We start from the raw sequence: 109,746 nt of genomic DNA, 5'->3' as shown, positions 1-109,746 counted from the left end.
TGAAAAGTGATAAAGACAAATATTTTTTTTTAAAAAAAAGTGGATCAAAAAAGCAAAGTTAAAAATAATAGCAATAATAAGCGTCCGAATACGCGTATTTATAAATTTACTCCATATGTTTTCTCAACTGCGCTTGGTTTGTGCAGGGTCTCGATCACGCGACAGGCTTGTTCTATAGCGCCCATTGTAACCAGTCCCCTAGTAACTATGAAGGAAACAAGTAAATGATACTGGCAATCAACTTTAATATCCTTTACTGAGGTGTTTTGGAGTGGTTTATTTTGTTACTGTTTTTTTTTTTTTCTCCTTGACAAATACTACAATATTAAAAGTTTGCATACGACTGATATCAATGCATAATAACAGTGGATATTTAAGAATCAAAAAACAGTAAAACAGTTAACATAAATGAGGAAGATATGATTAAAAAATAGGCAATCGCTATAATCAACATTTTTGTACAATTAAACCAGCAAATAAAACATCGGCAATCATGAAGCCTTGAGCCCGCGATGTCACAGCGGACAGGTCTATTTGCAGGTACAGGAGCGTAGAGCATCACGGGACTGTGAATCAAACAATATTCAGTTAGTTAGAATGCATTGGTTTTATACGAAAAACCCTTACTACTTTTACGTTTCTTACTGTTACCTAATGCCCACGCGCCTTTTCTCGGGGGATTATATGTGTATTTTAATAGAACTCTATTTGAACGGCGAATAGGGGTTGGAGAAAAGAAATGGAAATTAGCATTTTTTAGATTCTCCCTACTAAAAAGCCATTTCTTTTTTAGAACGTCCCTTATTTTGAAAATTACGAAGGCTCTTAGAGATAGAATGACACGTGGGTAATCAGAAAAAAATGCTCTTGTTTATGAGCGCACACAATCGCACACCTCGTACGCGATCGTACTCGAACCCAAACAAACGCAAGGTGAGTATCTTTCACGATAGGCTGCGATCATATGGATAGCCTAAAGAGGAAACGGTTTCATATCTGGCTCTTCTAATTTTCTGCCGTCCGCGTTGAGGTCCGCAATGCCGTCGTAGTTTTAAAGTTCATACAGAGTAGTGTGCCCAATTCTATTTTACCTAACCTGTTTTAGTAGATAACGAGTTTAACACTAAGATCTAAAACTAAGATCTTGTGTTTTTGAGTGACCGTTTACTATTGGAAGAGGTCATGGGGGTTGGAGAGAAGGTTATGAGTTTGTTCGTTTTAGGCCTCCGTACTAAAAACCAAAAGCCGTATTAAGCAGTCCATATACTTTTTTAACTTCCACCATTTTGAAATTAGTCAGAAGAAAAGAGCTCTTTGTTTCATTCGTTTTGATGGTATGGTATAATAAGTAAACTCTTAATAAGGATTCATTTGGTAATAATCACTGTGTACATCTTGAGTCTTTTCTGCCCCGTCATAAAAAGGGTGCATTGTGGTCAACAACTGCGCAAGTCTTTTTGCACATGTAGCTTGTCCGACGTCATCACTTTCGGTAAATATCGTGAGTTTCGTATCGTGTTGTGAGATAACGCTCTTGAAAAATGGCGCTTTGCGCAAAATCACTGATTTTGATAACAATTACCTGCTTGCCGCCTTTGGAAGATGGTTTTGCAGGCCTGTAATTGTCGAGTCCTGCAGTCATCTTGGATTCGCCTTGCTGAATAACAAAGGCAAAAAAACTAGTCATTTTGAAGCTTGGGTAATAAGCCCTTGTGTCTGCAAATGTATGTAAGTGGCTTACAGCCTGAAAGCCCGTCCTCGATAGACCATGAAATGTGGTGTTTTTTTTACATCGCAATATAAAGGGGACGGTTCAAATGTAACTAAAGTGCATTTCATATCTGGCTCTTTTTAAAACTTAAACTTAAAAGTTTCAAGTATTTTCTGCCGTTGCCGTCCATGTTGTTGGCATTTGTTGCTAAAACTCAATAAAGATTTTCGAATATGCTCCCATTTTCCCTTCCATTTTACCTTTTTTGGTAAATAACGACCCCAAGCACCACCACCCCCCCCCCCCCCCCCCTCCTACCTGGCGAACGCTCCTCTTTTCTGGCCAATAATGATCCAAATCAGCAGCCATGTAGTGGACGCCCTAACAGACAAAGGAGCAGGTCAGTGACTTCGATAAAAGGAGGGGAACGAAAATGGGCCCTAGTAATGTAAAATATAGATAATAAATCGGCTAGAATTTATCATGTTTAAAGTTAACCCACGATTTGAATCAAAATTATAAAAAGAATTGGAAGGGTCATTCTTTTTTGCAATGAAAAATAACGGAGAAAATTCATTTTTTCACTGTCCCTAACAACCAACAGAGAAGCAATTGTGAGGTTTCGAAGGTTTGTACTCACATTCGCATTGTCCCTGGCAATCCCGCGTTTCCCGTAATAGTTGTCCAGTCCAGCGGTGTACGCGGATACTTGATGCGCAATCAGCAAAAGAGCGGCAGCTAGTGCGATAGATGTCTTGATCATGGTGGCCAAGCTAGACTTCTCAAGGTGGTCGAATGTAACGCTCACCTCGCCGCGCTTGGTTTATATGCGTTCCGCTTACTAGTCGTCTATAAACACAGGATGCGCTTTTGCACCGCTTTTGCCCCCTTGCAAAGAATATGTATAGGGGAAAGGATGCCATCCAAAAGAAGCGAATGCTCATTATTTGGCGATAACATCCTCCAAGTCGTAATGGAGTATGTGCTGCCGGCGGTAAAGCATTAAAAACTGCACAGTCTTAATAAATGTGGTTCTCCTTTTTTTTAGTAAATGGTACTATTGAATTCTCTCCCCCGAAAACAATAATATAATGGCTTTACGCTCCCTGTTTCGTGCGGGCAAAAAAAATATATATATTTGTCTTGTATGCGCAGCCGTTATTGGTGTCACTTTCAAGGAGACAAGTTATATGATATAACCAAACCGTTTTGCATTTGCAAGCAATTCTAGAACTCTTTAAAGTATCTTAACAACGCGTTCTAAATGCTGGAAATTGTAATAGCCAAGTATGACCGCAGGACCTCCGCACTTTTATGAAGTAAAACATAAAAAGAAACAGTCAGAGTTTCATGCACTTCAGTTCACACATTTTATGTTTTTGTCATCATTATTACATGCTTTAAGTCCCAGTTAACCTAGGAATGGAATTTCAAAACATAGCCACATGCAGAAATTGATTTAGTATCAAAACTCAAAAATGGAAAAAAAGGCGAAAAAGTGAGTTCCCGCAACAGGAAAATGCGACACTTATCGCCAATAAAGTAATATGTTGTACATTCTGCAAAGTCAGAGCCTGGGAAATGGGAGAGCTTAGCTTCCTATACAGATATCCTCATGAAAAAGCTGCTTTTTCTATTATCAAGAAATGAGACACTATGTTAATTTCTACGAATATATGGCGTTAATAACATCTATAATGCTTTTTTCGGCTATAACTACACATCATCAACCCATTTTACTATATTTTTATTGAGCGCATATTACCCTGTTAAATAACAAATACGAAACTAATGCTAATTATTAACCGAGGGGTAATGCAGGCAATGCAATTACTTCCGTAAGAGCTAGCCATTCATGAAATAATGACGAAGAGCACTGCCGGCTAACTAACAATTATTTTTATTCTCTGATCCCGGTATCATTAAAAAGATAAAAACATCATCCTAACATTTTTAACACGCAATTAAGCAAATACCTCTTTTTTATTCTGTAAAAGAAATGATGCTATATCCTATGTTATAAAGGTAGTCTTAGAAGAACCATGGAAATTCTATTTGAATACAAGTGACAGTTTATGGGTGACGTTCTACTGGTTTTAGTTTAGAAGTATATCATCTCATTCGCATTGGATTTTTTTAGCGACAGTAAAAGATTCGTCACGCGAGTGGCCGAAGTCGGTCTTTTAAAGGCCGCTAAATCGCTTTCCCTACTTCTTCCGCCAGGCATTCAAACAACAAGAGTCTTAAGTAGAAACGCAAATTACGTGATATGAAAACCAAACTTTTTTTTCATAATACAATTAGTGACGCTTTGATTTTCGGAACCCGGAGCAAAATTAATTAAGGCCAAAGTCGCACCATTCTGGTTCGGTCGAGGATCGACCATGGAGCGGCTTTAAAGTGAATGTGCTTCTTATTTAATTACATTCCGTGCTAACGTCGCATTACCCGTCAAACCTTTCAAGATCGGCACAGTATGCTACACTAGTACGCCGTTAAATTTAGGCCTTAACTGCTTCACTTTTTCTTGGGTAAAAAGTTTAGTTTAAACAAGTGTGAGACCCGTTCGGATGCGGCGTTGTATATAAGACAACAAAGAGGTTTAAAGATAAATAGAAAAGTCGAACGAATTTTGTCGTCTTAACGTCATTTCTCAGGGTATTAAGCAAAGACTCTGGATATCTTTAGGATCCATTTTTTATTTCAAATCTCTTCTCGAACATGCGAAACTCTTGGGAGTTTTCATTCTAACATACCAAGACGAAATAATATAGTAGTTCCACGAATATTCGAAAAACCGAAAACAAGTAAATATTGGGTACCTTCTTTACTCGCTAAATCTAGGAGGCCTGCTATCAGTCAATCTTAGCAAAGTGAAATTTAGCTCGTTATAGCGTGTCACCTATCCCATGCCCTCTCTACCTTTGCGCGTGTCTTATACTGTCAAATTGCGTGTCGCCTATCCCATTCCCTCTCTACCTTTGCGCGTATCTTGTACTGTCAAAGTGCATGTCGCCTATCCCATGCCCTCTCTACCTTTGCGCGTGTCTTATACTGTCAAAGTGCATGTCGCCTATCCCATGCCCTCTCTACCTTTGCTCGTGTCTTGTACTGTCAAAGTGCGTGTTGTCTATCCCATGCCCTCTCTACCTTTACGCGTGTCTTGTGCTGTCAAAGTGCGTGTCGCCTATCCCATGCCCTCTCTACCTTTGCGCGTGTCTTGTACTGTCAAAGTGCATGTCGTCTATCCCATGCCCTCTCTACCTTTGCGCGTGTCTTGTACTGTCAAAGTGCATGTCGTCTATCCCATGCCCTCTCTACCTTTGCGCGTGTCTTGTACTGTCAAAGTGCATGTCGCCTATCCCATGCCCTCTCTACCTTTGCGCGTATCTTATACTGTCAAAGTGCGTGTCGCCTATCCCATGCCCTCTCTACCTTTGCGATTGTCTTGTACTGTCAAAGTGCGTGTCGCCTATCCCATGCCCTCTCTACCTTTGCGCGTATCTTGTACTGTCAATTTGCGTGTCGTCTATCCCATGCCCTCTCTACCTTTGCGCGTATCTTATACTGTCAAAGTGCGTGTCGCCTATCCCATGCCCTCTCTACCTTTGCGATTGTCTTGTACTGTCAAAGTGCGTGTCGCCTATCCCATGCCCTCTCTACCTTTGCGCGTATCTTGTACTGTCAATTTGCGTGTCGTCTATCCCATGCCCTCTCTACCTTTGCGCGTGTCTTGTGTCTTATACTGTCAAAGTGCGTGTCGTCTATCCCATGCCCTCTCTACCTTTGCGCGTGTCTTGTGTCTTATACTGTCAAAGTGCGTGTCGCCTATCCCATGCCCTCTCTACCTTTGCGCGTGTCTTGTGTCTTATACTGTCAAAGTGCGTGCCGCCTATCCCATGCCCTCTCTACCTTTGCGCGTGTCTTGTGTCTTATACTGTCAAAGTGCGTGTCGCCTATCCCATGCCCTCTCTACCTTTGCGCTTGTCTTATACTGTCAAATTGCGTGTCGCCTATCCCATGCCCTCTCTACCTTTGCGCGTGTCTTATACTGTCAAAGTGCGTGTTGCCTATCCCATGCCCTCTCTACCTTTGCGCGTGTCTTATACTGTCAAAGTGCGTGTTGCCTATCCCATGCCCTCTCTACCTTTGCACGTGTCTTATACTGTCAAAGTGCGTGTTGCCTATCCCATGCCCTCTCTACCTTTGCGCGTATCTTATACTGTCAAAGTGCGTGTCGTCTATCCCATTCCCTCTCTACCTTTGCGCGTGTCTTATACTGTCAAAGTGCATGTCGCCTATCCCATTCCCTCTCTACCTTTGCGCGTGTCTTATACTGTCAAATTGCGTGTCGCCTATCCCATGCCCTCTCTACCTTTGCGCGTGTCTTGTACTGTCAAAGTGCATGTCGCCTATCCCATGCCCTCTCTACCTTTGCGCGTGTCTTGTGTCTTATACTGTCAAAGTGCGTGTTGCCTATCCCATTCCCTCTCTACCTTTGCGCGTGTCTTGTACTGTCAAAGTGCGTGTCGCCTATCCCATGCCCTCTCTACCTTTGCGCATGTCTTATACTGTCAAAGTGCGTGTTGCCTATCCCATGCCCTCTCTACCTTTGCGCGTATCTTGTACTGTCAAAGTGCATGTCGCCTATCCCATGCCCTCTCTACCTTTGCGCGTATCTTGTGTCTTATACTGTCAATGTGCGTGTCGTCTATCCCATTCCCTCTCTACCTTTGCGCGTGTCTTGTACTGTCAATGTGCGTGTCGCCTATCCCATGCCCTCTCTACCTTTGCGCGTGTCTTATACTGTCAAAGTGCATGTCGCCTATCCCATGCCCTCTAAACCTTTGCGCGTGTCTTATACTGTCAAAGTGCGTGTCGCCTATCCCATGCCCTCTCTACCTTTGCGCTTGTCTTATACTGTCAAATTGCGTGTCGCCTATCCCATGCCCTCTCTACCTTTGCGCGTATCTTATACTGTCAAAGTGCGTGTCGTCTATCCCATTCCCTCTCTACCTTTGCGCGTGTCTTGTACTGTCGCCTATCCCATTCCCTCTCTACCTTTGCGCGTGTCTTGTGTCTTATACTGTCAAAGTGCGTGTCGCCTATCCCATTCCCTCTCTACCTTTGCGCGTGTCTTGTACTGTCGTCTATCCCATGCCCTCTCTACCTTTGCGCGTGTCTTGTGTCTTATACTGTCAAAGTGCGTGTTGCCTATCCCTTGCCCTCTCTACCTTTGCGCGTGTCTTGTGTCTTAAACTGTCAATGTGCGTGTCGTCTATCCCATGCCCTCTCTACCTTTGCGCGTGTCTTGTACTGTCAAAGTGCGTGTCGCTTATCCCATGCCCTCTCTACCTTTGCGCGTGTCTTGTACTGTCAAAGTACTTGGTGCCTTTCCCATGCCCTCTCTACCTTTGCGCGTGTCTTGTGTCTTATACTGTCAATGTGCGTGTCGTCTATCCCATGCCCTCTCTACCTTTGCACGTGTCTTATACTGTCAATGTGCGTGTCGTCTATCCCATGCCCTCTCTACCTTTGCGCGTGTCTTGTACTGTCAAAGTGCATGTCGCCTATCCCATGCCCTCTCTACCTTTGCGCGTGTCTTGTGTCTTATACTGTCAAAGTGCGTGTCGCCTATCCCATGCCCTCTCTACCTTTGTGCGTGTCTTGTGTCTTATACTGTCAAAGTGCGTGTCGTCTATCCCATGCCCTCTCTACCTTTGCGCGTGTCTTGTACTGTCAAAGTGCATGTCGCTTATCCCATTCCCTCTCTACCTTTGCGCGTATCTTGTACTGTCAAAGTGCATGTCGCCTATCCCATTCCCTCTCTACCTTTGCGCGTGTCTTGTACTGTCAAAGTGCGTGTCGCCTATCCCATGCCCTCTCTACCTTTGCGCGTGTCTTGTGTCTTATACTGTCAATGTGCGTGTCGCCTATCCCATGCCCTCTCTACCTTTGCGCGTGTCTTGTACTGTCAAAGTGCGTGTCGCCTATCCCATGCCCTCTCTACCTTTGCGCGTGTCTTGTGTCTTATACTGTCAATGTGCGTGTCGTCTATCCCATGCCCTCTCTACCTTTGCGATTGTCTTGTTTCTTATACTGTCAAAGTGCGTGTCGCCTATACCATGCCCTCTCTACCTTTGCGCGTGTCTTGTACTGTCAAAGTGCGTGTCGTCTATCCCATGCCCTCTCTACCTTTGCGCGTGTCTTGTGTCTTATACTGTCAATGTGCGTGTCGTCTATCCCATGCCCTCTCTACCTTTGCGCGTGTATTGTACTGTCAAAGTACTTGGTGCCTTTCCCATGCCCTCTCTACCTTTGCGCTTGTCTTATACTGTCAAAGGTGTAAGCTGTGTAAGAAATTAATGACCCATGTAAAAACTAGGCATCCTAACAGAAACTGCACGCTGGTATGTAAAAATGCCTTGCTAGGAATTCTATCGGCCAGGATAAAAAAATCAAGCATAACCTACATGCAAATCAAAATGCTGCATATCATTCAGACTTGGGTCAAAGACTTAGTTTTAGAGTAAATGGTACGAAATGAAAACATTAGAATAATAAATGTTTAACAGAGAATTGAAATTAGATTTACTCTATAATCGATCTGTAAAAAAGAGACAATTCATTTGGAACTTACTGGTCTTACGAAAGCCTGAGGTGCCGAAAGTTTGTAAAAATCGGAATTGATAAGAAACAGAAACAATGAGTCAGGTGTTTGTTGAAGTTTCACCGTACTCAAATGGCCTCTTTTCTGGATCGGGACCCTTCACTAGCTTCAAACTCTTATCAACCGATTGGCCATTAGCCATGTGGGAGGAAAATGATCCGATCTAGTGGTACAACCTCTCATAGTAATTCTAACAAAAATACAATGCTGTGAGTGCGTGACCAACTATGTATCATTCCTTCTTTTATCACCTCAAAACGCAGATAGGTTTGGTGAGGAACTTACGAGAGAATTCTGTCATCCTTCTGCCATTTTTGACATACATTCCCAATTCCTCGTCTTTATTACAATAAAAAGACTTCTTCAGTGCAGACTCTTATATACACTTATACATAGAGCGACACCTACACACATTAGCCTACGAATTTCATCACAGTTCCTAGTTATCACAGCTATATATAGAAAGATGATAAAGACAAATTACAAATCCTTATACCCCTTGCTTGTACATCGTCCCTTGAGGTTATCGAATGTGGTTTTGTAAAGACATGAAGAAGTGCAGATACACTACAGGTGTTAATGGCGACTTGAGTTTTACATCCTTCTAAACCAGCGCAAATGCAAAAAGAGTTCGGAGTAGAATGGTATATAATACAAAAAAGCGCCATTCTCAGACTAACAGAAACGTTGTTATGTGGTCGTAGTATTTATTTATTGTCTCTTTTAAAACCAAAATTAAAGCACATACCGCAAACGACATAGAAGGTGGTTGAACCAGCTTGTAAAGATGCTTATGGGCATGAGCGCGTGGGCTTCTGCGTAATCATCCCACGTTTTGTTTAAGGATGAGGAAGCGCAATACAAAGTATAGGAAACAAAGCCTTCACGAGTGGGAAGGTCGAGCCAATTTTATTGAGTAAATTTGAATCTGCCCCCAAAAATGGTTCCTTGAATGATAAATAACATATTTGATATCAGCTTTTGTCCTGAAATCAAGCCAAGTTAAAGTTAGGTTTTATTCTAAGCTTGTGCCGAGAGCTAGTCCATTCGAAAGAAATTGAAAAGCTTGAACGCCGCCTTGTTAAGGAACACCTGCGGATTTTGCATACCTCGTCCCTGCATGTATTGGTTATTCAATATTTGTCCTTGGTGCGTAGGGCAGAGTGTCGCCACGGATTGGAATTTACCTGGAATTTCCGTCCGCGAGAAAAACAAATTTATTGATGCTCCAAAAAATAAAGGCGAAATTAGATAAATGCTCTTTGTAATTAAAAACAAGAGATGATTTGTAATATATGATTTATTACAAAGGCACCTTAAAATAGTGATAATTGCATTTTTTTTTTTTTCAATAGAGACGCTACCTTTTGTAGAATGTGCTAGTTTTGCTACTTTTGTTTAGCGGTTTTGGCTCTGAGGTTTCAAGTATTATGCCAGGTGCAAAAATGACGTGTTTTTAATGCAGGGGTTATAGGAGTCTTCATAAAACCCTTTTCCCCTAGAATACTGCTTAAAATTTATTTGTATTTTTTATTATAGCCGATTTCGTAATAATATTGGCAAAAAAGTTGTCCAGCCAATTAAGAAAAAATTCTCAAACCAAACTAAGTAATTCAGGTGCGAGGTGATTTTCTTCTTGTGAAAAAATATATTAAGCATCTCAACCTCTGGTAATCTTTGAGCAAACCTTCTCATTTCCTTAGCGATTTTGTTTTTTTTAGAATCAACACATTACAATAAGAAAACAATGCCTTTCTTGATGTTACGAAGTTATTAATGACTCACAAATTTTAGGTTTTTTGCTCGAATTTTTGTGAAGCTATCATTCTGGTTTAAACTTAGATCTTAACTTAACTTCCGATGTATTTGCATCTACGTTCCGGGATGTTAACTAAAAGAACTACAGTTTCTGTTGACACAAGAAGTTAACTTTATTTGTAGATGTAAGTGGCACGAAATCATAACCTCGCTGCAATTTCCTCAAAGTGCTCTGTGTATCGATTATTTAGATGGTTTCCTTTTCTAAAAAAAGGCAATTTACGCTTACAGACAATATAATGATGCTCGTTGTATACGAAATTCTCAGTGTTTGCCGCTCTAATATGCGAAATTGCGCCTGCATAATGGGAATTGCCCAGCTGACTTCGTCCATAAACTGTCAAGCTTCAGTCAATAGGTCCATTAGATCCAAGAGCAGTAATTGAAAATAAATAACAAAATGGAATTTTCACTCACTTCCCTGCTCTATAAAAACACCTCAAATTAAGTTTGAAAGCACACTGTTTCTAGATTCGCTTTCGCGCACAGGTCGTACCATCTTCGCGATTTAAACTCATCTCTTCAATATGAAGGCTGCTTTCGTCGTCCTAGTTCTTCTTGTTGTCGCCCTTTATCCACAAGACTCTGCGGGCTTTACTGCTGGCATTGGAAACGTTGGGAAACGAGAACTTAACAGAGTAAGTAGAAATACATTGCTTCTTGTAAACATAAGTGATCAGTGGAAAACAGCTTGTAAAAAAAAAACTTAACTCAGAATGAGGAAAAGTATGGGTGATGTCGATTAAGTTTCCTTTTTTTTTTTTTTGGACGAGAGGAGAGGCGTTATTCTTATGTACAGCTTCAACTGAAAATATTAAAAAAAGAGCGTACTAAAATTTTATTAACAATCGATCGATTTTAAGTAATATTCTGGTTTTCCGGCATTCTCCGCCGAAAACCGTTGCTCCATAGTAACAAACGGTGAAAAGCTTCACCAAATGACAGCAAATATTAAACCAAAAATAAAGAATCAAATCAAAGGAAACATAAAACACATATATATTTCAAGTTTTTATTTGGTAGATTACATAAGATATTTTTTTCGCGTCCAGTTGGCTTGCTCTATATATTTTCTCTGGAAAACTGCTAGACATTCCAGCCAAGAATCGCTTGATCTAGAGATTTCTCTAGTGATTTTTTATGGCTAGATATTTTTAGCAGTTTTAGTGGGTGAGGTTTTTTTTTTTTTCATTTGTTACCGACATTCCAAGCCTCAAGAATGTCGCCACCCGCCATTTTACCATCCTAAACATTAAGTGTAAGCAAGAAACCATATGCTCTCTTGGTGTAAGAAATCAAATTTTTTTATCGGTTTGGGGCAGCTAATTTCTCGAGTCTCTTGAGCTTTTTATGAAAAACTTTTGAATTGTCATTTGCATTTCTTCCAATAAGTAATTCATCCAATATGTTTTAATGATCAAAAGAGTGTGACTTCCTAACTTAAAAAAAGTGAAGGTTTTTTAGGAGTGCAGAAAATAGGCATTACACTGCAGTATGTTTAGCAAAAGTGGTTTTGAGAAAATTTCACACATCGTGCCTGCTATCGAATGGACACATAGCCATATACGAAACCCCATATATAACCCTCTTCCCCTATAGTAGTTTGTGCTTCTTCACATAATCATTATTTGATAATATGCCCCATCTTGTATTGCCAGTGATGATTTTCTCGCTTGAATATGTCGATGAAGGTGGATGCAGTTGTGAATTGGTATTGTGTGAGAGCGTGAAATGCCGGCATGACTGTTCCTTAATTTTTTTTGTCTCTTTTCCCCAGTCCGAGAGATCAGCTTTCAACAACCTCTGCCGAATTGCCATGGAAACCTGCATGGGATCTGCCAAGCGCGATGAAATTCTCAATCGGAAGTGAATCAACCAGAAGTGGACCACTGAATATCTTGAACAGAAATAACAGTTATAGGCCGCCTTGCGAATGTCTCAAACTACTCGACGACACATGGCAGCGATTTATTTTAGAGCAGAGAAAAAACAAGGACGAGTTATATTTCCATATATGCAAATTTGACAAGTGCATTTGATGAGCCCGCTAAATATTGCGATTTGTTGACAATTTTTATTTAGATGTGTACAGATATTCAATAAATTATAACATGGCCAGTTGATTGTGCTGTTTAGGTTTTTCTTTAGTCTGTGATTTTTTATCAGATGACATTAAGGATACCGTAGACCCAAGCGGTAATTACCCCGATCGTCCCGGCAAAATCGCTCGCGCTCGCGTCGGATTAAAGCAAATGCCAACAAACTATATATCAATTTAAAGCTTTTAAGCTTTTAATCATTAAAATGATTGTACTTTCCCCCTAAAATGATCATTTTTTATACGCGCTTAATTTTGAGTGCTTTTGCCTCGTCCGAAGTGCGAAATGGACCACTTTTAAACATGCGAATTATTGATACACACCAAAAGCGCGTAACCTCCCGGGATCTGCTTTATATCTTTCGTCATGTACTGAACTGACAAACCGTATCTACATTTGACGTCACACAGCCTCGTTGATTAATAATCAAGGGTCAAAGTTAGGCGTGGAATAATTTTGCTTCTTTGGCTACAACGCGCTAATTAAGTCCGTAGCAAAAAAAAGCTATTGATTATCCGCGGCACGGTGTGACAGAACAATATATATACTAGACGCTTGCCAAGTTGCGTAGGAATCGGGCGGTTAGAAGTGTACCTTTAATTCACATATTTAGAGTAAGATGGGGTGAAATTTGATTGTGAGATATCGGGGATTGAAGTTGTGTAGACATTAGAGGCAGCGTGACAGTAATGACAGACGACAGACAGAGCAAATAGAGCCGCGTATGGCAACCAATTGCACGCTTTCACGCAGCGGGAAAACTCTTAGGCGCTCAAATGTCATAGCGCTAGTCGTGCAAGTGAAGGAAGATGCCTAGATCGAAGCGAGCTTGCACCGAAGAAAAGAAGAGCGCGGAAAACTTAAAAAGACCGCGAACGGAGACAACTCTATGTTTTGAGCTTTCTTTCTCGCTTAGCCTTCTTCGAAGGAAGCCAAGGATTCTTACTTAATCTTGGCGTAGTTAACAACTATGCAAAATTTAGAGTAAACGCTTATAAAGTTGATATAAATACGGATAAATCTCGGATAAAACGTCGATAATGATACTGACGCGCTTGTATTCTAATTAGAGGGAAAAGCCGTAAAACTAAGTTCCCCGGATGTTGATGGCGGGACTTTGAGCTAAGTAAACAGGATTATGGGATTATTGACGCCTTCGAGAATAACGCTACACTCGTTCGAATTCGGTTTTTCTTGAATATATGGCGGAGTATTTAAGATTTTGGTGATATTTTTTGCTAACATCTAGAGTGATCCTATTGTCATCGAATGGCATAATAAAAAAAATTCACCCGAAATGAAGCCATTTGGGTCTACGGTATCGCCTTAAAGACATGCTGCCGGGCTAATATATAAAGCTCAAAGCTCTTGAATATTATAACACCCTTCTAACCGCTCATCATTCTTGACCCCACTCGTGGTAGGAAAATAAAAAGTTTGTACCTAAATGAGACCAAAAATCAGCACAAATAATTCAATCAGTCAATACGCGTTTTCCTTCTCCTTCTCATGACCCTCCAGAACCACACCCCTTCGACATGACGGAAAAACTTGGAAAATGCGCAATTCGAGATTTCTTGCCATCGGTTCCTTGTATTACGGACTGATTTTCAAAACACAATATAACGCGAGGCCAAAGTGCACATACCCAGATTTGGCTTTTTTTAAATAATTTTTCATCCTTGCGCTGTATATCAGCTAAGGGACGAAATGCTCAAATTTCATTAAGACTTTACAAAAAGTCGCATCAATTTAAAAAAAGTTGCACTTTGTTTACTATTACTAACTAAGTGCTTAGCAGCCACTTTTAGTGTCAAGCGAGGCTGCTCAGCAGACTATAAAAGGGCCCCTGATTGGTCCCCAGAAATTTCGATATACCCGCAGTTTTCGGCTAATGCTCGCATGCCTGCGCATTTTTTTTCCGCCGTGCTCGAATTGTATTTTTCGATGTGCTCGCTGCTCGATTTATTCAACATCTAAAAAATGCTCGGTCTCGCATAAAAAGCGGGGTGCTCGCCAAAGTTCATTTCGGCGGCCCTATAAGATGTGCATTGGGCTTATTTGAAGCTTCATGTAATGTTTTTCCGTCATTTCCAACCCTTCCCCACATTAAAGATTTTCTTAAAAGAAAATCCTGACCACGCCTCCCGAATAGGACCTTCTTATAAGAGGTGCTCCCATACAGCCAACCCTCGCGTGCTAGCGCATTTTCTAACTGTGCAGTTTTTCGCTGTGCTCGAAATTAAAAAAAGTGCTTATTTGCTACTCCTTCGCAGCCCTTCGCCGTCGGAGTCACCGAGGGAGCGTTGTGTGAGTCCGACCGCTGGGGGCTGCCAAGGAGTCTACTGAGTTGCTCGTTTGTGTGTGTGTGTGTGTTTTTTTTTTTTATATTTTTTAAATGAACAAATCAAAGGGGAAACCGACAGGTGAGAAGGCACATTCCTGCCTTTACGCAATGCAATTGAGTGTCACACACAAAAGCCAGACTAAACCACACTACTATTACCGTGTGCATACAATATTGTGCAGTAAGCAAGACCTTGGACGAGATGGGAGCATGGAGTGTGTTCATCTTTAGCATCTTCAGGAGTGCAGCGAGAATAGAGATTGCCGTGGAATGTGAGTCATATTTAAAAAAGAGTGGAGGGATGGAAGAAGAGAAGAGTAGGGAATTATTAAGAAACTTAATTAACTTTCGCCTTTCCGCGTTGTTCATTCGAGGACATGAATCTTTTTAACTCGTGACTACATTTACAAAGCATTTACGAGTTGTTAGCGGGAGAAAATGGTAAATGACAATGCTCTACAGTCAAAGGCCATGCGAGCGCACTCTCATCGTTCGTGTCACCTTCAAAATTCTTGTTCCACATCTTGAAAGGAGTGTTTCCGTGGGTTCAATATTACCAACCTATTTTAGTAAAATGACGTTTTTTTCAGTTTGGTATAGTTTTCCTGAGTTAAAAACCACCTGTTTAAATATGCTGAATCCTGATCATAAACCGTATGCTTGAACGACCTGAGACTGAGCTCGTTAGGTAAAGGATGTTTGATAACGCATTTTTTAGCAGCAGGTGGATGAGACGTATCTTGAGAAAGGAGGGTTGAATACAAATACAGAGTTTGTGTAATGTCATGTCATGGTTAATTCCTTACATTTACAAAATATCGATTTTTATTTCACAACAAGTACATCCAATAACAACATTGTTTCCTTTTTTTTGTTTCAAGGCAACTTTTGGGGTATTTTCAGTCGTACTTTTATAGGAATCACGATCGTTTAATTCGGAAAGCACACCTCTCTTGTTCACTAGACACTCACTTTTCTCATAGCGCATTAACTGAGAAGATGGAAGTAAAGCATACAGTGCAGTACAAGCATGTGATAGAGTGAAAGAGTCCCCTTGCTTTTCTATTTTTTATAAGCCTTCCATGGCTTTGACGTTCACGATTCCTTTTCTCACTTTCGCTACGTCACCTCCAGTTGATTTTCCGACCTGATCGACAAAACGGAAAACAAGTTAGCAAGGATTACAGCAAGATAAAGCTCACTTTTAATAAAGAACTATCCGTTGAGACGCTCTTAGGTAACAGCAGCAACCTCGCACGAACACCTCGCAATAAATAACAACTTCGCGCAAACATCCCGCAACGAAGTAACAGCTTCACGCGAAAACCCCGCAACGAAGTAGTAGCCTCGCGCGAACACCCCGCAACGAATAGCCTCGCGCGAACACCCCGTAACAATGTAATAGCCTCGCGCGAACACCCCGCAACGAAGTAACACCCGGTAATAGAGTAAGAGCCGCGCACAAACGCTTTGTAACGATATGAAACCCGCACCCAAAAACCACTGAAATGGAGAAGAATCTTATCGTAAACGCCACAGACTACACAATATTGGTGTATCGTAACATTGTGTATTATGGTTAAATGGTTGAGGCACCTCTCTTGCATACCCCTTTTATCTGTACCTTTTTTCCTCCTTTGTAATAACAAAATGCAGGGAGCATCTGTACGCCCTCTTTTGTAGCTACCGCCTATAGACAATTGAAAGGTTAACTATCAACAGGGGCCTAGTACATAAACCTTGAACTCCATGCGCATGCGTAACTCATGGCGCAGCTTCTAAAACACGACTATTCTTCTAGTTATTGATAACGTCTCTTTCTTAAAGCCGCATTGTCACCAGTTTACTTCCGGAGGTCCGACGGAAACCTCAACCGTTAAAAGACAAAAGAATCTATTAGAATCCGCGATATTTAACAGGCCATCCGCTCTAAATTATCAATCACATCCTCAAAGAAACTTCCAATAGACATACTGCTTTCAATATTTTGAAATATTTTTCGCGTTTTTCGTTAAAAATAATCGAATATTGTTAGGTAATCGACCGGGAGTAAACTGGTGAAAATGCGGCTTTAACTTGCTTTTTATAAAATAAAAAAAATACTTACATTGTTTTCGTCTACGTCTACATTAGCAAAAGCAACATCGTCAAACTCTTCAGAGATTTCCTGGAGGAAAAGCAGAGAAAGAAGATCAACGATCTTCCAAAAAACTCAAGCCCGGCCCCCTAGTCCTAGCTCGCAGTGCAGTGGTACCCAATTTTCCTCCATTAGAGCGGGTCCTCCAGTCAGTTTGGGGGGGGGGGGGGGGCGGTAGAAGGGTCGTTTATTTGGAAGCGGTCAAAATAGTTTGACATTAAAAATCAGTCTTTTTGTAGGAATTTTTACAGTTACAAGGCACAACACCTGAGCACCTTGCTTTTTTTATTTAATTTTATAGTTTCACCTGTAGCTTGGGTGTGAAGCCTCGGCTTGGTCCGTTCCAAGCCGCGCTAAAGAATATCACTGCTACCCCTGTAGTCTTTTTGAGAAAATCCTCGTAATCCTCCTTCAAAAGAATGAGTAATCCTGCGTTAGACGTGTTTTTTTTTTCTGGTAAACATCATTATTCAGGAAAAAGTTCCAAAGTTGCAGTATACTTTTTAGAAAGGAATTATTGCAGTGTAGTTTCATGTGTTCTTATTTTTCAGGTTTCTGATAGAGCTCTCCTTTTAGTGGGTAAGCTCGCCCCAGATCCCAAACTGCATCATTTCTCATCTCCGAGCACAGGCAGCCCGTTAAGAAAGCCTGGGCCTAGGCTTGATTTTTTGTTAACGTATTTAATATTTGCTTGATTAGGACTAGCAAAAACGCCGACTAAGCGGCACCATATACACAGGAAACAAATTTGTGAAATCGAATTTAGTCGCATGGTTCAGAAAAGTGTATTTAAAGATAAATACTTGTGGATAGCAGGGGAAAACGATCTATACAGATCGTAAAGGGGGGGGGGGGGGGTGGGGGTGTTCACTTTGGTCCACGAGGATTACTCCTCGCTGGGGATGTATTTCAAACTGAAGCTGTGCAGGAGACATTTAGTTATTGAACGAAAACGCCCAGGTTAAAAGTAAACCATAAAGAATGTTTGATATTTAAGTATCTACCATTGATCTCAAAATTAAGTCCAGTGTGTTGTTGCTTTTTTGATGTATTACAAACTGTCCCTAAGGACGTCTGTGCAGGAGATTTTTAGAAACTTAACAAACATGACAATGTTGAAAATAAGTCATACAAAGAATGTGTGATATTTAAGACATTTTTTATGGTTTTTACCGCGGTTTATACCAATATCTACTAATAATTTCCTAATTTTAATAGAGACGAAAGCTTCTTAAAAAATTACAAACAGCAAACGAAGATTTATCATTGCTTATAGAGATTTGGACTATTTTGTGCTCATACGAGGATATATTAGCAAATAGCCCCTTGCAAACGACAATATAAACCTCTTTTTACTCCCATTTCTAGAATAAAATAAGCAATTTATTTGCTTCTGATTTGACGTTAAATGATTTGTAAATAATACTCCGCTTTCGGTAATTTTACACGAGGTAATATTTCCAAGAAAGCATAAATTCAAGGATTACCTTTGACTTGAGTCTTTGCATGATGGCGTTTGTATTTTCCTGAGTTTTTTTTCTGAATGAATGAGCGTGGGAAAAAGCAATGTTTCGTGCAAAGGTATTGGCAAACAAACACAACCTCTCTTCAAGTCACGAGAGAAACATCTCGAAAGCAGTCATCGAATAAGCTCTCAGATGGGCCAATATCGAGTGCATATATATAAACGGACAGACTGCTACTGAAGCGTTTCTTAGGCTCAGAGAGCACTAGCCATGCAAAGCTTATAGTCTGATGTCAACCAATCAAAAATCTCGCACGGCAAGCAAACACCTCTCACAAACAAGTGCAATATTTTCGCCTTATTTTTTGCTTTTTGTATCCCTCAGAATTGAGCCATGAAAAGGGATCATAAATACACAGACAGCAAAGCAATATTTTAGAGACTTGTCGTAGATTACACTTTAATTGGCTTTCATAACGGCTAACATAATTTGATGAGTCCGCCAAATAAAGCGTCTGTTCAGTTATCCGAGTGTTTAAAAGCTTTTGATATGCCGACAAACACCCAAACTAGGTAAGCCTTGAGGGAAAAAAACAATTGAGCGTTGAAGGGGGAACCAAGCAATTGCAGCGTATACGATGGGGTCTTTTAAAGCGTAGCTCAATTTGTTACCTTATTCTCATACACAACTCGAGATTATCTGTTCGAGACCTTGATATATCGTTTTTGTTCAACTTAATATTAAACATTTTCACCAAAATCTAATGGAAAAATTAGCTCAAGTCTAAAGTCAATGACAAAAAGCAGAATTACTCCTGCTATAGCGGGTGGACCTTCAAGAAGACCTGTGTTTTGAGAAGATTGTGAAAAAGATTATATATTTAACTAATATATTAAAAAATATCCATTTTACAAAAAAGAAAAAAATTAAAAACGTTTTTCTATGTGATCGTTACAAAGCGGTGGCTTATACGTGAAGACGAGCCTTTTAAAAAGATAATAATTAAGGGATAAATTCGTAACAAAATGCTTAGTTTTTAACTCTAATCGTATAATGAGTCCTGTATAAAAGGGAACGTTTTTATTAGGTAATTAATGGACCATAGTGAAGCTGGCAGGCAACTCAGCAGGCAACTCGGTGAAGTTAGCAGGCAACTCAAATGTGATAATTTGTGTAATATCTCGGCAGGTATATGGCCGATTGTCACGAAATTTTGACACGATTGTACAAAAAGTACAACAAACATATTCATGCATGTATGATATCAAATATTATTAATCACGTGACTGTGTGACGTTGAACGTTCCAGCAGGCAAGTCGTTACATCACAATTATCGCGATATCTACGTCCCCTTTTTACCGATAGTCATCAAACTTTAACCTAAGTGTACAAATGTAATAACGAAGACAACGCCGTATTAGTTATTCTCATGACGTCATCAATCACGTGACCGTGGGAAAAAACATTTTCTCGAGTTCCTATTGAGAAAACATTACGAAACTTTCGAAATATGACAAATAGCACATGGGATTTTACAATCATGAACTTTTAAAATATGACGTCATCAATCACGTGACCGTGGGAAAAAAAGATATCGATATCTAGAGTTCTGACTGAAATAACATTGAAAAACTTTCGAAATACGACAAATTATGTATGTCGTTATTAAAGCCTAACTTTTTTGGAATGTTTTCGTGATTTACTTTTATAAAAACTTTTAGCAGGCAACTTGACAGTACAGCAGGTAACTCGTGATGCACTGGGAATATCGTATTCGTCGTTATTAAAGCTTCACTTTTTTGGCATTTGTAAGTGATTAACTCGAATAGAAACATATACTGGAAATATCGTATTCGTCGTTGTTAAATGTTCACTTTTGGCACTTGCACGTGATTTACACATCGTAACCTGCACTGTAATTCCTACCGTTTCTCTGCCGTATCTACGCGTATTATTTTCGCTCGATATGGGCCATCGCTTAAGCTCATCGATTATCAGTCACTAACCTAGAGCGCGAATCCTAACAAACTCTCTCTCTACACGACACAATATAAAAACCCATACTCAAGGAGCCAACTGTCCAATACTTATATAACCACTATCTATCTTCTATTTGCCATCATTGATTTGTCCCCTGCACGCTTTCAGATATTATTCCTCACCGGTCTTGTTATTGACTTGATTTTTCACAAGCTCACATTACACTCACAGGAAATTATCAACAGGTAATTATCACCCTCGTTCCAAGGTCAAATACACTGTTCTGCCCTAACTCCAAGCCCGTTTTCTACATTTCATTTATAGGCACAACTCTTAACTAACATCCCCAATGCAATACACCATATATAATAGCCATAATTGCACACTTTAACCCACGCACTAACGTCTATCACCATACATTTTATAACCCCACACAGCCGCCTCGGTACGAATACCAGATTTAAATGTTCTCTTTTTGGCATTTGTACGTAATTTACTCGAACAAAAACATATAACAGGCAACTCGACAGTACAGCAGGTAACTCGTTATACACTGGGAATATTGTATTCGTTGTTGTTACAGCTTCACTTTTTGGCATTTATACGTGATTTACTTTAATAAAAACATATAGCAGGCAACTCAATAGTACAGCAGCTAACTCGTTATGCGCTGGGAATATCGTATTCGTCGTCATTCAAGCTTCACTTTTTTGGAATTTGTACGTGATTTACTTTAATAAAAACATATCGCAGGCAACTCGACAGTACAGCAGGTAACTCGTTATGCGCTTTGAATATCGTATCCGTCGTTATTGGAGCTTCACTTTTTCGTATTTGTACATGATTTACTTTAATAAAAACATATAGCAGGCAACTCGACAGTACAGCAGGTAACTCGTTATGCGCTAGGAATATCGTATTCGTCGTCATTCAAGCTTCACTTTTTTGGAATTTGTACGTGATTTACTTTAATAAAAACATATAGCAGGCAACTCGGAAGTACAGCAGGTAACTCGTTATGCACTGGGAATATCGTATTCGTCGTTATTGAAGCTTCACTTTTTCGTATTTGTACATGATTTACTTTAATAAAAACATACAGCAGGCAACTCGACAGTACAGCAGGTAACTCGTTATGCGCTGGGAATATCGTATTCGTCGTCATTCAAGCTTCACTTTTTTGGAATTTGTACGTGATTTACTTTAATAAAAACATACAGCAGGCAACTCGACAGTACAGCAGGTAACTCGCTATGCGCTGGGAATATCGTATTCGTCGTCATTCAAGCTTACCTTTTTAGGAATTTGTACGTGATTTACTTTAATAAAAACATATAGCAGGCAACTCGACAGTACAGCAGGTAACTCGTTTTTGCTATAGCTTCCAAAAAAGTGAAGCTTGAATGACGACGAATACGATATTCCCAGTGCATAACGAGTTACCTGCTGTACTGTCGAGTTGCCTGCTATATGCTTTTATTAAAGTAAATCATGTACAAATACCAAAAAGTGAACATTTAACAACGACGAATACGATATTCAAAGCGCATAACGAGTTACCTGCTGTACTGTCGAGTTGCCTGCTATATGTTTTTATTAGAGTAAATCACTTACAACTGCCTAAAAAGTGAAGCTTAAACAACGGAGAATACAATATTACCAGTGCATAACGAGTTACCTGCTGTACTGTCAAGTTGCCTGCTATATGTTTTTATTAAAGTAAATCACGTACAAATTCCAAAAAAGTGAAGCTTGAATGACGACGAATACGATATTCCCAGTGCATAACGAGTTACCTGCTGTACTGTCGAGTTGCCTGCTATATGTTTTTATTAAAGTACATCATGTACAAATACGATAAAATAAAGCTTGAATGACGACGAATACGATATTCCCAGCGCATAACGAGTTACCTGCTGTACTGTCGAGTTGCCTGCTATATGTTTTTATTAAAGTAAATCACGTATAAATACCAAAAAGTGAACATTTAACAACGACGAATACGATATTCCCAGCGCATAACGAGTTACCTGCTGTACTGTCGAGTTGCCTGCTATATGTTTTTATTAAAGTAAATCACGTACAAATTCCAAAAAAGTGAAGCTTGAATGACGACGAATACGATATTCCCAGCGCATAACGAGTTACCTGCTGTACTGTAGAGTTGCCTGCTATATGTTTTTATTAAAGTAAATCACGTATAAATACTAAAAAGTGAACATTTAACACCGACGAATACGATATTCCCAGCGCATAATGAGTTACCTGCTGTACTGTCGAGTTGCCTGCTATATGTTTTTATTAAAGTAAATCATGTACAAATACGAAAAAATGAAGCTTGAATGACGACGAATACGATATTCCCAGCGCATAACGAGTTACCTGCTGTACTGCCGAGTTGCCTGCTATATGTTTTTATTAAAGTAAATCACGTATAAATACCAAAAAGTGAACATTTAACAACGACGAATACGATATTCCCAGTGCATAACGAGTTACCTGCTGTACTGTCGAGTTGCCTGCTATATGTTTTTATTAAAGTAAATCACGTATAAATACCAAAAAGTGAACATTTAACAACGACGAATACGATATTCCCAGCGCATAACGAGTTACCTGCTGTACTGTCGAGTTGCCTGCTATATGTTTTTATTAAAGTAAATCACGTACAAATTCCAAAAAAGTGAAGCTTGAATGACGACGAATACGATATTCCCAGTGCATAACGAGTTACCTGCTGTACTGTCGAGTTGCCTGCTATATGTTTTTATTAAAGTAAATCACGTACAAATTCCAAAAAAGTGAAGCTTGAATGACGACGAATACGATATTCCCAGCGCATAACGAGTTACCTGCTGTACTGTAGAGTTGCCTGCTATATGTTTTTATTAAAGTAAATCACGTATAAATACTAAAAAGTGAACATTTAACAACGACGAATACGATATTCCCAGTGCATAACGAGTTACCTGCTGTACTGTCGAGTTGCCTGCTATATGTTTTTATTAAAGTAAATCATGTACAAATACCAAAAAGTGAACATTTAACAACGACGAATACGATATTCCCAGCGCATAACGAGTTACCTGCTGTACTGTCGAGTTGCCTGCTATATGTTTTTATTAAAGTAAATCACGTATAAATACCAAAAAGTGAACATTTAACAACGACGAATACGATATTCCCAGCGCATAACGAGTTACCTGCTGTACTGTCGAGTTGCCTGCTATATGTTTTTATTAAAGTAAATCACGTACAAATTCCAAAAAAGTGAAGCTTGAATGACGACGAATACGATATTCCCAGTGCATAACGAGTTACCTGCTGTACTGTCGAGTTGCCTGCTATATGTTTTTATTAAAGTAAATCATGTACAAATACGAAAAAGTGAAGCTTCAATAACGACGAATACGATATTCCCAGTGCATAACGAGTTACCTGCTGTACTGTCGAGTTGCCTGCTATATGTTTTTATTAAAGTAAATCACGTACAAATTCCAAAAAAGTGAAGCTTGAATGACGACGAATACGATATTCCCAGCGCATAACGAGTTACCTGCTGTACTGTCGAGTTGCCTGCTATATGTTTTTATTAAAGTAAATCACGTACAAATTCCAAAAAAGTGAAGCTTGAATGACGACGAATACGATATTCCCAGCGCATAACGAGTTACCTGCTTGTCGAGTTGCCTGCTATATGTTTTTATTAAAGTAAATCACGTATAAATACCAAAAAGTGAACATTTAACAACGACGAATACGATATTCCCAGCGCATAACGAGTTACCTGCTGTACTGTCGAGTTGCCTGCTATATGTTTTTATTAAAGTAAATCACGTATAAATACCAAAAAGTGAACATTTAACAACGACGAATACGATATTCCCAGCGCATAACGAGTTACCTGCTGTACTGTCGAGTTGCCTGCTATATGTTTTTATTAAAGTAAATCACGTACAAATTCCAAAAAAGTGAAGCTTGAATGACGACGAATACGATATTCCCAGCGCATAACGAGTTACCTGCTGTACTGTCGAGTTGCCTGCTATATGTTTTTATTAAAGTAAATCATGTACAAATACGAAAAAGTGAAGCTTCAATAACGACGAATACGATATTCCCAGTGCATAACGAGTTACCTGCTGTACTTTCGAGTTGCCTGCTATATGTTTTTATTAAAGTAAATCACGTACAAATTCCAAAAAAGTGAAGCTTGAATGACGACGAATACGATATTCCTAGCGCATAACGAGTTACCTGCTGTACTGTCGAGTTGCCTGCTATATGTTTTTATTAAAGTAAATCATGTACAAATACGAAAAAGTGAAGCTCCAATAACGACGGATACGATATTCAAAGCGCATAACGAGTTACCTGCTGTACTGTCGAGTTGCCTGCGATATGTTTTTATTAAAGTAAATCACGTACAAATTCCAAAAAAGTGAAGCTTGAATGACGACGAATACGATATTCCCAGCGCATAACGAGTTAGCTGCTGTACTATTGAGTTGCCGGCTATATGTTTTTATTAAAGTAAATCACGTATAAATGCCAAAAAGTGAAGCTGTAACAACAACGAATACAATATTCCCAGTGTATAACGAGTTACCTGCTGTACTGTCGAGTTGCCTGTTATATGTTTTTGTTCGAGTAAATTACGTACAAATGCCAAAAAGAGAACATTTAAATCTGGTATTCGTACCGAGGCGGCTGTGTGGGGTTATAAAATGTATGGTGATAGACGTTAGTGCGTGGGTTAAAGTGTGCAATTATGGCTATTATATATGGTGTATTGCATTGGGGATGTTAGTTAAGAGTTGTGCCTATAAATGAAATGTAGAAAACGGGCTTGGAGTTAGGGCAGAACAGTGTATTTGACCTTGGAACGAGGGTGATAATTACCTGTTGATAATTTCCTGTGAGTGTAATGTGAGCTTGTGAAAAATCAAGTCAATAACAAGACCGGTGAGGAATAATATCTGAAAGCGTGCAGATAGGGGACAAATCAATGATGGCAAATAGAAGATAGATAGTGGTTATATAAGTATTGGACAGTTGGCTCCTTGAGTATGGGTTTTTATATTGTGTCGTGTAGAGAGAGAGTTTGTTAGGATTCGCGCTCTAGGTTAGTGACTGATAATCGATGAGCTTAAGCGATGGCCCATATCGAGCGAAAATAATACGCGTAGATACGGCAGAGAAACGGTAGGAATTACAGTGCAGGTTAAGATGTGTAAATCACGTGCAAGTGCCAAAAGTGAACATTTAACAACGACGAATACGATATTTCCAGTATATGTTTCTATTCGAGTTAATCACTTACAAATGCCAAAAAAGTGAAGCTTTAATAACGACGAATACGATATTGCCAGTGCATCACGAGTTACCTGCTGTACTGTCAAGTTGCCTGCTATATGTTTTTATAAAAGTAAATCACGAAAACATTCCAAAAAAGTTAGGCTTTAATAACGACATACATAATTTGTCGTACTTCGATTTCACTGTTATTTCAGTCAGAACTCTAGATATCGATTTTTTTCCCACGGTCACGTGATTGATGGCGTCATATTTTAAAAGTTCATGATTGTAAAATCCCATGTGCTATTTGTCATATTTCGAAAGTTTCGTAATGTTTTCTCAATAGGAACTCGAGAAAATGTTTTTTCCCACGGTCACGTGATTGATGACGTCATGAGAATAACTAATACGGCGTTGTCTTCGTTATTACATTTGTACACTTAGGTTAAAGTTTGATGACTATCGGTGAAAATGGGACGTAGATATTGCGACAATTGTGATGTAACGACTTGCCTGCTGGAACATTCAACGTCACACAGTCACGTGATTAATAATATTTGATATCATACATGCATGAATATGTTTGTTGTACTTTTTGTACAATCGTGTCAAAATTTCGTGACAATCGGCTATATACCTGCCGAGATATTACACAAATCATCACATTTGAGTTGCCTGCTAACTTCACCGAGTTGCCTGCTGAGTTGCCTGCCAGCTTCACTATGGTAATTAATGGACCTTTCAAATAGGGGCCCGTATAAAAAGGAATGTTTTTATTAGGAATTTAATGGACCTTTCAAATAGGAGCCCGTATAAAAGGGAATGTTTTTATTAGGAAATTAATGGACCTTTCAAATAGGGGCCCGTAGCCCCTATTTTTATATTTTATGATGGGTATTATACAATAAAACTCCAAAAAAGTTATCATCGACTCAAGACGAGACGAAAGGGGGGAGCAACCGGATATCCTTCGCGGCTAAGTGGAAACGTGGTTTCTAAAATGACTTAAATCCCCCCCCCCTACCCCCTTCTCTTCGCCAATCCAGCTTCAGATGTGTTAACTGCAAAAAATTTTATTATGACATAGAAAGTATTTAAAAATGACACAAAATACATTCTTTTGCATAAAGTTGCTTTTAATGTTAATGCCAAATATCCTCTACATCTAATAAATACATATTAATATCAACATTTTTCACGAATGTTATAAGAACAATAGTTTTCCGTAATCTTATAAATATCCACTAATGTAAAAAGGACAGCTCTACTACTTGTATAATAATATTTTCTATTAATTTTATAATTTATCCCTTTGAATAATATATTATTAAACAATAAAACTTTATGTTCTTAGCATAGTATGATATCTGCTCTCTATCTTACAAAAGTCCAGGGCAACTCTTTGTTTATTACTTGTACTTTAGTATTAGTTCGCGTAGCTTCACCTCGTTAGCGCCGACAAGTTTCTCCAGCTGCAAAACGACAAAAGAAAAAAGTGATTCAAGTGCTGAAAAAACATGGGACTAAGAAATTAGGGCAAAAAAAAAGGACGATTAAAACACTATCCTCAGTTATATGTGGTTTTAGAGAGGGGGAGTGATTTTGGTGTAAAAACAAGTATGAAAATAGTTATCGCCTGCTAATATACAATCTCTTGGTGGAAACGAGTGAGTTGAACACCTATGGGGTGGGAGAGGGGGTGGGTGGGGGGTTTCTGATACCCTTCACACCCTTGTCTCCTATGCAGCCGTCCTTTGTGTCAATCTAAAACCCCTCCCAAGGAGACAGACGATAAGGACAGCTACACAGGGGACTAGCCAATTGAGAATTTTACGCTCTGGAATTTCCTGAGATATAATGCTTGTATGAAAAAATCGCCCTTCTTTTGTTTACATCTAATTTTATGTTGTATTTTTTGTAGGGGGGGGGGGGAATTGATTTATGTAAAAGTTTTTGGGTTGCATGTTTATATCCTTGGTATTCTTTATCATGTTTATAGACCCCAAACCCATTCCTCTCATACTTTCTGTCCATTCTTGTAAAAAACAAAGGTCGGCATTGCAGTTATTTGTTCATCCTCTGATAACTCCTGAAAAAAAAAAATGAAAACTGTATACCCATTTACAGCTAAAAACTTTCCTGCATTTTGTGGGAATCTCAAAATCTTGGACGAAATCTCAGTTTCAAGGGTGTGAATCAAAAATCATAAACTCCCGAATGTGGAACTAAAATCTTCAAACTAAAAAAAAAAACATGAAAAAATTTGATGCCATCCCATTTTTGGCCAGAAATCCCACCAATTTGGAAATTGCTGACTGAAAATAAAAAAGCCCAGATTGGGGATAAATCTTTCAAGGTAGGTTTAATTCTTAAAAACTGACTGACCCTAACAGAAATAGCCTGTCCCAATTTTTGTTTATGTAAGGTACAGACAACAAGATCTGTTTGTAAATTTTTGACTTTCTATTATCTGCCCTACTGTTACGAGGGCAATTTTTCCCATATGTAAAAATTATGGCAACAAACACAACATGCAAAGTTTGAACCCAAGTTTTACAGATGGACATCTAAATTGTCCTCTCTTCCTACTTCCTCCACCCACACCATCTGTGAATGCTTTGTAAAATATGCTATTAAAAACTGTTTAGTTATAATATACCATTCGAATATTCAAATCTTAGAGTTCAAGGTATGTACTCTTAAGATATTCATAACAGCAATAAATTATGTTATTGTTCATGGTAACAAACGAGGTACTTCTCTTTTGCAGTTTAAAAACGAAGCACTCTCCATTACTATTAATTTCCTTTCATGCAAATAAACCAGGTAAAATTAAATATTTGAATATCCCCATTCCTTCAATTTAATGTAAAAAAAGCAGAATTTTTGGAAACGTTCTTTTATTTTTATTTTTTGTTTATTAAACTTTACTTTATTTTATCATTTGCTTCTGATCATATGTCAGTACCACTGCATAAATATGTGATCAGCTTTGTTGCTAACAGCTGAAACTTTCTTATCATCTTGCTGTGCCAAATGAGCAAATGCTATTGTAGTCTCATATAATGAGTATTATATTAAACAATCCAAACCGAATTAAAATAAACTTCAAAAGAATGAAAATTAATAAATTTTGAAATTAGTGGTAACCTCTATACCTCTAACTCATCAACATCAATCTTAGCGAAGAAGACATCTTTGAACTCCTCTAGAGCCATTTTCTATAAATGAAAAAAAAAAACAGATTGAAATAATAAAAGACACAGCAGTGTGTAATTAAAAGTAAACAAATTACAGTATTTCTCTAACCATGAATACAGGACAGGTTCTAAATATTAAAAAAATAGCTATAAATTAAATTCCAGGGGGCTACAATCCATTGAAAAATGAAATTAAAACAAATATTTATTCTGACAAAGTAGAAATTAATAAAAGTTTGTCCTCAATCTTCTGGGTGCTTGTTTCTGAGATGGTAATTATTTTTCATAGCAGTTTTATATTAAGTCTATTACATTACTACCTTCAACACTATAAAGTAATGATCATAACTGATAATGGGAATAGTGGATGGAAGGATATATGGGAAAAAAATTGTTTAAAGGATGTAAAAATACGTTTTCAATGACTCTGTTATTATATCTTATCTTTTGATATTACGAATCTTTTAATTTTGAATGTTTGTCTTCTGGTTAAACTCAAATGCAATCATTCAGGTAGTATACAATATGTTGTCCGCTTGTTTGATTAGCGCGGAGATCAAATAAGACAATTATGAAATACGCAAATGTTTTCTTTTCTCTCGTTTCTTTGTCCTTTTTTATTTAAGCAATGCTCCCATTCGAACGAAAATTTGAAAGAACAAATGTAGGATGGATGAATTATCAAATGAACCCGGTGACCATTGACTGCTGATACTACCTTGAATTTCGGTTTGATTTGTCGACAGGGGCCACACCATTCCGCGTAGAAATCAATAACAACTAGTTTGTCTTTGGTGTTATTGATAACGCTGTTGAATTCGGCCTATTAAAATATAAAAAGAACAGTCGAATGAAAAAACAGTAAGTAAGTAATGTATGAAGTCCTTAGATTTATGAATGAATTAATTTTCTCGATGTCATGTTCGATGTCAAATCTTCTTAATAATCCAGGGCAGAAGGCAAAAAAACTGAAATTCTATCAATGTGATTTGACTATTTCAAAGGCAAAGTGAAGGACTTGATCTGATATTCTAACCAGGTCAACTTGCGAACAATTTTATTCCTCCAAAAAAATGTAAACACATCTCAAACAAGGTCCGTCAACAGTCTCTTGGGAGTTAGTCGCTATTAATCCCTATTTTAACGCTTATCACACACTCTCAATGTCAACTAGCGAACAATCGACTTACCCTCTCCTCGATTTCTTTAACTTTATTTCCCGCATTCTTGTTGCGTCCAAACATTATTCAGCTTTCCTGGATGACAGCGTTCTAATCAATCGACGATGTGAGGCCGGAATGTCTAAACGAGGCACGGTCGCTGTGTTATAAACCAACCGTGACGTCACGCAATAGAAGGAAAAGCATCAGGATGGAAGGGTTTTTAGGCCGGGATTATTAGGCCGCTAAAAATATTACTTAATACCCACTACTGTTTTACACATGCAGAAATTGAATAACTTAATGGATAATGTTTCAGCAATATTTTCTTTATTCTATTTTTGATGATCCTAAACGACATCTCTTTCTCAAATTGAAGCTATTGTTTAAAATACTGAGCTTTTCTCGATAAATTGCATTTATCACATTTTTGAAGCAAGTGAGAAACAAACAACACTTCTCACCTGCTAATCAAAAACGCACTTAAAATTCATTACCGTAGTATTGACAATAAAATAAGACACAATAGTTAATTTGCCTTTTTTGTTTATCGCAAATTAAGTTTTTGCAGGGTTTTGAGAATATCTTATCAGCAAACACACGGAAGGGTATTTCTATGAAGTCAAAAATTACAGTATTCTGGCTCCGACGGCGTCGTTCCACAAAATAGATTCGGGTGGTAACTATTCTGGTTTATTTTTCAAAACGGCACTCATCAAACATAACATAAAATATAAAATGATGGTTGAAGGCTTTCATAGAAAGTGCTCAATACTCGAAAGTAGAGCGGTGTATAGTGTTGGTTTGAGAAAAATACAAACTACATAGGTTTCCCTACAGGCCTGTTTCGTGGTTGCCCACTCATCAGGGATAAAATGACTCGAAAATGGCCTTTTAACGACGAAAAGGTGATGATCGGTATATTAAGTTGCACAAAAGCAACATTTTACCTAGCAAAGAAAGCGGAACTCCACTGAAGACCAATTTAATTCAATGTCAAATTTAATTTAATGTCAAAAAGGACCCGAAAAGAGAGTCCCAGGAACTACTCAATCCTGGGACAAAACAAGTGGTATGCCATTAGGGGAACCGTAAATATGAAAATTTGTGGCTTTTTGTGTCGATACCGACTGCCAATTCTTTTAAAAAAATGGGAAAAGGGAGATGCGCACTGCTACTGGAAATCCTGATGAAGGTTTTTGTTTCGACAGAATAGAAAAAAATCTATTTTACGAGTTAATGGTAGCCAGCCGAAAGCATATCCTCAAAAAAGACAAGGAAAACAAACAATAATTAGTTCATATGACCAAAGAAAGATCTAGTAATTATCAAAAGATAATCACAACTATTTATTTTTGCATTCTAAATAAGATTAAATGATCGATTTTTCAACAGTTAAGATTTTTCAATATTGCATAGGCGAAGGCCATTATAACATCCTGCCAATAAAACTAGAATGTGAGTTTCTGTGTTTGAAATTCGACGAGCCAATACGAATAAAAGTCTTTATATTCGTAAAAAAAAAGCAAATGTAGAACAGCACTAAAATATCCGCATTTTCATTCGTGGGACTCTGCACTAAGAGTTCTACTTATAAATCCGGAAATGATATATCATTGTAGGCGATCATTCCTTATTTTTAATAAAAAAAACTTGTTTATGGAGACGAAAATATCTACAAAATTGCTTCTCCAAACATATGCTCCAAAGAAAAGCTGGACTGGAAATTAGTCTTACTTCTTCCTATCCTATCGGATAACCATCCTGTTTTTCAACTTTTTTCTTAAAGGGCTTGCTCCCATTGATATTCAGCCACGTTTCTTAGGCATTTATTATTAAAAAATTTTTCTGCATAAACAACTAGTGGTTTTCAACGGCCTTGTTTTCCAAGTTTATGCAAGAAATTTTTTTTTTTTAGGGGTTAGGGGCAAGCCGTGAACTGGTGAATATCTATCTGTCAATCTCGTCCAAAAATCGCCAAAATAAACCATTATTATCGCTTTCAATTTCGCATGTTGCCAAGGAATAGTCTAATCGAGTTCTTTATACTATAATTTCCGATCTCAAAAGTTTGATTTTTCGATGTGTCTTAAATGATCTTTAGAGGAGACTACTAAATCCCTTGCTCCCATCTTGTCTTAGATGACGCAAAGGTTCTTGTGCAATCACAAAAATCTTATATAATAATCAGTATTAGACAAACAATAGAAACTATCCCCAGTGCACGGAATACGTGCCCAGCAGTGACCAGATGGGCCTTTACACAAATTTCCATTTCAGAACATTATTTCTAAAATAATCCAAGATCTTTTGTGGAAGCTTTATAATGAAACTAGTTTTTGAGTCTAGTTGAGTGTTTAAAGGATATTTAGATCTGGCCATCGTTTCCGCGAACGAGAAAACAGACGGCGACACCGCCGCACCGGTTAGGTTTTTTAGGCGAGAAAAGCGAAATCCGAACTCGTTGGTCAAGTACATCACCATGTATACACCTATTTCAATAAAGTTTGACGATAACAGAATGGAAAATGGAACAAAGTTTGGCCAATAATAATGTTTTCTTGTAACAAAAATTCGTTCATTCATTACAATTACTCGCTACAAACTTGATTTAGCCTCACTGAATGTCATTAACAGATACAAGACTTGTTTAACCTGGCGCCCGTTTCTCAAAACACCCGAGAACTTAATTTTGCATTTTTGTTCAAAATTTCGCATGTTTTCATTTTGGAGAACCGCTATCATGTTTTAGAACAGTTTGAACTTCCACTCGTTCGTACTTCAAATGATTATGTTCAATAGGGCTATTTTCGAAGTTTTGCTGAAGCCAAAAAGTTACCCGAAAAGTCTCGGGTGACTGCGGGGCCCCGAGAACTTTCTTAATATTTAAGCCATGTGAATTTCGGGCCCGAGAAGTTCGGGTAAAGTCAAAATCTAAAAAAGAATCCTCCTCCACATGAATTTTTGTGGTAAAATACGATGTTTGACGATATTTCAACACATTTAGATACCATAAATCTTATAGGAATTAGCCAGCTTTTCAAATTTAAAGAATAAAACGTTTTCGGGCCCGAGAATTCTCGGGTGTTACGAGATACGAGCCCCAGTAGTGTTTGGCATTCATCATTTTCAATTTTCTTATAGTCAACCTTAATTGAAATAGGTGTACATTAAGGTTTTATTTCGAAAAGGTTTGATACATTAAAAAGAAAAAAACCTGTCCATTACAAGTATCAAATTTAATGTGTTATCAAATATTCCACATAAAGTAGTAACAATCAACATAGGGAATCTAGTCCACGATTTTGACCAGCTTACAGAAGCTTGTACCCCAACGTCCTTTCAGCAGGAGTTCAGCAGTTGATGAAACGCTTTTTTTTAGGTCTATAAAACATCACAACCTTAAAGAAAATAAATCTGCCATTACATCTTTATGTCCAATTTTTTTTTTCAACAAAATTCATGAAATCTCACAATAAAAGTAGTACCTGTAGTTCTGATCAGACTCGATTTTAGCGTAATACAATTTATTAGCTAAAATTTCACTAGTTCTTCTGATATTTTCACGGGTTATGAAAACCACTCTTATGTTAAACGCCTGCTGAAAAAGAAAAAAAAATCTAAACTTCTACTTGCGATAACCTCTAAATCAGTGATTGTTTCAACATAAGTTCACGGCACCATTCAAACGCTATTGATCCACTATTGCAAAAAAGAGCTAGGCCAGCATCAGGCCCAGAGCATACGCCCGAGTCCGATCACAAGATGTCAAATTTCTTTCCTGGTAGTTTTTCTTCTTCTCTGAACTGTCCCTTTAGTCAATACATCTTGGTATGCTTCTTGGTACAGGGATTGGCTCTTGGGCTCATCATAGTCAGTAGAGGAAACTGATTAGCTAAGGTCGCGACCCACACAGGCAGAACCCTTTTTTTTGCCCTGTCACGTGGTCGTTCAGTAGCACAACCCGAGCATGCAGTACAAGAGAATACACGGAGTACTGAGTCTCGTTGCTATTTGCATCAACACCACACCGCGATTTTTCCAAAACTCCATAGTATCGATACAGGATTGTACAAATGCTATTATACTTGCCACGTGAGCTCACTGAGATTGCTCGAGAGCTTTACTGTAGAATTTTAGACCCGCTTAGCACTTGCACAAAACATACATCGCTGTTTAGAGCTCAGGATGTAATGGCAATAAAACTTGTATAGTGTGATAAAGACTAAGATTAAAAGAAAGCGAGTGAAAAAATTCTCGTCCATATGTTTCGATTTTTGTACTGCAACTTGGTTTGTGTAAAGTCGTGATTACGTGACAGGGTTGTTTGACAGAGAGCGCCTATTGTTTATGTTCCTCGGAGTTCGCCGGGTTTCCTAGACAGTCTCCTCTACTAAGTATGAGGCAATTGAACCGACCGCGAATTAGACACCAAATGATTACTCTCTAAGTAAACGGTAGTACACAACTGCTGACCAATAACCAAAAAAAAATCTAGAGATGGCACAGGAATCGAGTCTCTATTTTTCCAAGCCTCTATGTACCAAAATTTTTTCAAGTCTCCAGAATTCTGTCTATGTGGCCGGCTGCTGTGATTGCTCTAACCACCAGGCTCGCCCCCTTCCGATTGCGGCTTCTGTGTCTGTGGCTGGGCCGTTACTTGCACCCACAGGTAACCCTCTCCCTCGCCCTTGTGTTGAAAGCTTGTCGGCAGGCTTGGCAAGGATGTGAAGAGGAGGCGTAGCTGGGTTCTCTGGCTCCTTGTCCCCGATCAGCGAGTGAGGGGGTTGCATCAGGGGGGCGGGGATGCCCATGAGGGGGATCCCAGGAACTGGAAAAGAGGTGCTGGCATTCAGCTGCTCGCCACTGGCGATATCAATGTCGCTGCCACCATCGGCCAAGCCCCTGAAAGCCACAGTGTCATTACCACCATCTCCCCCCTTGCGGACCTGATCGTTAGAGGGGTCCATGCGTGGGACGGGCTCCTTGTAGCCAATACGACGGTCGTAGTCAGCATCGGGCTCTACTGCCCACGTCACGTTCCTTGTCCCCGCCCAGTTGGCTCCACCTCCTCGGCCGCGATTCCCTCCCCTCCTGCCACGCCTACCTCTAAATGACATTTCTACACTCATGGGTCCACCAGCAATGATGCGGTTCCTTTCATCATAGCCCCTGCCGGCTTTGTTCCCGCCCCATTTTGCAACAGGGACCCCCGCAACCTCCAGAGTGCCTCCCAGGCCGGACACAGGTCTCTTGCTGCTTGCCCCTCGAGTGCGGGGCCTCTCTGAGAGGAGGGATGGGGGTGAGGGGATGTTCGCCCCTGCTGGGATGAAGTTGGGCATGGGCATGGGCATACCATGAAAGGGGAAGAAAGGTGGAGGGGTTGGAAGTAGGCCAGCCCCAGGGAAGCGCCCTCCCATGGGAGGCAGCCTCATACCTAGAAACTCTTGAGGAATCTTCTCAACAATACACCATCGCATACGTTGCAATTTTTCCAGTCTCGCATTCTGTTGGACAAAAAAAATTATTGATTATTGAACCAAACTAAATTTGTCTTCCTGCATACGTGTACATGACACTGAGCAATTAGTCCCTAAAATACAAGGTATTGCCAACAGAATATGATTAAGTAGGCAAAAAAGTCAGAAAAATGTGTGGCCTACCTTGCCATCACAAAGTTCCAGTTGACCTACATCATTGGAAGCCATGATGTATTTACTCATGAACAGCTTGCCGTCAAAGTAATTCCAAGGGCAAACAAGCTCCCAGGGCACGGGACAACCACATGCGTCATTAGCGAGAGCAGCAGCCTCAACGCCACGCATGAAGATGGATGCCAACTGGACACCCCGCATGTCGACTCGTGGCAGCTTAAGGCCCATGAGGTTTGAGGGGTTACACTCAGTGCTGATATGGGGTGAAAGAGCAGCAGCTAGGAAGGCATCCAGCTCATGCGGCAGGATGATAGGACGACCCTTGCCTTGCATCAACAGGTATCTAGAAATGTGAAACAGATTTGTGCAATCCGTCTTCAGAATGCAAGAAAAAAAAAATACCCCCCAAAACAGTGTGTTACAATACAACAAAACAATAAGCTGGTGTTACAATACAACAAAACAATAAGCTGCGAAAGCCAAGATGAAATGCATGCCTTGTTTGTTAATGTGATCAAAGGCTGTCCAATGTGTTAAAGCCTCACATGGACAGCATTTAACTAGAAGGTATTGTATGTGAGCTTACATACTAAAAGCTTGTGTTCCTCAGCTACAGGATTGGCATTCCTAAGTGTGTGTTATGATTTAAAATGTAAGAGCGCTAAGTATATAGCATGCTCTAACCATATTAATTCATGTTTTCAACTTTTACTATGTTTGTGTCAAAAAATTATAATGCCAGTCTAACAGTAAATGCAGGATGGGTGCTACCATGGCCACATGATGGGTGCTACCATGGCCACATGATGGGTGCTACTACCATGGCCACATGATGGGTGCTACCATGGCCACATGATGGGTGCTACCATGGCCACATGATGGGTGCTACCATGGCCACATGATGGGTGCTACCATGGCCACATGATGGGTGCTACCATGGCCACATGATGGGTGCTACCATGGCCACATGATGGGTGCTACCATGGCCACATGATGGGTGCTACCATGGCCACATGATGGGTGCTACCATGGCCACATGATGGGTGCTACCATGGCCACATGATGGGTGCTACCATGGCCACATGATGGGTGCTACCATGGCCACATGATGGGTGCTACCATGGCCACATGATGGGTGCTACCATGGCCACATGATGGGTGCTACCATGGCCACATGATGGGTGCTACCATGGCCACATGATGGGTGCTACCATGGCCACATGATGGGTGCTACCATGGCCACATGATGGGTGCTACCATGAACACATGATGGGTGCTACCATGAACACATGATGGGTGCTACCATGAACACATGATGGGTGCTACCATGGTCACATGATGGGTGCTACCATGGCCACATGATGGGTGCTACCGTGGCCACATGATGGGTGCTACCATGGCCACATGATGGGTGCTACCATGGCCACATGATGGGTGCTACCATGGCCACATGATGGGTGCTACCATGGCCACATGATGGGTGCTACCATGAACACATGATGGGTGCTACCATGAACACATGATGGGTGCTACCATGAACACATGATGGGTGCTACCATGAACACATGATGGGTGCTACCATGGCCACATGATGGGTGCTACCGTGGCCACATGATGGGTGCTACCATGGCCACATGATGGGTGCTACCATGGCCACATGATGGGTGCTACCATGGCCACATGATGGGTGCTACCATGGCCACATGATGGGTGCTACCATGGCCACATGATGGGTGCTACCATGGCCACATGATGGGTGCTACCATGAACACATGATGGGTGCTACCATGAACACATGATGACCACACTATAAATATGAACCCACCTCAGGACACAACACATAATGACCAGCCTCTGCGGCACCATGGTCGTCTTGGTCATGTTGGGTGTGTCACTCTGCATGCAGGTCAGAAAAGCCTTCATGCGATTCTGGTCATCAGAGGGCTCTTTTCCAAACCAGAGTGGATGCAGCTCTGGGACATCCCATTGCATGATAGTACCTTCTACCAGATCAGGCTTGTTCAACTTTTTACCAGCATACACACACCACTCTTTTACTATCGGGGGAGCATCATGGGGCATTGTTCCTTGTTTCCTATGACAAGGAACTGATAGTTAACATTCAATAATGCACTGCATTGTAAGTTTTCTTTTAAAAATAGCATCCAAATAAACTACACAGAAAACCACATAAAGATGTTTCCTGTGCAAACCACTCCGCATGGATAAAGATGTGATACAGTACTCACTTGTCGTAAGCTTTCTTATCAAACAGCAACCCATACACCTTCTGCCGTATGGGGCGATACAGCAACGGTGTCGGGAGGATATCTGTGTTGTTTTCATCCTCCAAGGCAGCACTCACTGTCACCTCGGCCTTGGTGAGAATCTGGTAGATGATCTCTGACATCTGCCCTGCCTGGTGACGCTGAAGAACAGTGTTCAGGACTTGTGGAGTGAGGCTGGTAATCACACCTCGGATCTGGATGCCATCTATACAAATGTTTAGAGAATCAGAATCGATATCAATCTCTGTCAATATTCTTAGAGGTTTTGATAAATTAATGAAAATATTTGAGTTTTTTTTTACTGTTTTCACTATTTAAGGATTCAAAAAAGAAAATTAAACCCTGTTTATGAATTGTGAAGGAAGCAAATACAAATCATCATAACTTATATTTTCCATAATTCTCAATAAATCTAAAACCCCTTCAAGAATATTAAATAACACTTACCTAACTTGTTGTCAGCCTGTTGGCCATTGCTGACAGCAGCAGACTTAGCAGGAGGAGTGGCTTCTTCAGATGGTGGCGGAGTTGGGAAGGACGCAGGTGGTGTTAGTGGCTCACTCTGGAAAGAAGGTGTACTGGGTGCTATTGCTTCTCCAGGAGCATTAGGGGCAGCGATAGGGCTCTTAGGAACAACATCTGGCTCCATGTTAGTACTCTCCCCATTGCTGACGGCCAGCTTGCTTAGGTCTTCTTCTAATTTTTGTACATCTGTGGCAGCCTCTTCCATGGTCTAATAAAAGAACAATAAAAAACAATGTCTACATTTCTTCAAATTCCTCCAAGCCATCATTTATACTATGCCAGAAGGCTCACAGAGTACTGTATATGAAATATTTTACCCATTGTCAAGTTATTCACATATACAAAACATTCATACACAAATAAAAGCTTGTACCAATTGATCTTGGTCAGCCTGCCATGGAGAAGTCTCATTAAAGCTGCATTGTCACCAGTTTACTTCGGGAGGATTACGTAATAATCTCTGATGATTTCTAACAGGAAACACGAAAACTATTTTAAAATTGTGAAAGCAGTGTGTCTATTGGAAGTTTCTTTGAGGAAGTGATTAATAATTTAGAGAGAATGGCCTGTTAAATAGCATGGATTCTAATAGTTTATATTGTCTTTTAACAGTTGGGGTTTCCGTTGGACCTCCAGAAGTAAACTGGTGACATTGCGAAGATTAGGTTTTTGGTGAACTATTTCTATACTCTGGTTAACGAACATTACTATTTGGGTATTGTTATTGATTCCGAAGTATCTTGTATGCTGACACAGCTTGTTATTCAGCCTTGGGGTGAGAGAAGGTAATAAACTAATTGACCATCTCCTGTTTGAGCCATGTTGCAGAAAGCACCCCTACCTTACTGGATACAGGTGGGGGAGGGACTATTTGCTGACGCTGTTGCCAGTGTTGCCAAAGTTTCTGATACTCATACTCATTCTGGCCTCGACCTTTCTTGGACTTTGCGTCTATGCCATTATCTTGAGGTGCTTTAGGAGAAGAAAGCAAAGAGAAAGTAAGATAGTCAATCACTACACCTTGCTACTATATGCAAAACAGTAAATGAAAAAAATCATCGAGGGTTAAAAAAGGTTAAATGAGGAAAACAAAACAAGAAACCCTTGTTAATATCCTTATAGAATAGAAAGTCATCTGTAAATCATATCGTCTGCATATATTTGTGCAATGGCTTTATAAAAAAAAGGCTGGTTTTGACACCATGACATATAGTCATAATATAGGTAGGGGTTTTATTAAGTTTCAGAGTAGGCTGTGGAGACTGATAAGTAGGGGTTATAAGTTAATTTATTTCATTAGTTCCAATAGGATTTTAATCAACTTTTTTTCAAAAGTAGCCAGCACTCGAAAAATAGTAGCTGGGGGTTCCTCTGGTTGCCGGGTTTAAATGACTCCAACACTGATAGGAGGTGATTGTTACATAAATGGCAAGCCATCACAGTCAAGTGGAAGTCCATGGAGTCATCCTATGGCCTGTCTGTTGTTTGAGCTTATATAAACTTCTCATAAACTGCCATGGCTTGCCATTGACCAACATGGAATGCCATAACCTGCCAGTGACCACTGTGTAATGTCCATTTGGTGGACTGTTATGGACTACCAGATACTGCTTGCTATTGGTGCAACAATCACCCCCTATTTTGTATATGGTGGAGAAGTAATCCCTTATTTTGTGACCATATATCATGGTGCACAACCAATAATCTACTCTTGAGTTACAAATAAATGTATTGAAAAAGAAACATTTTACAGTTTTTTTCAATAATTTGGGTAATCCTGGACCTCTCTTGTATAAATTTGATGCCCCTTGCCCCCTCCTTCCCCTTTAAAAAGAAATGAGTACTGCTGTCTTATAACCATACTTATAGATATACCTTTACTTTGTAATCCCGAGTAGTACTCTATTGATTCTCGCAATCTGTCTGTCATTTCCTCCAAGTTGACAGAGTCCCCAGTAAAGACTTGACTTGCGATCCAAGAGTAGTTTGAGACGTCTGCCACATTATTCACATACTGGACAAGTGCCCGTATGACGACATTACAAGGCGGTAACACTGATTGGCCATTAGCCTGAAAGACAATAAAGAGAGTTCATCGGTACTTGATGAGTAGTAGCCCAAATTCCAGAGGAGGGTTGCACAGGGATGCACGTAAAATGTGTATATTAGTTTATACAGGATATTACACTTTCTAGTTGCTTAATCAGATGTTCTTGCTTTTCTGACCGTAGCAACAATGCAAATTTATCTTAATAAAAAATCTGATTACCAACGAGTAAACAAATCTACCTCTATACATTGTAATTTGTTATCGCTTAAATTTTTAAAGTACTCATAATGTCTGAAGTTTAGTCAATGCAAAAAATAGTGTTCCAAGGTGACAATAAATGGTGATGAAAGGCATCTGCAATGGTAGAATGTCATGAAACCCGCAAGATTCCTTGTCATAATACTCTTTTATGCCGTGGTTACACTAGGATGCCAACTGGGGTTGAGTCTCGGTAAACTGAACCCAGGTTGGTCCTGGTTGACCTTTTGTGCGGTTACACAAGCTCACTTTACCTTAGTTGAGTTGTCAACAGCGAGGAATCAAGTGTCCTTGTGTCACGGGTCTAAATATCAAGTGATCTACACTGATTATCATTTGTATACTTTAGCAGAATTTACTCTCGTTATCGGGAATGAAACCAAAAGTCACACTGGAATTACCATCATAACTCGAATTATCGTTACAAAAAGCGATTAGGTTTTGAGCAAAACACGCAATTTAACATTGTTACACTTTTATATCTCTCAGCTCCAATTACTGCAACCTTGGTTGAGGCCAGGACCATGGGTCGTAGTAGATGTTCTCGATGACATCTACTGAGGTTTCTGGTTGCAGTAACACACATAAAATTTCAACCTCAGTTAACCAATTACCGAACCTAGGTTTGAAGCACTAGTCTAACCACGGCATTGACAAATCTTTAGACTCAAGTCTAAGTTGGTCAAAATAGCAAATTTTTGATTTAGTAAAATAGATCTTACAAGGTATAACAATATGATGACACAATTGATCAAAATTGGTATTGAAACAAAGCAAACAATCAACTGGACTTATTTGTTTTGGACAAAGATACATATGAGAATGCAAAATAGAAAACAATTACACTCTAATCTTAATAGCATTATAACAACACTTGAGGAGTATCAAAGCTAAATCTAAATATAACTGACTCTAAGCTAGTATATTGTTAGATTAGAACGTTGGCGTAATTATGGTAATAGTTTTACCTGGTTCTTGGCCAGGGGATGGTCGGTTCCTAACAGGGCCCAATGAAAATGTGCTAAATGTTCCTCGGGAATGAATGAATTCCCCAACAAGCTCGCAAATAGTCCTCGGTGAGACTGCTTCAAGCCTAGCTCATCAAACACTGCATCGATATTGAACTTACACGAGGAAACAACCTTTTTGTTGAAGGTCAATTTATCAGCAGATAGGTAAGCTGGCGGATCGAGCATCAAATAATCTCCATGGTGCCCTATGATCGCACCATACCGCCTGGTTTTGCTATAAAGCACCAGTTCTTTATGTAAGTCAACTATAGAAGTGCAAACACTAACGCCGCAACTACGAAAGGCCAAACGCAGGCAGAACTGAGCAGCCGGGGGGAGAAAGAAAAGTCGTTTTGGCGGAAAATTCGCCTGCCTTGCTACGTGACTGAGAACCTTATGTACGGTTTGTCTGTGTTTTTCTTGAGTTTTCATCCATTCGTGCAGTTTTAATGAGTCGCCTTCGCCGGCTAAAAACACAACAATTTCGGTGCTTTGTTGGCGAAAAGCTCTCACAAAGTTCTCAATATTTCGGAGCATTTCGTTCCACTGCCCTCCGCAGACCCAGTCGGAATTATAACCGTACAAATACCGCACGCAGCTCATTGCATCGATAACAAGAACAGCTTTCGAACCGGCCCCCTGTCTCGCCTTCATGAACTCTTTTATCTCGACTTGCTCAATGGCCTTCGAGCAGTGCGACTCCACGAAGTCTTGTAAAGCCTGAAGCCCCATGTCTGACGAATGCTTGTGTGTCTAAACTGTAAATTCGGGCTAAAATGTAGAGTAATTTTCAGGTAGTTCGCAGGCCATCAGTTCTACACGTGTTCGGCCATGACACTACGGACAGATCCACCACGGCCTGCGTGCATCACGGGATCGCTTGCATATGACCAACACGGCGCAAAGTATCATGGGTAACATTTAGGATGTCGTCTGAATGAAAGGAGATGTGCGAGGGGTGGCGTCTGTCACTTAGGGGGGGGGGGGGGGAGGTGGCTGCGAAGTATTGTTGCACCAATTTTTTTCTCGGTAAAATTGCGAAAGAAACCCCTTAGAAAAAGCGACCTGCTCCGGTATGGAATGAGAGATAGTGCGTTATTGTTGCCAATTTGTTTCCGATTACCGATTTGATTCGGTTGGATTGCTTTGCAACTTTCTGTGAGTAATTTCAAATGTTGAAGGCAGTACCGCTAGATTTATAGATAGATATTTGCTTTTTACACTGCTAGGCTAACCCCCATTCCCCTTTTTATCAGGTTGACTAACAATCAAAGTGGCCTTCCCAGAGCTCAGCATCCGATGCTTATAAACCAATTCCCTCTTCACAAGGTAATGATAATTGTGATATTTTATGAATTTTATTCAGTTAATTCGCAAGCAAAATACTTAGAACTTCCATCTTAGAAAAGACTGAAAAAGATATAGGGCTTTTAATCTTTAAAAAGATTGTCCAAAACAAAAATTTTAGAGCTGGTACCTGGCCCACTTCAAGTCCACATTTGGGGGGTGCGGGTTCATATTCAAACTTTAGCTTCTATTATCATCATATGCCTTGACTAACTGAGCAAAGATCCCGTCAGTTTTCCCGGCAAGCGCCTTGGGCTCGCCATACTCAACCACGTGACCAGCATCCATGACAACCACCTTGCCGTAATCCATGATAGTATTCACACGATGTGCGATGGTCAGCACTGTGACGTCAGCAAATTTTTCACGTATGACCTGTTGGACTAACCGGTCAGTCCGGTAATCCACATTGGCTGTAGCTTCGTCTAGTACTAAGAGTTTGCATTTCTGCAGTGACGCGCGCGCTAGACACAGCAATTGTCTCTCTCCGACGCTGAACCCAGACCCAGATTCGCCAAGATGGTATTCCAGTTTTCCAGTAAGATTCTCAATGCAATGTTTCATTTTCACATTTTCAAGCGCTGTCCAGATTTCCTGGTCTTTGAATTGGTCAAAAGGGTCGAGGTTCCTTCTGAGACTGCCAGCAAACACAACAGGCTCTTGCGTTACGACAGCTATTGCCCTCCGCGCAGCTTGGATATCTAGATTCCCCAGATCCACTCCGTCTATCAGTACCCGTCCCTTGGGCTCCGGCATTCGAAATAGCGCTGCTACTAAGCTCGACTTGCCTGCTCCTGTGCGACCAACAATACCGATTTTCTCTTTGGGGTCGACCTCAAGGTTGACTCCCTCTAGGACACGCGTCCCCCCTTCCAGGTACTCTAAAGAAACGTCTTGTACGCTAAGAGCTCCACGGTTGGGCCAGTCGTCTGGCGGTAAGCACTGGCGGTCATAGCCTGGTTCCGAAAAGAGTTTAGTGTATGTGATGACTCGTTCTACTGAGGTCATAAGGCATTCCGCCTCGGTTGCCATTTGGACACCAAACTGAGCTTGTCCCATCGTACTTATAGCAAATGTGAGCAGTAAGCCAGCAAGACCTGGAAAATACAACAACATAGGGTAAATCTATATAACGACATAATAATAGATTTTCATAGACTTTGACAGGGGTCAGGTGACTATGACAAGGGGCGGGGTGACTATGGCAGAGGGGGCGGGGTGACTATGGCAGAGGGGGCGGGGTGACTATGATAGGGGTTGGTGACTATGACAAGGGGCGGAGTGACTATGACAAGGGTCTGGGTGACTAAGACAAGGGGCGAGGTGACTATGACAAGGGGCGAGGTGACTATGACAAGGGGCGAGGTGACTATGACAAGGGTCGGGGTGACTATGACAAGGGTCGGGGTTACTATGACAAGGTGCGAGGTGACTATGAAAGGGGCGGGTGACTATGACAAGGGTCGGGGTGACTATGGCAAGGGTCGGGGTTACTATGACAAGGTGCGAGGTGACTATGAAAGGGGCGGGTGACTATGACAAGGGTCGGGGTGACTATGACAAGGGGCGGGGTGACTATGACAAGGGGCGAGGTGACTATGACAAGGGTCGGGGTGACTATGACAAGGGTCGGGGTTACTATGACAAGGTGCGAGGTGACTATGAAAGAGGCGGGTGACTATGACAAGGGTCGGGGTGACTATGGCAAGGGGCGGGGTGACTATGACAAGGGTCGGAGTGACTATGACAAGGGGCGAGGTGACTATGATAGGGGTGGGTGACTATGACAAGGGGCGGGGTAAGTATGACAGAGGGCGGATTGTGTACAATAGGGGGCGAGGTGCGAGGTGGTCTTTGACAAGGTGGCGGGATGACTAAGAAAGGGGGCCGGGCGACCTACCAGGGTCTTGGATGAGGTAGTACGACCCAACTGCCACAGCAGTGACAAAGAAAGTAGAGAGTAGATCTATATACATCCCTAACCACTGCGCAGATGCAACGACCATCTTGAGCGCACGAGTCTGCTCATTTTGATTGCTGAAAAGGAAATCAATTACAATCAAGATCATTCAGTCTTCGTACTATTTTTCTAGGGGAATGAAAATCTGTTTTTTTTCGGAACAATAATCGTTTTTCTTATTATTTTTTTGGAGGAAGCAGAATTGAAAATGTAGTACCTGATTAACGAAATATGTTTCATTCCCAGAGAATCTGCCTCGGAACAAATTAAAGGCTCGCAAAAATAGGTAGGTTCGATGTCTCTAAAAACATATTTTGCTATCCTTACCTGATATGTGATTCCATGAATTCCCGTTCCATCTGGAAGGATCGTATTGTTTCTAGCCCCACCATCGTGTCGGATACGTGTGCAAATAACGGACTGCTTTCAATCCCTTCCAATCGCTGCAGTTCTCGTGCGCTGCGCAAATAAAACCTGCAACATGAAAAGTTCGATGTTATTTGGTTATCACGATAATCACTGTGCTGATCATGATGGTGACATACATGCTATTACGAAGTCATTGTTGATTATATTCATATTGTAATTATGATGATGATGATGATAATCATAGCATATAATCAATATAAAGATAATGACCAGGTAAAAAAATCGAATTTAACGTTTGGATGGGAAGACCAAATATGACTCCCATCCACACATTATTTCTAAAATTTCTGTCCGAAAAGGGGTTAAAGTCATCGCCCTCTTTCTCGTTTCCATCCCAGGAGTCTCTCCGTTCCTTGGGCTTACCTTACGATCAACCAGAAGACGATCAGGACGGGGATGATGACAAACACAAACCACACGTTGACAAGCACGGTCATCGTAGTAATACCCAGATACTTCCCAATGAAGTTTAACGTACAGTATAAATCATGCGGCAGCATATCATCCATGTTTCCCGTGTCCTTTGAGAAGCGGTTCATAATCCGCCCAACAGGGTTCGTGTCAAAGAACAACACCGGCGACTTGATGATTGAGACAGTCATTTTATCGTGGAGATTCACAGACGAACGAGACGTGGAAGTGATAAAAAAGAACGTTCTCAAATAGCTCAGTACCAGTGCTCCTCCGGCAAGACCCACGAAAATCCCGAGTGTCACGCCACTCTTCTGTTGATTGCGTGACATGTTAGAGACCTTGCTTAGCCACCAAAATGGGGAGATGCGCATACCTACGAAACAGATCGGATATAGCTTGATAAATTGCATATACAGCTTTACAAGAGACCACGCATACAACAAGAATCTCTTTTTTTTTTTTACTACGGAGTATGATTGGCTGGGGGAATTGGAAATTTCGGGGGATTGGGGTTTTCATTCTTATTTCCATGCAAAAAACCCCAGGAGATGGGGCTCAAAACATGTCAAACAAGTTACTACATTGCCTTTGTAACTGTAATAAGTAGATTACCGTATTTGTTGTTGTAGTACGATCTTTGGAAGTCCCTGCACTGTCTTGCTTTTTTTTTTGGATGCTAATCGCCTTCCCAGTCGCTCACAGACCATCGACACGAAGGACAACGTACTACTCCACGGAGTAGGTTGGGACTTGTTGATCACACATTTATATAACAAAAACATGCACCTACCTTCGACGGACAGGAAAAAGATGATAAGCAAGCCGGTGAGCAGGGCAGGCAGTCCCGCACGTAAGTACTCCCAGTATAGTCGCCATGTGACCACACCCATGACGCGATCCTCCTCCACTTGCTCCACGTCTTTATACTCTCCTATTAAATATCCCCCTCTCTCATTATCAGCCTCGCCCTGCTCCGGACCTCTTGTAGTCATAGACCGGGAGATCTCTATTTCCCTCATCATTTCTTTTAAAGTGCTGCTGTCCTTGATGTCATCATAGCTGCCTTGTGTCGTCACGCGGCCTTTGTTTAGTGCAACGATGTGATCTGCGCGAGGCAAATGCTGCAGCTGATGAGTTGCGAGGATTCTCAGCTTGTTTCCTAGCTCGCCCATGATGCATTCGTCAAATATGTGCTGCCCTACGCGTGCATCGACAGCGCTAAGGGGGTCATCCATAAGGAAGATATCCGCGTCCGAATACACCGCACGTGCTAAACTGACACGTGACCGCTGACCACCACTCAGGCTCACGCCTCGCTGACCAATCATACTGAGGTCACCCTTAGGAAGTCGTCGGACATCTTCCTCTAAGCTGCATACCTTTATCACTTTTTTATACTTTGCCTCGTCGTACTCTTTACCAAACAATATATTTTCCCTTAACGTCCCGGAGAAAACCCAAGGGATTTGATCGACAAACGCTACAGTACCACATAATGTAACAGACCCTTGCTTTAATGGGATTTCCTTGAGAATTGCCATGAGTAGAGCTGTCTTGCCACAACCCACTGGACCCGTCACCATCACCACCTGATTAGAGGATGCGCTGAGACTCACGTGGCGTAGGGTTAAAAACGTATCGCCACTCCAGGAAGCCCATGCATCCTTAAGCTCGACAAACACCTTTGAATTCGTCATATGCACATCCTCGCGATCTTTAGCAGCCCTAAACATCTCACACTCGTATCTTTTCCCTAGCTTCCCGGATAAGGCCTCTTTAGGTTTACAATCGTCTCGCGCCAACAAAAAGCTCTGAATTCTCCAAAGCGCCACGTTTGCATCTAACACATTGCAAACAGCGTTAGACAGACAGTACCCGACTGAGGCGGCCATGTTTCTTAATACAGCGGTTAGCGTGAAAAGCGATGCGGCAGACAGGTGGATACCACTGAAAGCTAGGGCTACAACTGAAGACAAAGTGGCTAGGGCTGCGACAACCGGGATATTCTCAAACAAGGAGGACTGGATCAAGACTTTGTTGCGTGCGTACTTCATCTCTGTTCTGCAAGGGTAACCAAAACAGTCAAATCTGTTTTTCTACAATGAGACGGATCTAACCTCTAGGATTCAAATTCTGTATTAGTCAACCAAAGGTTTCTGAGCAAATTAAACTATCGCTTTATGGGCACTCCGCTATTACGGATACCTCGCTATCACGGGAGGAAGCTAGCACGATGCCTAACGAAAGTAAAATACAAAGACATGACTGGACACATATCTCACGCTTTTATGGACTCTAGCAATTTGCGAACTATGAATTACTGCCCCACTCTCACTCTCATAATGGCGAGAGTCAACTGTGTTACCATTTTGTGTGTTGATACAAACAATTTTTAAATGCACACAACAGAAAATTATTTGGTCAGTTTGACCACGAAGGATCGCAAATCTTCAAGATTCGTACTCTTACCTTCGTAAATGACGGACTTCTTCACTGTACTTCCATTCCAAAGCATTCATCTTTAGGGCGCGAATGCCGGATATAATCTCATTCATGGCAGACAGTCTCTTGTCCGTTATAACACACTGCTCCTGCCGAAGACGCGAGAACAGCTTCGACAAACAGTAGCTTATAACTACGAACACAGCTAACACGACAAGCCCCGCCAGACCCTGCCAGCCGATTAGAAAGACGATGATAAGGACGCAAGCAGCACTGTCGAAGATCATACGGACGATATTCATGGTGTACATGACCAGTCTCTCCATGCGCTTGGCATCGTTAGAGATGAGGTTCATGATGTGGCCGTTAGTTAGCTTAGAGAGGCTGCTCCGACTAGAGGACAGGACCTGCGAGAGAAGGAAAAGTTTTCATCAGATGAAGCATAATATAGGCACATAAACATCACTCAGAATAAAAAATAGAATCAAAGGCTCTGTGAGCAAACTCGTGAATGCAAATGTTGCATTTGACTAGCTTATATATACTTTACTGCTCTTTTAGAAAATGACCGTAGTGGTCACAGGTGGATGACAACTCCCTTTTATATGAGTTAGCTTTAACTGGAAGTTGAGCACCGGAAGTTTACAGGATGATCTAAGGATTGCTGTGTTGCAAAAGCACAGAAAGACCACAAAAAGTTTACGAATGATCCATCCAACCATCCGACCATGACCTTTTGGAGCGCCCGCAAAGTACGCTGGATCCTCGAGCATGTCCGACCATCCGACATCCGAAGATCGAGTGACACAGAAGTCCCTCCAATAACTTGTAAATGCTTTGCGAGCATTCACGAGTTAAAAAGGACAACATTATCCTAATCATTATTACCATTATTCTCATCATCATCTTCAATCACTATCAGCATTATCATTATAATCATCATCTTACCTTTTGATAAATCATTCCCACGACGGCTGTTTTGATTCTCGTGCCCTTATATCCTTCCAGCAATCTCTCATGGTGAAATGTGAAAGTTCTCAACAAGTTACCAAAGCATATCCCTGCTAGACAGACTGCTATGTACCATGGCTCTGTGCGGTTTTCGGACTGCAGAGCCTGAAGGTACAAAAATAACACAACCGTAACTATAGCTGTGCCGAAACAGCTCAAAACCTTAAGTAGAGTGACCTTCAATAGGAAAAGAACAGAGCACATTTTAAGGACTGCCCGCCATAGCCTTGGCTGTCTATCGTGCATCCTTGCTGTTCGTATTTCTTCTTCCCAGATCTTCGTGAATTGGTTAATGTTAGCTTGGGCTTCGTCATGATCGGGGTGGATTGGTGTTAAGTCTTCTAGTTGTAAGTGGTGATTGCTACCAAGGTTGAGGATCCGGGCAATCCGACACATGAACACGTAAGAGAAGCAATTAGGGTCGTTAAATTGATTTTCATCCTCCTTTGATTGTGCCATTTTGTACTCGGCATCCCGTGAATAATACTTCTTTCCTTTTCCCACGTCTTTTCGATGGTCAAAAGAAGCCAGTCATTTTGAATTTACATATATGCGTTATCTGTAAAAAAAGGATAATATTATAAGCAGTGAAATCATCTACTGTTTACTCAAGGTTGCCTAATACACCCAATACACATGGAGTGACGTCGTCTAAAACAATTGAGGTCATTAGAGCTTAGACTATTACAGCAAAATTCGTTGTTGCGCGACCTTGGAAAATATCCAAAATCTTCGTCTCGTTTGGGACGCGTAGCCAGACACAAGCTTTGGGGTGGTTCTTCTGGTTTGATTGACTACGCGCTATTCCCAAACGAAGAAAGGAATGTTTGATTCCGTGAGGTCGCGCAACAACGAATTTGGCTATAAACGATGTCTAAAAGAATGCCATGCATACGTTATTTTTTTGTTTCTCATGGAGTGCTTAGAAGACAAAAGATTCTTTTGTCTTTTTCTAAATTCCCCTCATTATTAATCCATGACGGAAAATCATTTATGCATGAGGGAAATTTAGAACTATCTATTCCGAGATAATTTCGCTATTAATCGTCCCTCAGAAAACAAAAGAATCCGAAGTGATCATGGTATTATTTAGTTTAGCAATGATTCGACTGGAGTGATGTATTTGCATATACGTCTGGTCTAAAACAATTGAGGTCATTGGAGCTTAGACTATTAAAGCAAAATTCGTTGTTGCGCGACCTCGGAGAATATCCAAAATCTTCGTCTCGTTTGGGAATAGCCACGTAGCCAGACACAAGCTTTGGGGTGGTTCTTCTGGTTTGATTGACTACGCGCTATTCCCAAACGAAGAAAGGAATGTTTGATTCCGTGAGGTCGCGCAACAACGAATTTGGCTATAAACGATGTCTAAAAGAATGCCATGCATACGTTATTTTTTTGTTTTTCATGGAGTGCTTAGAAGACAAAAGATTCTTTTGTCTTTTTCTAAATTCGCCTCATTATTAATCCATGACGGAAAATCATATTTACATGAGGGAAATTTAGAACTATCTATTTCGAGAGAATTTCGCTATTAATCGTCCCTCAGAAAACAAAAGAATCCGAGGTGATCATGGTATTATTTAGTTTAGCAATGATTCGACTGGAGTGATGTATTTGCATATACCCTTTATGGTACCTTAAAGGCTCAAAATTGTGTGTCTTATAGTTAAAAATTCATTCGCAAGATCCGATCACAGAGTATTTTCTAGATTTAGCAAATGCTTGATAAATCACCTTTATATTTCTAAAAAATACAGTTATTCTAAAAACGATCGCTGCTTACTATCGTCTCCACTACATAGCCATAGCAGACCTCGATTTTTTTTTTTGGGGGGGGGTAGAGGGCGATATTTAATCATTAGGAAAACATGGGGGCACAGCCACGCCCCAACTGGTCATTTCCTTACAATTTCAAAAATATTGTGTGTGAGGGGGGGGGGGGGAGGGGTAAAGTGTGTAACGACCAGATATCGTGGTCGTTTCACGCTGTACAGTATAGATAGGGTAAAACCTAGACATAGCGATACTTGATATAACGATATTCTCGGTATAACAGGCCATCAGTTCTACACGTGTTCGGCCATGACACTACGGACAGATCCACTACGGCCTGCGTGCATCACGGGATCGCATGCATATGACCAACACGGCGCAAAGTATCATGGGTAACATTTAGGATGTCGTCTGAATGAAAGGAGATGTGCGAGGGGTGGCGTCTGTCACTTAGGGGGGGGGGAGAGGTGGCTGCGAAGTATTGTTGCACCAATTTTTTTCTCGGTAAAATTGCGAAAGAAACCCCTTAGAAAAAGCGACCTGCTCCGGTATGGAATGAGAGATAGTGCGTTATTGTTGCCAATTTGTTTCCGATTACCGATTTGATTCGGTTGGATTGCTTTGCAACTTCCTGTGAGTAATTTCAAATGTTGAAGGCAGTACCGCTAGATTTATAGATAGATATTTGCTTTTTACACTGCTAGGCTAACCCCCATCCCCCTTTTTATCAAGTTGACTAACAATCAAAGTGGCCTTCCCAGAGCTCAGCATCCGATGCTTATAAACCAATTCCCTCTTCACAAGGTAATGATAATTGTGATATTTTATGAATTTTATTCAGTTAATTCGCAAGCAAAATACTTAGAACTTCCATCTTAGAAAAGACTGAAAAAGATATAGGGCTTTTAATCTTTAAAAGGATTGTCCAAAACAACAATTTTAGAGCTGGTACCTGGCCCACTTCAAGTCCACATTTGGGGGGTGCGGGTTCATATTCGAACTTTAGCTTCTATTATCATCATATGCCTTGACTAACTGAGCAAAGATCCCGTCAGTTTTCCCGGCAAGCGCCTTGGGCTCGCCATACTCAACCACGTGACCAGCATCCATGACAACCACCTTGCCGTAATCCATGATAGTATTCACACGATGTGCGATGGTCAGCACTGTGACGTCAGCAAATTTTTCACGTATGACCTGTTGGACTAACCGGTCAGTCCGGTAATCCACATTGGCTGTAGCTTCGTCTAGTACTAAGAGTTTGCATTTCTGCAGTGCCGCGCGCGCTAGACACAGCAATTGTCTCTCTCCGACGCTGAACCCAGACCCAGATTCGCCAAGATGGTATTCCAGTTTTCCAGTAAGATTCTCAATGCAATGTTTCATTTTCACATTTTCAAGCGCTGTCCAGATTTCCTGGTCTTTGAATTGGTCAAAAGGGTCGAGGTTCCTTCTGAGACTGCCAGCAAACACAACAGGCTCTTGCGTTACGACAGCTATTGCCCTCCGCGCAGCTTGGATATCTAGATTCCCCAGATCCACTCCGTCTATCAGTACCCGTCCCTTGGGCTCCGGCATTCGAAATAGCGCTGCTACTAAGCTCGACTTGCCTGCTCCTGTGCGACCAACAATACCGATTTTCTCTTTGGGGTCGACCTCAAGGTTGACTCCCTCTAGGACACGCGTCCCCCCTTCCAGGTACTCTAAAGAAACGTCTTGTACGCTAAGAGCTCCACGGTTGGGCCAGTCGTCTGGCGGTAAGCACTGGCGGTCATAGCCTGGTTCCGAAAAGAGTTTAGTGTATGTGATGACTCGTTCTACTGAGGTCATAAGGCATTCCGCCTCGGTTGCCATTTGGACACCAAACTGAGCTTGTCCCATCGTACTTATAGCAAATGTGAGCAGTAAGCCTGCAAGACCTGGAAAATACAACAACATAGGGTAAATCTATATAACGACATAATAATAGATTTTCATAGACTTTGACAGGGGTCAGGTGACTATGACAAGGGGCGGGGTTACTATGACAAGGGGCGAGGTGACTATGACAAGGGGCGAGGTGACTATGAAAGGGGCGGGTGACTATGAAAAGAGCCGGGTGACTATGACAAGTGTCGGGGTGACTATGACAAGGGGCGAGGTGACTATGACAAGGGGCGAGGTGACTATAAAAGGGGCGGGTGACTATGAAAAGGGTCGGGTGACTATGACAAGGGTCGGGGTGACTATGACAAGGGGCGAGGTGACTATGACAAGGGGCGAGGTGACTTTGACAAGGGGCGAAGTGACTATGACAAGGGTCGGGGTGACTATGACAAGGGCCGGGGTGACTATGACATGGTGCGAGGTGAATATGACAAGGGTCAGGGTGACTATGACAAGTGTCGGGGTGACTATGAAAGGGGCGGGTGACTATGATAGGGGTGGGTGACTATGACAAGGGTCGGGGTGACTATGACAAGGGTCGGGGTGACTTTGACAAGTGTCGGGGTGACTATGAAAGGGGCGGGTGACTATGAAAGGGGTGGGTGACTATGACAAGGGTCGGGGTGACTATGACAAGAGTCGGGGTGACTATGGCAAGGGGCGGGGTGACTATGGCAGAGGGGGCGCGGTGACTATGGCAGAGGGGGCGGGGTGACTATGATAGGGGTGGGTGACTATGACAAGGGGCGAGGTGACTATGATAGGGGCGGGGGACTATGACAAGGGTCTGGGTGACTATGACAAGGGGCGAGGTGACTATGACAAGGGGCGAGGTGACTATGACAAGGGTCGGGGTGACTATTACAAGGGTCGGGGTGACTATGGCAAGGGGCGGGGTGACTATGACAAGGGTCGGGGTGACTATGACAAGGGTCGAGGTGACTATCATAGGGGTGGGTCACTATGACAAGGGGCGGGGTAAGTATGACAGAGGGCGGATTGTGAATAATAGGGGGCGAGGTGCGAGGTGGTCTTTGACAAGGTGGCGGGATGACTAAGAAAGGGGGCCGGGCGACCTACCAGGGTCTTGGATGAGGTAGTACGACCCAACTGCCACAGCAGTGACAAAGAAAGTAGAGAGTAGATCTATATACATCCCTAACCACTGCGCAGATGCAGCGACCATCTTGAGCGCACGAGTCTGCTCATTTTGATTGCTGAAAAGGAAATCAATTACAATCAAGACAATCAGTCTTCGTACTATTTTTCTAGGGGAATGAAAATCTGTTTTTTTCGGAACAATAGTCGTTTTTCTTATTATTTTTTTGGAGGAAGCAGAATTGAAAATGTAGTACGTGATTAACGAAATATGTTTCAGTCCCAGAGAATCTGCCTCAGAACAAATTAAAGGCTCGCAAAAATAGGTAGGTTCGATGTCTCTAAAAACGTATTTTGCTATCCTTACCTGATATGTGATTCCATGAATTCTAGTTCCATCTGGAAGGATCGTATTGTTTCTAGCCCCACCATTGTGTCGGATACGTGTGCAAATAACGGACTGCTTTTAATCCCTTCCAATCGCTGCAGTTCTCGTGCGCTGCGCAAATAAAACCTGCAACATGAAAAGTTCGATGGTATTTGGTTATCACGATAATCACTGTGCTGATCATGATGGTGACATACATGCTATTACGATGAAGTCATTGTTGATTATATTCATATTGTAATTATGATGATGATGATAATAATCATAGCATATGATCAATATAAAGATAATGACCAGGTAAAAAAATCGAATTTAACGTTTGGATGGGAAGACCAAATATGACTCCCATCCACACATTATTTCTAAAATTTCTGTCCGAAAATGGGTTAAAGTCATCGCCCTCTTTCTCGTTTCCATCCCAGGAGTCTCCCCGTTCCTTGGGCCTACCTGACGATCAACCAGAAGACGATCAGGACGGGGATGATGACAAACACAAACCACACGTTGACAAGCGCGGTCATCGTAATAATACCCAGATACTTCCCAATGAAGTTTAACGTACAGTATAAATCATGCGGCAGCATATCATCCATGTTTCCCGTGTCCTTTGAGAAGCGGTTCATAATCCGCCCAACAGGGTTCGTGTCAAAGAACAACACCGGCGACTTGATGATTGAGACAGTCATTTTATCGTGGAGATTCACAGACGAACGAGAAGTGGAAGTGATAAAAAAGAACGTTCTCAAATAGCTCAGTACCAGTGCTCCTCCGGCAAGACCCACGAAAATCCCGAGTGTCACGCCACTCTTCTGTTGATTGCGTGACATGTTAGAGACCTTGCTTAGCCACCAAAATGGAGAGATGCGCATACCTACGAAACAGATCGGATATAGCTTGATAAATTGCATATACAGCTTTACAAGAGACCACGCATACAACAAGAATCTCTTTTTTTACTACGGAGTATGATTGGCTGGGGGAATTGGAAATTTCGGGGGATTGGGGTTTTCATTCTTATTTCCATGCGAAAACCCCCAGGGGATGGGGCTCAAAACATGTCAAACAAGTTCCTACATTGCCTTTGTAACTGTAATAAGTAGATTGCCGTAGTTGTTGTTGTAGTACGATCTTTGGAAGTCCCTGAACTGTCTTGCTTTTTTTTTATGCTAATCGCCTTCCCAGTCGCTCACAGACCATCGACACGAAGGACAACGTACTACTCCACGGAGTAGGTTGGGACTTTTTGATCACACATTTATATAACAAAAACATGCACCTACCTTCGACGGACAGGAAAAAGATGATAAGCAAGCCGGTGAGCAGGGCAGGCAGTCCCGCACGTAAGTACTCCCAGTATAGTCGCCATGTGACCACACCCATGACGCGATCCTCCTCCACTTGCTCCACGTCTTTATACTCTCCTATTAAATATCCCCCTCTCTCATTATCAGCCTCGCCCTGCTCCGGACCTCTTGTAGTCATAGACCGGGAGATCTCTATTTCCCTCATCATTTCTTTTAAAGTGCTGCTGTCCTTGATGTCATCATAGCTGCCTTGTGTCGTCACGCGGCCTTTGTTTAGTGCAACGATGTGATCTGCGCGAGGCAAATGCTGCAGCTGATGAGTTGCGAGGATTCTCAGCTTGTTTCCTAGCTCGCCCATGATGCATTCGTCAAATATGTGCTGCCCTACGCGTGCATCGACAGCGCTAAGGGGGTCATCCATAAGGAAGATATCCGCGTCCGAATACACCGCGCGTGCTAAACTGACACGTGACCGCTGACCACCACTCAGGCTCACGCCTCGCTGACCAATCATACTGAGGTCACCCTTAGGAAGTCGTCGGACATCTTCCTCTAAGCTGCATACCTTTATCACTTTTTTATACTTTGCCTCGTCGTACTCTTTACCAAACAATATATTTTCCCTTAACGTCCCGGAGAAAACCCAAGGGATTTGATCGACAAACGCTACAGTACCACTTAATGTAACAGACCCTTGCTTTAATGGGATTTCCTTGAGAATTGCCATGAGTAGAGCTGTCTTGCCACAACCCACTGGACCCGTCACCATCACCACCTGATTAGAGGATGCGCTGAGACTCACGTGGCGTAGGGTTAAAAACGTATCGCCACTCCAGGAAGCCCATGCATCCTTAAGCTCGACAAACACCTTTGAATTCGTCATATGCACATCCTCGCGATCTTTAGCAGCCCTAAGCATCTTTTTCAAGTCACCCTTGTATCTTTTCCCTAGCTTCCCGGATAAGGCCTCTTTAGGTTTGCAATGGTCTCGCGCCAACAAAAAGCTCTGAATTCTCCAAAGCGCCACGTTTGCATCTAACACATTGCAAACAGCGTTAGACAGAGAGTACCCGACTGAGGCGGCCATGTTGCTTAATACAGCGATTAGCGTGAAAAGCGATGCGGCAGACAGGTGGATACCACTGAAAGCTAGGGCTACAACTGAAGACAAAGTGGCTAGGGCTGCGACAACCGCGACATACTCAATCAAGGAGGACTGGATCAAGACTTTGTTGCGTGCGTACTTCATCTCTGTTCTGCAAGGGTAACCAAAACAGTCAAATCTGTTTTTCTACAATGAGACGGATCTAACCTCTAGGATGAAAATTCTGTATTAGTCAACCAAAGGTTTCTGAGCAAATTAAACTATCGTTTTATGGGCACTCCGCTATCGGATACCTCGCTATCACGGGAGGAACCTAGCACGATGCCTAACGAAAATACAAAGACTTGACTGGACACATATCTCACGCTTTTATGGACTCTAGCAATTTGCGAACTATGAATTACTGCCCCACTCTCACTCTCATAATGGCGAGAGTCAACTGTGTTACCATTTTGTGTGTTGATACAAACAATATTTAAATGCACATAACAGAAAATTATTTGGTCAGTTTGACCACGAAGGATCGCAAATCTTCAAGATTCGTACTCTTACCTTCGTAAATGACGGACTTCTTCACTGTACTTCCATTCCAAAGCATTCATCTTTAGGGCGCGAATGCCGGATATAATCTCATTCATGGCAGACAGTCTCTTGTCCGTTATAACACACTGCTCCTGCCGAAGACGCGAGAACAGCTTCGACAAACAGTAGCTTATAACTACGACCACAGCTAACACGACAAGCCCCGCCAGACCCTGCCAGCCGATTAGAAAGACGATGATAAGGACGCAAGCAGCACTGTCGCAGATCATACGGACGATATTCATGGTGTACATGACCAGTCTCTCCATGCGCTTGGCATCGTTAGAGATGAGGTTCATGATGTGGCCGTTAGTTAGCTTAGAGAGGCTGCTCCGACTAGAGGACAGGACCTGCGAGAGAAGACAAAGTTTTCATCAGATGAAGCATAATATAGGCACATAAACATCACTCAGAATAAAAAATAGAATCAAAGGCTCTGTGAGCAAACTCGTGAATGCAAATGTTGCATTTGACTAGCTTATATATACTTTACTGCTCTTTTAGAAAATGGCCGTAGTGGTCACAGGTGGATGACAAATCCCTTTTATATGAGTTAGCTTTAACTGGAAGTTGAGCACCGGAAGTTTACAGGATGATCTAAGGATTGCTGTGTTGCAAAAGCACAGAAAGACCACAAAAAGTTTACGAATGATCCATCCAACCATCCGACCATGACCTTTTGGAGCGCCCGCAAAGTACGCTGGATCCTCGAGCATGTCCGACCATCCGACATCCGAAGATCGAGTGACACAGATGTCCCTCCAATAACTTGTAAATGCTTTGCGAGCATTCACGAGTTAAAAAGGACAACATTATCCTAATCATTATTACCATTATTCTCATCATCATCTTCAATCACTATCAGCATTATCATTATAATCATCATCTTACCTTTTGATAAATCATTCCCACGACGGCTGTTTTGATTCTCGTGCCCTTATATCCTTCCAGCAATCTCTCATGGTGAAATGTGAAAGTTTTCAACAAGTTACCAAAGCATATCCCTGCTAGACAGACTGCTATGTACCATGGCTCTGTGCGGTTTTCGGACTGCAGAGCCTGAAGGTACAAAAATAACACAACCGTAACTATAGCTGTGCCGAAACAGCTCAAAACCTTAAGTAGAGTGACCTTCAATAGGAAAAGAACAGAGCACATTTTAAGGACTGCCCGCCATAGCCTTGGCTGTCTATCGTGCATCCTTGCTGTTCGTATTTCTTCTTCCCAGATCTTCGTGAATTGGTTAATGTTAGCTTGGGCTTCGTCATGATCGGGGTGGATTGGTGTTAAGTCTTCTAGTTGTAAGTGGTGATTGCTACCAAGGTTAAGGATCCGGGCAAACCAACACATGAACACGTAAGAGAAGCAATTAGGGTCGTTAAATTGATTTTCATCCTCCTTTGATTGTGCCATTTTGTACTCGGCATCCCGTGAATAATACTTCTTTCCTTTTCCCACGTCTTTTCGATGGTCAAAAGAAGCCAGTCATTTTGAATTTACATATATGCGTTATCTGTAATAAAAAGGATAATATTATAAGCAGTGAAATCATCTACTGTTTACTCAAGGTTGCCCAATACACCCAATACACATGGAGTGACGTCGTCTAAAACAATTGAGGTCATTGGAGCTTAGACTATTATAGCAAAATTCGTTGTTGCGCGACCTCGGAAAATATCCAAAATCTTCGTCTCGTTTGGGAATAGCCGCGTAGCCAGACACAAGCTTTGGGGTGGTTCTTCCGGTTTGATTGACTACGCGCTATTCCCAAACGAAGAAAGGAATGTTTGATTCCGTGAGGTCGCGCAACAACGAATTTGGCTATAAACGATGTCTAAAAGAATGCCATGCATACGTTATTTTTTTGTTTTTTCATGGAGTGCTTAGAAGACAGAAGATTCTTTTCTGTTTGTCTTTTTCTAAATTCGCCTCATTATTTATCCATGAGGGAAAATCATTTTTTTTTTGGGGGGGGGGGGGGGAGGGCGATATGCGATATTTAATCATTAGGAAAACAAGGGGGCACAGCCACGCCCCAACTGGTCATTTCCTTACAATTTCAAAAATATTGTGTGTGAGGGGGGGGGAGGGGTAAAGTGTGTAACGACCAGATATCGTGGTCGTTTCACGCTGTACAGTATAGATAGGGTAAAACCTAGACATAGCGATACTTGATATAACGATATTCTCGGTATAACGATGCAAACGTCCGACCCCTTGCATCCCATATCTCTAATCCGGGTTCCACTATATCATTGTTCCAGCGTATCTTTGCCAAAAAGTGAAAGACGTTTAGACTGGTAAGGCTGCGTCTATCAGTTCAGTAACAAAATCTGACAGAATAATAATAAAGATAAAATATGATTCCTGCTATCTGATAATCATATTGTCAACTTGTAGGTATTTGTATTATTATAGAACAATATATATATATATACCTTTTATATCTGGGTTGTTGTTGAAAACAAGAGAGCATCGCGAAACTCTTTTCTTAAATTAAAACAAATGCCTTTCAGAAACACAGTATAAAGACCCAGCACCTGAATCGATGACAAAAAAAGGTTTTCACGGTTATCACAATGCACTCACTCGTCCGATGCAAACTGTGTATTACCTGTAAACAGTTCATGCACTCACTCGTTCCCTGAGTATTACCTGTAAACAGTTCATGCACTCACTCGTCCGATGCAAACTGTGTATTACCTGTAAACAGTTCATGCACTCACTCGTTCCCTGAGTATTACCTGTAAAAAGTTCATGCGGTTACTATTCTAAAGCACTACGATCCGCGTAAAATCCATCTTATTGCCATAGAACTATGGCCTCTTTGCATTATTGTATTGTATTCAAATCTATCTTCATGAAATAAAGCACCCCCCATCTTCATGAACTCTTTTATCTCGACTTGCTCAATGGCCTTCAAGTGCGACTCCACGAAATCTTGAAAAGCCTGAAGCCCCATGTCTGAGAAATGCTTGTGTGTCTGAACTCTAAATTCGAGCTGAAATGTAGAGGATTATTCAGGTAGTTCGCAGGCCATCAGTTCTACACGTGTTCGGCCATGACACTACGGACAGCTCCACCACGGCCTGCGTGCATCACGGGAGCGCAAGGGAACGCATGCAAATGACCAACACGGCGCAAGTTTTCATGGGTAACATTTAGGATGTCGTCGGAAAGGAGATGTAATCTTTGTTTATCGAGGGTAGCATAATTAACCGAATATACAGTTTTCTAACATATGGCCCTCGGTTAGTAAGCACTGTCACTGGGGGTGGTCACTGCCAGAGGGTTTATTGCGTCCCCAGTGGTTCTTTTACGTCCCTTCGGTTCAGGTTAATGTAGTGCAGCTTGAAGAGACGGGACCTCCGGTTTAGTGTCCTTATCCGAGAAGACTGGAAACAGGGGAGAATAACTTCAACTCACTTGTGACACAAATTCGAACCAAGGCAGGAACCCTGAAAAATCCCCAGTTTGAGCCAGGATTTGAACCTTGGCCACAGCGGTGAGAGGCCGACGCGCTAACACACTTCGCCACCCGTGCTTCCACAAATGAAGAGATGGGGGGAGGGGTGGCGTTTGAAACTGATGGGAGCGTTTAGTTAGTTATTGTGTTGCTCGGTTGGATGAGGTGATTTGAATTTTACCGTGAGTATTTCAAATTTTGAAAGCAGTACACTGTTGTAATAGATTTTTTTTTACGCCACAGAAATGCAAATCTTATTTTCTTTTTTATCTTTGACTAAATCGCAGTGGCTTTCCCAGAGCTCAGCATCTTACTTCCACCCTTATTATTAATATTTAATATTACTATTTGACAATTTATTTCTCTATTTTTATTTTTATCATAATTTCTATCATTTTTACTATTTCATATAAAATATATTTATTCAGTACGGTAATGTTTACTACTTATTTGACCCTCGCGTAAATCGAACTCTATGATCCTAGCGACAACATCGCCGCTCACGAATGACCGCACAGGGCCTGGTGCCGAGTGCAAAGTGTTCCTGGTCACGAATAGCAGGAGTACAATACTCGCCATTCTTTTTCAAACTTTCATCGTCTTTCGGCCTCCTCCTTGACTCCTCCCTCTTTCTTTTTTGAAATCATAGGCCTTTAGATGATGATGGTAATGAAAACAGCCACCTCATCCTGACTAATCGAGTTACTGGATGAAATGGGAATACAGTCGTTTGACCAAAGGTTGTCATTAACCGGCTTTGCGACTACGCGACAAGCTCGCATGTAAGCATGGGTAAAAATCACTAAAACGCGTCTAAGTCTGAAGTTATGTAGTGGCTAATATATGCAGCTAAGCGCCTCATTAGTTTTTACCCATGCTTACATGCGGGCTTGTCGCGCAGTCGCGAAGCCAGTTAATGACAACCTTTTGTCAAACGATTGTATATCCTACGGCTTCGCCTGCATGGGAGCAGAGGCGGCAGAGTATGAGAGTATACTCGTGCCGGCCTCGCTCGAAAAACTCCCCTGCGGCTCACCACTACAAGAGTAAAAAACTATGAGCACTGGGAAATCGAGGATATGCCGGGTTGGTGACAGACGCCAGATCAGAGACCCGCCACTCAAGAACAGTCCCAAGGAAAGCAAGGCCCAGAAACCGCGACCGCCCTTGCGACGGAGGGGATGACGGAAAAAATAGCGCGTTTTGCCTTGGGGAGCACGACGAAGATGAATGCAGGAAGATGGAAAAAAGGATAGACAAAGATATTCTACATAAGTTCGGTAGATACTTTGAATGCTTAAAGAAAGGACATTAGGTCAAACGATTGTTTAAGTAAGGAAGGGTGTATCGAATTGTGAGGACCGATAGACGTGTATTATACCTTATAACGTTTATTCGCAAAATATCTTGCACAACCTGGAGCGTAAAAAGTCGAAAACAAAAATATTGCTACCCCCTCCCCCAACTTCTTATGGTCCACCCCTCCCTTAGCTTGTTGAGTTGTGATGGGTTGCCTGTGTTCTATTCTCGTTCTCAGAGCTCTTCGGTCATGGCACAACGAAGGAGCTCTGAGAACAAGAATGCCTAGAAGCAGCTCAATGCATTCTGGTATAGCTTCATCCATCGCCATAGCAACAGCAGCTTGTATTGAAGGCCGCATCGGATCAAATCACACTTCCCCTTCGTGTAGTATCGACTTGCGTCTTTCCCTCCGAATTTATCATGCCTCGGGATCCCTACCCTTTTCCAAGGCTTCAAAATGACACAGACTTCACCGGCTCTCCCGCAAAGCAGGTAACTTTAAAAGATTCACTTGTTGTTACAAATGAGTGATATCAAAATGGACCATGTTGTTAGCACTCGGCCTGTTTATCGATTCCAGCTGAGGTTGAACTTGCTCCTTTTATAATTATAAATAACCGTATGCCGCTTTGATTTACTTATGATCTAAGCTTACTGAAAGAGTTATTCTCATGAAAATCACAATTTGAACAACGCCATGGCATTGTGTTGTTTTATTCCAAGTAGAGCAGAGATGCTCGCATCATTCATCCATTCTATCGATCCACAAGTTATGTAGACTCAATAAATAAAAAAAACTTTTATGTTCTATTCTCCGTTAAGGATATATAGTCAGATGTTAGGATGTCCAGGGTTCTTTTCATGTTTTTGTGATGATACTTACGTTGTGGTGAGCTAGTAGTTTTGTTTTCGTCGCTGAGTCGATTCTTTGTTCCATTCGCAGGTCGGGGTGACGACGAAAAATCACACTCGCTCGAAAAGTGCAGAAGGAAATGCTCACGACCGACTCTATCAGACTGCTACGCTAAGTAGTTCACGGAGAGAAGTATTTTACTTTGACCCACAGGTGAATAATCAAAGCTTAAATCTTTAGATTTAAAGTTTCTACCATATACCCGCATATGTTTGCCGCCATCTTTGGGACACACGTTATAATTCTTTTATATTTCAATTATATTTATTTGATTTTGTTGATTTCCTAGGCCCCCCAGGACAGCCTAGACTTTGTAATCAAGTCAACCTATGATAACCACAATGAATTCCTGAGATCAGCCGCCGAGACACTCGTACAACCGGAGACCATTGGACTCACCCAGGGGTAAGAGTTCTTCAGATCAGATCCAAAAGTTCCCAAACAGTGTGTATGTGTGGGAGGGGGGGGGGGGGCAAAATATTTTAGATGTCACACTATATTTGTGGGACTCCAATGGATAACTAACCTTTTTGTATTATATAACCTTAGCCGAGTGCTTAAGAATCGCCCACCCCCACCAGACCCTGAGATTGACATGTACAAATTGCCGCTCACAAGGAGCACAGCTATTAAGAAGGAGAACATTAACAGCATCAATGGAGCAATCGGTTTGTATTTCCTAGAGATTTCCTCTTTGTTACACAGATGTTCAAAAAGCCTGGATTAAATATGCTGGTGGTGATTAATCTACTGTTAAAAACATACTTTTAATGGGGATTTTTCCATTGAAATTTGAGATCCCATGTTACAACTGGGAAGATTTATTACAATTAAAAAAAAGAAGACCAGTCCTCTGGCATAAAAAAACCTTTTAAGAACATCATTTTATAAGGAAATTTCAGGAATTTTTAAATGATGTCCTTTTTGTCAATGTTTCCCTGTGCCTATATGGTGTTTTCTTGTTTGCTGGCAATTTCTATAAAATAAATTTTATCTTTTCTTGCAGAGAGCCACCATAGTGCTGCTACAAATGGAGGTTACTCACGGAAGCATGATGGGGGATTTTATACCTGCTGAGTCCTTACTAGATGATTGTAATATAAGTTATTTATCATATTGCAAAAAGCATGGGTGTGTGAATATGAACATGGGGCTAAGATCGATGATGAATTTTAGGATTGTTACCAACTTTTTAAACTATTTTTATCTTTTATTGTATAAAATCTATATTTGCTGATCATTAGATATAGCTCTGATGTTACATTTGAATACAAGAATAGTTTCTTTTAAAGAAAAAAAAAATAAAATTGATGATTTTGAAAGTCTATCTGTTAGTATTCTGGAAACTTATTTGTGTAACATTTCATTAATTTCTCAGGGGGTTGATTAGATTTTAGGTCCACAGATCCAGGCCTAAAATGGCACATGGGTTAGAGATTTAGAGAAAAAATAAAGCAGTTTGTTGGATTTCTGAAACAACTGGATCACAGATCTATTCCAAATTTAAGATTGGATTTCACATTTTGATAATTGTTACTGTGGATTTTGCTGATTCTTGACTTGCATAAACATTCATGCATCACATTCATGATTTTCTTATTATCTATTGTTTATGTCTATTTTGTTTATCAAAATTGTGGTTTCAAATTCAAGCAAAACTTTGTGCAGATCAGCAGATTCGGAGACCCCTTATCACCCCCCCCCCTTCCCTCCAATGGTCACCAAGACTTTTTTGAAGCCATGCTGTCACGATTCGATGGAAGTCATACTAATTAGATAATGTTCTTGACAAGTTAATTTGAAGAAAACAAAATATTTGGTCCCTGGCACTCCTCGAAGCAGTGTTTCAATTTTTATCTCTTGAGGATTATAGTGGCAACAAAAATATGTTAATCTATATTTCCCAAAATTTGGTCTTGGTTCCATTACTACTGCTGGTATCAGGCAATCTTTCCAACTGCTCTACACGTAGTGAATTATACACACAAACAGGACAAGCAGCCAGTAACAGACTCTCTGTCTTTTTATACTGAGCTAACAATGTCTTTGTGGTCTGTACAAGAGGTAACACAAGTTCACTCATTCTCTGTTGGAACTCGGGCAGAATTACTCCCATGAAATATATTCTTGGAAAGTGATGATTGCATGTGAAGGTGACAACATCTGGGGAAGATTTAGGTAATGACTGCATGGGGTTCTCATTCTGCCAGTCCCTAAGCTGTGATGCTGCTGCAGCTGCTACCATTGCTGCTGTAGGCACTGACAAATTGATAAATGAGGATTTCTCCAAGTCCTTCTTGATATTATCTGTTATCTTCTGTATTAGCTGGTCTTCTGTTGCTGGAATGTCTTCCTCTTCTCCAATGTTAAATTTAACTTGCTCAGCTGCATTTGAATTCAAGTCACCTTTATCTGCTGTCATTTCCAAGACATCCTCCAGATATCTCCCCCCTTTCTCCCCTGAATGAATCTGCCTGCTAAGAATTTCTAGGATATTTTCCATGAACTCTGATCCAAACAGCAGTTTTGGAGGTGTTGTGCAATCCTGTGGCACTTCTCTCGTTTTGTCTTTGTGGAGAACCTCTTCTCTGCAGCGCAGACAGAAAAAAAAACATATGAAATCTTTGTGGCCTAAGCCCACAACACCAGCCACGTGCATGGGCAGCTATAGTATATATTATGCAGTACTAGTACCTGATTATCAATAGACTAAGGGGGTAAGCCACATTTTCCAGGAAGTCACTCAGCAAATTCTCCAAGGCTGTCACTGCAAGTCCACGGTTCTTCCAGAAACCCAGAACCTGGAGAGGACAACATGAGTGATGCATCACAATCTACATTATTTGAAAAACGAACCAACTAAATACAATGCTTGTTAGTCGTTCTAGCTATTAGTTTTTTTTTTTTAATTATATTTACTTCTTCTGTGACACTAAAATATGTTGAAAGACGCACATTTAATAAGTAGGCTCACCTCTTTTAGCATTTGTGTCAAATGGTCATTCTCCTCCTTGGAATCTTTAAAATCAGTACTAACGTAATTCCTAAAGGAAGCAAGAAGATACAGATGACCAATACAAGCAGATTGGCTATTATGTTTGTGTTCAAATAAATATAAAGTCGCACAGCTTTGTCCAAAAGTGCTCACATAGCAATAATTGACTGACAAATAAAACAATAAATTACAGAAAATGTTGACGAGTGTACAAATGCTTTTACCCAGGAATGCTGTTGGCTGGACAAATGTGTTTACATCATTCAATGTGTATTTATAACCACTGGCCTGCTTGATTACACCAAAAATATCTACACGGACCAACAAGTTAAGCCCTTGGCTTTTGTGGTAAAAGATGCATTACCTCAAACTGTATTCTATAGCAGGTAGAGCGGGTTCTAAGAGTGTAGAGGTGTCACTTTGTTGCTGATTTAGGTACCTCAGCCTAATGCCTAGAGCCTGCAAGGGATTACAAAGCAATCATGACCTGCGACATATATTGAAAGTATTACTCTCCCTCTTGGCCGTTCTGGTTGAAGTTTGGGCTTCCAGAACCTCGAACGTTACCAGCTCAAACATCTTTAAAATCATTATTCAGTGTAGCTCGGATTTGTTGAAGATTGACCTGGTTGGAACATACGAGATCTCAGAGATGATACCGGGATTAGTTTCTCACATAATTATTTATATGTGTATTACAAGCACTTGTGTCTGGTACCACAAAGAATCACGGTAACCCGAGGTCACTATTCCTGCAAAAACAAACTAAAGACTATGTGTGCAGGGTAGGTCACCAGGGACTAATCACAAATCAAAATAGGTTCCTGGTTTACCCAGGGCTGCATAATTCCGTACCTGCGACCACTGGCCCATCTTGTCGTAGATGATCGACAAGCTCAAGTTGTCTTCGATGTCCATACAGTGTCTGGATATAAAACGCATGAGATCATACTATAGTATTAAATGATCTATGATAAGAAACGCAATTTGAACGACCAGTCAATATGAAATGCCACAGATTATGCTGATGCAACTGTTGACACCAACAGTTAGCTTAAATAAAAAAAAGCTTTGCCTTATTCTGTTACCATAAGACAAGAATAGGCAACTTGCACTAAGAGATCACGTGTCTTTTTGGGTGGCAAACTAGCGCGCGCTCAGGCTTTCAGCGGCAAAATAACAGCAACAAAAAGCAACTTTTGCGTTAACGAACAAAGCCAGAAAATTTCCTTTTTTTCAGAAAGGGTTTATTTTCATGTAAAGATTTTACTTTTTCGTCATTCTCTGGCATGATAGGCCCAGTCATTTCTGTATTTATTTTGGCTTGAATTGGCCACCCAAAAAGTCACGTAATCTCTAAGCGTCCCCTATTGTGTTACCGAAGTGTCACGCAACAGTACGATCACAAACTAAAGTCTGTAACCTCTTCAAATATCCTGCAGCATCGTTAAAATTGTGTGCATGGTGGCGCTGTGTAAATGGCCCTTAAAGCCTATACAATACGAGTCTCTCCAACAATGTTAACGCTGTTTGAACAAGGCTTTACAATGTCTTTTACCTTATCATGACCCTGGGGGAGTAATGCTCGAACAATGAATTCAGAGCTATGGACAACGATTCCCTTCCGTAGGTAACAGATCTTCCGCCTAAAAGAATTTAATAAAAACATGACAGTTATGCCTCTAGTATCTCTGGTACAATGCTTCTCTTCAATCAAAAGACCTGGGAATGATAACAGAGCTATACTCACTAAAATGTGACAGGTCAGGAAGTTTCCAGTCAACGTCATAGATCTCTTCAGAGGAGCTGTGAAGCGACTACAAGTAAAAAAAAATGCTTGTTTCAAAATGATACAGCTGACTGTATGGAATTTTAATGATCGTAATTAGTAGGACAATCTGTACATATTCTGACAGAAACGTTGTATGGTCTGGTAGTTTGCAATTTTTAGACTCTCAAATACGGCATTTTTCGCTACTGATAGGCAGGTAGGTCAGCCAATCAGAATGCAGCCTTGAGATAGACCAGTTATGTGATTTGACTAGTCTTCCTAAACCAAAAAACAAACTATGATGATCAAAAAGGAAGAGGCAAAAAAATAAAGATAAAATTGTGTTTCAAATAGAAGGTTAAAAAACACCGATTCTCCACATTTGAACTGTTTATATAATTTACAATACAACAGTTTATTTGCAAGAAATCTTCAAAGTTACAATCCACGAATGTATAAGGACACTCTATGGATGATATTTGATTGAAAATATCTCAGTTCCTTGCTTGAATCAGCCGATGGAAATGGATGCTTTGTGTGACTCGGTACTGTGCAAGTGCATAAAAATGGCGGCATGGGTGGCCTCACCTCAGAGGACGCGTTGGTCTCCACTCTATTGAGAACAGGCAGACTTGATAACAAGGTGGGCGTAGTAACCTCTTTCTTACCAGATCCGATCATCCCGGCGTCCAAGCCAAGCTTCAAGAAACCAAACGATAAAGCCTTGATCTAGATTTGTCTAAAAATCTCATTACAATACGTAGGTTTGCAGTGCCCGCGTGTTGTTCTGTTTGGTTGTGATAGTGTTTCCTTTTTTTCGTTGTTAACGTTTTGCTATCGTTGTTGATATTTTGTTCTTGATAATGTTGCTGCTGTTGACGATGTGTTTCAGTCGCTATACTTATTGATATATTGCTGTTCATGTTGTTGATAATGTTGTTATTGCCCTTTTTATCGTTGTACTTGTAGATATTTTGCTGTTCAAACAAATAAATAAATTTTGGAAGCGTCTCATACTCTTAAACAACGTGGTCAAGTCGAAGGCACTTGAGGCCGGCTATATGACAGTTGGTATTGAAACTGTATTATTTTATGGAGCGAGGAAAACTGAACAAAAACCTTTGGGGCCGAGGCGAGAACCAATAAAACAAACAAAAATTAATGCAACCTCAACAAAAAAAAACGGAACCTGATGGTGAGGCGCAAGACACTACAGAGCGATGCTCAACTACACCGCCCACGCTCCCTGGTTGACTCAAAATGCTCATGCCTTTTGTACTCACTTGTCCAGAGTCTGACCGTCCCCAGACCCAAACTTGACCTGTTGCATCCATGGCAACGGAGAACTCGGCCCCGACACTCGCAGTGGCGACAAAGGATTCGTTTAGCTTCTGCACAACCGTGGGAAACAACTGACAAAGAAAATCATGGTCAGCGGAATAGCGCACGTCCGTACCTATAATAATAGGGAACTGACAAGGAAAATAATTGGTGGAGGGGTGGGTGTGTGTGTGTGGGGGGGTTGCAATCAGCCATCATAAAGTCATCCTAGGTCGCATATTTATATACCCATAACGCTTTGATTGTGCCAACAGTGATTAAATTCTAGGTTGATAAATTAAATCAATTATTTAATTTGATTGTTGCTCGTCAAGAATGTAGCTAGTTCCATAAGTTATTTACCTGGTTGTCCATACTTGAACTTGCAATCGAGCAAGTTAAATCAAAGTCAACTTATCCTGTGGTTTGTATATATATCAAAAAGTTATTATAACTTAATTACCAGGTGGTCCATACTTGTGCTGTGGCCAAGCTGGCCATGATCATTGAACCCCCACGTGAACACCTGACGAGCCTCCGTTACCGCGAGGTAATGCCAATTGCCGCAGTGAATCTGACCACGCCACAAAGAAACGCACAAAAGTCAGATGTAGAAAAGGGACAGTCAGACAGAGACAGAGTTAAGAACTTTGTAACTACAGTATTTACCAATACTTAACCTGGATATATCAATCACTATCAGACGCTAACAACCCGTTGTTGTATAAATTTTTAAATTTTCCTGACGATATACAATTTGGTGTCTTATGTCTTATTCACATTATCAATGCAACCGATGTGAAACGTCAGTGAAAACCAAAAAGTATCAATTTTTCGAGCAGAATAGACAAAGAACATTGAAAAAAAATATAACAATGTAAAATTTTGTTTGAAATAATTTGGAACACCTCTTTGATTGGTGACGGAAAAGACGTGTCCATTTGTACAGGAAGAAGCCTGTGGGACAGCGAACCTGACTTGGTCTGCACAGAACGCTTCACGCGGAACTCCTGTCTCTGCAAGAAATCGTAGTATGTGGCTAGGATTTTGATCGATAAAGAGCCAGTAAATAATGAGTTAAGTTTGGTGAAAGAAGCTAGCAGATTCTGGATATGTGGTTCGCTAGATGGTGCAAGCGCAAAATGTAGAGAGGATGGCGTTTAGCCTGCAAATCTCTTCGAGTAAGTAGCTAGGCTACTTTACCGCGTCTAAAGAGGGAGGGATATTTTTCATTTGTCCTTCTCCCGAGGCACGCGCGATCTTTTCTCTCTTTCTTTCCCAAGCCCCTTGCGCTTGTCACGCAGCCTCTAGGGTGGACTTACCATGTGGAACCTGAAATAGTGCGGACTTCGCCCCCAGTTGAAAAGCTTCTGTTCACTCGAGACTGCTACCTGCAGGAATATTACATAAGACAGGGCATAAAGGTGTTAACTTTTACCAAAATAATGGAGACATGATGACTCTGTAAATGCAGAGAACTTTGAGAAGATGAGGGTAATGCCGATAATGATGATGGTGGTGGTGATGTGATGATGACGATGGTGATTATTATGATGGATGGTGGTGATGATGCTGATAGTGATGATGACAACAATGATGACTATGGTGATGGCGATAAACAGGTTTAAAAAATGAACTTGAGCAGTAAAGGTGATGTTAGTAATCACTAGGAATAATCATAATCGATGTTACCCGCTGATGATAATGATTACGACTATAATAAAATAATCGTCATACCGTCTCGAATGAACCACAGCATATCAGATAGATTCGGTCCTTCTCTAGAGCTTGCACAAGCTGCGGTAACGTCTGCTTCGATGTCGTCCCTAAACCCAGTTGGCCATACAGACCTTTGCAAAAATCAACGGTAGGCGTACATAGTACTAGTACAAAGTGAAGTCGCGAGGGGCGCTTATTTCAGAGTTCAAAACTCATCTCCATATCACGGGCGCTAGGATAGTCCCAGTCTTCAAACTATCTGTTTTTCAAAATTTGAATTTCAATCCCCTAAAACCGAGCCTATTTACACTTTCTCACCTTTAAAATGATCCCAATTTACCCTCCGACCTTTGAAGTATCCCCACAAATCCTTTAAACCTACGCAATCCCCGCTAGCGCATGCTAGCGCTTTTTGTATAACACAAATTAGTCATTAATCATTTATTAGTTAATTCAGCCGAAGTACCTGCGCGCTCCCTGTGTGCCGGATCTCCGCCACGCCCTGGGTCTCCGAGGACGCTGCCACACTACCGCAATGTAAGGAACTAAACTATTTACTTTGTTCAATAAGAGTAACTTGACGAAACTAAAATCCTTGCCTTCGTTAATTCTTAATTTTGGGGACTTATTAATTTCGTGCCAAGAGGGTCTTAATTCAAAGCGGGGCGATTATTGAAAGTGGGGCGATAAAACAAGCATTTCTGGGATATGCAAATGCAGACCATACATACCTCCACCAAACGTGTACACTTTACCCTGCAAAAGACATTTAGAAAATTACTGTAATATCAGGCAAGCGAAAAATTTACCCAGCAGAAGGAAATGAAGTCATTTGCTGCATTCAAAGAAGCGCTTAAAAGCCTTAACAATTTTTCTATACATGGTGTTTTTTTAATGTATTTTTTTTCGGACCCCCATAATACTATTCACAATGCCGAAGAGTACACCCTGAAAACAAAATATATACTTTGTAATCTCGACAATCTTCACAACAGCCATCATTACCATTCCCAAGATAGAATAGACGGTCTAGAAAGGTCAGCTTTTTAGGCCACCTGAATTCGAGAAGACAACCTTCTACGACTTTTATTGGTGGGATTTCTGGAGAGGAGATAAAAGAGGGCATAGCCGTCCTCTGTGATGTAGGGTCTTTTCTGGGCTCGGCTATGATTCGCATCGACATAGACCATCTGTAGCCTGACCGCGGAGGTAGGTAAACCAGGAGTAAAACACTCGGAGTAAAGACACGGGACAACATGATAAACACTCTACGAAACACTTCACAATCTATTAACCGAAATTAATTAAAAATAGGCAACAACTTCCCCAAATCAGCTGGAAATGGATGCTTTCTCACTTGGTACTTTGAATGGATGAGTACATGGCGTCCGACAGAGACTCTACCAAAATTGCCTAGAAACACTCCAAAAAGGGGACAAGAACCCTCGCTACTAATAAGAGACTTATAATACCTCTGTGGTCAACACTGCTGTATGCGAATACCCGGCGGCAAGCTGCGTCACAAAAGCTCCGCTTAGTGAAGTCACGTGGCTTGGAAGCAGAGCATCCTCAATAGAGTCCAGTCCTAACTGACCGTGCACGCCCCAGCCCCACGAGTAGACCTGCTGGTCAGCGGATAGTGCCAAGGAGTGGTAATGACCACACACCACGGCAATGCATTTTTTATCCGAGAGTTCGGTGACGTAAACCGGACGGGTATGTTGCTGTGTGTCGCCCTGGCCGAGCTGAGTATAAGAAAACAAGGGTTAGTAAACAAAAGTAAGTAAACAAGGTATAGACAAGCAAGAAACCTCCGCCTTCATAAAAAAACTGTAATCATTGCGTAGCACAATCATAACTATTGGGAAACACAATCGTCTTCATGATAATAAGAGACGAAATTTACTGTTAGGCGGAATGAAATAACATCGCTTTTAAATTTATTGGGGGGGGGGGGGGGGAGGACAAATACCTCCAATATTCCCATAACAGCCCTGAATAAAGTTGACTAGTTGACAAAGAATAAAAAAATGAAAATAGCGAAAAATGACAATGTGAGTAAAGTGGAGGAGAATAAACTGGAGGAGCGGTTGGCGTGGAGAAACAAGTGGGGGGGGGGGGGGGGGGGGGGCAGGAACAAGGGAGGGAGGGAAAATGAAACAGTTATATATTCTCACTAGGGTAACCCTTGAACAATGCCTCAGGATAAGGCTAAGATATGTGGAGAGCAAGCCCGAGGCAATTGCGAACGGATGACCCAGTGAGCAAGCATTATTTCATCGCTGCGGGGAGGAGGGCGGGTCGCAAAAAGGCTTGAGATCTTGTCCGTGGTGTCACAAGGACTTGAAGTGAAATATCCAGAATCGGATACAGAATATAAACCCATAGAGGTGCTAAAGTTATGTAACAGGAGCCCATGCTGATATCTAAAGTTGTTTATCCACGATTTTGCCATATTTTTGGCTATTTTCCCGATATTCCCTAGTGAGAATAGCAACAGCTTTCAGGTTAATACAAGGGTCCACTCACCTGGCCATATTCGGACGAGCCCCATGAGTAAACCTGTGATTACATCAACACTCGTTAGAAGCTCAATCACAGTAATTGCAACCGCGTATAAGGACCTGATTCTAATAAAGATGTATGTAGCCGACATAGGTTCTAAAACCTATTATATAAATTTAATTTAAATGAAACACAAAACAGTTCGAGTTAGTGGGAAGTTGTCCGAATAGAAATGAGTGAAAGTCTCCATCGGCATTACTGCAGTATATACTGGACGTGGTAATACCCGCTCGTTGTAGCGCCCCGGGCGTTTGTTTTTTGAGTCGCTATTTCGAAGCGGGCGCCTATTTGGAGCGCTTAAAATTCTGCGCCTAAGAGGAGGGGAGGGGAGGGTAGTAGAAGCGGGACGCTTATTTGAAGCGATTATTTATTGTACTTACTCCATCACGGCACAGAGCCAGGGTGTGTTCTATTCCACACGCCACAGACAATACCTTTATCCTGGGGAGATCAAGCACAGGTCAGCGGTATAGAAGCAGCGTAAAGCTTAATAAACTCTTCTTAAAATAACGATGGTTTATGGAGATTTGAGAGCGAGAGCGAGGCTTTCACGGGTCAGAGGCTCAACGTTGAGCAAAATTTATTTGTTTTACGTTAAACTCGTAGCTGGACATCCTGACTAAAAAGCTTAAAATACGGCTGTAAGCAAGTATAACCTGCCAATTCATCGCTTTTGTGCTCCAGAAACAACGGAACCTATCGTTTGGAAAGTAACATTCACTATACAAAGTACGAAGAAGGCCCTCACTTAAAACACCTTTGCTATAATAAGAACAGCTTGCAAGGTCCAAACAAATAACAACCACAAAGGTGTTAACCACAAAGGTGTGGTTGACTACAGTGGCTTACACGAACAGATATGTACCTGTGCATGTGAAGTATTTCCACTCGGAACGGCATGGATTTGCCTTCTTCCTCAATCAAATCACCGTGGCCAAGTCTGAGGAAAAATGAAAAATACATATATAATATTGTTCCCTTCCACTGTTTATCCTTGTTCTCTAATACCCTCCAGTGGCCTCAATTGTCTCGGAAAATGCCATTTTAAAAAAATAAATAAATTTTTCGGTGTAATGGACGACCCTCTGTCCTATATGTGAATGTGAACTATATCCCCTTGTATGACGTACGCCATTTGTGAGGTGGGCCTACCCTCTTGTGTGACGTACCCCATGTGTGAGGTGGACCTACCTCCCCTTGTGTGACATACCCCATGTGTGAGGTGGACCTATTTCTCTTGTGTGACGTACCCCATGTGTGAGGTTGACCTACCCCCCTTGTGTGACGTACCCCATGTGTGAGGTGGACCTACCTCCCCTTGTGTGACGTATTCCATGTGTGAGGTTGATTAACCCCCTCATGTGTGACTTTCCCCATGTGTGAGGTGGACCTACCTCCCCTTGTGTGACGTACCCCATGTGTGAGGTGGACTTCCCTCCCCTTGTGTGACGTACCCCATGTGTGAGGTGGACCTCCCTCCCCTTGTGTGACGTACCCCATGTGTGAGGTGGATCTACCTCCCCTTGTGTGACGTACCCCATGTGTGAGGTTGATCTACCCCCCCATGTGTGACTTGCTTCATGAGTGAGGTGGACCTACCTCCCCTTGTGTGTACCCCATGTGTGAGGTGGACCTACCTCCCCTTGTGTGACGTATTCCATGTGTGAGGTTGATTAACCCCCTCATATGTGACTTGCCCCATGTGTGAGGTGGACCTACCTCCTCCTGTGTGACGTACCCCATGTGTGAGGTTGATCTACCTACCCTTGTGTGACGTACCCCATGTTTGAGCTGGACCTGCCTTCCCTTGTGTGACTTGCCCCATGTGTGAGGTGGACCTACCTCCCCTAGTGTGACGTGCCCCATGTGTGAGGTGGACCTACCTCCCCTTGTGTGACGTACCCCATGTGTGAGGTGGACCTACCCCCCCCCCCATGTGTGAGGTGGACCTACCTCCCCTTGTGTGACGTGCCCCATGTGTGAGGTTGATCTACCTCCCCTTGTGTGACGTACCCCATGTGTGAGGTTGATTAACCCCCTCATGTGTGACTTGCCCCATGTGTGAGGTGGACCTACCTCCCCTTGTGTGACTTGCCCCATGTGTGAGGTTGACCTACCCCCCCTTGTGTGACGTACCCCATGTGTGAGGTGGACCTGCATCCCCATGTGTGACGTACCCCATGTGTGAGGTTGATCTACCTCCCCTTGTGTGACGTACCCCATGTGTGAGGTGGACCTACCTCCCCTAGTGTGACGTACCCCATGTGTGAGGTGGACCTACCTCCCCTTGTGTGACGTACCCCATGTGTGAGGTTGATCTACCTCCCCATGTGTGACGTACCCCATGTGTGAGGTGGACCTACCTCCCCTTGTGTGACGTACCCCATGTGTGAGGTGGACCTACCCCCCCCCCTTGTGTGACGTACCCCATGTGTGAGGTGGACCTACCTCCCCTTGTGTGACGTACCCCATGTGTGAGGTTGATCTACCTCCCCTTGTGTGACGTACCCCATGTGTGAGGTTGATTAACCCCCTCATGTGTGACTTGCCCCATGTGTGAGGTGGACCTACCCCCCCTTGTGTGACTTGCCCCATGTGTGAGGTGGACCTACCTCCCCTTGTGTGACGTACCCCATGTGTGAGGTTGATCTACCTCCCCTTGTGTGACGTACCCCATGTGTGAGGTGGACCTACCGACCCTTGTGTGACGTGCCCCATGTGTGAGGTGGACCTACCTCCCCATGTGTGACGTACCCCATGTGTGAGGTTGATCTACCTCCCCTTGTGTGACGTACCCCATGTGTGAGGTGGACCTACCTCCCCTTGTGTGACGTACCCCATGTGTGAGGTGGACCTACCCCCCCCCATGTGTGACGTGCCCCATGTGTGAGGTGGACCTCCCCCCCCCCCTTGTGTGACGTACCCCATGTGTGAGGTGGACCTGCATCCCCATGTGTGACGTGCCCCATGTGTGAGGTGGATCTACCTCCCCTTGTGTGACGTACCCCATGTGTGAGGTGGACCTACCCCCCACCATGTGTGACGTGCCCCATGTGTGAGGTGGACCTACCCCCCCCCATGTGTGACGTGCCCCATGTGTGAGGTGGACCTACCTCCACTTGTGTGACGTACCCCATGTGTGAGGTGGACCTACCTCCCCTTGTGTGACTTGCCCCATGTGTGAGGTGGACCTACCCCCCCCCATGTGTGACGTGCCCCATGTGTGAGGTTGATCTACCTCCCCTTGTGTGACGTACCCCATGTGTGAGGTTGATCTACCTCCCCTTGTGTGACGTACCCCATGTGTGAGGTTGATTAACCCCCTCATGTGTGACGTACCCCATGTGTGAGGTGGACCTACCTCCCCATGTGTGACGTACCCCATGTGTGAGGTGGACCTACCTCCCCTTGTGTGACGTACCCCATGTGTGAGGTGGACCTACCCCCCCCCCATGTGTGACGTGCCCCATGTGTGAGGTGGACCTACCCCCCCCATGTGTGACGTGCCCCATGTGTGAGGTGGACCTACCTCCCCTTGTGTGACGTGCCCCATGTGTGAGGTTGATCTACCTCCCCTTGTGTGACGTACCCCATGTGTGAGGTGGACCTACCTCCCCTTGTGTGACGTACCCCATGTGTGAGGTGGACCTACCTCCCCATGTGACTTGCCCCATGTGTGAGGTGGACCTACCTCCCCTTGTGTGACGTACCCCATGTGTGAGGTTGATCTACCTCCCCTTGTGTGACGTGCCCCATGTGTGAGGTGGACCTACCTCCCCTTGTGTGACGTGCCCCATGTGTGAGGTGGACCTGCATCCCCATGTGTGACGTGCCCCATGTGTGAGGTTGATCTACCTCCCCTTGTGTGACGTACCCCATGTGTGAGGTGGACCTACCCCCCCCCCCATGTGTGACGTGCCCCATGTGTGAGGTGGACCTACCTCCCCTTGTGTGACGTGCCCCATGTGTGAGGTTGATCTACCTCCCCTTGTGTGACGTGCCCCATGTGTGAGGTGGACCTACCTCCCCTTGTGTGACGTGCCCCATGTGTGAGGTTGATCTACCTCCCCTTGTGTGACGTACCCCATGTGTGAGGTTGATCTACCTCCCCTTGTGTGACGTACCCCATGTGTGAGGTGGACCTACCCCCCCCCATGTGTGACGTGCCCCATGTGTGAGGTGGACCTACCTCCCCTTGTGTGACGTACCCCATGTGTGAGGTGGACCTACCTCCCCTTGTGTGACGTACCCCATGTGTGAGGTGGACCTACCCCCCCCCATGTGTGACGTGCCCCATGTGTGAGGTGGACCTACCTCCCCTTGTGTGACGTACCCCATGTGTGAGGTGGACCTACCTCCCCTTGTGTGACGTACCCCATGTGTGAGGTGGACCTACCTCCCCTAGTGTGACTTGCCCCATGTGTGAGGTTGATCTACCTCCCCTTGTGTGACGTACCCCATGTGTGAGGTGGACCTACCCCCCCCCATGTGTGACGTGCCCCATGTGTGAGGTGGACCTACCTCCCCTTGTGTGATGTACCCCATGTGTGAGGTGGACCTACCCCCCCCCATGTGTGACGTGCCCCATGTGTGAGGTGGACCTACCTCCCCTTGTGTGACGTACCCCATGTGTGAGGTGGACCTGCATCCCCATGTGTGACGTGCCCCATGTGTGAGGTGGACCTACCTCCCCTTGTGTGACGTACCCCATGTGTGAGGTGGACCTACCCCCCCCCCCATGTGTGACGTGCCCCATGTGTGAGGTGGACCTACCTCCCCTTGTGTGACGTACCCCATGTGTGAGGTGGACCTACCTCCCCTTGTGTGACGTGCCCCATGTGTGAGGTGGACCTACCCCCCCCTTGTGTGACTTAACCCATGTGTGAGGTGGACCTACCTCCCCTTGTGTGACGTACCCCATGTGTGAGGTGGACCTACCTCCCCATGTGTGACGTACCCCATGTGTGAGGTGGACCTACCTCCCCATGTGTGACTTGCCCCATGTGTGAGGTGGACCTACCTCCCCTTGTGTGACTTGCCCCATGTGTGAGGTGGACCTACCTCCCCTTGTGTGACTTGCCCCATGTGTGAGGTGGACCTACCTCCCCTTGTGTGACGTACCCCATGTGTGAGGTTGACCTACCCCCCTTGTGTGACTTGCCCCATGTGTGAGGTGGACCTACCTCCCCTTGTGTGACGTACCCCATGTGTGAGGATGACCTACCCCCCTTGTGTGACGTACCCCATGTGTGAGGTGGACCTACCTCCCCTTGTGTGACTTGCCCCATGTGTGAGGTGGACCTACCTCCCCTTGTGTGACTTGCCCCATGTGTGAGGTGGACCTACCTCCCCTTGTGTGACTTGCCCCATGTGTACACGTCGCCCGATGCACTGACGACAGCAGTGTGGTGCTGACCACATGATAGCCGGACCCTTTGGGACTGGACCTCGACTGTGCCTTCCTGTAGAGATATTTTTATTTGCATAATGTATGGCCTTATTGCATTTGAATAGCAGGAGGGTTTGGGGGTACTATTGTCGTGTTGGCCATGGGTTTGGGATTGCATTGTTGTCATCCAGGGATTTGAAATGTGTTGTTGTAAGCCATGGGTATGGGATGAGGTTGCTTCAAATGCACTGTGTACAATGGCAAATAATAGGGGCGGATCCAGGAGCTATAAAAGGGGGGTGGGGGATGAAGAAGCAAGCGTTTAGAAAAGGGGGGCGGATTCAATGTTCTTCCGTGTATTTCCTTATTTTACTTGTGATTTTCAAGCCAAATATCTGAAACTAGGGGGGGGGGGGGGTTCTCTCGGCCCACCCCTTAATCTGCCTTTGAATAAAGGCATTGGTTTTATTTTAATCTATTGATGTCACCGTTATTGTTTTTCCGTTTTTGCTTACTGCATCTTCTTTTCATCCTATTTTTTAGTTGCTTTTGTTAATGATAATATTTTTATGATGTTGGTGATGATGTAGATTTCGATGATTCTTTTGAACAAAAGTTGCAATTGCAACGTTTCATCAACTCGAGAACCCGATTAGAATTGATAGTTAAGCAAAAAGGCAAAAGAAATCACAGATATACAGAACCAAATCGGTCCATCCACTTACCCTTTTTCTGCCACATTGTTCTGATGAGGTCTTGAGCGAGTTAATGACAAGATTCAGGGAATCCATCCTATAACAAATCTCACGAGTCACACAACACGTACTGGTTATTGAAAATCCTTATATACTCATTAATATGCAAAAAAATTGTCAACCGTGAAGTATTATAGTTGGGTATGAGTAGGTATTTCAGGCACTTAAACATTCCTTTGTCAAACTGTGGGAGCAAAGATTATGGGGAAAAATTGTAATGAATGGCACAATGGGAGGCCGAGGCCTCATCACTGGGTTCCAAGACCGATTTCGTTCAAAGGGTCTCGCCTTCGCTCCAAGAATTTTCTCAGGTTCTCTTCACTACAACCAACAAGCAGCTGAGGTAAGAAATGAATTGTATGACGACTACCTAAAGTGCCTCCTATGTCTTCGATTTAATCACAAATTGCAGGTCTGCACTCTTAGTAGGGTGGTTATCTTTTCTTATCCATATTTTTTCACTGCATTTACCTTGCGGTGGGATCCCTGTGGCTTTCTCTCCTGCTGTTGAGGACCATCAGGCAACACAAGAACACATGAAGTACATCCGCAAGGGAGGGGGCCCTCGAGTCATCCTAAACAATAAAACATGCTTTTCAGATGTTTGCAATTTACTTGCAAAGAAATCCTTTATAGCTCTCATAATCCAGACCTAGAGTTTTTCTTGAAGCACTATCCAAACGAGTCTTGCAATAGCTATACATCCATTTCTTCAAGTCTGCATGACTTTCTTGTCTGTCATGTTTAGTATTGTTGTCATGTCTCTTATTATGTTATGTTGTCTTTATGTCTGTTACAGTCTTCATGCCTGTTGCATTTTTAATGCTATCTACTAAACCATACCATAGTAAAGCTGACTGTACTCTCCAATGACATCATGGATGCGATAGAGCTGCTAGACATTGTTCTGCTATTAATAATAAATAAAAAGAAACGGTAACCAAGAAGGCTATTACTCTGACATAAGCATTGTCATTAATTAAACGATATAAGAGAGATAAGTATTAAAATTCAAAACTATTATTACAAGAAAAAAATATATATATTTCATTGACAATGAAAAGAAAAAGATACAAAGAGAGAGTGAGAAAAATAAACTTTAACTATTAAGCAAGAAGACGGTGACGGCTTTGAATAAAATGTATTATCAAATGGATTATATTTAAGCAATACATTGGAAAAAGGTAATGGAAAATCGATGACAGTTTCTATAAGGAAAAACAACAATATATAATGTTCCAAACAAATTCGCCTCTTAACTTTCAAAGATCCATGCTAATTAAAGCTCCCTCGGCTGTTGACTTACCGCCGTCGAGGTGTCTTCAGCTTAGCGACAAGGGAACGGAATGATGGACGGGACGGATCGAGGACACGAGCAATGTGCAGCAGACTCTCCTCTTCCAGTGAAACCAGATAACTCATCAAGAACTTCAGATGGGAAAGGATAGTCTCCGGCTGTTAACCCAATATTGAGGGACTTAGCTCTCAAGCTTAGCTTAGCTAAACTAATAAAATTAACTCGATTTCGTAGGAAAGGAAGTTTGCTGCTCCTGGTGCTGCTGATTCTGTTGTCAGTGGTGATGGTGTTTTTAATGATGGTGGTGTTGGTGATGATGGTGTTGCTAAAGATGATGGTGGTGTTGGTGATGATTGTGTTGTTAATGATGATGGTGTTGGCGATGATGGTGTTGTTAATGATGATGGTGGTGTTGGTGATGATGGTGTAGTTAATGATGGTGGTGTTGGTGGTGATGGTGTTGTTAATGATGGTGGTGTTGGTGATGATGGTGTTGTTAATGATGATGGTGGTGTTAATGATGATAGTGTTGTTAACGATGGTGTTTTTGGTGATGATGGTGTTGTTAATTATGGTGTTGTTGGTGATGATGGTGTTTTTGGTGATAATGGTGTTGTTAATGATGGTGTTGTTGGCGATGACGGTGTTGTTAATGATGATGGTGTTATTGATGATGATGGTGTTGTAGGAAATGACGGTGTTGTTAATGATGATGGTCTTGTTGGTGATGGTGGTGTTGTTTCGCTGCTGTTGGTGAGGATGGTGGTGGTTGTGGTATTTCGCTGTTGTTTGTTGCTATTGCTGCTGTTTTTACGGTTCTATTGCTGCTGTTTTTACGGTTCTATTGCTGCTGTTTTTACGGTTCTATTGCTGCTGTTTTTACGGTTCTATTGCTGCTGTTTTTACGGTTCTATTGCTGCTGTTTTTACGGTTCTATTGTTGCTGTTTTTACGGTTCTATTGCTGCTGTTTTTACGGTTCTATTGCTGCTGTTTTTACGGTTCTATTGTTGTTGTTTTTACGGTTCTATTGCTGCTGTTTTTACGGTTCTATTGCTGCTGTTTTTACGGTTCTATTGCTGCTGTTTTTACGGTTCTATTGTTGCTGTTTTTACGGTTCTATTGCTGCTGTTTTTACGGTTCTATTGCTGCTGTTTTTACGGTTCTATTGCTGCTGTTTTTACGGTTCTATTGCTGCTGTTTTTACGGTTCTATTGCTGCTGTTTTTACGGTTCTATTGTTGCTGTTTTTACGGTTCTATTGCTGCTGCTTTTACGGTTCTATTGCTGCTGTTTTTACGGTTCTATGGTTGTTGTTTTTACGGTTCTATTGCTGCTGTTTTTACGGTTCTATTGCTGCTGTTTTTACGGTTCTATTGCTGCTGTTTTTACGGTTCTATTGCTGCTGTTTTTACGGTTCTATTGTTGCTGTTTTTACGGTTCTATTGCTGCTGTTTTTACGGTTCTATTGCTGCTGTTTTTACGGTTCTATTGTTGTTGTTTTTACGGTTCTATTGCTGCTGTTTTTACGGTTCTATTGTTGCTGTTTTTACGGTTCTATTGCTGCTGTTTTTACGGTTCTATTGTTGCTGTTTTTACGGTTCTATTGCTGCTGTTTTTACGGTTCTATTGCTGCTGTTTTTACGGTTCTATTGCTGCTGTTTTTACGGTTCTATGGTTGTTGTTTTTACGGTTCTATTGCTGCTGTTTTTACGGTTCTATTGCTGCTGTTTTTACGGTTCTATTGCTGCTGTTTTTACGGTTCTATTGCTGCTGTTTTTACGGTTCTATTGTTGCTGTTTTTACGGTTCTATTGCTGCTGTTTTTACGGTTCTATTGTTGTTGTTTTTACGGTTCTATTGCTGCTGTTTTTACGGTTCTATTGCTGCTGTTTTTACGGTTCTATGGTTGTTGTTTTTACGGTTCTATTGCTGCTGTTTTTACGGTTCTATTGCTGCTGTTTTTACGGTTCTATTGCTGCTGTTTTTACGGTTCTATTGCTGCTGTTTTTACGGTTCTATTGCTGCTGTTTTTACGGTTCTATTGTTGCTGTTTTTACGGTTCTATTGCTGCTGTTTTTACGGTTCTATTGTTGTTGTTTTTACGGTTCTATTGCTGCTGTTTTTACGGTTCTATTGCTGCTGTTTTTACGGTTCTATTGCTGCTGTTTTTACGGTTCTATTGCTGCTGTTTTTACGGTTCTATTGCTGCTGTTTTTACGGTTCTATTGTTGCTGTTTTTACGGTTCTATTGCTGCTGTTTTTACGGTTCTATTGCTGCTGTTTTTACGGTTCTATGGTTGTTGTTTTTACGGTTCTATTGCTGCTGTTTTTACGGTTCTATTGCTGCTGTTTTTACGGTTCTATTGCTGCTGTTTTTACGGTTCTATTGCTGCTGTTTTTACGGTTCTATTGTTGCTGTTTTTACGGTTCTATTGCTGCTGTTTTTACGGTTCTATTGCTGCTGTTTTTACGGTTCTATTGTTGTTGTTTTTACGGTTCTATTGCTGCTGTTTTTACGGTTCTATTGTTGCTGTTTTTACGGTTCTATTGCTGCTGTTTTTACGGTTCTATTGCTGCTGTTTTTACGGTTCTATTGTTGTTGTTTTTACGGTTCTATTGTTGTTGTTGCAGCTACTCCAGTCTTTTTTAGGGTTGTGTGGTGTTCCGCTGTTGTAGTTGCTGGTGCTGCTTCCATCGTGTTGATGCCGCAGATAACAAAGCGAGAAACTTACCTTGGCAAGAAGAAATCCAACGGCGTCCTTTGGGTCCATGCAGTACAAAAAAGCCCCTGCCCAAACATCAAATCAAATAGATCAAAACACATCTTGGGATAAGCTTAGGGGAAAGAAGAGCCGCAAATGTGGTACGAGCTCCTTAAACTAGGGTGTCCTGTGTCGTTTTCGGGTCACGAATGACCAAAGTTCAACAGTTGTGTTTGGTGCAAGCCCAAAACCCTCTATCAATCCTGCAAATTCGAACTCACTTCAAATTCGGTAAAGACTAGTTTTCAGTCATTTTTACTCCGATAAATTACCTCCTCGCAGCTCAACTTTTCTTTGTCTGCCTTGATCGGAGTTAATAACGAGTTCCGGTATACTGATCATTCAAACAAAAGCCTCTAGCTGTGTGGTGGGGATTTCTAAAAATCCCGATAATCACGAGAATGGTTTGGCTGCTGTTTGAGTAGTCCTGTTGCGTGAGCAAGGGGCGTTCTGACGTCGTTGGGTGAATATATTTACCATGCGAACTCCTACTGACCACGTCAGTGAACCCTCGAGATGCCAACTTGTGCAGTAATTCAGAAGATAGATGCATCTGTCCGGTCCGGTTAAGCATATCCAGCGTCTCGGACATCAGTCCTCGAGCCTAGATGCATTAAATCAGTGTATACATTATGAAAACTTTATAACAACACGCCCGCTGATTGGATCCAAAATAAATTTTCATTTTGAATAACTGATTTTCAATAAGCGCAATTGATTGTCCAAACGTGGAAATGAATTAAACTGTGCGGACAAGAATGTACATTCCATTTCAATAAATAACCAATTATAATTGATGATATTTGATTTTTTGTTTATGCTAATGAATGTTCACTAATATTCAAATAGTATTATTGAAAGTCGATTCACGCTAATGATCTTTATACACGTTATCGATTTAACTTTTGACACAAATGAATGTCCCACTCCCGTTAATAAACAACAAAAGGTGTATTTGACTGAAGATTAGCTACTATCACCTTTGGTTGGAATTCATATCTTCAAGAACGTTTACCCCTTAGACTAATGCCGCAGTATCTTGATCTCTTTGTGTTTATTTTGGCTTGTGGGTACTTTGACACAGGCCGGTTTGCGGGTCAATGGGTTAAACTAAAATTTAAAAAAGTAGTAAAAATTACATGCTGAAAGTAAAATATTTAATTGGGTTCACAACAAAATCACTTTCGATTACATTCAAATAGATTAATAAAAGAACACACCGAAAAGCACAATAAAGGCAAATATCTAACTACATTCTTTGTACATATAAATTCTATATAAATGGGTTTTTATTGAAGCATTCCCCTAAAAGCACACACCGAAAAGCACAATAAAGGCAAATATCTAACATTCTTTGTACATATAAATTCTATATAAATGGGTTTTTATTGAAGCTTCCCCTTTTCCTTCTCGTGTCATGCTTCATTCACCTCAAACCAACATCCAGTCCATCTCAGTTCAGAGGCTATTTTGTGCATTAAAAAACAAAGCAATACCAGGTTCTTTTGTCCGCAAGACTGTGGCCGTTTGTCCCCTTCCCTCCCGTGCTTAGAACCTTTTCCGATTGACTCTGGCCGTTTGTCTTTCCTCCTTGTGCTGACCAGTAGCAGTAAAAACGCCGTTTCTCCTCACACACAACTGTTCTGGAGTAAGACTCTATGCATTCAAAATGCTTCTTCTGGGTGGTGAGCAAAATACCGATTCGTCCACGGGCCGGATTTCACATTTTGTTGGCTTTGGGAAAAAATGTAAAAAAATTTATCGATACAATCCGAGCGCTAGGGTTGTTATTTCTGGTGAAAGATCTTGGTATGATTTTTTTTTATGTGGCGTTCGCTGCACTTAAACAACAACCCATTCCGATTCTGATTCTGTTACTTTTGTTGTTTCTTCCCGCTCTGTCAGAAATTGCATTCACTTCTACCTGTTTGTGAGTTATGCCCAGCTTCGATTCACCCTAGTGATATAGTTATAAAATGGTTATAGGGATTAGGTCTGTTTTTTTTTTTATTTATAGCAAAAAAGGACGGCAAACAGACAAAAATAACACCAGAATAACGCCACATTGCGTTATGATGCTTTTAATTTCCGGGCCGCAAGTGAATACCTAAGATCAGGACTTCATTTCTCCTAACTATCATAAAAGAGTCATATATAATTGCTTTGTATAGTAAAGCTGATTTCGTTATATTCATTATATTTCAGAAAGGTATAATTCACGTTCGCGTTCTATTTTCTTTTAATGTTTAACAAGCATTACATTTTATTTGTATAGTGAAAAATACCAAATAAACAGTATATGTTTAGAAACTCACATGGGGTGACGTTCAGAGGCATGATGACGCACGGAATTATTGTTCACAGAAGTGCATGTCACACAACCTATGTATGTGAGACGTTCTTAACTTGGCAAACATGGTCCTTGAGTAACGCAACTGACGCACGATGTCACACTATTGACGACAACTCTACCATATAATACCTCAGGTTCTAAAAAAAAGAATATTATCCCCCGACCTCAAGTCACAATTATCAACTACTTATTAGCCGAGCGCGAGGGCTGTACGGAGAAATATCAGACCGACGTCTTGAATGTACCGTTGCGAGATCGAATATGTGTTCCTTTAACCTATGAATACCGAGCTTATTTCTGTACCTTAGCGAGATCGAAGATGTGTTCCTTCAACCCATGGATACTGAGCAGCTCCAGTGCAAAACTTTCGTCGTAATCGAAGTTGTCATTTATGAACTGGCTGGAAACACCATTATCACAAATGAGTAACAAACCATAGATAATAGATATCAGTAAACGAGCATCACTCAAAAGGGTTATAGCAAATAGAGTAACACCAGTGCAGCCAGACTGATGCCAGGAAGACGCCATGAACAATCTATAGTACTCGTGTTCATTTTTTTTATAATGTTGGTTGTTGAAAGCCATGGGTATGGGATGCGCTTGTTTCGAATGCACTGTGGACAACAAAGACAATCGTTTGGCGACGAGGATGGGGGACCTTGGAATAGAAATGGCGTGTGTGTTTGTGTGGGTAAGGGGAGGCAGACAAGGGGGTCTGTATGCTAAAATAACTTTCATTATTTACCTGAAAGCTTCGCTAAGTTCCTTCCCTTTTTGAGGCTGAGTACTGCACTCCATAATCTAGAGTAAGTGAGAGGGTGGTTATAGAGAGGTCAAAGACCGTACAGTTTAAATCCACATTTCTCTAAATTGCATTCCTATAATTACAATAAAAGTATCCAACCATATAATACTCTACGACAGCACTTTTCAGGTATGAGCTAGTAAACGTGCATTTCCTCGGGGGAACAAGATATGCAAGGTTCGAAAACTCGTACTAAAAACACGTCTCAAAAACCCCCTTTTTTGCTCCCCCCCTTTACTACTTAGCCAGCACATAGAAAACCTGTAACGCTTTATTGTATCGAGTAGAAGACGTCGACCGTTTTCCGTATCCACGCGTCATAAGTGATCTTTTAAAGGTCTGGTAATTGATGGGAAAGCTAAGAAGGATGGGTAATTTATCCTTCCCGTGACTCTTTGCAAAAAATTGATCTTTGCAAAGAATTGAGTGAAAAGTAGAGGGGTAGCTCTTACTGGAGCTGTATTGTAGTGGCGTGTGTCGTACCTGTTGGACGAAGCAGTACATGGTAAAGTCAGACAGCTGTTTGCGTTCTGCCGTGTGAAAATCGCTGTGCTTGTTGAGAACCTGGATGTTTGACCAGCAAGCAAAAAAACAAGAGTGTCAGAGTGCATAGAACACAATATACAACTGGTGTTAGGGTTCAGGGTTTGGCTTAAAGGCTAGGAAAAGGATAAAACAAGATATGCCCATGAACCCATAGGGGCTATAAGTATCATATGTTGTGAAAAAGGCTTATAAATATTTTAGAGTATATTAGTTATTAGTTAGTTAATAGTTATTATTATAGAGTATATTCGTACAACCCTAGAAAACGCCTGATAGCAGCTTTTTATAATTAAGATAACATGCAAACGGCTGCCAATTTGAGCGCGAAAGCGATGCTTCGACGGAGGACGGAGTGTGTGAATCCTTTTACTTGATGTGGATCCTTTCATTGGCCTTCATTTTTTAGTTTGCCTAAATCACTGCATTCCAATCTCTATCACTTTTCACCAGGGATAATAATCATCAAGCTTTATCGCAAAGCAACAAAAACTTGAAAGACGGTTTTAAAACAGCTTCGACCTGTTAAGCCTCGCTTTCTTGATCAAACTCCACAGGACTCCCGCCATTTGTCAAACGGCCTATAGCACGCGGCTTGCCCTACCTGGCGTAGATGCGTGAGGATGTCTCCGATGCGGCCATGCTTGGCAAACTGAGCGACCCGCTTGTGAAAAGGGCACTACGTGACACGAGTAGCGCAACTTGATTAGCGTGACGCAATTGAATCGCTGTAAAGTAATTGGGTCTCACAGCAACGTCAGTTTGCACTAGGGTTTACGTTTAACCCTTATTCGTGCATGAAGTCGAGAAAAAAAATTCATTTACATTTAAGTTGCAATGTAAATGAATTTTTTTTTCTACTTCATGCAAGAATAAGGGTTAAACGTAAACCCTAGTGCAAACTGTATTAAGGAAAACATAGACCGATAAAAATTTTTTTGCAAACTCTACCATGTGGAAATTAGTTCATCTATTGGTGCATAGCGTATGGTTGAGCCAATCAAAGTAAACGTCTCACAATGATTGAGCCAATCAAAGTAAACGTCTCACAAAGAAGGTAAGGTATTGATTCACGACTGACAGTAGTATAAAATGTTTCCAATGCGCATATGACTAAGATTGAGTATTAAGCGTATAACTGGTTGGGTGGTAATTACCTTAGATAGCTGGTATAGCTTCATGGCGTGTTCGTACTTGGATAACTGCAGAGCTCGTTCAGCTGCGATCTAAACAGGAGGGGGTAGATGTGAGAGCCAGGGATTCGCATACAGACAGGGTGTTTTTAACTTTTAATGCTAGTATTTTTGTATTTACGCTCATTTTTACGTCTAGCCACAGGCTACTCGTATAATATATTCTTCTGGCCTACCTGATAGAGAAGATTGACGTCGAGCCCGCTAATTATGGCCAGCATATCAGCGGCTGTGTTATTCTTGTTGTGCACTGCTAAATCAAGGAAAAGCTCCTCTGGGGAGATCCTATATACGAGAGGGAGATATCTCAAAAACTAAAAGTATGGGTGTAGTTATGATAGACCTCCTTGGGACCCCTCCCCCTATATTAAAAGTCGTAATGCTAGAATGATAAAAGAAAAGTTCTGACCTTGGGACGCCACGCGTTCCTTTCCCTCTCTATTTAAATTCCTTTACTGGTATGACTTTAAAGACTATAGACAAGCTGTAGCGTGTATCAACCAATTTTGTTTTGAAAACCGACGTTTTTCATACTAGCTCGTCCAATTCCTCATTAAGGACATTACATATACTTAGGAATCCGCTTGAATCGCTTTTCTTAGTAAAGTGTATGTCGAGCAATTCAATGTATACTTTCTAGAAAAAGCAAGGGTTAATGCCAATCAAGCCTCACCTTGGTCTACATTCGTACACTCCAGAAGACGTGACGAGTACACATCCGTCTACGGCGTACACTCTGTTGGGGAGGGGCTCCTCTCTGTCTGGCGCACACATAGCGTCCATCATGGTGCTGTGCTTAAACAGGCTCACGATCTGCTCGTCTGAGGGAAGGACGAAGGTCTGGATAATACTCGAGTCTGTTCTTTGCTGAAGGTTAAGTAGAAATCATAGAGAAACGTTAACAAGCAAATTATACCCAACACACTTAAGCACACAATACGAATGATACTTACATCTATTTTTGTGACACTCTTTTTATCATCTTTTAATCCTTTTTCAACATTATTGTGTCAATTCAGAAGTTTACCTGACGCGGGGGCGACATGGACGTCTCTGCCAATTGACTGGACAAAATACTCAAGTACATCTAAACAAAGGCAAAAAAAGATAAGAATTGAATATTTTACCAATGATAGTGATGATGTTGATGATTATTAATGCTATTATGTTGATGATGCTTTCAATTTCGCTAATATTGTTGAGGTGGTAGTAATGATGATGATGATGACAATGATGAAGATGGTGATGATGGTGTTGTTGGTGGTGGTGCAGATGGTGACGGAGATGGTATTTTTTTGGTATTTGATCCCTCAATAAAGGGCCATTACTACATTCGTCTCAGTTACCTTGTCTTGCTCAGGTTGTACCACAGTGAAAAGAAGTCTATCTGTCAGGACAAGCTTGGACGTACTGGCCCTTAGCTGATATATGAACATGGGCAGATGCGCAACATCCGTGTCATACACTTGCAGGATATCAGTGCGAAGATTATGAGCGCCAATGAACACCTGTTTTCTTGCATGTTGAACAGAGAAATGCGTTTCTCCCACAGCGGACTGAAAATGGTGTTGGGATAGACGCAGAAGTTGAAGGGAAACAAGTAAAAAAAAACATTAGATTAACAACAGGGGAAACGATTTTTTTAAAGAGAAACATTCATTACAAAGAGGACACCAGTTAAAAGGATAAGAATGACAATAAATCATTAAAAAAGACTAACAAGAAAAGATTAAAAGCAATAAACAACAGCAAGGTCCAAACAAATGGAAGATGACAAAGAACCCACCTTGACTGGCATTGGGTTCAGCCTGTCTTGCCACTCTGTCACTGCTTGGAAACTCTCCAGAGGAATTGCCATCATCCCAATCATTTCATAACCGAGCGCAGAGGCTACAGAAGGGCTTGTCATGGGGTCGGATGACATGCTGAACCGTCTCCGAGGAAGGGACGTGCTTTCTAGGATTAGCTGCCACGCCTCTCCAGACACGGTACTTATCTAGAGTTGGGACGTGACCAAAGATGATATGTCTTTCAAATGTCCGAATTCAATGACATTGATGTATTGGTCTTTAAAACTCTTTTGAAAATCTATAACTATCCATGCATACATTTTACATAAGGTTTTAAAGTTTAAAAAAATCAGGACACATAACCTGTATAGCTTTTCATGTACTTTACCCACACATAACAACAAATGCTGTCACACAAGTCCAACTTACCATGATGCAAGTGAACAGATACTGATTGTGCGCCAACATGTGTCACACAAGTAGATTGATGCTACAGTATTTGTTATGCAACGTGCATCACACAATTTACCATGACACAGGTTCAATTTACCATGACACAGGTTGACTGATGTTGTTTGTCCTGCATCATTTCAAGTGATGTGATCCCTTCTTTCAAATCCACAGATAAGATGGCTTTACCATTGCATAAATCCACAAATACCACTTCACCAAGCTACAACAAACAACAGACGGAGGTGTTAGACAGGAAATTAGACAGGACACTAATTAATTTAGAGAACTATACTGAGCTATTGATGACTCCAACTAATTTTGGCTTATCTAAAATGCTTAGCTATTGGGATATCCCAACTCTCCTAGAAACAGACACATCATCTCAGCCATACTATTCTATACCTCTTCTAACAGACTATAAAGCTTTACAAAACGCACCTCTGTTCCCACGATGCACATGTTAAAGTCATCTGCAGTGTGCCACCAGGCCACACTACATGGCAAACCTGCTGGGTGAAAATCAAACACCTTCAGGCTAGCTAAAAAGATGGGAATCTTATGCCACACCAAATGGTTAACCTGCTGGGTGAAAATCAAACACCTTCAGGCTAGCTAAAAAGATGGGAATCTTATGCCACACCAAATGGTAAACCTCCTGGGTGAAAATCAAACACATTAAGGCTAGCTAAAAAGATGGGAATCTTATGCCACACCAAATGGTAAACCTGCTGGGTGAAAATCAAACACCTTCAGGCTAGCTAAAAAGATGGGAATCTTTTGCCACACTACATGGTAAACATGCTTGGTGAAAATCAAACACCTTCAGGCTAGCTAAAAAGATGGGAATCTTATGCCACACCAAATGGTAAACCTCCTGGGTGAAAATCAAACACATTAAGGCTAGCTAAAAAGATGGGAATCTTATGCCACACTAAATGGCAAACCTGCTGGGTGAAAATCAAACACCTTCAGGCTAGCTAAAAAGATAGGAATCTTATGCCACACCAAATGGTAAACCTGCTGGGTGAAAATCAAACACCTTCAGGCTAGCTAAAAAGATGGGAATCTTTTGCCACACTACATGGTAAACATGCTGGGTGAAAATCAAACACCTTCAGGCTAGCTAAAAAGATGGAAATCTTATGCCACACCACATGGTAAACCTGCTAGGTGAAAATCAAACACCTTCAGGCTAGCTAAAAAGATGGGAATCTTATGCCACACTAAATGGCAAACCTGCTGGGTGAAAATCAAACACCTTCAGGCTAGCTAAAAAGATGGGAATCATTTGCCACACCAAATGGTAAACCTGCTGGGTGAAAATCAAACACCTTAAGGCTAGCTAAAAAGATGGGAATCTTATGCCACACCAAATGGTAAACCTGCTGGGTGAAAATCAAACACCTTCAGGCTAGCTAAAAAGATGGGAATCTTTTGCCACACTACATGGTAAACATGCTGGGTGAAAATCAAACACCTTCAGGCTAGCTAAAAAGATGGAAATCTTATGCCACACCACATGGTAAACCTGCTAGGTGAAAATCAAACACCTTCAGGCTAGCTAAAAAGATGGGAATCTTATGCCACACTAAATGGCAAACCTGCTGGGTGAAAATCAAACACCTTCAGGCTAGCTAAAAAGATGGGAATCATTTGCCACACCAAATGGTAAACCTGCTGGGTGAAAATCAAACACCTTAAGGCTAGCTAAAAAGATGGGAATCTTATGCCACACCAAATGGTAAACCTGCTGGGTGAAAATCAAACACCTTCAGGCTAGCTAAAAAGATGGGAATCTTTTGCCACACTACATGGTAAACATGCTGGGTGAAAATCAAACACCTTCAGGCTAGCTAAAAAGATGGAAATCTTATGCCACACCAAATTGTAAACCTGCTGGGTGAAAATCAAACACCTTCACGCTAGCTAAAAAGATGGGAATCTTATGCCACACTACATGGCAAACCTGCTGGGTGAAAATCAAACACCTTCAGGCTAGCTAAAAAGATGGGAATCTTATGCCACACCAAATGGTAAACCTGCTGGGTGAAAATCAAACACCTTAAGGCTAGCTAAAAAGATGGGAATCTTATGCCACACCAAATTGTAAACCTGCTGGGTGAAAATCAAACACCTTCGTGCTAGCTAAAAAGATGGGAATCTTTTGCCACACTACATGGCAAACCTGCTGGGTGAAAATCAAACACCTTCAGGCCAGCTAAAAGATGGAAATCTTATGCCACACTACATGGCAAACCTGCTGGGTGAAAATTAAACATCTTCAGGCTAGCTAAAAAGATGGGAATCTTATTAGAATTGGGACAGTTATTATCCGAAGCTTATTTGAGACCAACAATATTCTTTGCTTGCGCTAAAAAAATCTAGTTGAAAAGTATCACAGTTTAGTTGCTAACTTTGAGGCCTATGTGGCTTATAAAACATTGTCTGTTTATTTAATGCTTCATAACTTAGAAAATTGGGAGTATCATGGCACTGTACCTCGTTTCTCACTGCAAAGCACTTTGGTGATGTCATCTTTTGCCCATGGACAGTTTGACACAGACTTCCTCCCTTCTGTCTGAAATATAGTTAACCATTTTAGCTGTTACAATACAGAATACTATGCCAGGGGGATGGAGATTAAAGTTTGAGATGCTTTCACTTTACACTTACATAAGAGCCTTCCATCAACACCTCAATTGAACTTTGAATTTGCAAAAAATTGAAACCAAAAAACTTAGCTCATTTCCAAAGAAAAGGTCAGTGGGCTTTTCGGCTATATATAGGTTAATTCCAAACATAATTCTTAAAATATGCCATTGTTGCAGTAAAAACAAAAAGGAGAACAAAAAGCAGCACTACATTTACCTGTGAGCAAAAATCAATTTGAACAGAATTCTAAAATTTCTACTCCACGAGGCGAAAAAATCCACATACATTCATCAAAATGTCAGATCAAAATGTAGAACGGATTACCACAGAAGTTTCTGCTTTTTGCCTCCCACCATTACTTTTTGAGCTACCATTACCTTTTATCATTCCGTTTTACCGTTACCTTTTCGTCACGTTCAGTTTTAGCGTTACCTTTTAAATGTTCAGTTTTACCATTACCTTTTATCATTCGGTTTTAGCATACCCTTTTCATCGCATTTGGTTTTAGCATTACCTTTTAGTATTTAGTTATTCCAGTTACCTTTTAAGCGTTTGGTTTTACCATCACCTTTAATCATTCGGTTTTAGCGTTACCTTTTTGTCACATTCAGTTTTAGCGTTATTTTTTAGAATTTAGTTATTCCAGTTACCTTTTAAGCGTTTGGTTTTACCATTACCTTTAATTGTTCGGTTTTAGCGTTACCTTTTTGTCACATTCAGTTTTAGCGTTACCTTTTAGAATTTAGTTATTCCAGTTACCTTTTAAACATTTGGTTTTACCATTACCTTTTATCGTTTGGTTACCTTTTCGTCACATTTGGTTTTGGTGTTACTTTTTAGCGTTCGGTTTTAGAGTTACCTTTTAGCGTTTGGTTTTAGAGTTACCTTTTAGCGTTCCGTTTTAGAGTTACCTTTTCACCGCCTTTGGTTTTAGCGTTACATTTTTGTAGCGTTTGGTTTTAATACTACCTTTTTTGCACTTGGTTTTACTGTTGAGCCTGATGTACACTAGCGACATAATGACACACAAACTAAATTCTCCCACTTAAAAGCGAAAATGTACTTAATGAACATACAAAACTATAAAAATAAAGCAATGTTACATGTTATGTTGTAATTCCCAAGCAGTTTTGCTGTTTTCCAACACTTTAACGGTTGTGACATAACGCTGTTATGTCGATTGTGTGCACCATGCTTAAGCTTTTTTTCGTGTTTGGTTTTAGTACTCTTACCAATTTAGTGTTCGGTTTTACCGTTCACTTTAACCTGCGCTTTCTCCCCCCATGGAATTTGAAAAAAAGTATTTGGTTATCTACTGAAACGACTTAAAATACCACAACGTTGAGTCAAAGTAACATTATATACTTAATAGTGCTACACGCTCTGAGAACATAAAACAGCGGTGGGAGAACAACACAGTCCAAAGGGTAACGCAAAAAATCAAATGCATCTGTAATGTTAAAACCTAACGCTAAAAAAAGGCTATGGTAAAACCTAACGCTAAAAAGGTAATAGTAAACCCTAGCGCTAAAAGTTAAAGCTAAAACTGATCGCTAAAATGGTAACGGTAAAACCGAAAGCTAAAATGGTAACGGTAAAAACCGTACACTTAAAAGGTAACGGTATAACTGAACGCTAAAAAGGTAACGGTAAAAACTGTATGCTACGAAAAGGTAACGGTAAAACCGAATGCTAGAATTGTAATAGTTTAAAAATGCAAAGGTTTAACCTAACATTGGAGAATTGTAACGCTTAAACCGAACGCTAACCATAAAACCGAATGGTGTAACGGAAGTGGGTACCAACACTGTGCACATGGCCATATTTTAGCTGTACATTAAGAAATGAAGGATAAAGAGCTGTACATTTCTATTTCAGGGGGGGGGGGTGCTGGCAACAACAATCATTTCAGGGAGATGGGCTGAATGGCTCCAGCACTGTACTTTAACCATACCTTAATTGCAGCAGACAGAGGGACGATGTAGAGATGGGTGTCCATGCAGGCACAAACTAACCAGCATCCACTGGGGTCCAAACAGATAGCCTTGATTGCTCTTGATGGGTTCTGAAACATGTTTATATTCCACAAACAAAATACAAACACTGCTTGCAGTTTTTACATACTTTACTGGGCATGTGAATCAAATACTTCTAATTACCTGGTACCAAGATATTTGCTTAGTAAATGGGTTTCCTGCACAGTCTTTGCTCCAAACAAGAAGAGCACCTAAAGCACAGGAAAAAATAATGTTTATAACCAGATCTTTACATCTTTATACAAGACAGCTGCTACCTGTATGGCTAGTAACCACCCCCATTCATCAACATTCATTTTAATGAATAAGTTTTATTTTAATTTTTAAAAGAAATGACCCACTTTTTGGTGGCCCATTTTCCTATAGTATTATTCTTTCCCACCCCACCCCCATTTTTTTCCATGTCAGACCCCCTTCAGACCCACCCCCCCTACTTCTCTCCTCCATCCTTTCCAGGTACAAAAAACAGGCCTGATCTGGACTTACCATTGCTACATAACAGCACCAGCAAGCTGCCAAATGCATCCTCGTGCCAGGAAGCCAATTGAATGAATGGTAGGTGGGAAGAACCACCATCTGAAACCAACAACAACCACTTGTCACTTTACCCTGATACAATTTCCTTTATAAGCTCCCTTGTCAAAATATTTTGCTTAGGCCCATGCCAATATATTCACTTTGCTATTATAGCATTATTTGCTTACGTCTTTGAGCATCGGACCCTCCGATCGAATCAGTTCGCGGTCGAATCCGCAGAGTTTGAGCGAGCTCAAAGAGTTCGTAGCTAAAAGCTGCTGTCTCGGGTTTCGACTTCCTAGCGGTGCGACCTTCTTTGTATGCCATCTTTCAATCAATGAATTTCGCTTTTTTTTTCACGAATCGTTTGTTACAAAAGAACATCGACATTGATCTACAGTCCTCATAGTTCAATTAACTTTTTTCTCACTCCATTGGCCTTGAAATAGAAATAAACTACAAAGTCTCATGACCCTTGTTTGTTGTTTTTGATAGAATGTCAAAAACAGCCAGGCGGTACTAGCAAGTATGAGAAAGACTAAATCCTAGTGCTCAGTCTTTTTACGGGCGGGAAAAATAAAAAGGAAGAGCAGTACTTCATGTATGCCAATTCTTATGGTATGTAAAAGGATGTTCCTGTTTAAACCGGTAACCATCAAGTACTAGTCTGTAGTTTTGGTGCACACGTGTGTTTTAAAAATGGCCGCTTCGTTGAAACATATCCTGACTTATTCCCCTTCGTCCCAACTTCAGGATTTGCTAAACACTCTTCTATCAACCGTAGAAGAAAACCGAGATGTTGAGTTCTACACAACATTGAAATCGGTGCTTGAAATCCAACGGAAAAAGGGCGATTTGTGCGATGAAGTCGTGAGTCGTGTAAACAACGAACTTTGTCTTCCCGTCATTCACAGCCGAGTTGCGAACTCTCTCAACTATCGACAAAAACTGCACTTAGTTTACGAGATAACTGCGTTATGCTGCGCTTTTAACCCGAAGAATTTACTTCAGAAAGTTGTAGATCTGTGCGTGGAATCACTTGAAATGTACAACGGGGATGTTCATTCTGGTGACGGGCTCCCTGTGGAAGTGACCTTGGACCTCGTGAATTATCTGTTAAAGCAGGAATCTGGACATGACGGTGTCACCATGTTAGGGCCAACATTTGAGGAATGCTTGTTTGAGAGTCTCCTTTCCACATTGCGGCATTCAAGTGACATGCTTTGTGCAAAGATTACTGGGACAATTCTACAAGACCTTCTCTCATGTAGCACCAAACTTGGTCAAAAAAGAATTAAGGTATGTTACCCCTGGACTGTGGATATGGGGAGAGCACTTTTTCTGACATTTCCTATAGTTCACAGGCATGTACACAGGGTGTGTGCGCACCCGTCTCCCCTTGGCGGCCAAAAAGTGGGTCATTTCTTATACTATGCATACATACAGTAATAGCACAAAGTTTTTAAAACAGCAGCCTAAGCAAGAAGTAAGAATGGCAAAGAGTGAATGAGACAGACATGTGAAAATCATTTCATAAGCATACTATTTTGAGCTTGTGCACAAGTTTCCATTTCTATTTTTTTTTTCAGCAAAGGGGCGAACTCCTTAGTTTGGTTTTCCATGAACCATCACATACATGAGCAACACCCTTCATAGGCAAAGTATCAGAGTTTTTATTTCTCACAATCACTATATATTTTATACCCTTTTTTATTGTATCATTTTTTTTTCCAAACCACCCTTTCTTCCCCACCAATTTTTTTCTATGCTCTTTATATATTTGATAAAGTTCGATGGGGCTTGATTAACCAAGCAGTGTTTTTTATTTTATTTTAGGCCATATGGGCACTTGTCAAAGGCAAGTCAGACCTACAGTCAACCACATACAATGATATGACTCCTTGGTACAACTCCTACACAATCATCTGTGGACTGGCGAATTTCTTCTTTAACTCATCCAGCCAGACAACATCACTGGTATCTGAGCCAGAATTCTGGAGGCTTATCCAGCATGGAGTGCGATCCAAGGAACCTCTCTCACATAAAAGGTCCATGTATCTTCTAAAACTGGCTCTGGATCATGTTGATAAGAATGAGATGGTACTCACGGTGAGGGATTCGGAGGGAGAAGTGTTGTTCTATTGGAGCCCCAAGGACAGGGATAGATTGCTGTCCTTGTGGCAGGAGTTTGTTCTACTCATGGAAACAATAGAAGAAAGCCAGGTCTGTCTGTTCATCCTTCTGTCTGTCTAACCGTCTGTCTGTATGGCTGTCTGTTTTCCCATCTGTCTGTATATCTGTCTGTTTTCCCATCTGTCTGTCTGTCATTAATAATAGTTCTTCAATTTTACTGCTGTTTATTGCAGGCACATGTGGTTAGACCTGTGCTTCCCAGGGTGTCTAAAATTATAGCAGCCACTCAGAAAAATACAGGTATTTTTAGTTCTTATTTATCTGATAACAAAAAATGCAGCATAAAATCATGTAAGGGGAGTTAATGCATTATCAGTCAACAGCCCTGTGAATTCCAAATGATTCATTAAAAATACCATTCTTTGGAGGAGAGACATGTCCAAGTTAAATAAGAAAACTCCAAACAAAAAGAAGAACCACAAAATATTGAATTAAATTTTGTTTAGAATTTGAAGCCGATTTTTAAAAATTGTTGGACAGTCTGGCATGCATTGGAGTGATGCTAGTTATCTTTTAAGCTTTCGCCTAATGTAAATTTTATAAAAGAAATCAAACATATTTATAGCGTTTTGAAAATCTTAGTGTTGGCGAAATTCTTGAGTAGACGTGAAGCACTCCTCTGATCCACTGATCTGCTTTTGAATTCTCCCAAACAGAAATACTGGTTTTCAAAACACTATGGCAAGCAATGAATATTTTATCTCTTAATTATTAAGTGTATATATGTTTCTTTTGTGAAGAATTAATTCAGATAAGCCTGTAAGAATAGCTTTAACCAGTTTTAAGCCAATCTGAATGTGTACATATAAAATGAGTGAGAAACCTGTGAATCTGTGAACACCCAAAAAATATGCCTGGGAATGTTTATTGCTTTCTGACTTGTTCATACTTTGTTTGAATATCTCCACTGTTTGCAGTTATACTGCTGGTTGCAGTAAAATGTCTGAAGAATCATATGGTTTGCTTGATTTCTTTCAGGTTCTCAGGCACTTGCGGTCTCCTGGCTTGTGACTATTTTCATCCAGGCATCACAGCATGACAATAAATTCATCCGCAAGTGGGCAGTCCTTGAAGTCTTAACCATTGACCTGTCTGTGTGCCCTCTGTTAGACAAGATTAATTGGCCATTTATCATGGGAAAGCTTCAGTCTATGTTGAATGAGTATCTTTTGTATGGAACAGAGGAAAACTGTCAAAAAGGAGAGGGTCCCATCATTGGAAAGGCTCTTAAAGCTTTTTACCAGCAATGTGTAAACCAATTACCAGATGTAAAGTGTCCTGAGTTTCTTTGCAGACTTATAAAAGCGATTGACAGCCAGCAGTTCATTGCTGTACCGATGGTATTTGTGTCTGAAGCTTTAGCAAATATCTCCCCTTTCCCTGCTTGGAATAAAGAAGCTTTACAGACAGTTCAAAATGTGCTTTCAAATCTCAGGGCTCACGCTTTTCACTTAAGGGTTGCAATAGAAGGATTTCTCCTGAAGGCAGTGACAAGGCTTTATGACCAGAACCAGGTGGAGTGGAAAGACGTTCACAGCCTCCTCTCCTGTACACGGCTGGAGGAATTTCTTGGACGGGGAAGTTATCTGTGGTTAGAACTAGGCAAGTGGCTTTGGAACAGTTCACCAAGAAAGGAATCCTGCATCAAATTCACTTCCATTCATAGGTCTCAAAGCCAATCTTGTCTCAGCATTAGTGAGTATGCTGTTTCAACTGTTAAGAGCCTACTCGAATCTCCTCTAGGTGATGTCTCTAGGGATGATGGTCTCATGCATATGGTAGTTGCAGCATCTGATGCTTGCCATGCAGAGTCAACCAACATGTCAGTGATAGCATCGCCATTACAGGAGGTTCTGGGTTTGCTTATGAAAGCAATTTCTCAGACAAACACTCACGTCTATGCACCAGAGGCTAAAGGTTACCACGCGGTTGAGCTACTGAGCCATATACTTCGCATTTTAAACGAAACGGAGAATGCAGAAAACGGTACGGCTGCTAATGAGCCCCTGTTGCCTGAAGCAACATGTGGTATAGTCTCGTCTTCCGTGAGGGTTTCACTTCAAGACGTTTTAAATCTTTCAGCAAGGAAGATGACAGAGGCCAGCAGTGATAGTTACTTGGGTGGAAAAGCGTATTTGCAACTGTGTCAAGAGCTTCATGGTTTCATCTCTGAGAATGCGCAGTTGAGGGGATGCTGCTGTGAATTCGACAAATTCGTGGAGAATGTTTCGCTGCGAAGTATTGAAACCATTCAAAGGCTGCAGAGCCTGGACCACCATACAATAGTTGAATGGAAGACTTTGCATCAAGCTATGCTCATCATCTCATGGGCTTGCGAAATATCAAATTCCCCCACCGTCCCAACTACGCTCAAGAAGTTACTCATGGAAGCGATTCCATCATTCAAACTGAACGTGAGTTTCACCAAACCCGATGTTCAACCTTCTGGCTTGGGTTATGAGCATAGCGAGGCAAACAACTTTATGTGGAGCAACATGGTTTCCAAGTACATCGTTGCTCTATGGTCCACTGTGTCCTACTATTTGGCAAACGCGTCAAGAACGATCGCTCCAACTGAAGAGAAACAAAATAATGTGACGTTAGCTAGCTCCCTGGCGCGCATTCTCGAAGCAGCGCGCGATGGGCTCGACCTTACCTATGCCTTCGACTACCCTATTATACTGAAGTGCTTAGGGCTACTCATACCCATGGTAGTCCACAAAGACATTGACCTCTGTGTCGTTATTCTAGATGTCGCCTACAAGACGCTGAAAGAAGCCAAAGAGACCGAGTTCTATTGGGAAAACCTTGACGAAGGAGTTCCTATCCTCTTCAGCGGCCATCTGATGAACCTTCCGGAAGATCATCCACTGACAACTAAGATCAAAGGTTACTGGAAAGATCTTCTCAAACATGGCAGTATACGTGTTGGTATCATGAGTAAAGTCATTCACCAGCTCAGCAGTGTTTGGGGAAGTTACGAGCCAAGCACCCGTGTTGCCAGTCTCCGTGTCTTCTCTGACGTTGTATTAGATGCATGCCTGTTTGGCCCTGCGCTACAGAAGTCAAAGCTTATTGAAGGAGAGGTTGACGCTTATCTCTGCAGCCTCGGTGAGGAGACGTCTCTGGGTTCCTTCAAGCGCGAGGAGTGGAGAGATGATACACAAGTCCGCGTAACGATGATCAACACCCTTCTATCTCTAGACCCAAGTAACCAACAACAGTTCCTCCTCTTAAAAGACTTCACCAAGCTGCTTCTTGCATTTGATGTTGAGACAATCAGTAAAAAACCGAGGTCCTACCAAAGCTCTCCCTATCATCGACTCAAGCACAGAGTTTGGCAGTCCGTCCTTGTTCTTATCTCCATAATCCTTAGGGGGGAGGGCTCCGAGCTGGAGTTTGCCAGGGAGTTACTGGAGATGACTCTGACCTCCATGCTGAGTGAGAATCAAACGTCAATCAAGAATTACCACGAGTGGACGGTCCTGATTGTTTTGTCTAGGTAAGTCGTTATGTAAAATTGATTTCTCTGAAAAATATTTTTTGAGGGGATAATTAAGAATTGTTTCTCAGATTTTTGTTTTTCAAGCCTTTTTAAAAATGGTTAAGTGTATCAATGTATTAAGTAGTTAATAAATGTAATAGTGTTATGGTTAGGGTTTCCAACCACAACATTTTCCTTTCTTTAGTCTCCCGCCTACATGGCCATTCGTCTAGTCGTTGCAATCCTGCCTTAGAAATTAGCTGATTATGATTGTGGTGTATTTTGCCCGATATAATAAAGCAGTACAGTGATAGACTCATATCTCGAACTTATATCCTCAAGGATCTGTAGAAAAATTTAAAACTAAGTTCTCGAAGTCTAGAAGTTTGTTTTTATTGGTCAGCTTTCTGCATGCACTAATATCCTGCCCTCTCTCGATCACAGGTACTCAGAGTTGCATCCATATATGTGGAACGAGATGAAATACGACCCTTCGAAAAGGTTGGGACGGATGGCATCCCTTATTACTATCACGACCCTACTGGCAATCCATCAAACGGATGACCAAACAAGTAACCGCGTGCAATTCATGGAGCGTGCGATAAGTGCGATATTCCCGTGGGTGACCCTCAACCATAGGACAGTGCGTGCCACCGCCCACGTTGCGGTGCAAAGAATATGGGAACACTGCAAGGCTGAAGGTCTTGATAAAGCGCTGACAGAAAACCCCTTCCTCAAGTCTTGTTTAGAGTTTATGGCTGATAACAATGATAACCCTGTGGAGAAGAAACGCGTCTTAGAGAACTACTTCTTCTTTGATTTCCACCCCTTCAAGGATTTCTCAATCGAGACGATCTATCACATACTGCCACGCCTCTCCGACATTACAGACGAAGAGTGGGTCGCTCCGACCCTCTTCAAGGAATCTTCGGTAGGCATGCGCACATGGAAACGAGGGCATTGCCACGGAATACCGCTGTTCAACCCGAATCAAGCTCTGGCAAATCTAGCGATTGAGAGTTATCCTAGAGACGCAAGAGTCAGTGAGATCGTGCGTCGACGCATTGCTGGAGACGTCGCGCCGGTCCGCACTCAGCCCAGGAAGGTCATTGTCGCAGAAGACGTGCAAGCTACGCACGATTTTACTGGTGATGTACAGAAGAAGATCATAGCATGGAAGCTAGTCCCACCGGAAGATTTGATGATGGCGGAGATGCAGCAGCAGAGAATGATCGCGATCCGGTCCTCGACAGGGGGGGAGCTGGTCGTGGTTGCTTCTTTGATTAACAAAGCTCCTAATCTAGGAGGCTTATGCAGAACCTGCGAGATCTTTGGCGCGAAAAGACTGGTGCTAGGCAGCAACGAAGTCATGAATGATCCATACTTCAAGGTCTGCTGTTGTTGTTGCTGCTTGAATAGTAGTTTTTGCTGCTGTTGTTTGTTTTGCTACTTTGGTTGTACTTCAAGCTTCGTTGTTTTTGCTTTTGTTGCTTTGATGGTGATGTTGTTATGGTTAGTGTTGCTGTTGTTTTTTAGAGTGACGGTGTAAGGAATGTTGGTTATGGTAGTCGTGGCAATGGAATTTTTTTTATTTAGATACCGTAAATGCTTTTTGTGTGTGTGTGTTTTCTATATTTTCCTTTTGCAACCCCTCCTTTATTTTCCTTTTGCATTTGCTGATAAAACTACAAAATATATATATTTCTAAAGTTTTATCTTTGACTTTTTTTTTACGAAATTCAATCGTTATCAATGCTAGCAATTGCATATGTTTTTTTTTGCTGGCCCTGTTGTTTCTAGGATGATAAAATGACGGTTAGCAGAACCACTTTACCAACCCTTTGTTCCTTCAGGGATTAAGTGTCAGTTCCAGCAAATGGGTCGACATCGAGCAAGTGCGGCCAGCGGAGCTCAACAATTATTTAGATGCCATGCGCCACGATGGCTACTCCCTGATTGGCGTAGAACAAACAGCCAATAGCAAGCGCCTGACAGATTTCACCTTTCCGCACAAGACTCTCCTGTTGTTGGGCAACGAAAAAGAAGGCATCCCAGTTGAATTGATCCAGCAACTTGACGCATGCGTAGAGATACCTCAGGTCGGAGTCATCCGGTCTCTCAACGTGCACGTGAGTGGAGCACTCCTAATATGGGAATACACGAAACAGTGCATACTCTCAAAGAGAGAGGCAGCTATTGAAATGTAATTTAGTGTCTAGAGTAGAGACGGAAGCTTCAGAAAACTTCCTGTGCAGCAAAACATCGCTCACAATTAATGTGTTTTTTTTACCATTCAAATTTGCATATTACTATAAGAGAGCTACTTTATTATTAATGTCGGAACACGTTTCCCGATATGCTAACTGGGATTACTAGAGACCAACCAGAAAAAACGGTTCTAGTTCTGTCGTTTTAAAGTTTATGTTGTGCGTGATTCAAGCATAAAGCCTCGGTCGGTAGTAATCCCCAAGCGTATTCCACTAAAAGCAACATACATTTATATTGGCAATTAATCAAGCTTTATCAAGTTACCCAAAAAATGTTCTCGATCGATAAATAAATTTCGTATTATTTTTTATTTATTTTATGTTTTTAAGTTTTTAAATATTTTATAAACACATGTACTCATCTTTGACTGGCCTTAGCCCATTGTATTTTTTTATTAATTGAACTGTATTGAAAAGTATTGGGTAACCTGGTTTTTTTTTTTTGAAAAGGTGAGATTTTGTCAGTTCAATCAAGTGCAGAAATGAATATTGAATTATGGCCCAATACATATTCACCCTACAACTATCAAATGTTGCTAAGGTTGAATATTTATGCTCCTCGATTGTTTCAAAAACCTTTATCGCGAAGAAACTTTCTTTCATCCAACCATTAAAATATCCCCTCACTTTAAAATAAACTTCTTCCGCAATCATCATTATAAAGTGCTCTCTTACGCAAAGTTTGTTTCGATATTGTCGCATTCGCTCTTGATTTATATATATTGCTAGCGGCAGCCACTTTGCGGGGTGGCATAATGTGAGCTCTATTGTACCATATAGTTTTTACCGTTTTAATAGATTTCAAAGCAAGCGCTTCAGCCGGTGTATCTAAATACCGGCAAGTAACATTCACGTGCGTCGGCGGCAAAAAGAAATACTCTGAGTTACAAAAACCCGCAATATCGAAGAATTGGTCAGTATGTAAGAAAAAGGAAATTTCAAAGGAAAAAGACTGATAGACGGGATTTAAAGCAAAATAAAACAAGCCCCTAGTTTAACAGTTGGCTAGAGGGTACTTAACACCTTGGCTTTAGAAAACACTTTCTTTTCTTATGAAAGGAAGGAAGGAAGGATAAAAAGCCTTCGCTTTTTGCATATATACTCGCCCCTACCACACCCCCCCCCCCCCACCCTAGAAAATCCTAGCTACGGGCCTGTAAGATCATGTCTACCTTCTACCCTTTGATACGAATTGTTCCTTGAAAACGCTGCTCAACCATACTTTCACTGTTTGCTACTATGACTGGTGCAAAACATCGAGTTCTTTTTGTCAAAATTGTTTTTGCGCGCTTACAAAAAGCACCAATCAGGTGTTACCGAGAGGGGAGGGGGTGCCCGACTTCTGTAACCAGAAAGTGACCAAAAATACTCTCGTGCTGAGCACTCAATTCTATAAATTATCGATAACATGAACTTGTTTCTTCCTTAGCAAACAAACTATATTTGCTAGGCTTTAAACTTGGTATGAAGTGTTTCCGAAGAGAGATGCAATATACCCTCTGGCAGGGACCACCCTCTGTGACACTGCTTACTAACAATAGTGCATAGTGCATTTCACGTATAACTCTTTATATATTAAATTGTTTTTTTTTCTCCGTCGCCGGCGTTTTTACCTCTGCTGTCGTAATATATTGATATTTACGGTTGTTCATTATAAAGTAGTATTAAAGTTTGTCAGTACACAAGGACTTGTTTTACAATAAGAAAAGGAATGGCTTTATATGACTTTTATGGAAAATTTGTATAGCAACCAAAAACAAATTGCGCGCTGCCGCTAGAGAAAATTCATTTTCTTTAATTGAATAACGACGAGTATCCACATCCGCGTTTGCCTAATGACTTTTGTTTTGCCTTGGGCATAAGAATATTAAAACCTCTCTGACGGCAAGAAATATGACCATTCTTTAAATATTTTATTTAACCGCAGTGTGGTGAACATTCATCTGAATTATTTAAGGGTTTTTTTATTATTGGTTTTTTACCACTTAGGAAATTTAAACACCTTTGACTCATAATCTACCACTGTGGGAAATTATAAAACAAAACCTTATTTAAACTCAGATTTAATATCCATGTCAAATATTTTATGACCAGCAGAGACTGTTTTTATTGTTTCCTTGAGGGAGGTTGGTATTGGTTGGGCAAAACACTTTTTGTTTGACGTTTTCTCAGTATGGGTGGGGGGACGTTGGGGTTTGTGGTATTGCGGTCATGGCCCTTTCTTTGTACGAGATTGCGGTTAAAGAGCAAAAACACGCGGTGATGAGGTATTTCAAAACACTTCGAGATGCGAAATTTTGCTTTTTAAACGGCGGTATTTCGCTAAAAAAGGGGTTAATTAGTCTTGCGGTGCCCGGGATTTGCCCTTGGTACGGGAGGATCAAGCGGGAAACCTGGGAAATGCCGGGGTGTCGCGCCTACTCTTCAAAACCTCGTCCTTCTGTGCGGTATAAGATATTTCCGACTTTTTTCTGCGGTTTTGTGGTATTTTCAAACATTTTGTGCGTTATTGCGTTAATTACCCCCCCCCCCCCCCCCCCCCCGCCCCATTAGTATGTCTCAACCCATTAATTTCAACTACAAAGCCATTCAGGGTTTTGTTTCCATCTTTATTGTTCTGATTATATTATCCCCCGTTGTTGATTAAATGAATCCTATATTTTTTTCATTCTGGTTGCCGCCCGCCTCCTCATCTTTATAGTTCTTAATTATTAGTGTGTTGTTTTTATGTTTTACCCGACAAATCGCTAAAATCATGGACATCATAATTTGTTATAAGTAAGGATTAGCAGTTTTTCTAAATTTTAAACCCTATTTCTACTTACGCAAGTGTTTCTTTGCTGTCTGATTATTCAAAATTTCACGTAACAAAAAACGACTTTTTTTTCTCGAAATTAGCGCATTTTTCACGTGCAATATGTAAATTTAGCGTGAGACTTTCCACGTCAAGTACTCTAGAAAAGTAATGGAAACCATGCTCTTGACACTTAAATATTATATGTCAAAGTATTGCATTTTAGGCAGATCGGACTAAATTAATTTCGTCAAATTTTGTATCTAACTAAAGGTCATAGTCATTAAGTAAAAAATTTCATTTAGGCTTTTAGCAATCGATTGCTATAAAACGAAATGCGAATAAACGGAAATTTGCACCTTAAATTTGAGTTTTTTTATAGCTAAACTACATAATAATTGGTCTATATTATTTTTTTTCGCCGTCTTTTCTGAGCTGTTTCCGGCCATAAAATCTTGAGGTTTAGTTTCAGGGCTAACTGACACTTATTTACCTAAATAGAACCTTACTGTCGGGTTCTTGACAAATATATTCTTGTGCTGAGCGACAGATTTTCTATCGTGTATTAAAAAGCACCTGATGTTGAGATATTACGAAGAGTCCTTGTGTTGTATGCCACCGGTCTGGTTCTCTTTACATATAACGAGGTTAATTTGTTCATCCAAAATAATCTTGAATTGAAGAACTGCGTTTTCTTTCAAGCGCGGCAACCATTTCAAGAATTCGTCTTTTTTTTATCCTCAAATGTGCGCGAACATTCTGTGCTCCTCTCTATTTTCTAATGTGTACTCTTCTTTTTTATGATAACGTTTTTCGGAAATACCGGGTGTTTACTTCGGTAGTCTGTCATTTTTCCCTTCTCTCCTTTGCCAAAGTGCCTCGTGAGATGAGATAATCTGTTCTTTTTTCAATCTCATTCTTACTTCTTCCTGTCCAGATCGCCTGCCATGCGATTTCAACCTCAACATTGTCCAACTTTTTTCAGTCTGTTCAGCAACCTCCCGGGAATGTTAATCTTCTTAATTGCGCTTCTGAACTTCCAGTTTCCCCAGTAATAAATATACGGGTTAATGCAACTGTTGCAAAGCGCTAGCGTGTTTGCCCACGGAAACACTCTCCATGCAAAAGGGCTTAGCTGAATCTGCGTCATGAATGGAAGAATTATCAAGGGCGCATAACATGCGTAAAATACCCCAATCACCACTGCTATCAACTTCGCTATCATCTTTTCCCGTCCGAAAATCCTCTGTGGCTTTCGGCTCGAGAGGAACGAAGACACCTGTCGAATCCTAAGGTACTGCGCTCGGACAATGAAAAAAATCCCAACATAGACAACCCCGACAACCAAAAGAACAATGATCACATAGTACTGAGAAAAAAAGCGAGCTCCCCGAGAGAAACCGGTGGCGACACCAATCGAGATGGAAAACATCCAAGGGATTCCAACCGCGATGCCAGCGGCGACGGGGGTAATCCACGCACGGTACTGATGCAAATAGTACAGAGCAAAAAACCGGTCGATGGAGATTGCGAGTAAACTGCTCACTGATGCAAGGGTCGCAATCCAGGTGAGGACGCTTCTGACCGCGCTTAGAGCCGAGGGCAGGATCTTGGCGAGGTGTAGGACATACATCGGTTGTGCCAGCACACACACGATCAGGTCCGAGCATGCGAGGCTGCATACGAACAACTCCGCACGCTGTCGACCAAGGAATCGAAACTTGACGACGACAAAAAGCACAGCCAAGTTTCCCAAAACTCCAATTACTGCGCTAAACGTGTTCAGAATTATAAGAATGATCTCCTCCGCGAGTGTGATACCTGGAATTCCACCATAACCGTTTGTACTGTTGTAAACTGTGGTATTCTCTGTGAAATCTCCACTTCCGTTGAATGGAAAATGCATTTTGTTTACGCGCGCTTTGTGACAGTCACCTTCGCGTTCCGTCTGTAATTCCTGCACTGTGAACTCACGCGTGCTGGGTTAAACCCTACTTCTGTAAGTCACAACAAAGACATACAGCCACGCTTAATAGTCTGCTGATAAATACTGTCCCTGGCTTAAACACAGCGGTGACAGAAGTCCTTGTAAATCATCAGAGATCACTGCCAGTGAACGAAGCGAGAAATTCGCCTGATTGCGACAGTACGGAGGTGCAATACTCTTTTGAAAAACACCTTCCCTTGTCGCCGACTATATTAGGTCGGGGGCGACCGTATGTAAAGCAAACTGTATTCTGGTTGGTTGATTGGATGCCGGATCTCCAATGACTCTTTTACTCCATTTACAGATCTAAATTTCACCTCAGAGCTCTTACAGCATCGAGAGGATTATTATGATTAAATTGCCAATATCGACTGGAGGAAACAATTGTGCTACAAGCGGTTCCCCGGTGAACCCTCTTTCGACAATTTCCATTTATTTACATTTAAAAAAAAACGCAATTTTTTTTATTTTCCTTTTGCTAACGCGAAAAGCTAATGTTGTTTTGTTTATTTAACGGATTCTGTATGTTTTATTTTGCCGTATGGAAATGGCTCTTCCTTGCAAAACATTTGTGTAAGTGCTATCATTTTCAGCTGCGGTTTAAGTGGGATGCACAAAAGGTCACTCGACTGTGTTCAGGCCCACTACTCACAGACGTAAAATTTTCCAGACAGAAATAGAAACCCAAACCATCTCCTCTAATCTTACATGTTTACCCTCCCACGCTATAGTTTTTATCCAATTAAGTGTGTAGACTTAAAAAAGGAGATTTTCCGTGCACTTCTACGCTTATGCCTTGATTACACGTGGCCATAGCAATGTATGTTCTTACACCGCGCGTGAAATACGTTTGTCTTTAAGGATTTGATTTGATGAAGATACTAAACTGAAAAGAAGTTCCTTTTTTGTAAACGAAAGCGTAAAGAATCATTTGACTCCGAATGGATCCTATTTTTTAGCAAACGTTTTT

The 109,746-nt window shown here is 41.5% G+C and overlaps 9 protein-coding genes and 1 long non-coding RNA gene across 19 annotated transcripts; 3 read left to right on the top strand and 7 right to left on the bottom strand.

Moving 5' to 3' along the window:
• The first annotated feature begins 10,446 nt into the window (after positions 1-10,446).
• Positions 10,447-12,322, top strand: LOC116601191. The gene is made up of 2 exons (XR_004289939.2): positions 10,447-10,837; positions 11,977-12,322. It is a non-coding gene; the product is annotated as an uncharacterized LOC116601191 (long non-coding RNA).
• A 3,130-nt stretch (positions 12,323-15,452) lies between these two features.
• On the bottom strand, positions 15,453-18,434 carry LOC5517397 (thioredoxin-2). The gene is made up of 5 exons (XM_032361923.2): positions 18,270-18,434; positions 17,090-17,191; positions 16,753-16,812; positions 16,270-16,335; positions 15,453-15,792 (listed from the first exon to the last, which is right to left on the bottom strand). The coding sequence occupies exons 1-5, from the start codon at positions 18,288-18,290 to the stop codon at positions 15,715-15,717; spliced, it is 327 nt and encodes a 108-aa protein (XP_032217814.1). The 5' UTR covers positions 18,291-18,434; the 3' UTR covers positions 15,453-15,714.
• Positions 18,435-26,645: 8,211 nt separating this feature from the next.
• On the bottom strand, positions 26,646-30,135 carry LOC5517398 (thioredoxin-1). 3 transcript variants are annotated; one of them, XM_001637426.3, is made up of 5 exons: positions 29,918-30,101; positions 29,446-29,550; positions 28,686-28,748; positions 27,551-27,616; positions 26,646-26,999 (listed from the first exon to the last, which is right to left on the bottom strand). In XM_001637426.3, exons 1-5 carry the CDS (start codon positions 29,969-29,971, stop codon positions 26,937-26,939), a joined length of 351 nt encoding a protein of 116 aa, XP_001637476.1. In that variant the 5' UTR covers positions 29,972-30,101; the 3' UTR covers positions 26,646-26,936. The 3 variants fall into 3 exon arrangements, with proteins under 3 accessions (XP_001637476.1, XP_032217700.1, XP_032217701.1); XM_032361809.2 differs by lacking the exon at positions 27,551-27,616 and having other exon boundaries at positions 29,918-30,135; XM_032361810.2 differs by lacking the exon at positions 29,446-29,550 and having other exon boundaries at positions 29,918-30,128.
• Positions 30,136-33,111: 2,976 nt separating this feature from the next.
• On the bottom strand, positions 33,112-42,585 carry LOC5517458 (constitutive coactivator of PPAR-gamma-like protein 1). The gene is made up of 8 exons (XM_032361808.2): positions 41,631-42,585; positions 40,230-40,425; positions 39,196-39,326; positions 38,277-38,562; positions 37,791-38,034; positions 37,367-37,636; positions 35,551-35,884; positions 33,112-35,394 (listed from the first exon to the last, which is right to left on the bottom strand). The coding sequence occupies exons 1-8, from the start codon at positions 42,402-42,404 to the stop codon at positions 34,462-34,464; spliced, it is 3,168 nt and encodes a 1,055-aa protein (XP_032217699.1). The 5' UTR covers positions 42,405-42,585; the 3' UTR covers positions 33,112-34,461.
• Positions 42,586-43,011: 426 nt separating this feature from the next.
• LOC5517459 (ATP-binding cassette sub-family C member 4) lies at positions 43,012-50,129 on the bottom strand. 3 transcript variants are annotated; one of them, XM_001637428.3, is made up of 8 exons: positions 49,987-50,129; positions 49,213-49,834; positions 48,292-48,671; positions 46,613-47,883; positions 45,772-46,195; positions 45,307-45,453; positions 44,920-45,056; positions 43,012-44,116 (listed from the first exon to the last, which is right to left on the bottom strand). In XM_001637428.3, exons 2-8 carry the CDS (start codon positions 49,732-49,734, stop codon positions 43,200-43,202), a joined length of 3,798 nt encoding a protein of 1,265 aa, XP_001637478.3. In that variant the 5' UTR covers positions 49,735-49,834; positions 49,987-50,129; the 3' UTR covers positions 43,012-43,199. The 3 variants fall into 3 exon arrangements, with proteins under 3 accessions (XP_001637478.3, XP_048580614.1, XP_048580621.1); XM_048724657.1 differs by having other exon boundaries at positions 49,964-50,117; XM_048724664.1 differs by having other exon boundaries at positions 49,213-49,380; positions 49,453-50,115.
• Positions 50,130-51,868: 1,739 nt separating this feature from the next.
• LOC5498920 (ATP-binding cassette sub-family C member 4) lies at positions 51,869-60,058 on the bottom strand. Of its 3 annotated transcripts, XM_048724646.1 has the most exons (9): positions 59,893-60,058; positions 58,586-58,967; positions 58,346-58,513; positions 57,425-57,804; positions 55,744-57,023; positions 54,911-55,334; positions 54,443-54,589; positions 54,058-54,194; positions 51,869-52,970 (listed from the first exon to the last, which is right to left on the bottom strand). In XM_048724646.1, the coding sequence occupies exons 2-9, from the start codon at positions 58,865-58,867 to the stop codon at positions 52,054-52,056; spliced, it is 3,735 nt and encodes a 1,244-aa protein (XP_048580603.1). In that variant the 5' UTR covers positions 58,868-58,967; positions 59,893-60,058; the 3' UTR covers positions 51,869-52,053. The 3 variants fall into 3 exon arrangements, with proteins under 3 accessions (XP_048580603.1, XP_048580596.1, XP_048580599.1); XM_048724639.1 differs by having other exon boundaries at positions 58,346-58,967; positions 59,893-60,055; XM_048724642.1 differs by lacking the exon at positions 59,893-60,058 and adding an exon at positions 59,121-59,156 and having other exon boundaries at positions 58,346-58,967.
• Positions 60,059-62,552: 2,494 nt separating this feature from the next.
• Positions 62,553-64,457, top strand: LOC5517461 (protein CFAP276). The gene is made up of 5 exons (XM_001637351.3): positions 62,553-62,714; positions 63,166-63,288; positions 63,425-63,540; positions 63,685-63,803; positions 64,142-64,457. The coding sequence occupies exons 1-5, from the start codon at positions 62,643-62,645 to the stop codon at positions 64,210-64,212; spliced, it is 501 nt and encodes a 166-aa protein (XP_001637401.1). The 5' UTR covers positions 62,553-62,642; the 3' UTR covers positions 64,213-64,457.
• LOC5517399 lies at positions 64,325-96,589 on the bottom strand. 4 transcript variants are annotated; one of them, XM_048724685.1, is made up of 42 exons: positions 96,240-96,589; positions 96,022-96,111; positions 95,659-95,726; positions 95,454-95,564; positions 93,347-93,425; positions 91,286-91,356; positions 90,945-91,067; positions 90,391-90,600; positions 89,951-90,160; positions 89,632-89,691; positions 89,278-89,471; positions 88,781-88,889; positions 88,569-88,637; positions 88,016-88,090; positions 87,352-87,432; positions 86,809-86,864; positions 86,364-86,460; positions 84,185-84,311; positions 83,678-83,733; positions 80,956-81,104; positions 80,493-80,556; positions 80,121-80,224; positions 79,620-79,686; positions 78,852-78,967; positions 74,371-74,445; positions 73,886-73,946; positions 73,470-73,502; positions 72,413-72,685; positions 71,672-71,696; positions 70,959-71,071; positions 70,544-70,612; positions 70,130-70,237; positions 69,685-69,795; positions 69,185-69,313; positions 68,490-68,600; positions 67,881-67,947; positions 67,689-67,776; positions 66,986-67,055; positions 66,495-66,589; positions 66,110-66,179; positions 65,830-65,936; positions 64,325-65,723 (listed from the first exon to the last, which is right to left on the bottom strand). In XM_048724685.1, the coding sequence occupies exons 1-42, from the start codon at positions 96,376-96,378 to the stop codon at positions 65,030-65,032; spliced, it is 4,824 nt and encodes a 1,607-aa protein (XP_048580642.1). In that variant the 5' UTR covers positions 96,379-96,589; the 3' UTR covers positions 64,325-65,029. The 4 variants fall into 4 exon arrangements, with proteins under 4 accessions (XP_048580642.1, XP_048580640.1, XP_048580647.1 ...); XM_048724683.1 differs by having other exon boundaries at positions 80,493-80,559; positions 96,240-96,588; XM_048724690.1 differs by having other exon boundaries at positions 80,493-80,559; positions 91,286-91,353; positions 96,240-96,588.
• Positions 96,590-96,700: 111 nt separating this feature from the next.
• LOC5517400 (probable methyltransferase TARBP1) lies at positions 96,701-105,594 on the top strand. Its single transcript, XM_001637352.3, has 6 exons — positions 96,701-97,350; positions 97,888-98,274; positions 98,418-98,484; positions 99,223-101,746; positions 102,173-103,118; positions 103,582-105,594. Exons 1-6 carry the CDS (start codon positions 96,751-96,753, stop codon positions 103,933-103,935), a joined length of 4,878 nt encoding a protein of 1,625 aa, XP_001637402.3. The 5' UTR covers positions 96,701-96,750; the 3' UTR covers positions 103,936-105,594.
• A 992-nt stretch (positions 105,595-106,586) lies between these two features.
• LOC5517463 (adrenocorticotropic hormone receptor) lies at positions 106,587-109,168 on the bottom strand. The gene has a single exon (XM_001637432.3). It carries the CDS (start codon positions 108,693-108,695, stop codon positions 107,751-107,753), a length of 945 nt encoding a protein of 314 aa, XP_001637482.1. The 5' UTR covers positions 108,696-109,168; the 3' UTR covers positions 106,587-107,750.
• Positions 109,169-109,746: the final 578 nt, after the last annotated feature.

Source organism: Nematostella vectensis, chromosome 1 (assembly GCF_932526225.1).
Source record: "Nematostella vectensis chromosome 1, jaNemVect1.1, whole genome shotgun sequence".
Taxonomy (NCBI): domain Eukaryota; kingdom Metazoa; phylum Cnidaria; class Anthozoa; order Actiniaria; family Edwardsiidae; genus Nematostella; species Nematostella vectensis.
This window is presented reverse-complemented; position numbering and strand designations above follow the sequence as displayed.

Excerpts from the sequence above, each read along its gene's own strand:
- LOC5517459 (XM_001637428.3), bottom strand. The coding sequence starts at position 49,734 with ATGGCACAATCAAAGGAGGATGAAAATCAATTTAACGACCCTAATTGC. Across the intron at positions 48,672-49,212 it reads TGGGAATGATTTATCAAAAG|GTCCTGTCCTCTAGTCGGAG; the intron begins GTAAGATGATGA and ends CTTCTCTCGCAG. Across the intron at positions 44,117-44,919 it reads CTACCTCATCCAAGACCCTG|GTCTTGCTGGCTTACTGCTC; the intron begins GTAGGTCGCCCG and ends TGTATTTTCCAG.
- LOC5517463 (XM_001637432.3), bottom strand. The coding sequence starts at position 108,695 with ATGCATTTTCCATTCAACGGAAGTGGAGATTTCACAGAGAATACCACA.
- LOC5498920 (XM_048724639.1), bottom strand. The coding sequence starts at position 58,867 with ATGGCACAATCAAAGGAGGATGAAAATCAATTTAACGACCCTAATTGC. Across the intron at positions 57,805-58,345 it reads TGGGAATGATTTATCAAAAG|GTCCTGTCCTCTAGTCGGAG; the intron begins GTAAGATGATGA and ends CTTCTCTCGCAG. Across the intron at positions 54,195-54,442 it reads TTCATGGAATCACATATCAG|CAATCAAAATGAGCAGACTC; the intron begins GTAAGGATAGCA and ends TTTCCTTTTCAG.
- LOC5517458 (XM_032361808.2), bottom strand. The coding sequence starts at position 42,404 with ATGGGGCTTCAGGCTTTACAAGACTTCGTGGAGTCGCACTGCTCGAAG. Across the intron at positions 39,327-40,229 it reads CTCGGGATTACAAAGTAAAG|CACCTCAAGATAATGGCATA; the intron begins GTATATCTATAA and ends CTTCTCCTAAAG. Across the intron at positions 38,035-38,276 it reads ACAGGCTGACAACAAGTTAG|ATGGCATCCAGATCCGAGGT; the intron begins GTAAGTGTTATT and ends ACATTTGTATAG.
- LOC5517397 (XM_032361923.2), bottom strand. The coding sequence starts at position 18,290 with ATGCAAAGACTCAAGTCAAAG. Across the intron at positions 17,192-18,269 it reads TGCAAAGACTCAAGTCAAAG|GAGGATTACGAGGATTTTCT; the intron begins GTAATCCTTGAA and ends ATTCTTTTGAAG. Across the intron at positions 15,793-16,269 it reads ATTACAAAGGAGGAAAAAAG|GTCGGAAAATCAACTGGAGG; the intron begins GTACAGATAAAA and ends TTTGTCGATCAG.
- LOC5517399 (XM_048724683.1), bottom strand. The coding sequence starts at position 96,378 with ATGGCATACAAAGAAGGTCGCACCGCTAGGAAGTCGAAACCCGAGACA. Across the intron at positions 89,692-89,950 it reads TACAACCTGAGCAAGACAAG|ATGTACTTGAGTATTTTGTC; the intron begins GTAACTGAGACG and ends GCCTTTGTTTAG. Across the intron at positions 70,238-70,543 it reads ACTATTTCAGGTTCCACATG|AGACAGGAGTTCCGCGTGAA; the intron begins GTAAGTCCACCC and ends GATTTCTTGCAG.
- LOC5517461 (XM_001637351.3), top strand. The coding sequence starts at position 62,643 with ATGCCTCGGGATCCCTACCCTTTTCCAAGGCTTCAAAATGACACAGAC. Across the intron at positions 63,289-63,424 it reads TATTTTACTTTGACCCACAG|GCCCCCCAGGACAGCCTAGA; the intron begins GTGAATAATCAA and ends TTGATTTCCTAG. Across the intron at positions 63,804-64,141 it reads CAGCATCAATGGAGCAATCG|AGAGCCACCATAGTGCTGCT; the intron begins GTTTGTATTTCC and ends CTTTTCTTGCAG.
- LOC5517400 (XM_001637352.3), top strand. The coding sequence starts at position 96,751 with ATGGCCGCTTCGTTGAAACATATCCTGACTTATTCCCCTTCGTCCCAA. Across the intron at positions 98,485-99,222 it reads AGCCACTCAGAAAAATACAG|GTTCTCAGGCACTTGCGGTC; the intron begins GTATTTTTAGTT and ends GATTTCTTTCAG. Across the intron at positions 101,747-102,172 it reads GTCCTGATTGTTTTGTCTAG|GTACTCAGAGTTGCATCCAT; the intron begins GTAAGTCGTTAT and ends TCTCGATCACAG.
- LOC5517398 (XM_001637426.3), bottom strand. The coding sequence starts at position 29,971 with ATGTTTGGACGCAACAAGAATGCGGGAAATAAAGTTAAAGAAATCGAG. Across the intron at positions 29,551-29,917 it reads TTAAAGAAATCGAGGAGAGG|GCCGAATTCAACAGCGTTAT; the intron begins GTAAGTCGATTG and ends ATATTTTAATAG. Across the intron at positions 27,617-28,685 it reads TTGATGTTGATGAGTTAGAG|GAGTTATCAGAGGATGAACA; the intron begins GTATAGAGGTTA and ends TTTTTTTTTCAG.